This window comes from Adiantum capillus-veneris, chromosome 2 (genome assembly GCF_014529385.1).
Source record: "Adiantum capillus-veneris isolate H3 chromosome 2, ASM1452938v2, whole genome shotgun sequence".
Lineage (NCBI taxonomy): Eukaryota > Viridiplantae > Streptophyta > Polypodiopsida > Polypodiales > Pteridaceae > Adiantum > Adiantum capillus-veneris.
Window position 1 is genome coordinate 1,683,645 of NC_140932.1, and position 144,179 is coordinate 1,827,823.

General features: G+C 43.3%; 1 protein-coding gene across 2 annotated transcripts; it reads left to right on the forward strand.

The window, feature by feature from the left end:
* Positions 1-6,287: 6,287 nt before the first annotated feature.
* Positions 6,288-88,053, forward strand: FLN1 (fructokinase-like 1). 2 transcript variants are annotated; one of them, XM_086483351.1, is made up of 8 exons: positions 6,288-6,521; positions 6,956-7,043; positions 63,860-63,948; positions 64,024-64,079; positions 64,182-64,313; positions 86,237-86,775; positions 86,901-87,393; positions 87,493-88,053. In XM_086483351.1, exons 1-8 carry the CDS (start codon positions 6,334-6,336, stop codon positions 87,729-87,731), a joined length of 1,824 nt encoding a protein of 607 aa, XP_086339477.1. In that variant the 5' UTR covers positions 6,288-6,333; the 3' UTR covers positions 87,732-88,053. The 2 variants fall into 2 exon arrangements, with proteins under 2 accessions (XP_086339477.1, XP_086339481.1); XM_086483355.1 differs by having other exon boundaries at positions 64,215-64,313.
* The last annotated feature ends 56,126 nt before the right edge of the window (positions 88,054-144,179 follow it).

A 144,179-nucleotide genomic window follows, 5' to 3' on the forward strand; every position in this document is an offset into this window, starting at 1 on the left:
ACCAGAGATCGAGGACCAGGAAGAGGTGCTACATCCCGAGTCCATTATCCAACATGAAGACAAAGTACTAAGAGGCGGTAAGACTATCCGACGATATCTTATTAAGTTTAAGAATTATCCTTTTGAAGATGCTAGATGGATGCAAGGCATACAATTAAAGGATAACTTAAACCTTGTCAATGCTTACAATGCTTCCCTAGAGTAAGCAAATGTACAAATGTTTAAAATGAACAAAGTTTTTTGTCTTATAAGACTCTCTTTTTCTTTATTGTGCACAAAAATGAAGTAGTATGCATGCTTAGATCAAGTTTGCGGAGACGACATCTCCCGAACACCAAGTAGAGCTTGTCACTCTACTATGGAAGATGATAGGACTAATGTGCAGACATGCTTGCGGCAGCCTCAGGCTCTCAAGTGCCAAATGGACTAGTCATCCATTGTGGAACAATGTTGTAGGGTAACATAGGGATTCTCTACCCGCTAGGAAAAAGGACTAATGAATATGCTTTATCTTCTCTACCCCATAGTCGAGGACGACTATGATTTCAAGAGAGAGGTAATGTCATAATAATCAATATCTAATTCTCCTAAATGATTTTCTCATGTTAAACTGATCATTTAATATGGGGAAGTGCCAGGGGAGAAAAAGCTAGAATATTGGTTAAGTTAGCAAACCGGCCACAGTAGTAGGGATCCAAAGGAGCGAAAATAGGGATCCAAAGGGGGGGCCATCTGCAAAAAATCTATGTGCAACAATGAGCTTAAAAGACCCTAAGGTTCAGCCCATTAAGACTTCTAAAATGCTAAGGTTCCAAAATTCAAAGGTTGTGTCCAAAGGTCAAACATTATTGGATACTTTGTGTGTGTCCCAAAAGTCTTCATGCATCCCTACATAGGAGGGGGCGAGCCTTGCAAGTAGGGGACGAGAGAGAAAATCCTACACACACACACAAACTCCTTTTACATAAAGGGAATGAGGAACACATGTTAGCTCCCTAGCCCAGATGCCCACAAGGTGTACTCAAATCCTATTGGATGGCCTTGGAGGTGGACTAATGAGAATTAGGCTAGAGTAAATCTAGTTTAATTAATTTAAAAACACTTAATAAAAGAACCAATGGGAATTAAGCTCTCTAGAAGACTATTGGACAGTCTCCCAAGGGGTCCAATGAGCATTTCAACAGCCCAATGGCTTGCCTGATTCCTATTGCCAGGAGGCAAAGGGGTCCAATGAGAGTTTAGTTGAATTAATTAATTACCTAAAGCTCTCACGAAAGGGGAAAGGGGGACACATGTCAGAAGGCTATCACTTGTACTAGTTAATTGCCATTGGCTAAGCCTGGGGAGGTCCAATGAGATGCTAGCAAGAGCAAATAGCAAGAGGGGTCGACCAAGAGAGAGAGGGGGCTGATTTTTCAAAGGCATTATCACCTACACACTCACACTAGCTCATGTGTGGAGTAAGAAGACTCTCTCTCTCTTCTCAAGCTTTAATGGAAAGCTTATCACCTACTCCAAGCTTGTGAGAAGGGAGGCCTACACCAACAACTCTTGGCTTTGTGATGCAAATCCAACCAAGAGCCAAGCTTCAATGCATGCTCATCTCCTCTACCATGCTAATTACTAAGCTAAGCTATGCTAATATGAGTGATTATGTGAGGAGATGTACATCTTTCTCGTAAGAATACTCCTTCTTCCTCTCAATCTACTCTCATACCCCGCTAGCTCTCACCATCTTCGAAGGTGTGTGAGGTCTTGGGTCTGAGACCGTGAGGGAATTGATGTTGTGTTTGATAAGTGTTTTGCTTAGTGCATGAGGTTTCCATCTTCATTGCACTAGCTAGTATTGAAGGAACACAAAGAATTGTAATATAAAATGTCTCTCTTGATGGGAGAAACCATAATACAAAGCCTTTTGGAGGGGGGACCGGCTCCATGTAAATCCGGTCCTCAAGTGTTGTCAATAGCTTAATTTCTCTCTCTTTTGAAGTATTGTTCATGCTATCTATCTAGGTGTTATGCTTTTTGTTGCTCTCTCCACCCAAGCACTCTTGTTATTCAGAATTTATTCTAATGAAATGCTCACTATGTTCATGCTAATTTCCGCTACACACAAGTTACTAGGCCATTAAATGTTACAGTGACAAAACTACCAAAAGATTCTGGAAAAATTTCGGCAAAGTCTCCTTTGTATTTGGGACTATCTCAACCAAAATACAAGACAAAATGACCAAGTATGTCACTCACAAAGCATAAAAGAGGGCTTGATGCCTCTCAAAAGCACACTGTATAGAGACCAACTGAGGCGCATAAATTGTCAAACTGACCATAGACCACCAACTTGGCGTCAAAAGCACCTATACCACTCAATACATGTCCTATGGCGAGGCCTCGTAAAGGATGCTCCAGCTACCTGCACACCGAAAGTATCTCCACATTTGAGAATACCCCAGCTCAATGAAAACCTCACGCTATTGACCTCCAACAACGTAGGTTATGCAGTAAAATGTATAGTCAAGTCTCAGAAATGGCTATCATCCGGACCAAGTCTCAGAAATGGCTGGGACTGTCGTACTAGCCAAAAGATGGCTCCACAAAAGCGTACAATGGAAGTATCCACAAAGACGTACAAGTCTGTCACGACGCTCAAACATGTGCCAAAAGCATGTGCATGCAAAGAAATAGCCCTGCGGGGAGTCAAATCGCGCTCAAAAGAGCTCAAACACTGTCAAAAGTGCCAACATATGCATGTACGCTCCCACTAGAACTAGAGTATTGCAAGCATTGAAACCTGTAGCCTATGAGTTGATGCCAATGCCATAGCCGAAGTCGAAATCCAGGCCGAGAAGCACAGAGAAAGCTAACCAAGCCGCTCTATGTACCTGCACCTATACTTGTATCTGTACATGTAGTCGAAGATTACAATGCCGTCAAACTCCCACTCTATGTGTGTGTATAAGGACACTCCGAAAGAGGCTACACACTCCCGAATACCCTATAGCCAGTCATCCCATATCTCCCAAACCGTTTAGAATTCACAAAAACTTTCTTCTGCAAAGTTATAGACCACTCAAAAATAGGTGGGGATCGTGGAAATGGACCTGAAATCAGTTTTTTTTACAAATCAAAACAAATCTGTAAAAATTTGCAACTTTGTACCCTAGACGTGCAGGCAGTCTGAGTGACGTACTTTCTTCTGCAAAGTTGAAGAGGACAAAAAACCGATCAGACATCAAGGGAATCGGCTTGAATGAAATCGTTTTGATAGGTCAAAACAAATCTACAAAAACGTGCTGTAGTTTTTGCTGCTTCTCCGCCTGCTTCCCCGCTGAGCTCTGATACTAGGTGAAGGAGAGGAGCCGCGAGCACATCAGAAGAGGAAGATGAATCACACACACACACACACTCCACCATAGCCACACACACAGGTTGAAGGGGGAGAGCCAACACACACTATGTGCCCCCTTTCTTTCTTCTCTATCTTATGTACTAATGCACAATACACATTGTACTCAGTGTTAGTGGCTCACACAAGTGTATAGCTATACACTTAGGGTTAGTAGCAATTAGTGATGGGCGGTCGACCACATGGCCATTAAACCTAACTCTCTCTCTCTCTCTTTAAAAATGTTGTGGGTTGTGAAGTGTTGGGCACTTTTGAGAAGAAGAGAGGGATAAGGTCAGCTTGTTTTGGTGGCTTGAAAGGAGGGATCTTGGAGCCCAAGAGAGGGTCATCTAAAGTGGGTTTCTTTCTGGCTTGGGAAGTGAGGAAGAAGCTTTGAAAAGGGAAGCGAGGAAGTTTTGGATTGGAAAGGCGACCTGCACATGCAACAAAGGAGTTTTTAAGTGGCTTGGAGCTTGTGCGGCCACCCTTTGGAGTGCGAAAAGGACTTGCAAATTCTAGATCTTGCAGCTTCAGTATGGCACCCCCTTGCTCAAGCGCAAGCAAAAAATAGAACAATGATAACTACGCCCATTGGAACTTGATTATACGACTCTGGTTCTCATTGAAAGGCTTATGGGACATAGTTGACATTTTGGAGCCTTGTCCTACAAGGGATCCTAGTAACAGGTACACCCGCCATCAAGATGACGAGTACCAAATAACGTGTGTCAATTGGGATGATTGTAATGCAAAGGTAGTGTCAGCCATTGTGGAATCTCTTACAAAGGAAATTTCTCCAGCCATTCAGACTTTGAAGCCTAACAACGATATGTGGTTCAAGCTCGTTGGAATGTTTGATCGAGATTCTACGATGCGAGCAATCACCCTTCTTGGATAGTTATTTGCCATCTAGTTTCCATGAGGAAGTTCCATGCAATCAATCCTTATGAAGGCTAAAGTTATTCATGGGCAACTATCGGCTATGAAAAGCGCAATGACCAGTACTCAGTTAGCTACTTTGGTTCTATGAAGTTGCCCGAGGCGCATGAAACGATGTTTATGACACTTCAACTACAAATTATGAAGGAAAAGCTAGAATTTGACGATCTCAGGCAAAATTGAGATTTCTCACAAAGGTGTGGAAGCACTTGCTGCTTTGGATTCCATACTGAACACCAAGAGGTGTTGTTACAAGTGTGGTCATTTGTCTAAAGATTACAGATCCGAAGGCAAAGATAGAGGTTCTACAAAGGACAAAGGCAAAAGCAATCCACACGAGGAAAGTAGTGATAGTGGCTCACGGAAGGTCAACATAGAGGCTGCTTGTGTAGTGGAGACTACACTGGCAAGGAGTCCCGTCTTCTAGTCACATGGAAACCGTTGCTGCCACTAGCTTCAGCCAGAGAGAGGCTTGTGAGTGGCAGAGAGGGGCAAACAATGCTCCCTATAATTGCTTTGGACCCTTGTGTTGGAGTTCAGGTTATAAACCCGGGGATCGAAGTTCAAGGCACATACATCTGGTAGGGAACCAATCAGATGTATCCAAAACACTATGGATGAGTACACCAATTCATTGTTGTTGGTCGGATTATGGACATGAAGCGTTTCAAAGTTCATTATCTTGGAGTATTTTGAACGTGATTTGTTCACAGTTCACGAATGGGGATTCTTGGATGTAGTGTGGTCTATGGTTCAATTTTCTAAGAGGCAATTGATGCTCAAGATGGCATTCTTCTAAGGTACAAAGTTCAGGGTAGAATATAAGAGGTGTATCCAGCATGACAACTGTTGCTAGGGTCTCCCTGGTAGCTTCTCATCGTCTTGGTCTCACCATTTGTGTCCATTATGAGCTGCAGAGAGGGTGTTAAAGTTATGGCATCTCAAGTGAGCTGCCCAATGTGATCCCATTATTTATTGCAACCCATTGCCTCCATTGTATATTTTATCAATTATTCATTGCCAAGGTTGATTGGCTCTCTCTCTCTCTCTCTCTCTCTCTTTCCTTTTCGAAATGTGTAAGACATACTAGGCCTTCATCTACCACCCCTATTAGCAGGCCTTCATCTTTATTCATTTTGCCTACAGATTCTCTAAGCGGTTCTTCTTCCCGCCTATGAGGTTGGCATTTCATGTGAAGCTATTCAACACTAATAATAAAAGTCATGAAGTCGGGCCTCGAACTCTTGCACTGCAACAATTTTCGCATGAAAGTCATCACCATAGACCTACAATACGATTTTGCACGATGCACGATGAGTCACTTGCACTCTTTTAAAAAGAGAGAGTGCGGATACCGTCTGCACTCCACCGCCCCTCATCGCCATATGGACCTGCATCCCTCACCAGGACCCTCATTGCCTCCCCCAACACATGGCGACCCTTCGCGGCTTTTGTCCCCACGAAGAGCGTCCAGCTTGCAGTGCGACTTCACAGGCTCTGTCAGATTCTACAGGTTTAAAGTATAAACACCAACCGAGAGTTCGCAGGCTCTGTCACACTACCGCATCTTCAAAGATTCTACATATTTAATGAATAAACACCAGCTGATACCCCTACTAGAAAACATATGGTTGCCACATAAATGCCACTCCCAAAAGGAAAGGGATCAACAACGGAGGTTTAATCCTCCGTTGATCCTTTCTTCATGTAATAAAAAAAATTAGGCTTCCAATCGCGTGGTTGCGCCTCGAGTTGTGGACCTCGCTCTCAGCACTCTAACGCCCTATCCAACCGGCCTATCGCGCATCGCTGCAAGGATCATGAATATAAAAACCTGCATCTCCCCCCCCCCCCCCCTTGATCCAACGGCCCAAAGCCCCCCACCGCCGCTCCGCGGATCACGCGTCAATCCCCCGATTCCCACCAGTGGCATTTATAACGAGGGTTCTCAAGACTCGCCACGTCACATATGCACTTACCCACGAACACTCTAGGACTAGCGATTGAAGATGGTGGGAGCAGCAGCAGCAGTAGGAACGCCAGCTGCGATAGCAACCACGGCATTGCTTCTCGCCCCCAACGCGACCTGTTGCTCCTCCTCAGCATTCCGTTCCCAAGCACATCAGCTACAGGCCCGCTCTCTAACCGTCTCCTGCCAGCATCATCGCCATCGTCCTTACCAGCCGACTAACCTCCAGTATGCCCTCACTCTCAATCTTAGAAATTTTTTTTTTGATTATGGGCGCAATTTATAGATTTTCTCTGCACGCAAATGTGCACTAGCTTCTAGCGATCTCAATACTGGATATCTTCTCGAGCTGAGTGGTTTTCTTTGCCCGTGCAATCCACTTGGCAGCATCTCCAGGGAAAGGGCCGTTCCTTCATCAGTGCAGGTTTCATGAATGCATGCGGTTGTCTTCTCTGCATTAGATTGCTTGAGCTCTTGAATTTTGATTTCAAAGAAGAGACTAGAGGTTTTTGAGTTTGTCAACTGCCCATCTCACATGCATTTGTCTGACTTTCTGGGCATGAACTCCTCTCGCCCAACTATTGGATACACATTTCCTCCATCTATTTGATGGGTTATTTTTTTTTTCTCACTTGATCGACCTCGCTCATATGTGAATGCAGAGAAGTTATCTGTGCGGCCTATACATCTTGTACCAATGAGTTCTCTGCAGATCCTATCGATGTTGTTGCTAAAGTGCAAACAGAAAAGGTATTTACTTCTAGCATCAAATTTTCTCCTTTATCCTCGTGCAGAAAGAACAGAAAGAACGCTTAACTTGTTAGAGTTTGTTGGGTTTAAGTTTTTTAAATGCATGACTTTTGGGAGGATGTTTTGATGGTACTAAAGGAGGTCCTTGAATTACCAGCTGAATGGTGATGGAGTGTAGTACAGTGGGTTGATAATAAAGATTGTGAATTTTGAGCTCAATAGATTGTCTCTTCTATTTCTTGCACGGTACTTTGCTCTATTACCTATTATATTTGGACAGAGCGCTGCTTTTCTTCTCAAGGTTGGGGTCGATGATACGCAAGAGTAGTACTCAAGTCAGTAATAGTGTATCCAGATGACACTGTGCATGATGCACCAATAAAGATGGAGCTGATAGCTATCTTGGAAGTTTGAATTATCATAAGCACATCATTGTATTTACAAGGAAATTTGATTGTAGATGCTTAAGCCTTTATTTAGTAAACTCATCTAGAGAAAAAAAAGTGGATTCCGTAAAAACAAGAGAAGTGGGGAGCTCAATAGCCAGCTTACAATTAGCTTAGTGACACACTTCTTTGATGTTTAGCTCTCGTTGTTCATTTGGCATGCCAAATTTTGCTCTTATTTGGCATGTGCTAGCCCATGTCATGTCCACATGTGACCACTCTACATTTATTCTTCTTTTTAAAGGTCAGTACGCTTTAGCTTGTAGTTTGTATAAAGCTTTAAGAATTTACTCTTTGTCTTATATCTGTGTTCTTGTCGGTGTTTGGAATGTAGGAATTAAGGTTTTGTGCAAATTTTCCCCTTTCCTTTTCCAAGTTATTTGTGATAAACTGTTTTGTACTTATCTATTGATTTTATACAATGGGTTATGAGTTACTCTCGCTTCATTATCTTTTTTATCGTGTCGTAATTTTGTGCATCATGCAAGTGTTTTAGCCCCTCTTCAAGTCCATAAATTCAGACCTTTCTGACCTTTTCAGTAAATAATCTTGGATTCTGCCTCCTTGAATCATTGCTGCTGACTATTGGCAGCCATATTTTTTCTCCTTCTGTCTCGAGAGTAGAACTTTCAACCTGGTAGTCGACTCGATAAACTGAACTACTTTAAAATTGTTCAGCTCTCTCTTTTTTGATGAAGATGGATATGTCCTTTGGAATGCCCACGAACCATGGCAAGTCTTTTTTATGATGTCTCACGAAACCACCAAATAACTCCTCAAAGATAGAGGCTCCTCTCAAGGCTTCGACTAGATTGCCGTATGATGGAAGCTCTAGATGAATCCTTGTCTCTGCAACGGATGTGGTTGTGAATGTAGGCTCATGATGCTTGCAGACTCCCGTGGTGGTTGCCTCGGATTGATGGCCACCTATTGCCAAGAAGATGCTGTTGGTGTGGACCGGATGCGTTGCCAAAGATGTGTACAGATTGATGACGATGCAATGCCTCTTCTGGAATATAAATCTCCAAGTAGATGGGAGAGATGGTTGTGCAAACAATTCCAAGACTCCAAAACTAATAGGCTGATCTGGATGCCACCCCCCTTTGTCGTCATAGGCCGCTAACAAATCATGATACTCGCAATCAACATCTTCATGTTTCCAATGCATGTCTTCAATGATGCGAACTGTCATGTCGAAGAAGTTATGACTCCAAATATCCATGCAAGGATTTCTTTATATTGAGGTGGTAGAGCGCGCACACCAAGTCAACTACCCTCTCGTAGGCTCACCACAACTGTAACCCCCGGTATACGGTGTTTGCATTTCTTGCTGTCCTGCGCGCAATGGCAGGTCTTGCAATTCCCTGAGTGAGAGGTGTCCTTAGGCAAAACGCTACAACACACTCTCAAACACAATAGGAATTTTTTTTTTCAAAGATTAGTGGATTAGTGCAAAATCACAAAGCTTTGATACCAATGTTAGGTGCAACGGAATTGAAATGGTGAAGATCTAGGTTTTACACTTCCACAATTCTTTACTTCCTTCCCTTGCGTTAGTAATTCCTTTTAGCTTAAATGATGGGTTCCTTTTGCTTTTCCCTGAAGAGAGGGGATGAGAGAGTGGTAGAGCTGTGGAGAGAGAGTTTCCCTGAAGAGAGGGAATGAGAGTGGTAGAGATGTGGAGAGAGAGAGAGAGAGAGAGAGAGAGAGAGAGAGAGAGAGAGAGAGAGAGAGTGAGAGTCACGTGACACATCCAACCCTATGTGTCCGTGGACAAGCTACAACATGACCAGGGTTCAATTCAGTCAAGTCAGTTTAGAATAGGAAGTGATCCAGCACTTTTGTGAGTCTGTTCGCAGACCGTGCATGTCCAGACACTTAGAATAGATGCATATCCTCTGGTTGCACACAACACGATCATCAGATTTCCATCAGAACCCATCAGTAGCATTTTTACAGTGCATAGACCTATTTTCCCTATTTTTGACATTTTTCACTTATTATTTTTAAGTGACTTTCGTTGGAAAGTAGGCAGGGCAAATTTACTAAGTTTGTATAAGTAAAAACCTAGCGCTAGCACTTTTTGACAGAAGAGGCAGCAAGAGCACTCGCTCAACATGCAACTTCTCAGCAGAACCCCAGATGTCCTAGCGTTTTTGCATCACAGCAGAAGGCTAGCGTTTTTGGACCAGATCAGCAAGCGTTTTTGCATTGGCAACAACTTGGCGACAGCAAGAAGCAGAAGACTCCCAGCGTTAGCAGATTCTCCACAACAAGACCATTTTCAGCCCTAGCGTTTTTGCTTTTGCAAGACACTTCAACGTTTTTGTAGATCTTCGCGACGGAATCCCCACAAGCATCAGCGTTTTCAGTTTTCAGCAGTTAGCACCCGCATTAGAAGTCCCAAACCTCACAGATCTCACCTTCCCGCAACAGATCCTCGCCGCACGATCAGATCCAGCGTAGTTTGCAGATTCAGCCCAGAAAACACAGATTTCAGCATTTGCATTTTTAGCGCGTCGTCGTCGCATCGTCGTCATCGACATCGTCATTGACATAGAGTCAGAATTCAACAGATAAAGATTTGCAGATTTCAGTCCTTAGCATTTTCAGATTTCAACCATCTCGTCGTCGTCCTCATCGTCGCCAAGTCCAAAGCATTGTAGAGATTTGTGCAATCAATAGTAGACCGCTCTCGCCATAGAGAGTGGGGCCTTTGGAGGAGGGTTTGACAACATTCTGGTGTCGTATTCTTCTCTCTCTATCTCTTAGTCTTAGTACCTTCACTCACAGTGTCCATTCACTTTGTTTGTGTCCATTGCACTCTCTCATTAAGGAACGGAAGGCTCTCCCTTTCATAAGTAAAAGGAACCTTGAGCACAGTTCGGAGCACTCATCTTGAGCAAAGTTCAACATTTATTCCGCTGCACCTAACATTGGTATCAGAGCTTTGACAGTGTTCTGTATCACTCAAGAGAAAAAAGAACCACAAGAAATTTTTTTTGCTTGTTGCGGTCGCACGTAACCCAAGTCCTGTTGGGCGTGTCGATTTCTAATCGTGTTTTTGAAGAGTGACAGAAATCCCAAGAAAGAAGGGCTTGTCTAGCCTCCCCTTGTTTCTCTTTTCACTCATTGAAAGCGGAATGCGCACTTAGCGGCCGGCCAATCGACGTGAGGTGGGAAAAAGCAACCTTGGTGTGAGCGCAAGGCCGTCAAGGGGTGCGCCCGTAGGAAAGAGAAGAGCTTGGGTAAGAGAAGATCCTTCTCTAACACAGATTGCAAGCGAAAAAAGAACATCAAGAACCTCAAGACTCGCAAGAACCTCAAGACCCTCAAGAACCTCAAGAACCTCAAGAAACCAAGACCCACAAGAACCCAAGTTCCTCGTGAACTTAAGAACCCAAGACTTCAGTGGATGGTCATCACTCGAAGCGGAATGGATACATCGCTTGGAGGTGATGAGCATGAGAGGGGCGACGAAGAATTTTCCCCACCAGGAGGTTTTAACTTTTTCCGACCCTCCCCCTTCCCCATCTATGCCAAGGATTGCACCAGATCCTATGGAGGCTTGGTGCAAGACGATGATGGACATGATGACAACGTGGCACGAAGCAAGAATGGTAACCATGGAGCGTGAGCGGGAGCAATTACGCTTGGAGGCCAAAGACTTCGATCGCAAGTACGACGAAAGAAAAACAAAATTGGATCGCAAGAACGTTGTTCATTCTTACTCTCTCATTTCTAATATGCAGGCGAAGATTGAAGAGATTCGGGAAAAGGAGACTCTCTTAGTCTCTTCTTCTCCCAAGCATGATACACAGGAATTGCATGATGATAAGCATGATGATTTGAATGATAATGATAAGCATGAAGACTTGCATGACAATGACAAGCATGATGATTTGAATGACAATGACAAGCATGATGATTTGCATGATGATCACGATGTGATTTCTCACGAGCATGATGATTTGTATGATCAAGACGTGATTGTTCACAAGGATGATGGTTTAGTTGATGCTTTTTCTAGCGCACTTATCCTCGTTGCAGATTCGATCAATCACGAAGAATCGATCTTGGCTCTTCAGTCGAGGTCCAAAGAACCCCCACAGGTAGATTCGATCAAACACGAAGAACCGATCTTGGCTCTCGAGCCTAGGTCCAGAGAACCCTTACAAGAAGTACTATATGCTTGAATGATTAGTCAGCACACATTGTTCGAGTGTTTCATTCGTGATCGTTTCTTGTATTTTAGTCAGCGTCTTTATGTGATCCCTTTTCCTAGGCATGCCATATTGTACGTCGAGCACGTTTCACTCATGAATGAGCATGGAGGTATGCGGATTATTCATGAAAGTCACATTCCATGTCTCTTTCTTGGCACGACACAGTTGTAGAAAGAGCACATGAAAGGATGAGCACCAAGCATGGGCATTTCCGTTGTGAATTGCCACAGTTGATTGCTTTAAATCAGAAAGGCAAGATTCGATCTCATTGTTTGCGTGTGTGATGAACGGTTTGGCACTCCGTCTATTTGTTCATCTACATTGCATGCACAGTCTTTGAGGAAGACAATATTTTTTTCAGTCACTTTACATGGAGTAGGTATGTTCATGTTTTTGTGTTGGAAGTGGTCTCAAGAATTTTCATCCTCGGAGATTCTTGAAGAAGGTAGACGCATGTCTATAGACAAAGTTGAAGCATTGAAGGAGCCACAAATGACTTTGTCTCGCTTTTGATGCGGCCCAAAGAAGCAAGTGTTGCAGACCTTTATGACCCACGCATCAGAGTGGGCCGGCGAAGAGTCCTTTCCAGGATTCCGGACGCTGTTAGCGATCTCCCTCGACGCCATACAGTTTGGTACCAGTACCTCACTTTGAAAAGGAGGGGATGTCACGCGACACATCCAACCCTATGTGTCCGTGGACAAGCTACAACATGACCAGGGTTTAGTTCAGTCAAGCCAGTCTAGAATAGGAAGTGATCTGGCACTTTTGTGAGTCTGTTCGCAGACCGTGCATGCCTAGACACTTAGAATAGATGCATATCCTCTGGTTGCACAACATCATGATCATCAGATTTCCATTAGAACCCATTAGTAGTATTTTTACAGTGCATAGACCTATTTTCCCTATTTTTAACATTTTTCACTTATTATTTTTAAGTGACTTTTGTTGGAAAGTAGGTAGGGCAAATTTACTAAGTTTGTATAAGTAGAAACCTAGCGCTAGCACTTTCTGGCAGAAGAGGCAGCAGGAGCACTCGCTCAATAGGCAACTTCTCAGCAGAACCCCAGATTTTTTAGCGTTTTTGCATCACAGCAGAAGGCTAGCGTTTTTGGACCAGATCAGCAAGCGTTTTTGCTTTGGCAACAACTTGGCGACAGCAAGAAGCAGAAGACTCCCAGCGTTAGCAGATTCTCCACAGCAAGACCATTTTCAGCCCTAGCGTTTTTGCATTTGCAAGACACTTCAGCGTTTTTGCAGATCTTCGCGAGGAATCCCCACAAGCATCAGCGTTTTCAGTTTCCAGCAGTTAGCACCCGCAGTAGAAGTCCCAAACCTCGCAGGTCGCACCTTCTCGCAGCAGATCCTTGCCGCACGGTCAGATCCAGCGTAGTTTGCAGATTCAACACGGAAAACACAGATTTCAGCATCTGCGTTTTCAGCGCTCGTCGTCGCATCGTCGTCATCGACATCGTCATCGACATAGAGTCAGAATTCAGCAGATAAAGATTTGCAGATTTCAGTCCTTAGCATTTTCAGATTTTAGCCGTCTCGTCGTCGTCCTCATCGTCGTCGACATCGTTGGCAAGTCCAAAGCATTGTAGAGATTTGTGCAATCAATAGTAGACCGCTCTCGCCATAGAGAGTGGGGCCTTCAGAGGAGGGTTTGACAACATTCTGGTGTCGTATTCTTCTCTCTCTATCTCTCAGTCTCAGTACCTTCACTCAGAGTGTCCATTCACTTTGTTTTTGTCCATTGCACTCTCTCATTAAGGAACGGAAGGCTCTCCCTTCCATAAGTAAAAGGAACCTTGAGCACAATTCGGAGCACTCATCTTGAGCAAAGTTCAACATTCATTCCGCTGCACCTTACACACACACACACACACACACACACACACACACAGAGAGAGAGAGAGAGAGAGAGAGAGAGAGAGAGAGAGAGAGAGAGAGAGAGAGAGAGAGAGAGAGAGAGAGAGAGAGAGAGAGAGAGATGAGATGAGATGAGATGAAAATGAAAGGAAATGATATATGAACGTCTAGAAAAGGCCAAAGTGATGAGACCAACAAGCTACAAACTGGTAAACCTAATACAAAGTCTGTGTGCTGAAAGAAAGACTAACATCCTAAACAAAATGTTCTAGTGAAAGTGAAAGTGGGGGAAAGACTAGAGACTTTCTAGTCAATACAAAGGTACAAAACAACGAGGGATGCAAGAAACTTAAGCTACTAAGAAGGGGATAATCCTCCAGCTCAGAGTAAATCCAGCATCCGTCGGTGTCGGATCTCCTCGATGTCCTCCATGGTCAAAAACCTGGTTGGGTATCGTGTGTTGTCACGTGACACATCCAACCCTATGTGTCCGTGGACAAGCTACAGCATGATCAGGGTTTAGTCATTCCAGTCAGTCTAGATTAGAAGTGATCTGGCACTTTTGTGAGTCTACTCGTAGACCGTGCATGCCCAGTCACTTGGTATAGATGCATATCCTCTGGTTGCACACAGCATGATCATCAGTATTCCCATCAGAATCCATTAGAATCCATTAGGGGATTTTTCCAGTGCATTTAGCCTATTTTCCCTATTTTTGGCATTTTTCACTTATTAATTTAAGTGACTTCCCAACAAAAGTAGGTAGGGCAATTTGGGTAAGAAAATATATAAGCAAACCAAAGTTAGCACAAAATGGCAGAAGAGGCAACAGGAGCCAAGCTCAGCAGGCAACTTCTCACAAGACCCTTGGTGGACTCCCTCCAAGCAAGAACCATCCCCCAAGGCTTTCCTTCTCCTAGCGTTTTTGGGAAGCATCACCAAGCCTGGTGTAACAGACTTGGACACTCCAAGTCAAGAATCAATCGCGACAGCACCAAATAACCACTTCAAAACAATTCACAGATCACAATAGATTTGCAATGGCCAGGCGGAGTTCCGTGCCTAGAGATATTGGCCCCAAAGACTGGCGCCCCTTTCGGTATTTCTTTTTGTATTATTCAATTCAAAGTACAAGAGAGTGGCTCGGGATTCACTCTCAAACTCTGCGTCCAGATGCCCTGAGAAGTGAGGGCCCAAGCCACTTAAAAGTTTACAAGGGATGCCAAAAGCAAAGCGCCAAAAGCTTGAAAGCAAAAGCCTGAAAGCAAAAGCTCTTTTCCCTCTCTCACAGAGAGCTTTTGAAAGCAAAAGCAAATTCTCTCTCTCTCAATGAGAGCAAAAGCTGAGATTTGCGTCGCTCAAAAATATCCCCCCGAAAAAAAAAAAAAAAAAAAAACTCCGCAATTTTCGGAAATTAGGGTTTTTGGCAAAAATTAGGGTTTGCAGGAATTTTAGGGTTTTTGGCAGAAATTAGGGTTTTTGTTGTCCGTCACGTCATCACTTTGTGACATACCCCCCTCTTGAAAGCATTGTAATCGACCGCGATTACGCTTGCAAAACCGACAAAAGCCATAAACCGTCTTAGCAGACATTGACTGTTCGTACCTACATACTAGGAACACACATCTAGCGCATGTACAAAATTGACAGTCACATCACAAGACATCACCAGACATCACATGACATTCAACATTCATTCGGATCTTAGACCATGATTTATCGGCAATGTAGCTAGCAATCACATCTAGGTCCAATCGGGACCTCATCGATGTCCGATTGACTAACCCCTATTGCAACCATGTCTATTCGAGATCAATCAGACCAAAATGCTGTAGTCATTTCGTCTATCAGTTCCTGTACTCAAAAGAAGTCAAGAACAAATGAGTATCATTATCAGGAATTCCATTTCATAAAGTCATCCAGCAGAATACTGTCAGCTCTCAGTATCCCTGAAGCTCAAAGAGAGATCAGTGACTTTAGTATCAAAATCAAGGCATTTGTTGACAAAGGAGCTGAGTAACTCCCCTCTTGTGCATCCCACTGCACCAGATCTTCGGCCAAGCTGTATTTCTGGGTTCCGTTTGGAGTAGACTATGCTAAACCAAAACATCGAGGTAAAGTTTCACAATCCGAGGAGTATCTGCTAGGTCCTCGTCCTCCATCCACTTCGCATCAAATACAGGAAAGTTCTTGAACTTAACCAAGAACCGCCTTTGGACTTTACCTTTCTTCATATCCGTATGTGCCAAAATCTGTTCAAGAACAAGGGTCTCCTCGTTTTCTTCCACTGCGGGTTGCTCATCAGGCTCCCCATCATCAGACACATCACCCTTAACAGGTTTCAAGAGACTCACATGCAATGCATTGTGAATCCTCCAAGTATCTGGCAGTTTCAATCGAAAGGAGACATCATTTATCTTTTAAGTAATCTGGAAAGGTCCGTAGTATCGCATACTAAGCTTTGGAAAAAGCCTCTCCTTTCCCTTTTTCTTTCTTAGGCGTGCCTTCTCAAAACGTAAGAGCACCTTGGGATGCGTGTACATGGTTTTGGGCACCCGACAATGAAAAAACAAAGAATTACAGCACGCTGAATTTTTGTGACAGCTCACCAAAAAGCTTCTAAATTGCGAGGGAATCCGTCTTGGACAGGTGCTTTTGACCTACAGGGTTTTTTGCACTGTTGTGTTGCCGAAATCAGGTCAGAAACCTGCGTATTCATCCCTCGCGAGGTTTGGACAGCTTTGTGAAAGCTTGGTCTAAGTGTTCGGATCGTTAACTTATAATTGAATAAAGAAATACTGAAAGGGGCACCAGACTTTGGGGCCTACAGGGTGTCGTTCTCGTGTGCGCAGCGATATTCTAGTCGCTGGACGCAACTGTGTTCTCTTTTCTTCACAGTGCTCTGTGTAAATTTAACAGGTAATTGAATTAGTACCGCCCTCTACTGTGTAGAGGCCGGTTATATGGTTCCATCGACGGGATAGTCAACTTTTCTCAAAAAGTGCGGCGTGGATTGTTGTGGGTGAAAGCAATACAAAGCTTGTGGTTATGGCAGAGAAGAGAGACCAAGTACCTGAAGAGGGATCTTCCTCACATGGCACAAAGAAAGTTCCTTCAACTCTTCAAGAAGAGGACAGGTTGTTTAGAGCTCAGCTACGTTGCTGCATGGAAATGTTTCAGCAGTTGGCTAGCAACCCAAGGATGCAAAAGTTCTTATAGGCTCCTACACAGGCATTTCAGGCTCCGACACAGGGTTTTCAGCCTCCAACACAGGGCATGACTGAGTTGCTGCAAGAAAAGGAGATTTTCAATGCAGAGAGGACTTGTGATGCTCGAGGGAAAGCCCACGTGGTTGAGCAACCAGCGGTGTCCAATGGTCCAAGGCAATTTTCTTTAGCTAGACAATAACCGTTTGTGAATGGTCAAGGGAGTAATGAACAGGCTATGCGTCAGACCTTTCCCTTACCTACTTTATACCTTGATTATTTTGGAGGTGGTTCAGTGTTTTAAGCTATGGTTGGACCTTCCACAGGTTATATGCCAGGGAATGTGTTCGGGACAATGCAAACATGCATGGGTAACCCTATGTACGGGAACATGGGAGTCCAATGAGGTTTTCAGGGTGCCTATGGTCAATTTAGAGTGCCTGGAACACAATTTGGTATGGCTAGTTTTTCGCAGCCATATGCCCAAAATGCAAATATGACAAGTAAAACATGTGATGTGAGTGCTGGAATGGACAATCGTGGAGCACCACTTTTGCAGGTACGTGTTTATGACAATGTGACTCCTTTGAGTCGGCCTAAAGATTACAAGGAAGGTGGGCAGAGAGTGAAGTTTGAGACTTTCAGGGGAACTGAGGATCAATTGAAGGCTTTGATCTTCATACATCAGTTTGATGCAACTTATGCTGGAGGAAACTTCACAGAATCTTCGAAGATACGCAAGGATACCACTTTCTTGAAAGGGAATGCGCTTCAATGGTGGACCGTATTGTTGAACCAGGGTCAAGCCCCGACAACATGGGTCCAATTCAAACAGCTTTTTGCACTTGCATAGCTTACAAACAATTTTGAAGTGGATGTGATGACAGAATGGCACGAGTTGAATGCTAAATAGTGTGCGAATCTGGAAGAGTACAATAAACAGATTTGGGCGGCACTGTTGCCAGTAACCTCTATAGGTTTGTGCCATGGCCAAAACAGACTGAGAAGTATTGCTGCGGATTGCCCAAGAAAATCAGGGACTACTGCACAAAGACTACTGTCATGAATATGGCGCAGTTCATTGAGAGAGCGAGAGTGGTCAACAATCTGTCGAAGGGAGATTCAGATGGATTTAATAGTCACAAGAAAGGGTTCCAAGGTAAGAAGTTTTCAGCCAAGGGCAATGCTACAGCAAAGACTTTTGTGCCTCCCACAAAGAAACCCTCCATTGATAAAGCTGACACGTCCAAGAACCACTATTGGGCACTGACGACGTTAGTGGGGATGTCGTGGTATTTAGTCAATACTATGCATGATGTAGCTGATGGTTATATTGTCTTGTGGGTGACTACCATGGGTCTATACCTTGCACTTTCCTTCAAGGGTGAATCTGGGCTTATTCTGGATTCATCTAGGTATATAGATGCCACGGAACTATGCAGAGCTTGAGGCAAAGTTAGAGATCAGAGGTTTTCTTTGATCCAAGAGCCCGTGCAAATTTCATATCATCAAAATTGGGCATTCGTGCAGAGGAGATGGGTATGACAGGTGAAGCAGGTTTGGCATACCTAGGTCATTCAGAGCTTGTTACTCCCATTTTGGGGAAGCTTCGTTTGCACATTCAGAGTTACGTGGATGCGGAAGAGTTTCATATTATGCCACTTCAGGGCTATGATGTGTTATTGGGTATCCCATGGTGTTACAGGTTGCATGCTATGGTGGATACTAAGATTACAATTGTACATGAGGAGCTTTATAGTCTTCGAGCTGTTTTCTGTCGTTTAAGAGCTTGCCTTGACTATTTTCATGAAACCATCCAGGTACATTGTGTATAGACCCCGTCTATAAGCTGTCCGTGAAGTCAGAATCCAATTCTGGCATCTGGCAAAAACCTAGATTATTTACTTGGGACCCCCCTCGACCCGTGCCAAATGGTCATTTGGTGATATAGAAGTGTTCTATTATATAGGGGCATGCTACAATTCAAGTCTCGTCCAATTTGGTTGAGTTGACAGGCCGCTATGGTCAATTTTGGGTCGTAGGACTTCGTGCATTGCTGGGTTTCTAGGGTTTTTTCCCGAGCCTAGACGTAAAGCTTAAAGGGTAGTCTGTTCCAGTTGTTTTTGCTTTTGCTATTTCATGTATAAAAAAAAATCATCGTTCTGCGTACTTGATCTTTGCAAAAGAAGTACCTGAAGTTGTATCTAATTTGTCTACCTTATATAAAGACAAGTTAACTTTTTTGAGTGGTTTCAGTGATTGTTTTTCGGACTCTTTGCCATGGGAGTTGCCTCTTGAGAGACCCGAGGATCATACCATAGATCTTGTGCCAGGTTCTCGTCCATCGAATAGACCACCGTACAGGGTTAGTGCAGCCGAGCAGAAAGAGATTATGAGTTAAGTCAATGAGCTTGTAGAGAAGGGGCTGATTCAGCCCAATTCATCCTCTTTTTGTTCGCTTGTAGTCCTAGTGCAGAAGAAAGATGGTTCATGACACATGTGCATTGACTATCGTGCCTTGAATAAAAATATCATCAAGAACATGTTCCCCATACCGAGGATAGATGACATTCTTGATCGGCTTGAGGGAGCGTCATTGTTTACAAGGATAGACCTAGAGAGTGGGTACCACCAGATATGCATTATGCCAGAAGATATCCATAAGACTGCGTTTGGGACAGCATTTGGTTGCCATGAGTTTCTTGTCATGCCATTCGGTCTCACAAATGCTCCTTCCACGTTTAATAGAATGATGGACATAATTTTTAGACCACATAGAAAGTTCGTGGGCACCTTCTTTGATGACATGATTGTCTACTCAAAGTGTGAAGAGGAGCATACGGATCACTCGACTGCAGTTTTCAATGAGTTACGCAAGAACAAGCTACTCATTAATGCAAAGAAGAGTGAATTCTTTTTGGAAGAGATCCACTTCCTTGGGCACATTGTTTCAAAGGATAAGGTGCGCATGGATCCCGCCAAAGTGGAAGCAATTAGGTCATGGCTTGACTTGAAGTCCGTACATGACATTCAAAGCTTTCTAGGCTTATGTTCCTACTTCAGGAGGTTCATCCGAAATTTTGCTGTGATTGCTTCTCCACTCCATGCACTCCAAGGGAAAGGAGTTACTTTCAAGTGGACAGCCAAGGGAATTTTAGCCTTTAAACACTTGAAAGAGAAGCTGACTTCAGATGCGGTAATCGTTTTGCCAGATCTTTCGAAACCTTTTGTGGTTCAGTGTGATGCATGTGGCCATAGTCTTGGTGCAGTTCTAATGCAGAATGGCCGAGTAGTGGCATATGAGAGCAGAATCTTTTTGAAGACCGAAAGGAACTTGCAAGTTTATGAGAAAGAATTGATGGCAGTAATTCACGCTCTAATTAGTTGGACTTCTATGCTTCTATGCTTGATATATGTGTGGTAGCCAGGCTGGTGGGATTGTTTAATCGTCCAACGCTACATTTCCGGAAGCATATATATCTTAGATTCCCATGATAGAATATATGTGATATCAGGAGATATCTGCATGTATTATTGGCATGCAAGTGTGGTCGCTTGCAGTATTTCAAGGGTAGGGTGTGTCAGCAGGAAGTGTATTTTTCCCGTTGCCTTCTCTAAATATGTACTACATATATTTTTTTATTTTTTATTTTACTTGTTTTCCCCAGATGATGCTAGTGGACATTGCATGGCGAGTGTGAAACGGCTGCGGCTGAACAGGTTTCTCACATCGGGAGTCTAGGTCTGTTAGTCTGGGACTTTTCGGGCCAATTAGCATTGAATTCTGATGAATATGGAAGCTTGTGTGCGCCAAATGAAATCTGGGCCACTCGGAAAGTCACTTACAACTTTATAAGTTGGTGGGAACTAAGGAATTAACTCAAAGGGGCAAACTGGACACTTGGCAAAAGGAGAGGCACTTGCAGGACACCTCAACAAGAGGCGGCGCCCACTTTGAAGTGGGTTTCAGCAAGAGGGGGCACCCATTTTGAAGTGGCTACTTAGATGAATATGTATAGTTTTGAGGTTTTATGCGCGTTTGCCAAGGCAAGAGCCTTCTGAACAGGAACCGGATTAGCTAATTGCTAATCCCCCACAGGTACGTACAGTTCCATTGCGAAAGACTCCGAATTCGGAGAGTTTTCTCGTGTGAAAACTCGTCCAATTTACAGGGGAACTGTCCCATTGCGTGCAGGAGCCCTTGGGACACGGGTAGGTGTGTTCGCTCCGCTAAAAACGATCCAAAACAGAGAATTACAGCCTGTTGTGGTTTTCTGCAGGTTTAGGGTTTCGCACCTAAACTGCAAGGGAACACCAGGGGAGCCTCGAGAAAGCCTTGGGATGTGTGTACAGGATTTTGGGCACCCGACAACAAACAAAGAATTATGGCACGCTGAATTTTTGTGACAGCTCACCATGAAGCTTCTAAATTGCGAGGGAATCCGTCTTGGACAGGTACTTTTGACCTACAGGGGTTTTTGCGCCGTTGTGTTACCGAAATCAGGTCAGAAACCTACGTTTTCAGCCCTTGCCAGGTTTGGACAGCTCTGTGAAAGCTTGGTCTAACTGTTCGGATCGTCAACTTATAATTGAATTAAGAAATACCGATAGGGGCGCCAATCTTTGGGGCCTACAGGGTGTCGGTCTCGTGTGCGTAGTGACATTCTAGTTGCTGGACGCAACTTTGTTCTCTTTTCTTCACAGTGCTCTGTGTAAATTTAATAGGTAATTGAATTAGTATCGCCCTCTACTGTGTACAGGCCAAAGGCCAATTATACCTGCTCAAGGCTAGCCAGAAAGGTCTCTTCTTCCGACGTACTAAACGCCGGAAGGCAATACGCGGCTGTCTATGAGTGATGATTCCTAGAGAAACCTCTCTCTGTAGTCGGACTCTCAAATCTCTGCACTCCTTATCATACCAATTGTTTTGGGGCATAGTCCGAGAACGGCGTCTCTTCTCGGGTTGTGTATGTGGATAAGCCTCCCTAGCGGCATCCCCTAGAGTGTCTGTCAGAATATGGGTGATTTTCTCAAAGGTCGCCTTGGATCCTCTATGCATAGGCGCCTATAGATTCCATCCATGTGAACAAAGTTCGTCTCCGAAGTGAAAGTGTATCTTGTAGGACCACGCGCTCGTGTCCTCTGAGCTGTGGTAAATTGGAAGGAGACATAGATGTCCAGTGTCAAAAGGGCATGGTCATTGCTACCCCGATGGGCCGGTGTCCAACTGTGAAGTCCTCAATATGGGAAAGATAGCTCGGTGTGGGCATAATATAATCCATTGTGCTAGCCCTGTGATGATGTGGGAAGCAAGTAAACCCGGTGGTGGCTTGGAATCTCTGTAAGCCATTAAGTATGGCTAACCCATGTGTAGTGCCCATATCTAGCAAGTATCTTCCATAATCTATACATTTTGTATCTTGTGAGCTTCTGTCTAGCCCCATGTCTATGGTGTCTAGCTCTCTCAACATCTCCTTCGAGGTATCATAGAAGAATGTGTGATGGTTGCCCGTTCGAGCATTGAAGTCCCCCAGGAGAATGATATCCTCATCCCTAGAGAACTCTCATATGTCATCATCAAGCACAGAAAAAGGAGACTCTCCTCTAGGTGACGCATAGGTTGATGTACTTAGATCAAAGTAGCGCATGGCAATATAGGGAAATCTGCCTGTGTCAGCCTTCAATCTCACCCGCATGTACTCGGGATGATCGTCTCTCCGAACAATATGAACAAGCGACTGCAAATCTTCCCTAAAAAGAACTGCTAAACCATCCCCCCGATCCTCTACTCCCTTGCTCAGATCTCGCATCTACTCGATGAGCCGTCTCCCATCTGTATCGAGTCACATGTGACATCATCTGACCCGGGATCTTGTGAGTCTCTGAATAGAACACAATATCTCTGTCTCTAAAGCTGTCCTCAAAGGCACCCACATCAAGCTTGAGAGACCCATTGCAGTTCCACACTGCTATCTTAAGTTTAGTCCCATAGGTATCCAATTGTCACGTGGAGCGTCGCTCCATAATGAGCACCTTCCCTTCTCTATAGAAGGCTATCTTTCCTTTTTCCCTTGCCACCCTAATCTCTGGCATAACTTCCTGTTGCTTGTGGGCAAGCTGTGATAGAGTGAGATCATTGCCAAGGAATATGTTGGACTTCTTTAATGTGGCCCTTTTCTTCAAAAACTCTTTCTTCGCCTCAATAGTGGGAAAGCGCAAAATGAGAGCATGTTCTTTCGATGTCTCTCCAACACCTTTACCTCTTTTACCGTGACTGTAAGGTGCAGCGGAAGAGAATGTTGAACTTTGCTCAAGATGAGTGCTCCGAACTGTGCTCAAGGTTCCTTTTTCTGTTCCTTTAGTGAGAGAGTGCATAGGACACAAACAAAGTGGTGAACACTGTGAATGAAGGTGCTGAGATTGAGAGATAGAGAGAAGAATACGACACCAGAATGTTGTCAAACCCTCCTCCGAAGGCCCCACTCTCTATGGCGAGAGCGGTCTACTATTGATTGCACAAATCTCTACAATGCTTTGGACTTGCCGACGATGTCGACGACGATGAGGACGACGACGAGACGGGCCGAAATCTGAAAACTCCAAGGGGTGAAATCTGCAAATCTTTATTTGCTGAATTCTTACTCTATGTTGGTGACGATGTCGATGACGACGATGTGACGATGACGTGCTGAAAAACGCAGATGCTGAAATCTGCGTTTTCTGCGCTGAAACTGCAAACTTCGATGGATTTGACCGTGCGGGGAGGATCTGCTGCGGGAAGGTGAGATCTGCGAGGTTTGGGACTTGTTCTGCAGGTTCTAACTGCTGAAAACTGAAAACGCTGGTCTCGGGCTGAATCTGTCGCAATGGGATTGCAAAACGCCGAGGCTGATCTGCAAACCAAAAACGCTAGGGCTGATTTTGGTTCCTGCGGTGGAAATCTGCTAACGTTGGGAATCTGCTGTCTTCTGTGGGGAATTTGCTAACACTAGGGCTGATTTGTTGTCTACTGCTGCCGAGAATCTGCAAGTGCAAAAACGCTTGTTGATCTTATGCAAAAATGCTAGGCCTTCTGGTGAGTGAAAACGCTAGAGTTGTCGCGGGGGGGGGGGGGTAGTCTTACTGAGAAGTTGCCTGTGGAACAAATTGTTCCTGCTGCCTCTTCTGCGAGAAAGTGCTAGGGCTAGGTTTCTTATGTACTAACTTGTCAAAATTGCCCTACCTAGTTCCCAACAAAAGTCACTTAAAAATAATAAGTGAAAAATGTCAAAAATAGGAAAAATAGGTCTATGCACTGTAAAAATGCTCCTGATGGAATCTGATGATCATGTTGTGTGCAACGAGAGGATATGCATCTAATCTAAGTGTCAGGACATGCACGGTCTACGAACAGACTCACAAAAGTGCCAGATCACTTTCTATTCTAGACTAACTTGATTGAACTGAACTGAACCCTTGTCTTGAAGTAGCTTGTCCACGTGCACATAGGGTTAGATGTGTCACGTGACATCCCCTCCTTATCAAAGTGAGGTACTGGTACCGAACTGTATGGCATCGAGGGAGATCACCAACAATATCCGGAATCCTCGAAAGGACTCTTCGTCGGCCCACTCTGATGCGTGGGTCATGCGATACTTGAACTTCATAAAGGTCTGCAACGCTTGCTTCTTTGGGCCGCGCCGAAAGGGACACAGTCTTTTGTGGCTCTTTCAATGCTTCATCTATGTCCATGGTCATGCGGCTACCTTCTTCAAGAATCTCCGAGGTTGAAAATTCCTGAAACCACTTCCAACACAAAAACATGAACATACCCATTCCATGTAAAGTGACTGAAAAAATTATAGTCTTTCGAACAAACTGTGCATGCAATGTAGATGAATATAGAGACGGAGTGCCAAACCGTTCATCAAACACACGCAAACAATGGGGTTGAATCTTGACTTTCTGATCTAAATCAATCAACTGTGGCAAAACACAATGGAAATGCCGATGCTTGATGCTCAATCCTTCTTGTGCTCTTTCGGATACTGTGTCATGCAAAGGAAGAGACATGGAATGTGAATTCCTTGAGTGTAAACATTTCATCTTTTCATGAGTAATTCGCATACATTCGTGCTCATTCATGAGTGAATTGTGTTCATCGTACAATATGACATGCGTATGAAAAGGGATTGAAACCGGCCTGTTCAATCCAAAAAGGACGGTAGACTTTACTTTAAACCTTGATTTAGCTTTCACCCATTATTAGTCGTCTATTTTACCTGTACTTTCAAGACACATCAAAGGGGAGAGGGATACAGGCTGCTAGATTGCACCTGTATAAGTAGACGGACACCAGATTGGCCCCTAACTTAGGCGCCCCTTTCGGTATTTCTTTATTGTTCAAAAGAGGGAATAAACGCTGTGGTTCCTACAAGCTGCCCCGCACAAACTCGGCTGAATTTCCACTGTTCCAGCCCGATTTCGGCAGCATAACTGTACTAGAACCCTTCACGGTCAGTATTCCCACGCATTGACTGACTTTCCCGACGCATACGGGCACTTTGCAAAACCTGGCGAGAATCTGCAGCACGCTGAATTCTCTGTTTTCAGCCCTGAAAATGCGCCAGATCGCCTGTACAGCGGTCCCCTTGCGTCCCCGAACCTCCTGGGGGTATTAGGGTCCGTTTAGGGCCAAAACCCTAAACCTGCAAAAATACACAGCAGGCTGTAATTCACTGTTTCGGGCTCCGTTTCGCGTGCCGGTCGCATCCCTAGCAAGTCCTCGAGCTCCCGCACCTGTAGGGCTACTTGCCCTTTGAATCGGACGAGATTTCTGGTGTGAAACCTCTCCGAATTCACCTGTACCTGCGGGGGGATTAGCCGCTAGCTAATCCAGTACCTGTGCAAGAGGCTCTTGCCTCGGCAATCGCGCATGAACCCACACAACTGTACATTGGTCAAATGAAGAGCCCACTAGAGGGGCATAACATACTGCCAAAGGGGAGAGAGAGGGCAGTGCGTAGCGTGCAGGGCATCACTCCTGGCACCGCACTGTGCATAAGAGGGAAAGCAAGCACTCCATAGCTCTTAACCTGTGACAAAAGCTGCAAATGAGCCTCTCCCAGCTTAAAATTCAGCGCCAACTCTCTCTTGCATTAGAAACTGCACCAGAATGTGCCACTTGGCACATTTACAAGCATTTTCCCGTTTCGGGGTTGCCGCCTAAAAATATCCCAACCGGTTGCCCAGTTGACTTCACGGCAGAGTAAGGAAATGTTCCCTTTGTCATTCCGGAGGTAATGACGCCAACACATTTTCAGGTCCCAAAATAGCAGTTCCCTAAATTTTAGGAGATGCTGCCATTATATCTTTCTAGGTCATCCGACCCTCTTTGTACACTGCGGCCACATCCAGAACTGAAATGTAGCCTCTGTAGCAAAGGATTCCACTTTGGCTAGTCAATGACCCCACTTGGCTAACCATAGTCCTTGTCCAACCTTAGTGCTCTCTTGCCCTCAGGCCTGGACTCCCTCTGGACAGTTCCACACTAGCTATGCAATGCAGGGCAGTTAGATTTCCCGAGGGGTGTTTCCAAAAAGTGAAAGTAAATAGATAATAAGAAAGAAATCAACAAAAAGGATAGATAGTAGTCACACGCTGGTGACATACCCCCCTCCTGAAATCTCAAACGTCCTCGTTTGCATCTATGTCGTACATGCTTACTGTCAACACTGATGTATTCAACACCTGTCGACACATATACGACACATACATGCTCATTGTCAACCCTGGTGTATTCAACACCTTGTCGACTCATGTATTGCCTGCGTGTGAACCCTGTCCCAATGACATAGTGGTAGCTTCGCACTCTGCCATTGTTTTGAGTCACTAACTTTCCAATGACAAAATGGTAGCTGCACATTTTGCCACTGTCTTATAGTACACGTTGGATTCCGTAACACTTTCGAGCATACCCAAACCGACAGTTTAAGAATGCAGTTACACATGTACTCTTTAATAGAAGCAATCACTGTATCCTTGACAAACTGACAAGAAATACTCACTTCTATAGCACTAATCAAACTTTTGGACATTCCATAAGAGCAATTGCCAAACTGACAATCTGTACAGCTCTAACATTCATGTAACAGGTATTTCATTTGAGCTCACTTTAAATACCATGTACATCATTTGTTTCAGAAGCCATTGTCACACTGACAATCCATTTAGCTTTGAAACTCAAGGGGTCAAGGTAGGTTGCAAATCGAAGGCTTCCAGGTAAAGTGATAACACAGTTGGTGACTCTGCAAGTTCACCTTCTTCCATCCACTTAGCATCCATTGGTGGATAGTTTCTGAACTTTACCAAGTAACGCCTAGCAACCTTGCCTTTCACTTTCCTTTCTTTGTGTGCCAAAATCTGTTCAGGGACCAAGATCTCGTCAAGTTCCTCGACTTCCGGCTGATCTTCAGCTGGCATATCTTTTGGCAGATCACCCACATAGGGTCTGAGAAGACTCACATGAAACGCATTGTGAATCTTCCAACTGTCAGGCAATTTCAGCCTATATGCAACATCACTGATTATGTCGCATACTTGAAAAGGCCCATAGTAACGCATGCTGAGCTTTGGAAAGAGTCTTTCCTTGCTCTTCATCTTCTTTAACCTTGCCTTTTCAAACCGTAGAAGCACCCAATCACCAAGTGAATATACCACTTCACGACGGTGACGATCAGCTGCTTTCTTTTGCTTTGCCTGAGTCCTTTCTAAGGCCACTTTGACCTTCTTGTACATTTCATCCATGTCCTGAACATACTTATCTGCTTCAAATATCTTGTCCTTTGTATGCAGTATGGGAGGAACTTTCTTGCCACCTTCAACTATCTCAAAAGGTGCCTTGCCAGTTGATGAATGCACTGTATTATTGTATGCATACTCCACCAATGGCAAATACTGCTCCCACTTTCCTTTATGCTCTGACACATAGCACTTCAGCAGATCTAGGACAGTAGAATTTGCCTCTTCAGACTGCCCATCTGTTTGAGGATGAAATGACGAAGAGAATTTGAGCGTGGTGCCCATATTCTCAAACAAGCCTCTCCAGAACAAACTTGTCATGCGTGGATCACGGTCGCTGACAATCGACTGTGGCATGCCATGATACTTGAAAATATTGCTCATAAACAAGCGTGCCATCTGATCTGGCTTTATCTTCTTCCTGACAGGAATAAAATGAGCCTGTTTGCTGAATCTGCAAATAATGGTCCAAATACCATCATTTCCTGTCTGCGTTCTCGGAAGATCAAAGATAAAATCCATAGCAATACTTTCCCATGGTTTATCTGGAATAGGTAGTGGTTGCAATAACCCTGGTGCCTTTTGCCTGTCAAACTTGACCTTTTGGCATATTAGGCATTCTCGCACAAAGGCATCCACATCCCTTCTCAATGTAGGCCAATAGAAGAATGTCTCTACCGCTTTAACTGTAGCATCGATACCACGATGCCCTGCATACGGTGGGACATGACTCTCTTCCATAACTTTGCGTCGCAATGGCTTTGTGACACACAATCTGCCATGCATCATCATGAACCCGTCTTTAAGAAGGTAGTGTTCATGACGTTGTCCATCCATTAGTTGCTCGAAGACCCTTGCAAAATCTTCATCATTTGCATACTGTTCTCTCATATCATCAAGTTCATGATGATAAGGAATCGACACAGCTGAAATTTGTGGCTTCCTTGACAAGGCATCAGCCACAATGTTCTTCTTGCCTTCCACATGCACAATCTGAAAATGGAACATGGACAAGATATTTGCCCATCGCATATGCTTCTCAGATAACTTTGTCTGTGTCAAGAAGTATCGCAAGGTCTGATGATCCGTTTGGACAACGAAATCTGCACCTAGCAGGTAGTGTTTCCAACTTAAGAGCGCATGAATCACAGCCAGTAATTCTTTCTCATAGACCTGCATGGTCATCTCTGGCCCTTGCAAAATTCTGCTCTCATAGGCTACTACCCTGCCATCTTGCATTAGCACAGCACCAATGCTACTACCGCAGGCATCACACTGGACCACAAATGACTTCCTAAGATCTGGCAACACAATGACTGGATCTGAAGTCATCTTTTGCTTTAAGAGATTAAAAGCTGAAATCTCTTTTTGTGTCCATCTAAAGGTGACTGCCTTCTTTTGAAGAGCATGTAAAGGTGAAGCAATCTCAGCAAAATTTCGGATAAACCTTCTGTAATAGGAGCATAGTCCCAAAAAGCTTCGGACATCATGCACCGTCTTCAAATTTGGCCATGACTTGATCGCTTCAACTTTTGCAGGATCCATTCTGACACCATCCTTTGAGACAATGTGTCCCAGAAAGTGAATCTCTTCCAGAAAAAACTCACTTTTCTTTGCATTGATGAGCAACCTATGATTGCGTAGCTCTTTGAACACAATGGCCAAGTGATGCCTATGCTCCTCTTCATTCTTTGAGTAGACTATCATGTCATCAAAGAATGTACCAACAAACTGCTGGTGTGGACGGAAAATTCTGTCCATCATCCTATTGAACGTAGCAGGAGCATTTGTGAGACCAAAGGGCATCACTAAAAATTCGTAAAGGCCAAACGTCGTTCTAAAAGCAGTCTTGTGCACATCCTCTGATCTAATGCGGATCTGATGATACCCACTCTTTAGATCTATCCTGCTAAACATAGCTGCTCCTTCTAATTTGTCCATAATATCATCAATTCTAGGTATAGGAAACCTATTCTTGATGGTATTCTTGTTCAGTGCACGGTAGTCGATGCACATACGCCATGAGCCATCCTTTTTCTGCACCAACAACACTGGAGAACAGAATGGAGATGAACTGGGCTGAATCAGCCCCTTTTCTAACAGCTCCTGTACTTGGCCCATTATCTCTTTCTGCTGAGCCGCACTAACCCTGTACGGAGGCTTATTTGGTGGGCTACAGCCTGGCACCAAATCTATCGCATGGTCCTCGGGTCTCTCTGGCGGTAATTGAGACGGTAATGAATCGGAAAAACAGTCACTATACTGTTGTAAAAACATTGACCTTTCTTTATCTAGCACAGATAAATTTGATTCATCACAATCTGACACTTCACGTGCAAAAACCAAGTACGCAGAAAGATGCTTTTTCATTACAGAAGTAATAGCAGAAGCTGATACAGTAGGAATAGACTCCCCTTTAAGCTTTACATCCAGAATGTGAGTCTTTCCCCTGCTCTGTACAGTGATCTTTTTGTTGTAGGCATCCATGATTCCCTGTACACGAAACAACCAAGGAATACCTAACAACACATCACATCCGTCCAGTGGCATGATGTAAAATTCTTCAGCATCTACATAGGACTGGATATGTAGACGCAACTTTCCAATGATGGGTGTCACAGCCTCTGTATGGCCAGGACATGCCAAACCTACCTCTGCTGTATACCCCATCTCTTCAGGTCTGATTCCCAACTTTGAAGCCAATTCTGGGGAAATGAAGTTGGCTTTGGCACCTGGATCAAAGAAGATAAGCACTGTTTGATCCCTAACCTTTCCCCATGCTCTGCAAAGCTCACTTGCATCTGAATTTGGCTTGTCGCCCACCATATCTGGCACTAGACCAGCCATGGGCTTCTTTCCTTTCTTGTCTTCCTTGTCTTCAGAATCAGCTGGCCTTTTCTTTGTAGGACAATTGTAAGCAATGTGGCCAGGCTGCTCACATATAAAGCATTTGTTCTCTGTCCTCAGGACCTTCTTTTGCTCTTCTGACTTGCGAGGAAAACGTCTTTTCCATTTCTTTGCTGGTCCTTTTTCTGATTCAGCCGTAGCTTTGTCTTTCCCTGTGTTGGCCGACTCCTGAGTCCCTTTAGGAGCCTCATTGGGAACGTGCTTCTTGGCTGAATTTTTCTTGCCTGATCCTGCCTTGACGCCAGTGTTAAATTCACAATCTTCTCCCTTGAGCAAACCATTGCCAGTGTTTGCTACCTCGATGAGCTGCGTCAAAGTAGTGACTTTGATCTTTGTGCAGTATTTTCTCAATCCTTTGGGTAGGCCACAACAGTATTTTTCAATCTGTTCTGTCAATGGCACAAACCTATAGGAAGTTACTGGAAGTAGAGCTTTCCAAAACTTCCGATTGTAATCATCCAGATTTCTGCAAGTGGCAGCATTTAGCTGGTGCCATTCTGTCATGACATCTGCTTCAAAGTCATCAGATAACCATGCTGCTGCAAAAATCTGCTTGAAGTAAATCCATGTGGACGGAGCTTGCCCTTGAAGCAATAAAGTTGTCCACCATTGTCCCGCATTCCCTGTCAAGAAAGTGGCTGCCTTGCGGACCTTTGAAGCCTCTGTAAAGTTTCCCCCTGCATAGGCCTTGTCAAACTGCTGGAGGAATGAAAGAGCCTTCTTCCTGTCATCAAACCCTGTAAAGGTCGTGAATGACACACCTTTGCCACCTTCTTTGTACGGAGTTGGCCTCTCCAGCGGCGTTAAATTGTCATATGGAAGTGACTGAAACATGGGAACACTATTAAGGTTCATCTGTGTTCCTTGGCCGCTATTAACTTGACCTGGAAATGCCATATTTGGCTGCTGATTTGTAATTCCAGCCATACCAAAATTTGCTTGTGGCATCCCAAATTGTCCCTGAGTGCTTTGAAACCCTGGTTGCATACCCATGACACTGTACATGGGGTTAGGCATCATCGTTTGAGCACCCGCAAACACTGTTCCTGGCGTATAAAACTGATTTCCAGGTGCATGACCAGCCATGCTTTGGAATACGGATCCACCTCCAAAATAGCCAGGGTGTACTGAAGGTGGTGGGAAGACCTGTTGCATAGCCTGTAAGTTGCTTCCCTGCCCATTAGAACCAGCTATAGGCTGCTGAAAGGTGGCGGGCTGAATTGGTACAGCTTGAAAAACTGGCATCTCAGCCACCTGTTCTTGCACCTTAGGCATACGTTGTGGAGACTGCATGTTCTCCGTCAAGTGTACAGGTGTTTCCATTGACTGTGCGGTATGAATCACCTGTGCTCGAGCCTTAACAGGCTTTTGAATATGATCCAGTGACCCAACTTGCTGAGACGGAACAGGAGGTTGCAGAAAGGCTAAAAACCTCGGATTCTGCATTACTTGTGTGAACATAGCCACAGCAGTAACCAACTGGGTCCTGAATATATCATCATCAGTCTGTGGTGGTCTTGAGGACTCACCCACTTCATGTGTCTGTTGACCCTGTGAAGAGGAAACCTCTTCAGTCACATCATCTGGTCTGTCAGCCATAATTGCAATTCCCTGTGTCTGGTCTATGATCCCCTGTGTCTTCAAGCCGAAAACTGCCCAAGGCTCACTTCTATGGGAAAAAGTGATTTAATCCCGTCGATGGAACCATGAAACCGGCCTGTTCAATCCAAAAAGGACGGTAGACTTTACTTTAAACCTTGATTTAGCTTTCACCCATTATTAGTCGTCTATTTTACCTGTACTTTCAAGACACATCAAAGGGGAGAGGGATACAGGCTGCTAGATTGCACCTGTATAAGTAGACGGACACCAGATTGGCCCCTAACTTAGGCGCCCCTTTCGGTATTTCTTTATTGTTCAAAAGAGGGAATAAACGCTGTGGTTCCTACAAGCTGCCCCGCACAAACTCGGCTGAATTTCCACTGTTCCAGCCCGATTTCGGCAGCATAACTGTACTAGAACCCTTCACGGTCAGTATTCCCACGCATTGACTGACTTTCCCGACGCATACGGGCACTTTGCAAAACCTGGCGAGAATCTGCAGCACGCTGAATTCTCTGTTTTCAGCCCTGAAAATGCGCCAGATCGCCTGTACAGCGGTCCCCTTGCGTCCCCGAACCTCCTGGGGGTATTAGGGTCCGTTTAGGGCCAAAACCCTAAACCTGCAAAAATACACAGCAGGCTGTAATTCACTGTTTCGGGCTCCGTTTCGCGTGCCGGTCGCATCCCTAGCAAGTCCTCGAGCTCCCGCACCTGTAGGGCTACTTGCCCTTTGAATCGGACGAGATTTCTGGTGTGAAACCTCTCCGAATTCACCTGTACCTGCGGGGGGATTAGCCGCTAGCTAATCCAGTACCTGTGCAAGAGGCTCTTGCCTCGGCAATCGCGCATGAACCCACACAACTGTACATTGGTCAAATGAAGAGCCCACTAGAGGGGCATAACATACTGCCAAAGGGGAGAGAGAGGGCAGTGCGTAGCGTGCAGGGCATCACTCCTGGCACCGCACTGTGCATAAGAGGGAAAGCAAGCACTCCATAGCTCTTAACCTGTGACAAAAGCTGCAAATGAGCCTCTCCCAGCTTAAAATTCAGCGCCAACTCTCTCTTGCATTAGAAACTGCACCAGAATGTGCCACTTGGCACATTTACAAGCATTTTCCCGTTTCGGGGTTGCCGCCTAAAAATATCCCAACCGGTTGCCCAGTTGACTTCACGGCAGAGTAAGGAAATGTTCCCTTTGTCATTCCGGAGGTAATGACGCCAACACATTTTCAGGTCCCAAAATAGCAGTTCCCTAAATTTTAGGAGATGCTGCCATTATATCTTTCTAGGTCATCCGACCCTCTTTGTACACTGCGGCCACATCCAGAACTGAAATGTAGCCTCTGTAGCAAAGGATTCCACTTTGGCTAGTCAATGACCCCACTTGGCTAACCATAGTCCTTGTCCAACCTTAGTGCTCTCTTGCCCTCAGGCCTGGACTCCCTCTGGACAGTTCCACACTAGCTATGCAATGCAGGGCAGTTAGATTTCCCGAGGGGTGTTTCCAAAAAGTGAAAGTAAATAGATAATAAGAAAGAAATCAACAAAAAGGATAGATAGTAGTCACACGCTGGTGACAGGGATCACATAAGGACGATGACTAAAATACAGGAAAGCATCACGAATGAAACACTCGAACAATGCGTGCTGACTAATCATTCGAACACATAATACTTCCTGTGGGGGTTCTGTGGACCTCGACTCGAGAGCCAAGATCGGTTCTTCGTAATCGATCGTATCTTCTTGTGGGGGTTCTTTGGACCTCGACTCGAGAGCCAAGATCGGTTCTTCGTGATTGATCGAATCTGCAATGAGGTTAGCGTCACTAGAAAAAGTATCAGCTAAACCATCATTCTTGTGGACAATCACATCTTTATCATGCAAATCATCATGCTTTTCTTCATTATCATTCAAATCATTATCATGCAAATCATCTGTGTCATGCTTTTGAGAAGAAGAGACTGAGAGAGTCTCCTTCCCATGATTCTCTTGCATCTGTGCCTGCACATGAGAAAAGAGTAGCAACCTTTCTTTCATGTGTCGGTCGTTCATTGCTTGTCTTGCTTTGTTCGCGCGATCAAATTCTGCTTCTCTTTCTTTGTTCTCGCGATCAAATTTTACGTCTCTTTCGTCGCGCTCACGCGCTATGGCTGCCATTCTTTCTTCGTACTTACGATCAATTTCTGCTTTTCGTGCTTTGCGTTCTAACTCCCTGTCCATCATCATCTTGTCGAAAGCTGCCATAGGATCTGGTGCAATCTTTGGCATAGATGGGGAAGGGTCGAAAAAAACCTCCTGGTGAGGAAAACTCTTCTTCGCCACTCCCACGCTCACCACCTTCATGCGAAGTATCCATTCCGCTTCGGGTGATGACCATCCACTTAAGTCTTGGGTTCTTAAGTTCACGAGGAACTTGGGTTCTTGCGGGTCTTGGTTCTTGAGGTTCTTGAGGGTCTTGAGGTTCTTGAGTTCTTGAGGTTCTTCTTTCGCTTGCAACTCTGTGTTAGAGAAGGATCTTCTCTTCACCCGTGGTCCTCTCTTTTCCGTGGGCGCACCCCTTGGCGGCCTTGCGCTCACACCAAGGTTGCTTTTTTCCACCTCACGTCCATTGGCCGGCCGCTAAGTGCACGGTCCGCTCTCAATGAGTGAAAAGAGGCACAAGGGGAGGCTGGACAAGCCCTTCTTTCTTGGGTTCCTTGTCTCTCTTCAAAAACACGATTAGGAATCGACACGCCCAAGTGGACTTGGGTTATGTGCGACCCCAACAAGCAAAAAAAGTTATGTAGTTCTTTCCTTGAGTGATACAGAACACTGGCAAAGCTCTGATACCAATGTAAGGTGCAACGGAAGTGAATGTTGAACTTTGCTCAAGATGGGCGCTCCGAACTATGCTCAAGGCAAAGTTACTTGGAACGGGAATGGGGGGGCTCCAGAACGGTACCGGACGTATAGGCGGGGACCGGAACGGGAACGCCAGAACGGTCCACCAAAAAACGTTAAAATTAGGCTCAAAACAGCCTATAAGTTAGGAAACAACTATAAGCCAAGCTTCTAACACCTACTTGGACAATTAGAATCATGTTCAAGCATGTTTTAAGTTTCAACATGTCGCTTGTGCGCGTTAGTGGTTGCGGATGTAAATTCAATTTATCGGGGTTGTAGACACCTCATAACATACTAAGCGCATCACAAATAACATTATCTAGGAAGTGCAAAGATTGAAGAGCTCAATAGACAGAAAGACGGAGTAAAAACTTAAAAACTATGACTAAAAATTCAAGTGTGGCTTATAAGGCCAGCCAAGGCGCTACAAAAAGGTAAGCACTGAGAAAAGATAAGAGTCGAGGCTCAAGAGTAAAGACTAGCCACTATGGACTCAAGAGCTCAATACATAGATGCCAAAATGCCATAATGGAAACATGTCAAGGCCCAAGGGCCAAGGCTCAAGGACCAGTGGCAGAAGAGCCAGCCTGCCAATCTGCAGCGGTGTCATGGAGATCATGGATGTCATCCCAATCCTCATCCCCAACAGGCTCGTCCGCATCATCCACTTCATGTAAAACCTCTGTAGATCCACCCTCCCCAAGTATCTCCGCCTCTGCCTCCATCTCCCACTGTAGAAAGGGATTTGATACTTTGGATGCCGACTTGCAAAGCATACGCAAGTTTGCACTCACAAATACAAGATCATTTGCTTTCTCCACTGCAAGTCGGTTTCTCTTCCTGGATGCAGCGTGGCTGTAAACACTCCACAATTGCTCCAAGCAAGAGGAGCTAACCGCTTGGCTGAGGATGCGGATAGCTAGTCGCTGAAGCTCTGGCCCATCTGAGCCATAGTCCTGCCACCACAAAACTGAGGAGATCTTGGTGCGATCAACTTGGGCATCGGCAAGCCCAAATGATCCTCGCATATCCCTGTACATAGCAAGTTGATCCTTGATTTTGCGACACTCTTCTCGATCAGGGTGAAACATGGTCAAGATCTCGTTCCATTGCTTGGTCACCTCCCCATCATGCTCCTGTCCTGCACCTTGAAACTCTGGATCCAGCACAAAAGCCGCACCATGGAAAGCGGAAGCATAGGCGTCCCATCTGCTCTGACAAAGCAGACTAATCTCCTCAAACCTATCTGCATCTGGCTCAAGTGTTTGGAGGGCCTCCACCATGCGATCCATGGCCTCATAAACCTTGCCAATGCAAGGTTGCATGCCATCAACTACTCGAAGCAAGTGGAGTACCGGCTGTACCATTTGGTCTATAGTCTTCAGTGACTCCCAAAACTGGGGATCCTCTGACTTGCTTGCACATAAGATTCCTGCGACTGAACCTGCGTAGGATGAGGAAGTGTACTCCGTACTGATGAGGGTCTGCCGCACTGCACTCTGACATTCGCATAGGCGATGAACCATTAGGTAGTTGTAGGCAAAGCGGGTCTCACAATACTTCAAGAGAACCTTGCCCCCTGACCGCTTCAAGAATGCAGCACGAAGGAGATTGTGATTGTTGATGAAGGACACTAGCTTGGACGCACTTGTAATGAGAGGCTCAATCCAAGGTAGGCGCCCTATATCCTTTAAAAGGTTGTTGAGACAATGTGCCATACAAAATGACGCTTTGATGCGGGGATACATGCTCTCCAAAATGGCACCGGCTGCCCTGTTTGATGCCTCCCCATCTGTGACAAGCTGCAACACCACCTCTGGGCCAATGATCTCTATGGCAGATGCCCACTCTCCTGCAAGCACATCGGCGGATTTCCCTGTTTCTGTGGCGTCATGTGAGTGGGCAAAGTACATCTCTCCCTTGCAATAAGCCACAAGCCCATGAATGGATCTCCTCCTGGTGTCGCTCCATCCATTTGCAATGAGTGTCACTCCATACTTGGCCCATTGTCGCTTCATGTTTACGGCTGCCATCTCCACAACGGCCTTCGCTCTATCAAGAAGAGTAGTACGGAGGGCCTCTGAAGTGGGTGGCACGTAGCGTGGCCCGTAATCCCCAATCCTTGTGCACATTGCCTTGAAGTAGTCCGACCTATACAATGTACATGTCACAAAGGTCAAAAGAGAAGACAATGTAAATTGGAAAACGAGCATACTAGTTATGGTCATGATATGAAAGAGCATTGAGAACTTGGAACTTACCGAGCCTTTATGAAAGGGATATGATCGTGATAAAAAAAGCGGGCAACGGCGGCATCCACATCCTCCTTCTTTTTTGGATCCCATGACGAATCTAGAGTTCGTTGACGATGGGTGGGATGAGAGGGAGTGATCGTTTGAAATGATGATTGAGCCGCCGCCCGTCGCACTACTACCTCCAACGGAAGCGTGTGAATGAGTGGTAGAAGAAGGAAAAACCAAGTGATTGGGGTCAATGGCTTTCCGCTTGGGTCGATCATTTGCTTTGGCTCTTATGATGGCATCCTTGATCTCAAGCTCCTTCTTCTTCTCGGCCGTCACATTACTGCAATGCTTCACTTGCTCCCCATCTATGTGAAGGAGATGTGCTCGAACCTTGCTTGTCCCGGATTTGCGTTGAAATCCACATAGTTTGCACGTCCACGATCTTGCACCGCCTTCTTTGCCCAAGACTTCGGAGTGCACCTCATCCCACCATGAAGGCTCATCCTTCTTTCCTCTCTTACCAACCGAGGGACTTTCATTTGATGCGGAAGCTTGTGCCATATTGATGGCGCTTGAGACTTGAGGCTTGAAACTCAAGAGAGGGATGGAGCTAGAAAGTTGAGAGAGGGATGCGATGAAGGAAATTGGAATGGAGCTTGCAAGTTGCGAGAGGGATGAAGCTTCAAGCTTGTGGCTTCGAGCTTGAGAGAGGCTTGAAGCTTCAAGCTTGAGAGAGGGTGTGAGAGAGTGGCTTCAAGCTTCAAGCTTGAGAGGGAGGGTGAGAGGGAGAGAGTGGCGCTTCAAGACTCAAGTAGCAATGCGGGAGAGTGAGGGCTATGAAATTGTGAGGGGTGTGGATTAGCTTTTATAGGAGAAAATAGTGAAGACCCCCCCCCCCCCCCCCCCCCACACACACACACACACACACACAACCTCTAGTGTGAACCAACCCAAAAATGGGCGCTCCAAAAACTGCCGCCTACTTTTGAATTTTAAAAACTGCCGCCCAAATTCGAAATTTAAAAACTGCCGCCAAACGTTCCTGCCCGTTCCACCCGGCTGGAACGCCGCTCCCTTGTTCCGTTCCGGAACCGGAATGCGAGCCCGTTCCCGCCACCGTTTTCTCGGTCGGCCTTGCTCGGAACGCCGTTATGGAACGAATTGCCCCCGTTCCGCCCGTTCCCTGTTACTGTGGCTCAAGGTTCCTTTTACTTACGGACGGGAGAGCCTTCCGTTCCTTTAGTGAGAGAGTGCAATGGACACAAACAAAGTGAACACTGTGAATGAAGGTGCTGAGATTGAGAGATAGAGAGAGAAGAATACGACACCAGAATGTTGTCAAACCCTCCTCTGAAGGCCCCACTCTCTATGGTGAGAGTGGTCTACTATTGATTGCACAAATCTCTACAATGCTTTGGACTTGCTGACGATGTCGAGGACGATGAGACGGGCTGAAATCTGAAAACGCTAAGGGCTGAAATCTGCAAATCTTTATCTGCTGAATTCTATGTCGGTGACGATGTTGATGACGACGATGCGACGACGACGTGCTGAAAAACGCAGATGCTGAAATCTGCGTTTTCCGGGCTGAAACTGCAAACTTTGATGGATCTGACCGTGCGGCGAGGATCTGCTGCGGGAAGGTGAGATCTGCGAGGTTTGGGACTTGTTCTGTAGGTTCTAACTGCTGAAAACTGAAAACGCTGGTCTAGGGCTGAATCTGTCGCGATGGGATTGCAAAACGCCGAGGCTGATCTGTAAACCAAAAACGCTAGGGCTGATTTTGGTTCTTGCGGTGGAAATTTGCTATCGCTGGGGGTCTGCTGTCTTCTGTGGGGAATCTGCTAACGCTAGGGCTGATCTGCTGCCTACTGCTGTCGAGAATCTGCAAGTGCAAAAACGCTGGCTGATTTGATGCAAAAATGCTAGGCCTTCTGGTGAGTGAAAACGCTAGAGTTGTCGCGGGGGGCGAATCTTGCGGAGAAGTTGCCTGTTGAACAAACTGTTCCTGCTGCCTCTTCTGCCAGAAAGTGCTAGCGCTAGGTTTCTTATATACTAACTTGTCAAAATTGCCCTACCTAGTTCCCAACAAAAGTCACTTAAAAATAATAAGTGAAAAAAGTCAAAAATAGGGAAAATAGATCTATGCACTGTAAAAATGCTCCTGATGGGTTCTGATGGAATCTGATGATCATGTTGTGTGCAACCAGAGGATATGCATCTAATCTAAGTGTTAGGACATGCACGGTCTGCAAACAGACTCACAAAAGTTCCAGATCACTTCCTATTTTAGAGTGACTTGACTGAACTGAACTGAAGTAAATCCTTGTCATGAAGTAGCTTGTCCACATGCACATAGGGTTAGATGTGTCACGTGACACCGACTCTCCATGCCTTTGTGTGCGTTGGTTTATCTATCCCCATCAACTCCATAAGCTCCCTTACTTCTTCCTCGACTTTATCTGAATCATTTTGACCGGTAACTCTCACATGTACAACACGCGAGCGTCTTCGTTGTTCCTCCTCTAGTGTCATGTTGATGATGGTCGGTGTGGGGTTGATGCCTCCTTCTCTTTCCTTTCCTGGCGACCTCTATCCACATCTCCGCTTCATCGATCTTCTGCGTCTCGGTGATCTCCTCCACCCATGTAGACATCTGTTTAATGTTGCTCCTCATCCTCTTTGATTGCCTGCACCTGCTTCTTGGTGACTTTGAGCTCTTCGATCAGTGAGGGTTGAATTTCTCCTTCTTCGAGTTCCCCTCTTGTCTTAACTTCAGCCAACTCTTTGTTAAGGGTCAATGCCTCCTATTTGAGCGTGTTGATTTCAGTCTGCATGTCCTCTTTCTCCGCTTTCCATTGTTCCTCTTTGCTAGCTTGCTTTTGGAGGAAACCTGCCTTTTCCTCCCTTCAACCTTCCATCTCCGCTTTCCACTCCCATCTCTTTTTCCATCTCTGTGAGCCGTTTGTGTGATCACCTGTTTTAGGGCTTGTTTTTCGGCAATTTCAGGGTTTTCGGGTAGCGGGGACTTAACAAAAGTATTCCCACACCTTAATACATCATTTGCAAAACTTGTATTTTGCTGTCATAACCTGTAAGTTCCTGTTTTTGACCTAATTTCAGCTTGTTTTAGGTCAATTTTGGTTGCTGGGAGCTCTCTAGTGTTCGGGGACGAGTCCTTTGGCGACTAAATTGCAAAATCTCGCGTGAAAGTGGACCTTCTTGGCTGAAATTCAACGTTTGCAGGTTTGGGGGCAAACCCTAATCGGGCTCTGATACCAGTTGATGAGCGCGCGGCGGTGTGCGCAAGTGAAAGAGCACGCGAGGAAGTGTAGTGTGTGTGCAGAGAGGGGAGGCAAAGGCCAACAGGAGAGGAAGCGCTAGTAGAAGAGAGAGGGCTCACGTTTTTGGGGAAAACTCAATAAGTGAGTTTTGGGTTTTCCCACTTTTATTATAAGTGACCTTTAAAAAATGTGTCCAGGTTCAATATGAACCTGGACAAAGTATAAAAATGTACAAAAAGGGGTTACTTAGGCCTTTAACCCAACATTTGTGTGTGCATGAAAGTTGCCTTTAGCGTCCTAGGGGGTGTTTTGTTTTGTGGAGAAGCTATCATCTTTTGCTTCTATCTTTTCACATAGGTGTGTTACCTCGTATAGGCGAGCGTGCAGTGGCAGTGCACCTGGATAAGCTCTTGTGCACCTTCCCCAAGTCTGCTTTGCGAGTAATACTGAAGGTTTAATTTGTGCTGCCCATTAAGATTTATGCTATGGCCGATTTGATTCATGTTGCCTGTTGCTTTATTCGGCGTTGCTAAGCTTTGTTACATTAACTCGTTAGCCATTTTAAGGTCTGCGTGTCGCTGCCCAAATGTCCCGCACTGCTGCAGGGGACTCTCCGCAGGCTGCAGTTGCTTAATTCCAGCACGCTGTTGCTGCATAGTTTGGCGTGCGTTGCACACACACACACAGAGAGAGAGAGAGAGAGAGAGAGAGAGAGAGAGAGAGAGAGAGAGAGAGAGAGAGAGAGAGAGAGAGAGAGAGAGAGAGAGAGAGAGAGAGAGAGAAATAAATGAAATGATATATTAACGTCTACAAAAGGCCAAAATGACCTATGAGACCAAACTGATTACAATGGTGAGTCTAGTACCAAGTCCCGATACAGACAAAGAAAACTTCAAACTAGAAACTGAGATAGGAGTGCTACTGACTCCTATGGGTGGTTGGTAAGTCGAGCAATGGTATAATGCCACAAAGGTACAAAGTGGGGATAAGTGTCACCATGATACAATATAGCAGTAGCATGAAGCCTATCCTCTCGACACTCTGGGTGTCGTGCTAGAATCCTGTGGATCCTCTGCCGCAATCTCCGTCGGTGCTGCGTGGCTCCCCTCCTCAGTCGTGGTCGTCTCGATCTCCCCAACTCTATAGCTCGGACAATGAGAGTACCACTGGTGTGTGTATGGGGGGAATTGAGCTCTGTGGTGGTGGTGGCCCCTTTGCCTCTGTGGTACTCGGACTGAAGAAATCTGAGATGCGTCTTTGGGACTGTCTCTGTCTATGCCCTCTCAATAGGAGTCTTTATGTCTTTGTATCTCAAGTAGAAATAATCCGAGACATCTGTGATCTTGATATCCCATGACTATCTAACGAGTCAAAACCATCTCTGAATAAACAGTGAAAGCGTCCCCGAATCTCATCGTAGACTGTGCAGTGACATATGAAGTGAAACTCTGTCTCTGGCTCTGCATGGCATAACTGACATATCCTCCTGTCTGTTGGTATGCCTCTGAATCTACCTGTCTCAATCCCAAGCTGGTGTGAAGATGTGCGTATCTAGCCAATGGCACATCGTAACCCATGAGATAGATTTGTGTCCATGTAGCTGGGCCGTGTGACAAATCCGTCTGTCGTGAGTTGGAGAAGATGCTCTCTATAGAAAGCCCTCTTCGTACCCAACTCCTGTGATGGCTCTATCCATGTCGTGGTATTAAGCTGGATAAGATCTTGTCGAATGAGTCTAGTAATCTCCATCTGTGTAAGAGCCAAAGATGGTGCATCAAGAGAATACTGGAGAGAGAGAGAGAGAGAGAGAGAGAGAGAGAGAGAGAGAGAGAGAGAGAGAGAGAGAGTTCTAACGTCGTAGGAATCTATCCCAAGAGACCTTCTAGATCTAGCCGACGAGGAGTTGAACTCAAGACCTGAGGAGTTGAACTTAGAGAAAGAGAGAAATGACACCCGATGGGGTCCCAACCAACCCTCTCAATGGCCGCCCACACCGTTGCCGATGTGGTATTTGGTTTGTTTGCGTAAATGGAATGTACACACATGCAATATGTCAAGTGCAGACTCTATTGACTCGATTGGGGAATGCACCGCGGTAACTCCTCAAAGTGAAGCATCTCCGGGGCTGATTTGATACACCTTTGGACCCTTCTCGATGTGGGATTGCGGATGGCCACCAAGGAGTAGATCTCAGGCTGATTTGCACTCCCTATGTGAGAAGAATGAAGAGCTGAAAGCTGGGTGCAAAAATGTAGTTCTGGCACGCAAAACGGAGCAGATCTATCGCATAAAGCAGGCTGAAAATGTAGATTTTGATGAGGCCGATGCTGGACAGCAATGGGAGCACTCGATGGCGGTGAGGGAAAGGCCGAGGAGAGGCTCAATGGGCTGCCAAAGTACGAGACAGCAACAAGAAGACAGGTGAGATTAGCTCCGAGCTGTTTTTGGTGAGGGAATGGGGCTGAAATCTGAAAATGCTGGCTGATATGCTGAAACTGCAAGCACTAGGGCTGATCTGCAGTTGTAGAGGGAAATTGCGAGGGCTGATGCAAAACACTGGTTGATCTGGAGCAAAACACTGGCTGGCTGCTGCTCTGCAAAAACGCCACGGTTGATCTGGTGCTCTCTCCTCTAAGGCCAAAACCTATGCTCTCTGTTCCCTTTATAGGTGAGATTTGGGGCTTATGAATCTCTTAGGTTTGGGTAGGGCAAATTTGGAAGACAAATTAAAAAAAAATAATCATAAAATGATTTATTAAATAAACTCGACTTTGGTAAAGTTTCTGGGTGGAATGGTCGCACATGTGTCCACCTGAGAATCCGATTATTGACACGGGGAATCACTTGTTGCATTCCTCTTACCTAAAACTACATGCTGTCATGCCAGATGTCCATCGTAGTGTAATAACATCTGTCAAAACGCTTGTACAATCCTTTTATGGCACACAAAGCCATGTGCACTTGACGTGTGATGTAGGGCTTGAAGAGATGGACCCATTGAGAGTTGTACCATCTTGAAGCAATAATAAAGAAATACTGAAAGGGGCGCTAGTCTTTGGGGCCAATGCGTCTTGGCTCAGAACTCCGTTGAGTCGTGTCGTCTACTCTCTCTTTTATTCAAGTGTTTTGAAGTGTTAGTGTATAGATTGTGGTTATCTCTTTGTTTCCGTCCGATGACTCGCCGGAAGTGATTACATTGATATCAGAGCTTAGCTTCCTCCCTTGCTCTCTGCAAATTGGAGCACGATCTTATCAACATGGACGGAGCACCAGGAGATCACACAGCCAAAGGAGGCACATGCCCAATATGTGGTACGACAATTGGTATATAGAGCAAAACAACAAAGACAGAGGCCGATAGATGATAGGATCGACTTGGAAGCTTTGCATAGCTATTTGAGCACCTTGACTAACCCTGTTATTCCACCTTAACCTTCCTAGATTTACTCCTCTCTTCAACTTGACCCTTCTCGAAATCACCTGACTACTTCTTCACGACAAAACTCTAGAGGTGTCTTAGTTTCTGGGAGGCATTTTCAAGAATATGGCTTCAGGAGAATGCCCGCGTGTGGTTTCCAAGGTACCACTACAGATTCCCACCGCACCCCTGCCCTATGTTCCTCCACCACCTTTTACACCCACCTACTCATCGGATGGGCACCATCACCATTATTATTATGATTCAACACCTCAAGTGGCAGATTTAGGTTCAAAATCCTTCAAATATGGTGGGGCTACGTTTAAATTTTTCACCTTCTTGGGCATCCAGGATTCCCACAATGCTCTCAAGGTCTTATAACAGTTTGACATCTTGTTCAGTAATGGACATTTTACAGAAGAATCTACGTTGCTACAAGTGTCACGTGCACATCTAACCCTATGTGCATGTGGACAAGCTGTACTTACTTCTAGTGTTTAGGTCAGCCTCGCAAGACGTGCATGTCCAAGCACTTAGAGTAGGTGCATTATGCATACCCTCTGAATGCACAACACATTAGCATTAGCATCAATACCCAACACCAAGCATAAGCATTTTCACCGCATGGGAACCCTTTTCCAAACTGCGTGTGAACCACCTCTTAGCATGACATTTTTATTATTCAGTGACACTTCAAATTCCAAATCGAGGGGTTTAGCAGCATGCCCGACCCAACTTTGTGCACCTATTTAACTAGCCCTTGGTGCACGAGAAGAAGCCAGAGGAGCATGAAGAAGAGCCTCTCAGAACCAGCAACACCAAGTACCTAGTAATGGTCATCATCACCAGCATTTTCCCATCAGTACCCAGTGTTTTGCCTCAGCGTTTTCAGCAGCAGCAGCGGTTTTACTTCGTCATTGGCATCCCGCAGCAGTACCACAACAGATCAGCCTTGCCCTTGTTGTGGTCGCCTTTTTCATCGCGGCCAAGACAGCATTTTCAGATTTCAGCCAGCAGATCAGTTAGCGTTTTTCAGTTTTCAGCCGTCGTCGTCCCCGACAACAACAAATCAGCCCGTAGCCTCGCCGCACTTGCAGAAGTCTATCAGCGTCTCTAGCGTTTTCAGATTTCAGCCCATTAGAGTCGTCGACATCGTCATTGTCGTCAAGCATGATAGCATCACAACATTTAGAACCATTGTACCAGACTTTGTGCAATCTAAAGCGAATACCTCTCTAGCAATAGAGAGGAAGGTCCTTGGAGGGGGGTTTGGGACCCCATTTGGTGTCGTCCGTCTCTCTCTCTCTCTCTCTCTCTCTCAAACCCCGAAGACCGTTGGGCGAACACGACCCAGCTTTGCTGCCGTCTTAGCGGCACCGAGCAAATCCGATCGAATCGAGCGTCTCCAAGCAGATCTCGATCGGGTCATGGAAGAGAATCGCGATCTCAAAGCTCGCCTTAGCAAGCTTGAGGAACGATTTGAGTCCATGGCCGATCTTGCAACCAACAAAGTAAAAGAAGTCAAAGCTAAGGCCATCGAAACCCACTCGGCAACACTTGCGAAGATGACGACATGTGTGACACTAGATCTTCGAGAACAATGACTTCAAGAAGAAAATACCCTCAAGATCCGCATTGGCGGGCTATCCCAAGCATGGGAAACAACCAAGAATGACTTCTCGGAGCGCATCAATTTCCTCAACGAGACTCTCAAGGCCGACTACAATGGAATAGATTGTATCACCTTGAGAGGCTCTGACAAGCCTATACCACATGGGCATGCCATCCTGGAATTCGGAAGCAGGAAAGGTCGGCTCAAGCTTCTCCAACAATCATGTCTTCTCAAAGGTACCAACTTTTGGATCGCAGAAGAACTCACTCCGCTATAACTCAAACGCAAAAGTGAAGAGCTCAAGAAGGTACACGAAGCCCGCAAACAAGGTAAATGGCTAGTCTACCGAGGTGGTAAAGCTATCATCCAGGAGTTTCGAAATCCCAAATCGGCTCTCCCCACAAATGACTCCCCCTAGGTTTTTGTCTTCCCCCCTTTTTCTTTTCCATCTTCCCAATGGACCCTCAGTCCTTAACTGAGATGTATCAGTGCGATTTGCCACAAAATGCACCAGTTGTAATGTTTTTTTTTGTCCCATAGGTCATATTTGACCTCTCTGGACGATAATTCTCTCTCTCTCTCTCTCTCTCTCTCTCTCTCTCTCTCTCTCTCTCTCTCTCTCTCTCTCTCTCTCTCGGCCACCATCCCTTGCCTGCTCGCACCAGTGTGCCCCCTGTTGCTGACTGCGCTGTTGCACCGCCGTCGCCCCTGCTGCTGGCTTGGAGACGCGCGCCACTTGGAATGCTCTCTGCTGCCTGCGCCACCTGGGCTCACCCCTCATCCCAGCCCGTGCGATAGTGCTCACCTGTAGGCCCTAACACCCAGCCCCCCCAGCACACACCCCGTACCTTCACACCCAGCCCCTCCCCCCCACCCCCCCCCCCAAAGCCCACCCGCTTTCAGCCCTGCTACTCACACACACACACACACACACACCCACATACATACATGCCCACATCTCCCCTCACACCCACACCCACACCCACACCCACACCCACACACATACACATACACATACACATACACATACACATACACATACACATACACATACACATACACATACACATACACATACACATACACATACACATACACATACACATACACATACACATACATATACGCATCCACATCCACATCCACAAATACACATGGAGTACTCTAGACTGGGTGAAGTCGTCCTCACGGGGGATTTCAACTCCAGGACACAGAGTAGACAGTGTGATATTTACGACTTTGACGACCTACAGCTACTCTCCACCATGGAGGACATAGGGGCAGAGAGGATCTCCAGAGATACCACCACACCCACACCATATGGGAGACACCTACTTCGCCTGGGATCACAACACCGTCTTGTTATTTATAACGGGATCGCATCGTAACATTTAATGCACTAGTAACTTGTGTGTAGCGGAAATTGATAACATAGTGAGAATTTCATTAAGAATAAGTTCCTAATGAGCATAGAGAGAGTACTTAATTTGAGAAAGCAACTTAGCAATTTACATCTAGCTAATTTGGCATTGACAATACTTGAAACGAGAGAGAAATAGAACAATTGACAACAGTTGAGGACCGGATTTACATGGAGCCGGTCCCCCCTCCATAAAGGCTTTGTATTATAGCTTCTCCCATCAAAGGAGACTTTTGTACAATACAATTCTTGTGTTCCTTGATAAAACTCGTTGGTTCAATGAAGATGGAAGCTTCATGCACCAAATTATGCTTGAAAAATACACCTAGTGAAAAGAGGCATAAGGGGAGGCTGGACAAGCCCTTAATTTCCTAGGATTCCTGTCACTCTTCAAAAACACGATTAGGAATCGACACGCCCAAGCGAACTTGGGTTCGTGCGACCTCAACAAGCAAAAAAAATTCTTGTGATTCTTGTGGTTCTTTCCTTGAGTGATACAGAACACTGCCAAAGCTTTGATACCAATGTTAGGTGCAGCGGAATGAATGTTTGAACTTTGCTCAAGATGAGTGCTCCGAACTGTGCTCAAGGGTTCCTTTTACTTACAGAAGGGAGAGCCTTCTGTTCCTTTAGTGAGAGAGAGCAATGGACATAAACAAAGTGAATGGACACTGTGAAGGGAAATGCATGAGACTGAGAGATAGACAAGAGAATACGACACCAGAGACGTTGTAAAACCCTCCTCCAAGGACCCCACTCTCTATGGTGAGAGCGGTCTACTTATGATTGCACAAATCTCTACCACTGCTTGGACTTGCCGACGATGTCGATGACGACAAGACGGAAATCTGAAACTGCTAATGGCTGAAATCTGCAAATCTTTATCTGCTGAATTCTGACTCTATGTCGGTGACGACGTCTTTGGCGAAGATGCGACGACGACGCGACGACGACGCGCTGAAAACGCAGATGCTGAAATTTGCGTTTTCCGGGCTGAACTGTGAATTTTTTGCGGGATTTGATCGTGCGGCGAGGATCTGCTGCGGGAAGGTGAGATCTGCGAGGTTCGGGGGTTCTTCTGCGGAGTGTGACTGCTGAAAACTCAAAACGCTGAGTCTAGGGCTGATTCCGTCGCGAAGATCTGCAAAAACGTTGAGGGGTCAGGCTGATGCAAAAACGCTAGGGGCTGAGTTCTGCTGCTCGGAAAAATCCACTAACGCTAGGGCTGATCTGCGGTCGTGAAGTGGTTCTGCTGTGTCTGCCAATGTGTTAGGTGCAGCGGAATGAATGTTTGCGCTTTGCTCAAGATGAGTGCTCCGAACTGTGCTCAAGGTTCCTTTTGTTCTTATGGAAGGGAGAGCCTTCCGTTCTTAATGAGAGAATGCTATGATCACAAACAAAGTGAATGGACACTGTGCGTGCAAGTGTATGAGACTGAGAGATAGAGAGAGAAGAGAGATACGACACCAGAGACGTTGTAAAACCCTCCTCCGAAGGCCCCACTCTCTATGGCGAGAGCGGTCTACTTATGTTTGCACAAATCTCTACAATGCTTGGACTTGCCGACGATGTCGACGACGATGAGGACGACGAAGAGACGGGTTGAAACCTGAAACTGCTAATGGCTGAAATCTGCAATCTTCTATCTGCTGAATTTTGACTCTATGTTGGTGACTATGTCGATGACGACGATGCGACGATGACGCACTGAAAACGCAGATGCTGAAATCTGTGTTTTCCGGGCTGAAATAGTAAACCTTGCGGAAACTAACCGGGCGGCGAGGAACTGTTGCAGTAAGGTGAGGTCTGCGAGGTTCGGGACTTGATCTGCGGTGTCTAAGGGCTGAAAACTGAAAAGGCTGATGGTTCTTGAGGTTCCGTTGCGGAGAATCTGCAAAACTCTAGGGTTGGATGCAGGTGCAAAAACGCTAGGGCTGAAAATCTGCAAATCTGTCGCCGGTTGTTCTGCAAATGCAAAACGCTAGGCTGATCTGACGTTCTGCTGTCGTCGGAATCTGCGAGTGCAAATCGCTGGCTGATCTGGTCCAAAAACACTAGGTTGTTGTTCTGGAGCAAAAACGCTAGGGCTTGGGGTTCTGTTGAGAAGTTGCGTGTTGAGCGAGTGCTCTTGCTGCCTCTTCTGCCAATTAGTGCTAGCCTAGGTTTGCTTATATACAAACTCACTCAATTTGCCCTACCTACTTTTCAGCAAAAGTCACTGAAAAATTATAAGTGAAAAATGTCAAAAATAGGGAAAATAGGTCTATGCACTGTAAAAATGCTACTGATGGGATCTGACTGGAATTCGATGGTCATGCTGTGTGTAACCAGAGGATATGCATCTAATCTAAGTGCCTGGGCATGCACGGTCTGCGAACAGACTCACAAAAGTGCCAGATCACTTCTAAATCTAGACTAACTGGACTGACTGAACCCTTGTCGTGTTGTAGCTTGTCCACGGACACATAGGGTTGGATGTGTCACGTGACACAATGCCAAAGCTCCTCTGCAATGCAAAATCGCCAAGGCTGATCTGTCCTTGCAAAAACGCTAGCTTGATGCAGAGTTGCAAAAACGCTAGGTCATGTAGTTGGGGGTCCTGCTGAGAAGGTGCCTGTTGAGCGGTGCTCCTGCTGCCTCTTCTGCCAATTAGTGCTAGCCTAGGTTTGTTTATATACAAACTTACTCAATTTGCCCTACCTACTTTCCAACAAAAGTCACTTAAAAATAATAAGTGAAAAATGTCAAAAATAGGGAAAATAGGCTTAATGCACTGGAAAATTCCCCTGAAGGATTCTAATGGATTCTGATGGGAATGCTTATGGTCATGCTGTGTGCAACCGAAGGAATGCATCTACACTAAGTGACTGGTCATGCACGGTCTGCAAACAGACTCACAAAAGTGCCAGATCACTTCTTATTCTAGACTGACTTGACTTAACTGAACCCTGGTCATGCTGTAGCTTGTCCATGGACACATAGGGTTGGATGTGTCACGTGACAACTTCTCAATCCTTGGGGAAGGAGATGGAGTTCTTCTTCCACACATGAATTGTGTGTGTGTGTGTGGAAAAATGTGTTAAGAGTAAAATGCAGCCCCCTCTCTCTTCTTGGTCGACCCCTCTTGCTAATTGCTCATGGTGGCCTCCCATTGGCTCCTGTAAAGCTTAGCCAATCACAAATTAGAAGCATAGTTGATAGCCTTTTGACAAGTGTCTTCCTTTCCTCTTCTGTGAGAGCTTTAGGTAATTAAATAATTCAATTAAACTCTCATTGGACCTCTTAGTCTTCTTGCCAATAGGAAATAGGCAAGCCATTGGGCTACTGAATGCACTCAGACTGGACTCAGAGAATGAACTCAGACTGCAGCAACTCTTCTTTGTCCTCGATCTCCGGTGGGTCTTCAATGATTGCTTCTTGAGGTGGCTCTCCTTTGTAAGGCTTTAATAGGCTCACATGGAAAGCATTGTGTATGAGCCAATGGTTGGGCAACTTGAGCTGATAGGTCATCCCATTGATTGGCCTAAGAATCTGAAAGGGACCATAGTACCTTTTTGCTAACTTAGCATAGTACTTTTGGTGTCCTGTAGGATTCTTGCCCATTGTGTGCCTTAATCGAGCCTTGGGAAACTTAAGCAAGACCCAATCATTTTGTTTAAAGGCTAGGGCTATTCTGTGCTTATCAGCAGCAGTCTTTTGCCTTTGCTGAGAGATGGATATAGCCTCCTTAATCTTTTGGAAAGATTCTTGCAGGTCTTGGCTATATTCATCTGTAGCGAAGATCTTCCCATGTACCTTGAGTAGCAAGGGACTTTTTGATCTTCCCTCTATCACCTCAAGAGGTGCTTTTCTCGTGGAAGTATGTATAGTGTTATTGTAAGAATACTCCACTAAAGGTATGTACTTCTCCCATTGGGACTTTTGATCTACTTCTGTGACATAAACTTTTAGTAGATCAAGAATTGTTAGGTTAGCTATTTCACTTTGGCTTGAGGATGATAGGCCGAAGAGAAGTTTAGCCTTGTACCTAAATTCTCAAAGAGACACTTCCAGAAATTACTGGTCATTCTAGGATCTCTATCCGACACTATAGACATTGGCAAGCCATGGTATTTGAAGATTTGTGATATAAAGAGGGTTGCCATTTGATGGGCCTTGATAGTCTTTTTGACAGGTATGAAATTTGCTTGTTTGCTAAACCTGTCTAGTATTGTCCATATTCCGGTATTCCCATGGATAGACATGGGCAATCCAAAGATAAAATCCATGGATATGCTCTCCCATGGTGAATTAGGGATTGACAAAGGTTGAAGTAATCCAGGTTGCTTCCCTCCATCAAACTTTGTCTTTTGGCATACCACACATTTTTAAGCTTACTCTTGTATGTCTGCTTTCATGGCAGGCCAATAGAAATATGTTTCTATCCCTTTTAAGATAGACTGAATCCCTCTATGCCCCGCATAAGGAGGAGCATGAGATTCATACATTACTTTCTCACGCAATGAGTTAGTAACGCATAGTCTATTGCCATAGAGAAGATAACCATGTTGTAGGGTAAATGGTTCTTCCTTCTTCCCTAGTGCAAGGGCTGAAATCACATCTCTAAAAATCGGGATCGATAGCATAGAAGATAGATCATTGTGAGTTGCTAATGGATACCGCATTCACTCTCGGTCGTCTTGAGAGTGTATTGGCCACTTGATTATGCTTGCCAACAATGTGAGCAATATGAAAATGAAATTGCGAAAGGAAATTTGCCCACCTCATTTGTTTGTCGGAGAGCTTGGTCTGCGTCATGAAGTACTTGAGGCTTTGGTGATCCGTTCGCAGAATGAAAGGAGTCTCCAATAAATAGTGCTTCCACGAATCTAGAGCATGTAGGACTGCTAAGAGTTCCTTTTCATATATGCCTAGAGCTTGCTCAACAGGGTCGAGCCTTCGACTTTCGTAGGCTATGGCGTGCCCTTCTTGGAGCAAAACAGCTTCAAGTCAATCACCACAAGTGTCGCATTGGACCTCAAATGGCTTTGAGAGATCGGAAAGTGTAAGCACAGGTTGAGAGAGAAGCTTCTCTTTAAGCTTTTTGAAAGCATTGTTCTCCTTGGTGGACCATATATACCTAACGTTTTTTTTATTAGGTCATGTAAGGGTCCCGCGATTTGTGAGAACTTTTCTATGAAGCATCTATAGTATGCACACATACCTATAAAGCTTTTTAAATCATGTAGATTCCTTGGATTAGGCCATCCTTTTATTACCTCTATTTGGATGCCATCTTGAGAGATAATGTGACCTAAATACTGAATCTCTTGTAAGAAAAATTCACAATCTTTCGATTAATATAAACTTTATTCTCTCTTAAAACTTGAAACATTACCTGGAGGTGTTGCTTGTGTTCGTCTAATGAATTAGAGTAGATGATTATATCATCAAAGAACACTCTACTAAAGGTTCGGTGAGGCCTGAATAGCTTCTTTATCAAGCAGTTAAATGTGTTTGGTGCATTGGTCAAGCCAAAATGTCACGTGACACATCCAACCCTATGTGTTTGAACTTTGTGGACAAGCTACAGCATGACCAGGGTTCAGTTCAGTGAAGTCAGTTTAGAATAGGAAGTGATTTGGCACTTTTGTGAGTCTGTTCGCAGACCGTGCATGTCCAGGCACTTAGTGTAGATGCATATCCTCTGGTTGCACACAACATGATCATAAGCATTCCCATCAGAATCCATCAGAATCCTTCAGGAGAATTTTCCAATGCATTTAGCCTATTTTTCCTATTTTTGACAATTTTCACTTATTATTTTAAGTGACTTTTGTTGGGAACTGAGTAGGGCAAATTGGGCAAGTTGATATATAAGCAAACCAAAGTTAGCACTAAATGGCAGAAGAGGCAGCAGGAGCACTTGGCAAGCAAACCAAAGTTAGCACTAAATGGCAGAAGAGGCAGTAGGAGCACTTGGCTCAACAGGCAACTTCTCAGCAAGATTCCCCCTTGGTGGCGTTTCTCCCTCCAAGCAAGTCCCCTACAGCCTAGCGTTTTTCATCAGCACAGCCTCCCCAAGCCTTGGCGTTTTTACTCCAACCACCTATCGCCTGAAGATCTCAGCCCTAGCGTTTTCCCCTACAGCAGACATCGCCACAGATCAGCCTCAGCCTAGCGTTTTCAGAACCAAATCGCCCCGCTTTTTGCTAGCGTTTTTCCTCCAAGACGGCTTTGCAGCCCTAGCGTTTTCTAGAACCCCAATCGCCCCCTTTTGGCACGGCGATTTCAGCAGGTAAAGCACCAGCAGGTTTTCAGCCTTGACCACCATAAAGACCAGCAGTTTTCAGCCATTAGAGAGCAGCACCCATCAACGTTTTTGGTCCCGATGATATTCAGCCAGTAGCGTTTTTGGGACAGCAGCAATTCAGCCTCAGATTTCAGCCAATAGCGTTTTTGAAGAGCAGTACCAAAGCTTGAGTATTCAGCCCTTAGATCGGCCTTGCCATCCCCGTCGTCGTCATCGATCTATCCTAGACTTGCATCAGTCACATGCATCCATTTTGTACCAGTTTGTGCAATCAATCGTAGACCACTCTCGCCGACGAGAGTGGGGCCTTCGGAGGAGGGTTTTACAACGTCTCTGGTGTCGTATTCTCTTCTCTCTTTATCTCTCTGTCTCATACACTTGCATGCAGTGTCCATTCACTTTGTTTGTGATCATTGCACTCTCTCTCTATGAACGGAAGGCTCTCCCTTCCATAAGAATAAAAGGAACCTTGAGCACATTACGGAACACTCATCTTGAGAAATAACAACATTCATTCCGTTGCACCTAACACAAAAGGCATGACAATATACTCATAAAGACCAAACGTAGTGCGAACTGCGGTCTTTACAATGTCTTGATCAACTATCCTTATTTGATGGTAGCCACTTTTTAGGTCAATCCTACTGAAGTAGGTCGACCCCTGTAGCTTATCAGATAGGTCTTCTACCCGTGGAACGGGAAACCTATTCTTGATAGTGATCCTATTTAGTGCTCTATAGTCGACACACATACGATATGTGCCATCTTTCTTTTGCACTAATAACACGGGTGAACAAAATGGAGATGAGCTGGTGTAACCATGCCTTTGTCAACCAACTCATGCACTTGCCACATAATCTCCTCTTATTGAGCTTGAGAAACTCTATAAGGAGGTTTATTAGGCGGTGAGCTTCTTGGCAGAAGCTCAATTGCATGGTCGTCATCCCCCATTTGGGAGGTAGATCACAAGAGATGTCATCAATGAAAACGTCTTGAAATTTCTTGAGGAACTTGGATAACTCTTAACTCCTTTTGATTGCTTATATCTTCTTTTGCTAGAACATTAGGTTCATTTTGAGAATCTTTAACAAAAATCATGTACATGGAAATAGAGCTCTTTATTGAATTATTGAAAGCTTGCTTATGTACAATAGGTATGGTACTATCCAACTCCTTAGCATCTATGTACATATCTTTTTCCCTGAACCTAAGTAGATTTTCCTTTCAGGGAATTTAACATTTGCAGCCATGTGATCAAACCATGGTGCCCCTAGGATTACATCCTCATGCTTGAGAGGAGAGATGAAGAAATCCTCTTTGTCCACATAGCTTTGGACATGAAGCTACTACGACAATCCCGTCTCCTCAAAGGAAGAACGATTTGGATCGCCGAGGAGCTGACTCCAAATCAACTTAAGCTTAAGGCAAGCGAGCTCAAGAAGATGCACGAAGCTCGTAAACAAGGCAAATGGGCGGTCTATCGAGGCGGAAAAGCCATCATTCAGGAGTTTCGAACTCCTAGACCCGTGCCTCCATCCCCTAACCCTCCATAGGATTTGCTCTTTCCTTTTCTCTTTCATTTTCTTGTCGGACCCTCAATCCTTAACTGAGATGTATGTCACAGCTTCTTAGTAGAAGCCCGATGTAATGTTTTATTTTGGTCTCATAGGTCATATTTGACCTGCGTGGACGATAATACAATCTATCTATCTCTCTCTCTATTACTCTCAGCACTATCTCTTACAGTTCTCCATTCTCTTTTGCTTTGGTCTAGTGCACAATCTCTCATTAAGTCAAGGAAGGCTCTCCTTTCCCTTTAGTAAAAGAAACCTCATCCTGAGCATACACCATTATTCAGTTCCGTTGCACATTACATTGTATCAGAGCTCTGTGGCAATGTTTGGTATCATCACTCAAGGAAAGAAGCACAAAGAACCACTGATTTTTTTTTTTTTTTTGGTTGCGATCGTACGTAACCCAAGACCACTTGGGCGTGTGGATCCTTAATCTGTGTTTTGAAGAGTGGCAAGTAACCCAAATAAGAAGGGCTTGTCTAGCCTCCCCTTGTTCCTCTTTTCCACTCATTGAGAGCGGACCTCGCACTTAGCGGCAAGCCAATCGACGTGAGGTGGGAAAAAGAAATCTTGGCGCCAAGGGGTGCACCCGCACCCACAGGAAGGAGTCGAGCTTGGGTAAGAGAAAAGACTTCTTAAACGTAGATTGCAAGCCAAGAACCCCAAGTACCCCAAGTACTCCAAGAACCCCAAGTACCCAAGTACCCCAGTACCCAAGAACCCAAGTACCCTAAGTACCCAACTACTCAGTGCATGGTCATCATGAGAAGTGGAATGGATACTTTGCGTGAAGGTGATGGAGTGAAGTTGGAGGAGAAGAACTCCCTACACCAAGAGGATTGTTCCCCTATCCCCCATCCCCATCTACGCCACAATTTCCACCAAGCCCTATGGACACAAGTCGATGATGGAGATGCTACTACAACCAGGAGTCTTTGGCTCGCTTGGCTGCAGTGAGAGAGGAGGAGCAACGTCTCAGACGGGGCATTGCTTCGTTGCAGAGGATGCAGGAGCAACATCTGGACAGTCCTTGGTTGGAGGAGCAGCTACAGCAGGCTCGCCAGGAGCTTGTTAGCGCAGAGGAGCGGCGACATGAGTTTGCTTTCCATCGACAGGCATCTCAGTGGACACAGGTGGGCGACAGAGTGACTGGTGCTTTCTTCGAGGCAGTGGGACCTCGACATACGCATGCCAAGGTCAGTCAGTTTAGGAGGCCCGATGGGTCAGTTGCTTCTGAGCCAGAGGAAATGCGTGTAGTTGCTACTGACTTTTACCGTGAGTTACTGTCTGCAGAGCCTCAGTCAGAGCGTCAGGATGCATGCAGGGAGCAGGTGTGGGCACAAATGCCTTGCCTTGTGACTGAGGAGATGCGTCAGAGGCTTTAGCTGTCACTTCAGCTTGAGGAGCTGCACACGGCTCTTAGTGCACTCCTCCGTGGTAGCTGCCCAGGTGAGGATGGATTGACTCTTAGTTTTTTCTTGGAGTACTGGGACTTGCTTGGCCCAGATCTCTGTAGTGCTTTTCAGTACATCTTGCACGCAGGAGTGATGCCTGACAGCATGAGTGAGGGTCTGATCTACCTCATTCCCAAGGAGGGTGGCTCCTTGGTGATGAGATTCGACAGTGGCGCCCCATCACCATCCTCAACTCAGCCTACAAAATGCTTGCCAAGGCTTTGAGTTTGAGGATCCAGCCACCTCTAGAGAGCCTTATACATGGGACTCAGACAAGTTTTGTCAAGGAGCGTAGTATCCTTGACAACATCTTTACTTTTTGGGAGGCTTCTGCCCTTGCACGGCTCCATGGTGAGGATATGGTGATTCTTCTTCTCGATTTTGAGAAGGCATACGATAGAGTTGACTGGGACTTTCTAGAGGGCACTCTACGCAAGATGGGCTTCTTAGATGCTTGGACGAGAGGGGTGTCAGCTTTGTACAGACAGGCACATAGTCAGGTACTTTTGGCAGGAGGTAGAGGTGATCGTTTCATGCTCACACATTCGGTTAGACAGGGCTGTCCTCTTGCCCCCTTCCTCTTTCTGTTTTATGTTGAGGCGATGAGCAGTTTTTTGGTGTCGCAGCCCCTATTCGGGGAGATGAGCTACTGGACGCTGAGTTTGCTGACGATTTAGCCTTGTACTTAGATGACCAGGACGCCAACCTTCACAGGTGTGAGCAGGATCTTGAGACCTTCTGTTGTGCATCTAGCGCACTGATCAACTGGAGAAAGACAATGGTTTTCTCGGTTGGTAGTGCTCCTGTGCCCGATTGGACGCCAGGTGAGGGTTTCAGGTGGATTCCCCCAGGGATTGCAGTTCGGTACTTGGGCTGTCAGGTTGGTTTTGACTTGTCTCCCGAGCAGCAGATTGCTCCCCTCCTCCTGTCCATCAGGAGGAAGCTGTTACATTGGAGCTCCGTACGACTTTCTTTGGCTGGCAGAGTTGTAGTGGCCAACCAGGTGCTGTTGGCTACTATGTGATACATCACTTCTTGCTGGATATTCTCGAGTTCTTGTATCAGCCAGGTAGAGCGACTGATCAGGAATTTCCTTTGGTCAGGGCGAGAAACTCTGGCTGCCCGAGCCAAAGTGGCTTGGCAGGTCATCATTCTTCCTTGTTCACAGGGAGGGCTTGGGATCATTGACCCAGCACAGTAGAGCAGAGCCCTTCTTGGGAAGTTCATCGTCTGAGGTCGTCTTCTAGGTGACGAGCCCTAGAAGGAGTTCTTGTTACAATGGCCCTTGGCAACCTTCAACCAGATGGATCTTCACAGAGATGCGTAGAGTTGGTTTGAGCAGGAGACTGGAGGATCGCTTCGATCTTGGGAGCACTTGCGGCGAGGCCTGGAGCAGCGCCAGCCTACTTGCACGGAGGAGCGCCTGCGACAACCACTTGTTTGGAACCCCATGGTTAGCACTCAGAGAGGGCACTTGGTTGGTAGTCGGCCTTATGTTTCCTGGGGTTCCATGGCAGCGGGTCCAGCACTCTCTCTAGGTGACTGGTTACAGTTTTCAGGCTTGTCAGAGAAGCTACAGGGCTTTCAGCTACAAGGCATGAGAGGGGTGCAGAGCATGTGTTAGGACATCTCAAAGGCAGTACCAGCTGAGTGGCTCACGTCTCTCAAGTCGACAGCGCCCAGATGGATGGGAGCCTTCACGCGATTGGAGGTTCTCATCTTTGTTCGGGCTTGCTCAGAGACTGTTCCCTCCCTGTTTTTCGAGCTACAGGGTGAGGGACGCTTACAACGAGTTGCAGTAGAGGCTCCGAAGGTGGCAGTGCTGTTTTCAGAGGATCCGAGTGGTGGGCATCTATGGGAGGACTTGTGTCATCGATCCTGACCCAGCAGCTCTTGAGATTGGACATTGGAGGCTATGGGCTTGGGAGTGTTGTCCACTGGCATGAGTACAGTGGGACCCTGGAGAGTGGTTCTGGAGGGACCCTTTCTCTTCTGGAGACCACTCAGGTGTCCCTTTCTTTCAGTACACTGTTCGACTGGGATGTCACATACTGGCAGGAGGAGGGTCTCACAGTTGAGTTCTTGATAGCTTTTTGGGAGAGGTTGTGGGACTCCAGACAGCCGAGGCGAGTCACTTTGTTTCAGTGGGCTGGTCGCACACAGAGCTACAGCAGTTGGGAGTTGGCTAGTGCATAATGGTCTCTCGGCCGCATGTGCAACTTGTGGCCACCTTGTGGAGAGTCAGCGTCATTGTCTTTGGGACTGTCCTTTGGCACAACAGGTGTGGCTTTGTGTTCTTCGGCTGATGCCCGATCTTTCGACGGCTCGGCAGTACACTTGGGGGGCAGCGGCTTGGTCCACTCTCACGGGCCCGGCACTTCAGTTTGAGCTATCTTCCACCGATAGGATGATAGTGATGCAGGGGGGGCAACCTACACTCCAGCCTGCCACAGAGTTTACTCCACAGGAGTGGTGCAGTGAGAGAGAGAGGAGTGCTGGGAGCTCATCAGTGGCCTGACACTCTGGTTCATCAGGCGGGCCTGCTATTTCCGCATCTTTGAGGCTCGCCCTGTCCACCAGCAAAGATTGTTCATGATCTTTGGCTAGAGTTGATCCACACTCTCTGAGGACAGCTCGAGAGTCTTCAGGGCAGCTCCAACCGCATGCGGGAGCGTAGAGAGGCCTTCCTTCGACTCTGGCGTCCTGGGTCTTTTTTCACCATGGTCCAGGGTGTACTTAGATGGCATTACCGTCCACCTGTGTGGCTCTTCCCTCCTCCCATTTCTTGATTTAGCCTCATTGTACATATGCTATTTTTTCATTGGGAGAGTCTCCCCTTCATGATTGTTGTAGCCCTCTCTCGAAGAGGTGGTTGTAGCCCTGTGGGCAGTTTCATTAACTAATAGAAGGATCTTTTTCTCGGAATTTTTTTTTCCAAATCAAGCACCGCAACGAGAGCAAAAAGGACACGTAACATTGTAAGCTTTACAACAGGGGAAAAGATTTCTTGAAAATCCATTCCTTCTTTCTGTGCATATCCTTTTGCAACCAATCTTGCCTTGTACTTGGGTTGTTCATCCACGATTTTAATCTTGTACACCCATTTGTTAGGAAGAGCCTTTCTCCCTTTAGGCAATGGCACAAGATTCCAAGTATCATTTGCATATAAGGATTTCATTTCCTCTTGCATTGCAAGCTCCCACTTACTGCTTGACTCACATGACTTAGCCTCTTTATAAGTAAGAGGTTCACCCTCATCTGGCAACATTACATGATGCAAAGAGGGATTAAATCTCTTCGGTTGCCTTCTCAAACGAGTTGACCTGCGTACCCAATGATCTACATTCTCAGGCAACAGTTCTACATTATGAGGCAACTCATTTTCAGCTCTATCATGCTGCTGAAAATCATTTTCAGCCAATTCAGGTGGTTGTCCATCCTCATTAGGATCATCAATATCATGTCCTACCTCTTCTGGCTCAAGGTTAACCGGCTGATTATCAATTTCAGCTTGCGGTAATGCATCATGAGGCTCTTTTTCAACATCAATAGTTGCACGAGATGTTGAAATCTGACTGTTTTCTTGTCAGAATCAGATTTTGTAGCATTCTTAAGCAATTTTGCCTCATTGAACACTACATCTCGGCTACGAATTATCTTTTTAAATTGTGGTAACCACACTCTATAGCCCATTTCACCTTCTTCTCCATAACCTAGAAAGACTCCATTAATGGACTTCATATCAAGCTTTGTTCTCAAGTCATTGCGTATATGGACAAAAGCTTCGCAGCCAAATACTCTCAAATGATCCTTAGAGGCAGGTTTGCCAGACCAAACCTCCTCTGGAATGTCATTTTTCAGCGTACTATTCGGAGAGCGATTGCAAATATGAACTGCAATTTTTAATGCCTCTCCCCAAAACTCTTGGAAAAGATTAGTGGTGGACAACATGCAACGCACTCTCTCACATAAAGTACTGTTGTACCTCTCAGCCACACCATTAGAAGACGGATTATAAGGGGCTATCAACTCTCTTTTGATCCCATTATCATCACAAAAACGCTAAAATTCAGCAGATACATATTCTCCTTCATTGTCCGACCTGAGACATTTAAGCTTAGCACTCTTTTGAGCAGTGACAAAAGCATGAAACTTCTTAAAAGCATTAAAAGTCTCACTCTTGCTTTTCAACAAATGCACCCATCCTTTCCTAGTACAGTCATCAATAAATGTAACAAAATACAATGCACCACCAAAGACTTAACATGCATAGTGCATACATCGAAGTGAATAAGATTAAGAGGATTAGCTTTGCGAGAGACACCAGAGTAATAAGAAGATTTCTTTTGCTTTCCATAAAGACAATCGTTACAAAAATCCAAGTTTTTGCCTTCTACATCAACCCTCTTCAAAGAGGAAAGCACATCAATACCCTTTTGGCTCATATGGCCAAGTCTCTTATGCCACAATTTCGTATGTGAAGCAACTTCAACAACAACAAGAAACTTGCCAGGCAAAGCTTTACATCGAAGATAGTACAAAGTATCTCTTTTAGACCCTTTTGTAACAAGCATAGAGCCCTTGAGCAACTTCCATGAACCCCCAAGTTCCAACAAATATGGTAGTAAAACCATGTCATCTAACTGGCCAAATGATAGCAAACTTTTTTTAATGCTTGGTACAAACCTGACATCATTCAATACAAGCTCTTGACCATTGTTAAGAGCCCAAGCGCATGGTACCTATTCCCTGAATATTGCAAGCAAAATTATCACCAAGGTACACCTTGCCATAATTGCTTGCAGCATATGTAGCAAAACACTCCAAAGATAGAGTCACATGGAAAGAAGCACCAAAATCTACCAGCCAAGACTAGGATAGGCCATCATTAGCACTTAGCAATGCATCAATGACATCTTTCTTTGAGATAAGCATGTCTTTTGCATTAGCTATCACCAAATCTGAGGGGCATGAAGTTGCAACCAAAATTTCCTCAACGTCTGACAACTCCTCAATGACCACACTAGAGGATACGTTTGCATTTTCAGCATCCTTGGAGGAATCACTTGCTGATTTGCCCCTGTCTTCTCATCTTTCTTCTTCTTCACTTCCGCTTCCTTCTTCTTATCCTGCTCTTTCTTGAAATATCGACAATCGGGTTTCTTGTGACCACATTGATAGCAAGTGATATCCTTATCCTTTGTCTCGCTCTTACTTCTATTTTGAGTCCTGTTGCCCGCATCACGCTTTTGATTTCTACCTCTTGCATTGTAGGAAGAGCTTCCACCTTTCCCACTAGACTTGTGTATAATCTCTTTATTGAAAATAGACCCTCTCACACCGTCATACGTGAGGCTGGGACTGTTACTCAAGGAGACAACCAATGTTTCCCAAGTATCTGTCAATGTCATAAGCAAGAAAATAGCTTTCAGCTTATCATCAAATTGCTGAAGCCCAGTGTCCTGCAACTGACTAAACACACCTGTAAAAGCACTCAAGTGCTCAGAAGCTGACTTCGAGTCATCAAGCTGCATATTCACCAGCTTTCGCATCAAATGCACCTGGTTCACAGGCGTCGTGTTCTCATAATTGGACTTTAGCTTTTGCCATATAGCGTAAGCAGAGTCCAAACGCTTGATGTCCGTCAAAATGTCATCATGGATAGCCATTTTGATGTAGGTCATGGCCTTCTTATTCAACCTGGCCCACTCCAAGTCAGACAAACCTTGTGGCTTATTCTCTTCCAATGCATCTTCACAATCCTTTAAGAAAAGGATACCTTGCATGCGTTCTTGCCAAAGGTCGAAGCCTTGACCATCAAACCGTTTGATTTCCATCAAACTTTTAGTGTCAGATGCGGAAGAGGTAGCAACCATTTTAACTCAACCACAAGTGAGTATACAATATAGATGCAGTAGTCTGAAAATTTCAGCAAATAAGAGCAACCACAAGACTTTGCATACAATAGACCACAATTCCTTTACATGAAACTGTCCAAATGTGAATTTTCAGCTGAGTATGTGATTTAAATCACCTGTACTTAGCTTTTCACTCAAATCCTCACACAAAGCATCAATACATGTGATCCCATAAATTCGGTAAACCTGTGTATTGCTGTTATAACCTGTAATAATGTGTAAATCACCTGTTTTGACCTAAAAACAACCTGTTTTGGTAGTTTTGGTGACCTTCTTGACCCCGGAAACAAGGGGCTTTGCGATGGAAGTGAAAATCGTCGCGGGAAAGCAATATAGCTTGCTATCGAGTAGCCTGTGCAGGTCCTGTTTCGAACTGTAGGGCTCTGATACCAGTTGAAAGCACGAAGGAGAGGCTATCGGGAGATGCGCGAGGTGAAAGAGTGCAAGTCTGGGCCGGCTATAGCCCCAAGCGTGAGTGCAAGGAAGCAGTAGCACTGTAGACGGAAGTAGAGGGAGAGAGAGGGCTCATACGATTTGGAGAAAACTCACTTGTTGAGTTTTTGGGCTTTCCCACTTTTATTATAAGCGTCACTTTAAAAAATGTGTCCAGGTTCACAAAGTATAAAAATGTACAAAAGGGGTTATTTAGGCCTTTAACCCAACACTTTTGTGTCTTGGTGATGACCTCAACCCAAGATGATTTCTTCTCCTCCTCCTCCTTGATGACCCGCACTTGCTCTTTGATTGTGTTCAGCTCCTCCATCAAGGAAGGTTGAAATTCCCCTTCTTCAAGTCGCCCACTTTTGACTTCAAGAAGCTCACCTTGTAGATTTCGGATGATGGAATCTTGGATGACCACTTTCTCCTCGAGCGAAACGATCCTCCTACGCATGCCATCTCTTTCTTCGGTCCATCTATGAAGAATAGTGCTCCTCTCCTTCCTCTACTCTGCCACTTCGTTTCTCCATTCTCTCATTTCCTTCTCTATTGCCGACATCCTCTTCCCTGTCTGCATGAAAGAGGCTTTGTGGGCGGCCGGCGAGAGATGCGTCTTCTTACACGTGGGAGAAGCCGTTGGCACTTCTCCAATGCTTCCCATGAATGAGAGAGAGAGAGAGAGAGAGAGAGAGAGAGAGAGAGAGAGAAAGAGACAGAGAGAGAGAGAGTAATATAACAAAAAAATACAAGAAACCCTTAAAAACAGCAAGAAACACTTGTAAAACCTTAAAAAACAGAAAAACACAGATTTGAAATCCTAAAAAACAGCAAAAACCAGTGGCAAAACCCTAAAAAACAGCAAGAAACAGTGACGAAACCCGTTGTTGCCTTTACTGAATGTGGATAGGCCTTATGGAGTCTTGTGTCAATGATATTTTCTGTGATACTATGACTCTTTTTATGACTGCATGTGGAGATTTTTGGCATGGGTTGTACAAATTTTTCTATGATTTGTTCTCTTAAAAGATCATTTGCGGTAAATAGTTAGTTTCATTATGGGAACGTATGTTCTATATGAACTCCCTCTTAGTTCAATGCTCACTTTTTAGCCCTTTCATATCAAGCTAAATTTTTGGAGTAAAGCTCCGACTTTTCTGGCTTTGTTTTTTTAATGGTCTACAAGGAAAATCTCTAAGGCATTTTTTGAAGGTGCCTTATGGCTTTCCTACCTGAGGTGCAGATGGTGGTTCTTGGAGGCAGTGGGCTTGTTGGATCCGCTGTCTGCAAGGCAGCTGTTGGCCAAGGGATTGACGTTGTCTCTCTCAGTAGGTAGGCATTCATTGTTATTTGTCCATTTAGATGTAAGCTCTTGATTGTACCCTGGCCTAAGCTATAGCAGTGCAGGTCAGGGAGGCCCTCTTATACTGATGCATGGGTGGACCAAGTTGTAAGGATTGCAGGTATTGGATTATGGCATAATTTTTTTGGATTCACCTTTGTCTCTCATATGCTTCTCAATGGGTTAGTGCGGTGAAACTGACTCTGCTACAAGATGCTTACAGGGGATGGGGATGGCCTTTTGAATGGTGCTACAGATGTTGTCTCCACTATTCAAGGCTTTGTAACGAATGAACAAATGGAGCAGCTCAATGGTGAAGCAAATTTGCTGGCAATTAATGCTGCAAGCAATGCAGGTATTTTATTGGCTTAGAACCACACGTCTTTCTTTGGGATTGAGTCTCTGCTTGTAAGTTATCTGTCTTGTCATTGTATTGTTTAGAGATGTACTGAGTATTTAATAGGATTTTCTTTCTTTCCTGGTTTACCTGGCTGTGGCCAGACTATGAGTTGAGGCTTCAACAGACACCCACATACGCATGCACACCTGTGCAGGCCCCCTAGCTGTTTTTAAGGAAAGAAAATTGACATGCAGGTCATGATTTAGGGTTTCGGCAGACAATACATCAACTGTCATTCACAAATTCCATGCCTTTTATGCATAAATGGTGGTCTATCACATGCGAGTGTTTGTCTCCATACTATTGTCAATTCCAGCTACATAGATTGGCAGGATTAGGGTGCATTATGAAACAGTTGCTTTATAGGATGATCGAAAGAAGATTCACTAAAGCTTAATTGCATTAGTTGATGACTCTCTATAAAAGGAAATCAGAGCATTATTCATTTATCTCGTATACATTCATGGAAATATATCCCCCCCCCCCCCCCCCCCCCCTCCCTCCGCGGAAGATTTATGACACTGTACAATTTTCTTATGGGAGATCCTGGCGACATCCCATCTACTGCCAACTTAGGAAGGGGTTAGCAGCGGGAGAGTCACAGCCCAATGTATCTGCAAGTAAGCAGCATGGCACTCCAATGGCTGACAAAGATTAGGCAAGTGCTCGAGGAAAAGGTTGTGCGTGCTCCACCAGCATGGATATCCAGAGAGAGAATAAGGATAGGAAGAGGCAGAGTAACCTCCTGCTAAGCATTGTCGCCACCTGCTAAGTGTAGAGTAACTATGTGCTAAGCATAGTTACCAGGAGAGCTCTAAAACTGAATGTAACTTAAAATGTCAAAAGCAAGCTCAAATGATAGGGTACTATGGGGTCCAGAAACACCTTCCAAGCCAGTAGGGGAAGATAAAGGCTCTGCACCTGTATAGCAGTGCACATGCATTTGCAGCACCCGTGTACTGGTCGGAAGGCATACAGTCTTTCTCTAGTGTAGCCAGCACAGAGAAAAAGAAGAAAAAACGACTTTAAATCAATGTCTACTGAGGTTAATACAGGTTTTTGAGACAGATTAAAATATCAAGTGTCTGAGTGTACCGTGATTGCACAATCAAACCAGCCCATGCATCCTATCCCTATTATGCTGTAGAAGTGATTTATCCCCACCTGAGTGGATGTAGCGTGGTCTTGGTCTACACCGGTGCTAGTGAGATGGATGCCGTTAATGTTACCCTGTCCCAAATGGGATAGACTGTTCATCCTTGATTCTCAGTGTCAGCCTGTCTGTGGATTTGGTGTTAAGATCTAGGGCTTCTTATTATTGTTACTGGAAACTCCCAAAACTCCAATTTTTGGTTGTTTTGCCATTCCTGTTCGTATACCCTTCCATTCTCCAATCTTTGGCCGCCGTTACAAAATGCATGCTCTTCTTTTGTTAATTGCCTACCGAGTCTAGTCTAGTTCTCTTTACCCTTATCCTTTTACTTATCATTCGTGGGAGTGAATTTGGACTGAGATTGTGAAGAAAAAATTGCAGAGTTCTTTGGTTTTTGTTACCATTCCCATTAGAATTCTTATCTTTGTCATTGAAAGAATCAAGTGAAGAAGATTTATCATTTACCATCTTAAGCTTACCTTTGTCATGCGTCATCTCCTTGCGTTGTGCCAAGTGGATAGCTTCCAAAAATGACTTCAGATCACTAGCCTCCATGTCGATCTTGATAGAGTGGTCTAATCTGAAAAAAAAGTTCTCTAACCGTTTCTCATTTGTCTTCCTCAATTGCCTATCTAACTAGAACACTTCATTAGCATAAGACATACCAAGTTTACCTTGTTGAGACAAAGCCCGAAAGTTCTCTTTCAATCTCTTGAGGTAATGTTGAGGCAAGAAGTGCACCTTGAGATCTTCTTGCAACTCATCCTCACTGAATGTAAGAGACGTGTTCAAGAAAACAAAGAGGTTAGGAGAATCTTATGTTTTTAAACCTATTCCACGATCTCAAAGAAAGAATCGAATTGGTGCAACCAACATTAAATGTCAATAGCATCCGACTTACCATCATACTCATTGAATTGGATCCTTGAGAATTGGTTCAATGATGCTAGATGTAGCCTCGGTAGCCTCAACCATGGTATTAGAAAACCTCCCTTCTTTTGACTCAAGCAAGGAATTGGAGCGACATTCTAGAGTAGAAATGAGATCGTGCATAGCCTCTTGCACTCAATTGCCTCCATGCGCTCTTGCCGACATGCCTCTTCTTAACATATCATCATATCCATCATCATTCTCATCATGGAGCCCATGAGATTGGGTGAAATGGAAGTAGGTGAAACTAAATAAGGGGTAGGAGTGACTTGAGAATCCTTCGATGTAGAGCTATCACTTCCTTGATGGTTGGAGGTATCGATGCCAACACAAATCTTCACCATGCAAGGATTTATTTCCTCTTGCAAGAGGAGCATGACAAACTTCTTTCCAAGGCATTATCCACCCCATACAATGTTTGCCTTTTCCTACGCTCAAGGCGCATTGTCTTACACACAATGGCAAGCCCGTTGCTCCAAGAGTGAAAGGAGTCTTCCTTGAGGAACGACTTCAATTACCAGCTTCACATGAAAAACACTTTTGGGAGATTAGATGCTTAGTGAAACAGATATCTAAGACCAATGTCAAATTCAAAGGCACAAGAATTGAAAGAACACAATGACACAAATCACAATTATTTGTTAATAACCTTGCATTAGTCAATAAAACTTTCGAGTTAATGATGTACTCTTACTTAAAATCCATAGAGATAAATGAAGAGAAAGATCTCTCAAGTAGATAAGCAGATCTATGCGAGACATTGAGATATGCTATAGAGGATGTGGTTATCAAATAGGGAGAGTAAAAAAGCTTTCTCAAGTAGATAGGCAGATCTATGTGGAGATGGAGATCTACTATAGAGAATGTGGTAAACAAATAGAGAGTCATAGAGATGTAGAGGAAATGACACCGACAAGGTTCCAACCAACTCTCTCAAGGGCCCCCAACCCGCTAGGGGAGTGGTATTTACTTTTCATTATATCAACAACTTGTACACAAATCATATACTTCAACGCAAGACTCAGCTCGAATGTAGACTGATTACCACCACATGACTCTTCAAGATAAAGCTCCCAAGGCTGATATGTTGCATCGTTGAGATCCAATTCGGTGTGGGTTGCAGATGGCCACCAAGGGAAACATCTAGGGACGATTTTACACCGAATGTGAGGATACAAGGGCTGAATGTTGGATGCAAAAACATAAGATTTGACTCTCAAAGGTTGAAAATGTAACAGATCTAATGATTGCAGACGAGGCTGAATGGTGGCAGTGACGAACAACAGAGCATCTCCAATCAAGGCTGCATAAATTCCACAAACACATCGCCCAAGATGTTATATTCAATATGGTATGTATGGGACTGGAATTCTAAATCGACGCTTGTTGCTGTTGTACGCTACCCCCCCGCCATCGCTGACCCCCCCCCCCCCCCCCCCCCCCCCCCCCCTCCCCCCTTGCCCTCGCGTTGCCCTCTTCCCTATGCACTGTTGCCGCCCGCCCTGGCGCCTTTGCCCGTCTCCCCCACTCGCTTCTCTGCCCCCACGCGCCTGCCCCGCCCCCCACTCGCTCCCTCTAGCTCCACCCTCCGCATCTTCCTCGCGCAAAACCCCCTGGTGCCTTCGATTTCTGCTTGAGACTCAACCTTGAGGGCTTGTCCTTCACCGTCGGAGTTTCTTGGAAGTTGTCTGGTGCTTGTCATCCACCACACTCACAGCAATAGACACAGATGGAGGCTTATGCTCCATCCCAGAGGGACTCTCTAGAAGCCCCCTCGCACTACCCTACAGAGCCCACCATCCGACTTGCTCTCTCGCTGTCAAAGCAAGCAGAGGTGGAGCGCCTCCAAGCGACCTCCATCATCTGCAAGATCATCGGCACCCGTCCTAGCAGAGGAGAGGTGCGTGATCTTCTCCAGGCGTGCCTTTTAGCAGAGGTGGGCAAGATCCTCGATGTTCAGCTTTTCGGGCGTACTACCAGATAGAGTTTGAGATTCCCGAGATTTTGTCCAAGGTCATTGGGATGAGCCTGTCACCAGCGTGTGACTACTATCTATCCTTTTTGCCGATTTCTTTCTTATTATTGATTTACTTTCACTTCTTGGAAACACCCCTCGGGAAATCTAACTGCCGTGCATTGCATAGCTAGTGTGGAACTGTCCAGAGGGAGTCCAGGCCTGAGGGCAAGAGAGCACTAAGGTTGGACAAGGACTATGGTTAGCCAAAGTGGGGTCATTGACTAGCCAAAGTGGAATCCTTTGCTACAGAGGCTACATTTCAGTTCTGGGTGTGGTTGCAGTGTACAAAGGGGGTCAGATGACCTAGAAAGATACAATGGCAGCATCTCCTAAAATTTAGGGAACTGCTATTTTGGGACCTGAAAATGTGTTTGCGTCATTACCTCTGGAATGGCAAGGGGAACATTTTCTTACTGTGCCGTGAAGTCAACTAGGCAACCGGTTGGGAGATTTTTTGGCGGCAACCCCGAAACGGGAAAATGCTTGTAAATGTGCCAAGTGGCACCTTCTGGTGCACTTTCCTCATGCAACAAGAAGTGGCGCTGAATTTAGGAGGAAGAGGGCTCATTTTTCAGTTTTGTCATAGGTTAAGAGCTATGGAGTGCTTCCTTTCCCTCCTATGTAGAGTGCGGTGCCAGGAGTGATGCCCTGCACGCTACGCACTGCCCTCTCTCTCCCCTATGGCAGTATGTTATGCCCCTCTAATGGGCTTTTCAATTGACCAATGTACAGTTGTGTGGGTTCATGCGCGATTGCCGAGGCAAGAGCCTCTTGCACAGGTACTGGATTAGCTAGCGGTTAATCCCCCGCAAGTACAGGTGAATTTGGAGAGGTTTCACGCCAGAAATCTCGTCCGATTCAAAGGGCAAGTAGCCCTACAGGTGCGGGAGCTCGATGACTTGCTACGGATGCGATTGGCACGCGAAACGGAGCCCGAAACAGTAAATTACAGCCTGCTGTGTATTTCTGCAGGTTTAGGTTTTGGCCCTAAACGGTCCCTAATACCCCCAGGAGGTTCGGGGACGCGAGGGGACCACTGTACATGTGATCTGGCACATTTTCGGGGCTGAAAACAGGGAATTCAGCATGCTGCAGATTCTCGCCAGGTTTTGCAAAGTGCCCGTATGCGTCGGGAAAGTCAGTCAATGCGTGGGAATACTGAATGTGAAGGGTCCTAGTACAGTTATGTTGCCAAAATCGGGCCGGAACAGTTGAAATTCAGCCAAGTTTGTGCGGGGCAACTTGTAGGGAACCACAACGTTTATTCCCTCTTTTAAACAATAAAGAAATACCAAAAGGGGCGCCTAAGTTAGGGGCCAATCTGGTGTTGGTCTACTCATACAGGTGCAATCTAGCAGCCTGTATCCCTCTCCCCTTTGTTGTGTCTTGAAAGTACAGGTAAAGTGGGTGACAAATTAAATGGGTGAAAGCAAATAAGGTTTAAGTCTAAAGTCTACCGCCCTTTTTGAAAGTACAGGCCGGTTTGAGAGCCCCCTAGCCATCGAGCAGTTCAAAGACACCTTCGACAATGGCGCCATGGTTTCGATCCAACTATCGACGTTCTTCTCGAGGAGGGAGACCTGCCCATCTCAGTGCTTCCCCGGCCTGAGGAGGGAGTACCTTTCGCTCCTTTCCAGGATAGGCTCAGAGATTGGGACTGTCCTGGAGACACCTCGCACGGTAGCCTCTGTAGTTGCCAAGGCGTCTAGCATTCCCATAGTACTGTTCTGGTTCGGGACACCCACACCCTCCCGAAGGTCATCCTACTACCTCGGGTGACTGGTGGTTGGTTCCGTTAGAGCTTGGAGTATTCGAGCCTCCCGAATCAGTGTTTAATTTGTGGTCAGATGGGCCATCTTGCGAAGGCTTGTCCACGGAGCAGGCCCCGATCTTCACCTCAAGCTCAGTCCCAGCCTCCAAAGGCTGGCCAACAGCAGCATACAGAGTCACACGGTAATCAAGCAGAGCCACCCTCCGAGTCTGGGGCTCAGGCGGAGGAGGGTTGGTAGCAGGTTCGTGGTCAGTGTCGACAGAGGCCATCACGTTAGCCTGGCACTCAGAGTGGTCCCCAGGATTCAGGCCAGCAACAGTGGGTTCCCACAGGGAACCCTTTCGACCCTCTTCAGCAGGACGAGGTCTCAACTCCACCCTCCTCCTCCGCCTCACCTTCGACAACCCCTCCACCCCCCCCCCCCCCCCCCCCCAAACCCGAGTTCCCCTCCGTCCCTCCCCCCCCACCCCCTTCCTCCTCCCCACCTCGCCCTTCTCCCTTGGGCGCTCCCAGCCCCCCCACTCCTCCTCTCGCTAGCCCCCTGCTTCCACATCACCTTTCGCTCCTACCGCGCAGCCGACCCAGGGGGCAGGACCTTTCTCGGTTGCTAGGAGATCTCTTGGCAGCGCTTTTGCCACGAGTCGCTTGGCGATAGAGGGATAACCTTTCTTGCGAACCCCCATTCTGATGCAGACATCTCCCTTTGCAGTAGTTCCTCGTGGACTGATGAGTTTCGACATTCGTCATGGGTGGGACTTCTTTGCCTATGACTTCACACATTTTCTCAACGACCCTTCACCAGACTTTGAGGCAGCTTTCTTCAGAGTTCATGTACTGTTCCTTGCAGCTAGAGGGATAGAGGCCCTGGACTCTGGACTCAGTGGTTCGCTTCTCTTTTCCCCTATGTGGCAGGGACCAGCCTGAGTGGACTTTGGACTTAGTGTTGGAGTGGCTGCAAGCACAAGTTCTCGAGTTCTCTCACCACATGGGAGACCTGGGGGTTACAGACTTGGTATAGACTCTGTGGCTGTTGGCCAAGTTTTCAATGACACCTCTAGACTCAGCAGGATGTAGACACATTGTTGTACACTTCTTTGCTGACAGGTAGAGCCCGCCATGCTATGTACACATACATGAGGGCTCCTGGACAGAGAAGGTTGCCCTGCACACGACATAGTAACAAGGAATCGCCGTTTTCAGGTCTCCGTTCCCCGTTCCCATTCCAAGTTCTCGTTCCGAATCCCCATTCCGTGTTTCAAACGTGAGTACCCGTAACAGGGAATGGCATTTTATTCCATGTTCCCGTTCCGCGTTCCCGTTCCGGTTTCTCGTTCCTGGTAACTATGGCACACGACTCGCTCTCCTTGAGCCTGGGCTAGACACTCTTTGCAGTCACACCTATCTCGGGGACGCTTGGATGCAGATTATTCCGGATCCAAGACAGCCTCAAAGATAACACTGTTAGCTGCTATTGCAACATTAGTTCTCTCTCGCTCTCCATGAGGATCATCTCATGGAACGTGCAGGGATTAGATGGGCCTCAGTTTCAGCGCCAGAGGGGTCGATTACGTCAAGAGCTTCAGCGATGCCTTGTGGACGGAGAGATTGATCTTCTTATGCTATAGGAGCATCATCTGAGTGAGAGCCGCATTAGACGACGTGGTCAGCTTTTGCGTGGGTGATATGAGACATTTTGGTCAGCTGCATTTGGACCTTGTGGTATCCAGGGAGGGGTATGTATGACTATTGCGGACTCTTCGCAGTAGGCCATTGTGGATAGAGGTATTATTGTACCTGTCAGGGCTCAGTGGATTACTTTGTAGGTTCAAGGTTGCCTCTTGGGCTTCGTGAACATCTATGCGCCCTGTGGCAAGTGCACGTGCAGAGTTTTGGTCTCACATTGTAGAGTCTCTGCCGCATGTAGAGCAATGGTGCATTGGGGGTGACGCGGGCCGGCTGCTTCCGCATCTTTGAGGCTCGCCTTGTGCCACCAACGGAGACTGTTCGAGATTTTTGGCTCGAGTTGATCCATACTCTCAGGGGACAGTTCCAAAGACTTCAAGGCAGCTCCGACTGCATGCAGGAGCACAGAGAGGAGTTCCTTCGACTGTGGCGCCCAGGGCCTTTCTTCACCATGGTTCAGGGCGAGCTTAGATGGCACTACCGTCCACCTGTGTGGATTTTCCCTCCTCCCATCTCTTGATTTAGCCCTCATTGTACATACGCTGTTTTTTCATTGGGAGAGTCTCCCCTTATGGTTGATGTAGCCCTCTCTAGTAGAGGTGGTTGTAGCCCTTAGGGCAGTTTTATTAACTAACAGAAGGATCTTTTTCTCGGAAAAAAAAATGGTGCGCATGGGTCATCCAATACTAACATATACACAGATGAATCCAAGAAGAGCCCAAATTCACCTATGAAGTAAAGTGGAGTGTCAGATGCAGCGGAAGTGTTTAAGGATTTAGCTCGGATCTAGTACTCTGCACAAACACAAGGGACACTTTACTTCACTTGAGAGAACTGAACTGAATGAATGAGAGAGAGAGAGAGAGAGAGAGAGAGAGAGAGAGAGAGAGAGAGAGAGAGAGAGAGAGAGAGAGAGAGAGAGAGAGAGAGAGAGAGAGAGAGAGAGAGAGAGAGAGAGATAATGATGATGATGATGTATTTACGTCCTCGGGGGGCCAAAATGACCCATGGGACCCACAATCTCATATATGAGACTCCCCCCCTTCCCATGTGAAGGAGGGGACGTGTCATGATTCTGTGGTGATTTTGTTTGTGAGTGTGGTGTGATGTTCTAGTACTTTGGCAAGATAGATGCCTAGTGCTACTGGAGAGGGATGTGTTCTTGAGAGAAGCTCCTCAAATGTAGTAAATCCTTGAATAAGTTGGGGAAAGTCGATCCGAATGTGTGCAGAAGATCTCACACCCGCCCAACTCAAACAAAAGAAGGTAGAACTCCAGAAGATGCAAGAAGCACGCACAGCAGGGAAATGGGCAGTCTATCAAGGAGGTAAAGCCATTATTCAGGAGTTTCGGACTCCCAAGCTGGCTCCCTCCTCACCTTTCCCTTCTTAGTTTTGTTCATTTTAGCTTTTCTTTTTGACACCTCTTTGGACCCTCAGTCCTTAACTGAGATGTATCTCATGATCCTCTTGTTAAGAAGAACCCCTTTGTAATGTTTTGATTTCGGTCCCATGGGTAATCTCTGACCTCCGTAGACGATAATTCAATCTCTCTCTCTCTCTCTCTCTCTGAGGGTCCAAAGAGGTGTCAAAAAGAAAAGCTAAAATGAACAAAACTAAGAAGGGGAAGGTGAGGAGGGAGCCGGCTTGGGAGTCCGAAACTCCTGAATAATGGCTTTACCTCCTTGATAGACTGCCCATTTCCTTCCTGTGCGTGCTTCTTGCATCTTTTGGAGTTCTACCTTCTTTTGTTTGAGTTGGGCGGGTGTGAGATCTTCTGCAAACCAAATTTTAGTTTCCTTGAGAAGTCTTGATTGCTCAAGGAGTTTGATTTGATCCGCCTTAGTCTTGAGAGTGAGGATTGCGTGATTGGTGCGATGCTCATGTGTAAGAGAGGTGATTATTGCTGGATCCCATTGTACCAAGTGGGTTATTGCTTGGATACGGGCAAAACACTCGTAAAACTTGAGATCCCCCTCCCCTCCAGTCACTTGGGAGCCCGATGCGAACATTGAGGGAGATGTCCTCTTGTCGTTGTCGCTCGCGTAGCGTGGATGCCACACGATCTTCGACCTTGCGAAATATTACCTCCTACACTCAAGTTTTGACCTCCTTTGTGAGGATGGTCTCCACTTCCTCCTTCATTTTATTGAACTTGACTTCCATCACTTCCATCTCTTCTTTCTTGCAGTTTTCCATTGCAGCAAGCCGTGCCTCGATGGCAGGAAGTCTTTGCTTGAGCTCATCGTTCTTCTTGCGAAGTTTTTCGACTTCATTTTGAAGGCCGACGACGTTGTCTTGTTTTGGGGGTGTTGCTACAACCCTTGCGAAGGTGAGCTTGCCACGGGATGAAGCCCGGGTGGCCATGGCTGCTGCTGCGAAGACCCACGGATGGGCTGTCAGTAGCCTTGGGGGAAAGACCTCTTAATAGTTAATAATTTGACTATGTGTGGTAGGCTTGAAGGTCTGGGAAATAAAACTCAAGGGAGGGCGAGCCAGTGACGAGGACGAGCTCGGGAGGAAACTCGTGACGAGAACGGTGGGGTATGCGAGCAGGGGAAGCTGATGCAGTGATGCAGAGAAGCGGCAATGGCGCGGCAGTGTTGGTTAGCTGGTTGAATGCGACAGCGCTGGTGCTGGCTAGAGCTTGACCCCCTCACAGGGCAGCCCTTCGCCCAGGGGGAGGTTGACGAAAGCAGAAGAGAGAGAGAGATGAAATGAAATAAAATGTTATATTAAATGTCTTCAAAAGGTCAAAATGACCTATGAGACCGAATTGATACAATCCTTGTGGATCTAATCGAATGTCTGGGTACAAAAATAAAATGAAGTAAAGTGAGACTAAACTAAAAGAAATAAATCGTGAGATTGAAATCAAGAGACTCTCCTTGTGGCTGCGCAACTCTAGTGAAAACAACCCGAGGCATCTCTGATCCTGGTATCTCATGACTCTAGCGAACAGTCCAAAGCCCTCTCTAAATAGACAATGAAAGCGGCCTCGTATCTCATAGTATATCGGACAATGACAAATGTGATGTAACTCTGTCTCTGTCGATATATGACACAACTAGCATACTTTGGCTTCTGGTGGTACTCTCCTAAATCTACCAGTCTCAATCTCTAGCTGATGCAATGATGTGCGCATTTGACCAATAGCACATCGTATCCTATAAGGTAAACGAGTGTCCATATAGGCTGGTCTGATCACATATCTATCCTCTGTTAGTTGGAGGAGATGCTCTCTATAGAAAGCCATCTTCGTGCCCAACTCTTGTGCCGACTGTATGCATGTGCTTATGGTATGTAGTTGAATCAAATCCTAACGTGTGAGAGAAAGGGAAGGTGCATCCAAGGAGTATTGGAATGGTGAAGCCCTGTGACTGAAACCATGGGGTCATCTGCCCATACCAACATTTTCTGTCCCCTTGTAGCGCTAGCTGTCGGGATGACTCAAGGGCTAGCTGAGAATATGTGTCTTGGGGGAGGTCCCATAAATTATGCATGAAGGAGACTGATCTAGTAAGGGCTTGAACTAGAGGGGGGGGGGGGGGGGGGGGGGGGGGGCAGCTAGCTCTGCTCGAGTAATCTCATGTGGCACTGAGGCCTTAGCCCGAATCATTCGAGAGATCATAGAGACTAGAGGCCTTTCCATACATCTCCATCCATCAATGCTACCATATCTGCCCTGGTGGTCCAATGAGGGCCCCCAAATCTGAACCCCATAGAGCATAGCTGAAGCCACTAGCGTGTCAGAAGTCACAGCTTTGTTCGAGGTTCCTGAAACTGAACCTCCGAACACATCTTCTCCAATCCTCCCAAGGTTGCTGTTAAACACCATACCTTGGTTTTCCCCAGGTTAACACACAATTCACTATCTTGGGCAAATGTGGACAAAGCATCTAAATGACGCTGCATCCCCTGGGGAGTCGGAAATCAACACATTTTTTTCAGCATATAGCAATAGCAGGATCCATGTCCTTGCCAACTGTGCTCCTCTATCACCATCCCTCTCAATGTAGTCAGCAACCTTTGTCACGAGGACGTGGCAACTACTAACCTTAGTTGCTGGTTTCTTTCCGATAATTTTTATTTAATTTTTGGGACCCTCTTTTTGAAGTTGCAAATGGCCGGACATTGTATGGCCAGTGTGAAATGGTCGACGGTCGAGAGTTTCACCCGTAGACGGGAGACCTTGTCCCCACGAGTTGGTCGGTAAAAGTATGTCTAGGCTCATTTCTATGTCATTTAGCCCCCCTCGCCACACTTAATAAGTTGGTGGGTACTAGGAAATTAACTCAAAAGAGGCATAGTGGACACTGGGCAGCACCAGAGGCCACCTCAGCCAATTTTGGGCGCTAGAATTGATTTGGGGGAGTTTGGGGCTGCCCCTCTCTCTCTCATTGTGACCTACAGAGTGTGTGTGAGTAGTTGGTGTAGGTGATTAAGCTTTAATGTAAAGCTTGCCTTCTCCCTTGCACTATGTAGCGCCATGATTCTGCTCTCGCGCACCACTCTCCCCTATTGAATAGAGAATCATGATGCCCTGCTCGAGGGCTTCTCATCTATATGTACAGTTATGTGGGTTCATGCGCGTATGCCGAGGCAAGAGCCTCTTGTCCAGGTACTGGATTAGCTAATTGCTAATCTCCACCACGTACAAGTGAATTCGGAGAGGTTTCTCGTGAGAAATCTCGTCCGATTCAGAGGACAAGTAGCCAAAAAGGTGTAGGAGTACAAGGGCTCGCTACGGATGGGTTCGGGTCGCGAAACGGAGCCCAAAACAGGAAATTCCAGCCTGATATGTAAATTTGCAGGTTTAGGGTTTCGGCCCTAATTGGTCCGTAATACCCCCAGGAGGTCCAGGGAAGCAAGGGGATTGATAAATAGGTGGCGCAATTTCAGGATAGAAAACAGAGAATTCATCGTGCTGCAAATTCTCGCTAGGTTTTGTAAAAAAGTGTCCATAAGCGCCGGGAAAGTCATCCATTGCGTGGGGATTTTGTCTTTGAAGTTTCCTAGTACAGTTCTGCTGATGAAATCGGGCCAGAACAGTTCTTTTTCAGCCCGGATTATGTGGGTCAGCTCATAGGAAATCGCAAGTTTTATTCCCTTTCTGATAAGAATAAAGAAATACTAAAAGGGGCGCCAGTCTTTGGGGCCAATAGATTGTTGGTGTTTGCTTGGAGTGCTCTAGCTTCCAAGCCGTGTGTTTTCTAAGTGTTAGTTCCGGTTTCAGGTTTTATTTGCAAAGTTTCTCTGTGTCCTAAAGTCTAAAGTAAAGTTTGAGGTGAAAACCAAAGTCTACCGCCCTATGGGTCGGTTTCATGGCTCCGTCTTTGGGACAGAATTACTTTTGCCTCCAGAAGTGAGCGTCGATTGGTTTTTGGTGAAGACATAGAGTAGAGGAACGCGGGATTACACTATGGCCGACAAAGGGAAAGGCATTATGGAAGAGGGTTCCTCTACGTTGGACAGACAAACAATACCTACGGTGTTTGAGGATGGCGAGAGTTCTAGGCAACCCCTGTTTGTACCTTTTGTTGATGTGAATGCTCCACCAGTGCAAGGCTTTATGATTGGGCAACTTGAAGATGATGCATTCGGGACTCAGTTGGTTGCTGCTGTGAATGTTTTCACTTGACTGGTGCAAAACCCAAGGTTTATGGAGTTTTTGCAAGCGCCACGAGTGCCACAACAGACAAGGAAACTCACACAACCAGTAGAGCCCGTTGAGGCTCAAGCCCAGTTTCTTCATGCGTCCCAGCTGGATAGGGAGCACTCGCACGTTGCGGAGTCTGTTGGGGCTCCAAGATAGGTTCCTTCCGTCCATGAATAGGTGGTTAGGACGCCAATTCTACACGTTTCGCCAGTTTAGCCCACCACCTTTCAGAGTCCACATGTTGCATTAAATGGACAGGGAACCAATTTCCAGGCAATGCATCAGGTTTTTCCACCACCCACGGGACATCCTGGGTATATCGGGGATGGATCTGTGCTCCAAAGCATGGCTGGTTATGCGCCTGGAAACCAACAATATATGCCAGGAACAATCTTTGGGGATATGCAAGGCATGATGCCGAACCCCATGTATGGTATTATTGGCATGCAGCAAGGGTTTCAGTGCAATTAGGGCCAGTTTGGGGTGCCACAGGGTAATTTTGGCATGGCTGGTTTTTCTCGACAATAGCCAGATATCGCACCAGCGACTCAAAATGTCAATGGCCAAGGGGCGCCGATGATCCCTATTACAGTGCCCATGTTGCAGACATTTCTCTATAACAATTTGGGAGTATTGGAAAAGCCAAAGCCATGTAAAGAAGGTGGTGCAGTGGTAAAGTTTGATACCTTCAGTGGTTTCGAGGACAAGACAAAGGCTCTTACCTTCCTCCAACAGTTTGATACAGATTATGCAAGGGGGAATTTTACAGAGGCCTCCAAGGTCAGGAAAGCTGCCATCTTTTTGAAAGGAAATGCGCGTACATGGTGGACGACATTGTTGATGCAAGGATAGGCAACCGCCACATGGGTATACTTTAAGCAAATGTTTGTATCTGCGTGGCTGTCAAATGAATTTGAAACCGATGTCATGACGGATTGGCACCAACTTACTGTCGCTACTTGCAAGAGCTTAGAGGAGTGCAATCGGAAGTTCTGTAAAGCGTTTCTCTCAGTAACTTCCTACAGGTTCGTGCCATTGATAGAGCAGATAGAGAAATACTGTTGCGGGCTTCCTAAAGGCCTTAGAAACTATTGCACAAAGAATAGAGTGACCACTCTTACCCATGTCACGTGACACATCCAATCCTATGTGTTTGTGGACAAGCTACAGCATGAACAGGGTTATGTTTAGTCTAGAATAGGAAGTGATCTGGCACTTTTGTGAGTCTGTTCGCAGACCGTGCATGACGAGTCACTTAGTGTAGATGCATATCCTCTGGTTGCACACAGCATGATCATAGGCCTTCCCATCAGAATCCATCAGAATACTTCAGGGGAATTTTCCAGTGCATTTAACCCATTTTCCCTATTTTTGACATTTTTTACTTATTATTTTGAAGTGACTTTTGTTGGGAACTAGGTAGGGCAATTTTGCTAAGATAATATATAAGCAAACCAAAGTAAGCACTTTCTGGCAGAAGAGGCAGCAGGAGCACCTTTCTCAACGGGCAGCACCTTGCTCAACAGGCAACTTCTCAGCAAGACACCCCCCCCCCCCGCAAGGCCTAGCGTTTTTGCCACACAGCATCAACACTGGCGTTTTTGCACCATAGACCAGCCCTGGCGTTTTTGCATAGTAGACCAGCCCCGACGACCACAGCAGACATCAGATCCACTAGCGGTAGCAGATTCTACAGCAGTTAGCAGATTTCCCACCGTAGCATAAGATTTTCAGCCCCTAGCATTTTTGCATCTGCAAGACACCTTAGCGTTTTTGCAGATCTTCGCGACGGAATCAGCCCTAGACCCAGCGTTTCCAATTTTCAGCAGTCAGTACCCGCAGTAGAACCCCCAAACCTCGCAGATCTCACCTTCCCGCAGCAGATCCTCGCCGCACGGTCAGATCCCGCGAAGTTTGCAGTTTCAGCCCGGAAAACGCAGATTTCAGCATCTGTGTTTTCAGTGTGTCGTCATCGTACTGTCATCATCGACATCGTCCCCGACATAGAGTCAGAATCCAGCAGATAAAGATCTGCAGATTTCAGCCTTAGCGTTTTCAGATTTCAGCCCGTCTCGTCATCATCCTTATCGTCGTCGACATCGTCGGCAAGTTCAAGCATTGTAGAGATTTGTGCAATCATAAGTAGACCACTCTCGCCATAGAGAGTGGGGCCTTCGGAGGAGGGTTTGAAAACATTCTGGTGTCCTATTCTTCTCTCTCTATCGCTCAGTCTCAGTACTTCCATTCACTGTGTCCATTCACTTTGTTTGTGTCCATTGCACTCTCTCATTAAGAACCAAGGTTGTTTCCGTACGTACGTACGGTCTGGTTCCGTACTGTACGGTACGTCTGCACGGTATCCGTACGTACCCCCCCCCCCCCCCCCCCCAAAAAAAAAAAAAAAAAAAAACCTCTGAAAAAAAATCTCGGATTTTTTTTTTTTTTCCATCGACGGTGCCTATTCTCCGTGGTCGGACTGGTTGGGCGAGGCCTTTAATAAGTCCACCTATCCTATACTGGTTATTATCACAACAGAGAACTAGAGAGTAGAACAGAGTCTCTGCACAGAGACCAAGGAAGGATTTGCCGCCACCGATAAGGTTCTTTCTCCCTCCCTCCCTCCCTCCCTTTGTGTTTGGATTCTGCAAGGAGGCACTCTAGAGTCCTGACCTAGCGAAAGATTGTAAGTTTTGTATTCAACTTTGAAGTGTGCGTTAATTGTGTTGCAGAGTTATCTAGCGGTTACTTAACTTGTGGGGTGATTTTAAGTGTTTTTTGAAAGTTGTGGCTATGTTTAAGTATTGTGCAGTGTTTTTAAACTAGATAGGTTGTATACAAATTTGAAATTCTTTGTATTTTTAGCTTTTAAAAAATATACTACGAATTTTACATACCTTATGGCCCAATCCATACGGTACAACGTACAGTACGTACCTAACACGTATCGAATACTACGTACCTTACAACCTTGTTAAGAACGGAACGCTCTCCCTTCCATAAGTAAAAGGAACCTTGAGCACAGTTCGGAGCAATCATCTTGAGCAAAGTTCAAACATTCATTCCGCTGCACCCAACAACCCAGCTTATGGAGGTTGCTAACACTGGAAACGACTTGTTGAAAGGAGAAGATAGTGGATTCCGGGGTACCGTGAAAGGGAGCCAGCCCAAGAAAAATTCAGTGAAGAAGTCTTTTGCAAAAGCGGCTCCTGAAGCGTCCGAGGAGCAAGAAAAGGCAAACATAGGCAAGGATTCAGTTGAGACTTTTGGAGCGATGGCAAAGAAACAGAAAAGGAGCCTTTTGTGCGTAAGTCGCTCGAGGAAAAGAAGGTCTTGATGGCTGTGAATAAATGCTTTATATGTGAGCAACTTGGTCACTTTGCTACAGATTGTCCCCAAAAGAGGACAAGAAAGGAAAGAAGCCCAAGCCCACTGCAGGTTTAGTGCCAGACATGTTGGGTGACTGGCCTAGTACAAATGCTAGTGAGTTATACAGAGCTTGGGGTAAAGTTAGAGATCAGACGACACTTATCTTTTTTGATCTAGGTGCCAAAGCGAACTTTATCTCACTAGAGTTAGCTATGAAGCTGGGCATTAGAGCTGACAAAATGGGGTACATGGTAGAGGCAGGGTTGGCATGTCGTGGCCACTCAGAGTGTGTTACTCCCATTATTGGAAAGTTGCGTCTGCATATTCAGTCATATGTAAACAGAGAAGAGTTTTATATCATGCCATTGGAAGGGTGCGATGCGTTGTTGGATGTTCCGAACACATGGCATGCTGGATGTCTGTGACAAAACGATCACCCTTCAACATAGGGGAAAAACTCATGTTTTGGATTAAAGCTTATAGGGGAGTCTGTCCCTATTGTATTTGCTTCATACTTGATTTTTGCACGTGATGTTTCAGATAATTGTCAGTCAAATTTATCTGTGCTAGATAAAGAAAGGTCAAGTGAGTGTTTTTTTTGATTCATTACCGTCCCAATTGCCACCGAAGAGGCCTGAGGACCATGCGATAGATTTGGTGCGAGGGTGTAGCCCACCAAACAGACCTCCCTATAGGGTTAGTGCGGCTCAGCAGAAAGAGATTATGGGCCAGGTTGAGGAGCTTTTAGAGAAGGGACTGATTTAGCCTAGTTCTTCACCTTTTTGCTCCCCAGTGCCCCTAGTGCAAAAGAAGGATGGCTCTTGGCGCATGTTTATTGACTACCATGCGTTGAATAAGAATACCATCAAGAACAAGTTGCATATTCCAAGGATGAATGATATTCTTGACCGTTAAGAGGGTGTCGCAATTTTCAGCAAGATAGACCTTAAGAGGGGGTACCATCAGATTCGTATAAGGCCAAAGGATGTGCACAAAGCTGCATTTAGGACGACATTTGGTCGTTGTGAGTTTTTAGTGATTCCATTTGGTCTTACAAACCCTCCTACGTTCAATAGGATGATGGACCGGATTTTCCGCTCGCATCAAAAGTTTGTTGGCACATTCTTTGATGACATGAGTCTATTCAAAGAATGAAGAGGAGCATAGGCGTCATTTGCTACTCTCTTTTACTTTGAACTCAAATTAATATAAAAAGAAATACCAAAAGGGGCGCCAATCTTTGGGACCAAGGAGGTGGTTCAGACACAGACCAGCCGGCTTTTGGACGCAAGTAACAAATCCCAAAAGCACGAGAAAAAGCACAAGAAAGGAACTGACTTCCCGGGTTATTTGGGTTGTCAATCTTCTTTTGCATCGGCAAGAAAGCAGAAGAAGCGTGTACGATTTGAAGGACTACCCAGCTCTTCTTCTTCTTCTTTTGTTCTGACAGTTCTTTGCAAAGGGTTATGCACAGCAAAAAGGCATAGATTATGAAGAGACTTTTGCTCCCACTTGTCGTATGACTACTGTGCGTTTTCTATGTGCATTGGCAGCCCATTTTGGTTGGGATGTACATCAATCAGACATTGTTACTGCTTTCTTGAATGGTGACATATTTGAGGAAGTTTATGTAACGCAGCCTCGTGGTTTTGTCATAAAAGGACAAGAGGACAAAGTGTGCAGATGTAAGAAGGCTTTGTATGGGTTGAAGCAATCTCCTCGTGCTTGGTATGAGAAAGCTGACACTCATTTGGTTAAACGAGGCTTTCGTAACAGTCCAACAGAAAGCACATTGTATGTAAAGCGTGAGGATGATGTACTTCTCATTGTGGTTCTTTATGTTGATAATTTGCTGATCACTGGACCAAATGAGAGACATATTGCTGAATTTAGGCTGATTTGAATGCTACTTTCAAGATGAAAGATTTGGGGATGTTGCATCATTACTTGGGTATACAGTTTAAGCAGTGTGATGGTGGTATTTCCTTGTGTCAGAAAAGTTACATAGAGACATTGCTATGTAAATTTGGACTTGAGGTTTACAAACCTATTGCCACTCCCATGGAAACAGGTTTGAAGTTGAGTCTACATGATGCTGGCGATCCTGCTGATGTCACTCTTTACCAAACTGTTCTTGGCTACCTCATTTATGTATGCAACACGAGGCCGAATATTCAGTTTGCAGTCTCACAGGTGAGCAGATTTATGCATAGCCCAGGGTCTAAGCATTGGCAGGCTGTCAAGAGGATTTTCCGCTACCTTAGTGGCACTTTACATCTTGGCTTGTTTTATCCCAAGGGGGGATCATTGCCGCCATACTTACATGATTTTTCGGACTCAGATTGGACTGGTTGTTTTGACACGCGAGTGTCCACAAGTGGTTTTTGTTTCATGCTTGGCAATTCATGTATGTCATGGTTGACCAAGAAGCAACCTACTATGGCCACTTCGAGTTGTGAGGCTGAGTACAGGGCAATCTTCACAGCTACGGTTGAGTGTGTATGGCTCAGACGCGTTATGGATGATTTGGGTGTTGGATAGGACACTGCCAACACTATCTACACTGACAGTCAGAGTGCATTGGCAGTTGCGAGGAACCTAGAGCTTGGCTTATGTGCCAACATAGGACAACCTTGCAGATCTTTTCACAAAGGCATTGTCTCGTGAGAAGCTTGAAGCTTTCTGCAAAGCTTTGGGCTTACTCCCCTTTGTGGATTGATCCTGTCCTCAGGATATGGCACTTTCCTTTACTCATGTGCCAGCTCTCGTTCACCGCATCACTCTAGGGGGGATTTGCTACCATATACATGTGGTAGTGATGTGTGTGAACACACTAGGACCGCGGGGGCATTTTTTCCCTCTTTAGAAGGTTTTTTCCCCCGTGCATTGTATATACGCCCATCTCTCTAGGGCTATCTATCTTTCCATCGCACACTAAGAAACACACTCTCTATTGTGTGCCTTGAGTTTCCTTCATCTTCTCCAAGCTATGTGTGTTTCTCTGCAACCCTAATTCCAACAGTCTTCCTATCCATTGGACATGTTGGGGTGGGGTGGCAAGGACCTCAATGTGGTGGCATCCACTGCTCAAGATCTGTGTCCAAATATATTGTTTGTAAGATCCTAGTCTTTATGGTGTTTATGCTCCTTGTGGCATGTGATGCACATGGGGTTTTCATGGTCTGTAATGGTGGGTTGCGGGTCCATATAAAAGCCAAGACACTTGGAGTGTTTTTCTTCTTTAATATAAATAGCTCCTATTGAGCATTGCTTATATATTAGAAAAAAAAATAAAGCCTAAGCTCTAAGTTGGTAAAATATAAGTTCAAATTTATTAAGATTTGAATCCCACCACCTAAATCAAAGAAGAGATAACACTTTTAATATGTTATTTTTAATGAAGACCTTCAAAAAATCAAAATGTGACAAGATTTGAGAGTGGTAGCTCACTAGTTATGCTTTTTATATGGATGTAGATGCTTTGCAATGCAAAGTCTGATGCAACCAGACTTGTGATGTGTGCAACGTGCATGATGATTCTAGAATCTAGCGACCTCTAAGCTCCTCCTCTAATGTCCTAGCCTCTAGCGCATGTGTGACTACGGTTGAGTTTGGGCATGAATCTTTTAAAGGAAATGATGAGATAGCATTGAGGCTCAGGGAAACAATTCACGACCTCTCTCTCTCTCTCTCTCTCTCTCTCTCTCTACGCATTTCTGGCCTCTTCATGGCTTCGCATGAGAGATGAACACTTTCTATGTACACTTATTTCTCTGTTTGCGCCACGCACTGCCCTCTCTCCTACTTGCAGTTATAGCATGCAAGTAGGAGCATGCCCGTTGAAGGGCCACTATATGCCAAGAGAATCTCGAACCACATCTTGGCCCCTCTACCCTTGCACAAACTCCTGGATCATGTCATCCATGCCTTTGTTGCAATAGGCATTGACCAAGACACCTTCCTCTTTCTTTCTCTTAGAGGGCCTTATCTCGTTGAATTGCCTCCCTCCTCTTCCTTTTCTCAGAGGGCCTCACCTCACAAATGTCCCTCAAACTTGCACACTCTTGCATACTCTTCTTGTGGCACATGTTGGCTAAAGTGAGTGCTCTCAAGATGTGTGTGTGTGTGTGTGTGTGAGAGAGAGAGAGAGAGAGAGAGAGAGAGAGAGAGAGAGAGAGAGAGAGAGACGTAGAGACGTGAAAACTAATGGTGATGCTTTTGGGGGGAAGAGGAGAAAACATAGCTAAAGTATAATATACCAATATACTAAAAATTTACTAACCATCGAATTTAATTAAAGAATACCTAATGCTAGCTCCTCTTAAGTATGGAACAATAAAAGATACACCAAAAGCAAGTGAATATTTCATAGGAGCAAGAAAATTAACGGGTATTGAGTGACGGGTTGGTGCATTTTTGCTTTGCATGATGACGGGCAAAGTGTATGATGGCCCTTCCTCTCCGAAGGCCATTCCGAAAGCCAACTAAGGGAGTTCCCCTTCCCTAGGAAGGACAAGGGCACCCTTCAATTTCCAGGCCTGCCCCTGATCCCTGTCCTCTATGCGTTGATCTCAGTTCTTGCCTACAAGTAGTCTCCCAATGGTGCCGCTAGGAGTCTGATGCGTTTCCGAGTAAAAAATAATGTCTCTTCCCTTATAGCTATCCTCAAATGCGCCTACATCTAGCTTCATTGATCCGTTACAATTCATGCTGCCATTTTAAGGTTGGTCCCATAGGTCTAGCACCGTCATGTGATGCGTTTTTCCAACACCACTACTCTCCCTCCCATGTAGAAAGCAATTTTTCCTTTCTCCCTCGCTGCCTTGATCTCTGGCATCAACTCTTGCATTTGTGCCACCTGTGTTAGAGTGATGTCATCACCCAAAAATATCCCAGTTTGCTTGAGTGTTGGTCTCTTCTTCAGGAATTCCTTCTTGGCTTCCACTGTAGGGAAACGTATAATGAGTGCTCTTTCCTTGGGCCTTCCTTTCTCATCACTTCCCTTCTTGCCAACCCAAGCACTTCTGTGTGGGTTCAGAAATACCCATGCGCTTGAAGAGCTCTTGCACCACTTCTCCTTTTCCAGTGTTTTTGAGACTTGTAACACGCACATGAAGGGCTCTAGTCTTTCTCTTTTGCTCCTCTTCAATTGTCATATTGATGATAGTCGATGTCCGTGTGGCTTCAAGCATCTTATCTTTTCCTTTCTTTGCGTCCTCAATCCACTTTTCAGCTGAAACCTTATGTAAGACAAGTGAATGAATGCTTGCTGGCACTAAATTGCAAATTTCTCTTGGCAGGAGGTAAGGCAAGAAGCAAGTCAAACAAACGTTCGAATCAGAAAGAGCTAGTAAGGGAAAAAGAAGAGGAAGAGGAAGAGGAAAAGGAAGAGGAAGAGGAGGAAATTTATGACTGGCCACGCCTTATTTGCTGCTTTGGAGAGGCTATGAACGATTTTGTTCCTACAGTGAGAGTGTCAAACAAAAGGCAGCATCCTGACAAATATTCAACATGGAAAATGCTCCAATGGAAGCCTCCGGAATTTGCGCGGATCTTGGGTGGACCTTCTTTCAACACAGCAATTGCCTTAGCACGACAAGGGTGCAGAGTTGCCTTGATTGGAAAAGTTGGAGATGACGAATATGGGCGACACCTTGTTCACACACTCAATACTAATCGTGTACAGACTCGTGGTGTGCGATTTGACCCTAACACTAAAACTGGCATGTCAGAGTTAGGTGTTTCGTTTGAGAATGGTCAGGCACGGATGTCATGTGTGCAGCCAAGTGCAGAGAACTCCCTGTTCGAGGCTGAGATAAATGCTGACATATTGAAAGAGGTATGTACCTAATTGTGCTTTTACCACCACAGTGATGTCTTCGCTCAATAAAGACAAGCATTGCCAGGGTGGTTTTTGCTAACATTGGAGTTCTTACAACAATTTCTGTTTTGACAAACCTTCAGGCAACTATGTTTCATTTTACATCATCCATTTTGAGCACTGAACCCATTCGATCGAGTCTTTTTTCCGCCCTCAGAATGTATAAGAGCTCTGGTGGTGATGTCTTTTTTGACTTAAATCTTCCTCTTCCGCTCTGGATATCTCGAGAACACACCTGGAGTGTGATCAAGGATGCTTGGTTGCAAGCAAATTTCATTGAGGTCACGAAGCATGAGCTAGAGTTTCTCCTTGGAGATGAGAATATTGACAAAAGGCTGCCTCAGTATGCAGTAGATGGCAACGAGCCACGCCCATTGCGGGATGAGTATCATTACACCCCACGTGAAGTGGCTCCCTTGTGGCATGAAAACTTGAAAATGTTATTTGTAACAGATGGCACCTATGTTATTCACTACTATGCCCTTAACTTCAATGGGAAAGTCCTTGGTGTGGAGGATGTGATTATCGCTGCCTACACATGCGATAGAGCAGGTTCAGCAGATGCTATTGTCGCAGGTGCGAAATAAGTGGGCTTCAAGGTCATGTTGTGTTCAAGTAGTGTGCTTTTGTTTCTTATGTGTCACCCTGACTTGTGTTGGCTTATGATATTTGCAGGTATCATCAGGAAGCTGAATTTACAGCCTGAGCTTTATACTGATGAAGTGACACTTCCAAAAGCCCTGAGGTACGCTATGTCTGCAGGAGTAATTGCCCAATGGACCCCAGGTTCCACCAAAGGATTGCCCACTGAAAGTGCAGCCCAGAACTTAACAGAGCAGGTTTACCATCCAGTTTTTGTTCAATCGCTTGGCACAGAGCTTTATTCAACCGTATCACAAGATTACTTATTGTAGAGAATTTGTTTGAATTTATTTTCTGATACCACCCTACAAATTTGGGTTTTCAATCTTTGAGAAAAGAAAAGAGTGGCTGTATCACCGAACGAGTACTGTGGGTCCCTGAGGATGCTCGGGTCCGCCTGTCTCCCGGGAACCGAACAAGCCAAAAAAGTTTATGTTTTAGTCCACTGCCTCTGTGAGGAGCAGATTTCTTCTGGGGGACTGGTTGTCGCAAATAGTATTTTTACAAGTATATGCCTCTGCTACTGCGAACTGTGCGTGCACGAATGTTGTTTTAAAAAATTAATCTACTTGGAAAAATGCCCATTCAGAGCTGCATCTTGCCAAGATGACAAGGAGCTTTCCAATTATTAGTGTGCTACATTTTAGGAGTGCTTGCTGTACGTTACAATTGTGCAATTAGATGTTACTTCGTCCAAGCCTAATACATGTATCAATAGTGCACCTGTGCTTCAAGCATCCTCCTAAGGATTATATCGACAACATGTGAGTGATAGTCAATTGCGTGAATGGTGTCAGTTGGCACTTTGAGAGGATATGGTAGTTGAACACCAGTAATTTCAGATCATGTAGTATTGGGTAGGTTGTGCACTTGCACCAACCTCAATGACAAAAGGTCCTCAGTGCATCAATAATAAACTTTCGTGGAAGACCTGAAATTGAGGTTCATAGTCCTGTCTACCAAGCTATGCACCTCATTGATCAGGAAACAATGGCATTGTATAGAGTTCCACTACTATTACTTTTCATTTTATGTTCAAATTTTCTGTGATGAATAATATCAGTCAGCAAGTTCTTGCTACATCTTTTTAATGAGCAACGCATTGATCTAGCACTCATTGAATATTTGATATAGGGATTATCATCCTCACTTTGTGAGCTCCACCCATCTCTGTGCACTGCGGCTTCTCCTCCTTCCTTTGCACGCATGCATGCATGCATTCATGCACCTCACAAGTGGTATCAAAGCCTTGGTTGGTGGCATGGTGGCGGCTTTTCGACATTATCCTCTCCCCTCGAGTGTGCATGACTCCTAGCTATGGCAAAGGCTTGAACAAGGAGAAAATAGAAATAGGAATTAGTTGTTCTGTGAGCATATAGTGTGCAGGAAACTTTGGAAGCAAGAGAAGTAGCCTATTACTAAGATTTCTTTGGAAAAACCTTAGCATTGCATTAAAGCTTTTGTAGGCAAGGCAAAATAAATATTGCAATATTGGAAAAAGTTAAACTTGGTTGGCCTGGCATAGTAGTGCAAAAATATATTGCTATGATTTTTTCTCAATTTTGCAAGTATCCGGAGCAAAGCCTCATGGTGATGGTCCTCCAAGGCAAAGAGATTGGAGTCATAGTCTTGGTAGGTCAAGGGATTGCAAGAATTCTAGTAGCAAGAGTTGTGGCCGTGATCTGCATAATGTGGAATGATATCATCGTCGCCACAAGAAAGGCCACTTGAAGAAAGATTGTCGCATTTTGTACCATGAGTAGGATGAAGAGATTGTCCAGTATGAACCTCCAAAAAGCAGTGTGAAGATTGAGGAGCTCAATGTAGTTGAGTCGCCACTCGTAGAGGTTGCTTTTGACATGTTGTAGCCATGAGATGTCTTGCTATTTACTGTCGATTTGAGTTCGGATGCATTATTGTCTCTTGATGAGTGTTATGAGCAAAAACGGATCATTGATTCAGGTGCTAGTTTCCGTGTTACTCCCTATAGGGAATGGTTTTCCAGTTATGCTTCCATGCTTGGTTTGGTCAAGCTAGGTGACTCGTATCAACTTGACATTTGTGGCATTGGAGATGAGAAGCTATGTATGTACATTGAGTTTATGCTTCAAGGTGCCAAACATGTACCAAAGTTGACAAAGAGCTTAGTCTTAGTAGGCCAGTTTGATGATTTGGGCTATACTACCATTTTTGGCAATTGTTCTTGGATGATTCACAAGGAAAATTTGGTCATCTTGAAATGCAAAAAGTCTTGTTCATTGAACTCTTTGTATGTCTCTAGTGTGAAAGAAAATTCCATCGATATAATTGAGCTGCCTTCTACTGAGTTGTGACATAGTCGGCTTAGTCATATGAGTCAGAAAGGAATGAAACAACTTAAATGTTTGGGTTACTTACCTGTCTTAAATTATTTTGATTTTAGTTTGTGTGAGTATTGTATTTATGAAAAACACAAGAGTTGGTACATAGTGATATCTGTGGACCTATGTCGCATATATCTCTAGGGGACATTAAGGTGTGGATCTATCTCTTGAAGAGGAGAGATCAAGTTTTTGCTACGTTTCAAACATTCCTTTCAGTGGTAGAGAACTAATCAGTCAAGAACGTGAAGGCCCTGTGTACTGACAATGAAGGAGAGTGTGTCTCCAGTGAGTTCAAGAATTTCAGTAGTAAAAGAGACATTAGACAACAATTTATTTTACTATACACACCTACTCATAATAGTATTGCTTAGCGTATAAATAGAACAAGCTAAGAGAGAATCATAGCCATCTTGTAGCAAACATACCCCAGAGAAGAGGATGTTATGATATTAGCGTATAAATAGAACAAGCTAAGAGAGAATCATAGCCATCTTGTAGCAAACATACCCCAGAGAAGAGGATGTTAGCGTATAAATTGAACAAGCTAAGAGAGAATCATAGCCATCTTGTAGCAAACATACCCCAGAGAAGAGGATGTTATGATAACAGTTTTAAATCAATTGTTTGCCTAGTTAGCCATTTAATTGTAAGATTTTGCACGAGGTGTGGATTGGGTAGAAGGAAAATCACGATAGATTATGTGTGTTTGGGAACTAGTCAATCAAGACCGTGAAGGCTCAGTGTATTGACAATGAAGGAGAGTGTGTCTCCAATGAGTTCAAGAATTTCAGTAGTAAAAGAGACATTAAACAACAATTTATTTTACTATATACACCTGCTCATAATGGTATTGTTTATCGTATAAATAGAACAAGCTAAGAGAGAGTCATAGCCATGTTATTTATAGCAAACTTACTCGAGAGTTTTGGGAAGAGGATGTTATGACAACAATTTACATAATCAATTGTTCGCCTAGTTAGCCATTTAATTGTAAGATTTTGCACGATGTGTGGATTGGGTAGAAGGAAAATCACGAAAGATTATGTGTGTTTGGGTATGAAGCATTCTCACGTCCCTAAAGAGGTATGTAAGAAGCTTGAGCCCAAATCACACAAATGCATCTTCATTGGATATGGTGCAGATAGAGATATGGGCTATCATATCTGGCACTTAAAACCTAGAAAAGTCATTCGCATCTCATAGGTTACATATTAGGATAAAAGAGTACTAACTAGTGTTTAGAGTGGTGTACTTAATGGATGGAGAGAGAGAGAGAGAGAGAGAGAGAGAGAGAGAGAGAGAGAGAGAGAGAGAGAGAGAGAGAGAGATGGTTCATTCGAGTGTAGGCTATGTCCACAGGAATGCAACCACTCATTTCCTTTACACTTCAAACTTGAAATTGTGTACCAAAAGCTTATAAGCTCTTAATGGTAGCCTTTGGTTCTGTCCCTAACTTGCACTTCTTCCTCCTTCTTCATGTGTAAAAGAGGCTTCCATTTATAGGTGAAAAGAAGCCTTTATGGGCTACCCTCTCTCATGAGAGGCAGCCCATCGTCCATGTGTAGACGTGCCCATATGTAGACAAGTCCACCTAAAACGCAACCACCAGAATGGTGGGCATCGACCATTGAGTTTCAGCCACCAACTACTAGTCATAGGCCATTGGCCACTGATCATGTATCTATCGGCCATTTCCCGTCACTTTCTAGCCACCATCCATTCACAATTTTTCAACGAGTGATTTTTTCACGCATAATGACTTCTCCTCATAACGAGTCTTAGAAATGTGCATTTCTAGAATACAAATTACAAGGGTAAATCAGGGTCCATACTTAAGATTATCTTCAATAAGTTGTTGGGGTTCATCAACACAAGAATCTCCCTCAACAAACATGTGTTTTCCAATCAGAGAATCAAACTTCACTCTATAATCAGACTCAACAAACAACACAATTAGACAATTTCAGGCAGAGCAAAGTCAGAGCCAAGGGAAAGATTAGACAGAGCAAGAAACTTTATTGAATGAGCTTGAGTACATCTCGTGTGTCGGTTTTTTGCTACCCACGACTTCTACTATAAAAAAGAGTTACAAGTGTCTAACTAAATATTCTAGGTATATACATCCAATTCAGCAAAGTCCGACCTAGCAACATTTCGACTAAGTATAATTTTGATCAGCAAAGCATAATCCGACTAAGCACTATTTTGGATAATCAATTACCCTTTCAACACATGGCGCGCCTCGGTGGTGGATTCCGTAGAAATGCGACTTGAACTTACATATCCCTTGATCCAAAACAGAAGGTGACCACAAAAAAGTTCAAAAATTACATATGCTACTCAGTCTGAAAATACTAAAGCTGCGTTTCACTTCTCAATAGCCTTAGAAATAATACCACCTTCAGCTGCATCAAAAGGAACCTCCACCTGCTCAAAATTACCATCAGCTGGTATTGCAAAATCTGATAAAACAATTCCATCTAGCTCCATTTCAGTCTCAACATTCACCTTTTCTTTTGACTCTTGGTTCTCCGTTTCCTGCAATGGCTTTTCTGAACACTCAGCTCGTTCTGCAAATTGTTGCTCTTCTTCAACTACGAGCTTCTCCTTTTGTTTTGCTTTAAGTTCCTCGACCTGCAGATTCAATGCTCTCTTTCCTTCTTGAGCTGCTCTACCTCCATCATCAAGTCAGCCTCATGGGTACTGACAAAACCAGGTCTAACCATTTCATATGGGTGCTTCAACACATTGGTCAACCTATGTTTCATTGCTTTCCATGCCTCTTGCATTGCACTCTTCAATTGTTGCCTAAGCACCTGCACATCCCCTTCTGACATTAATACTCCATTAACATCTTGATTCAATAACTACTTCTCCATATCCAACAAGGGTTTAAGCCTCTCATCAAACATCATACTGCACCTGTAAATCTACATTTCTGGTGGCCAATTGCTCCAGCTCATGGTTCACTTTCCCTTCCAAAGTCATTGTCCATTTTGTGAACATCCCTAAAGACATGTTGACCTTTGCTAATTCACTCTTATGCTACATCAGAACATCCTGCATCTCATCCTTATGTTTTAGCTTCAAATTCTTCATTTCCAAGTTCAAATTCCGCACAATAGGATGCTCTTGTACGCACACTTGTGCTTCCCCTGTTTTTGACATGGAATGTACCTAATTATCTAACTGTATCTGATTATATAATTGTACCTGCTGCCTGCTCAAAAACTTCTGAACCTCTGCTAACATGTGTATAGCCATCCCAACATCCTCAATGGAAACCTTTTGTTGCACCTTCTTGACAGTCCCTGGTTCAAAGTCCAGCTGTCTCACTGCTTTGAACACTTCAAAGTCCACCTTTGTCTTCTTTGATCATGTGAAGACCTTTCCCAATTAGGTTGGTGTTTGCAGTTTCTCATTAGAGGTAATGATTGGAACATCTAACTTCTTCATGGATTAAATCATTGTTGAATTCTTCACAACCTTCAATGCTTCCTCCTCTGAATATCCAGCTTGTACCAAAAACCTAAAGGATGACATCTTTTTTTGATCCTTCTGTATATTTGCTGGCCGCTCCACTTTTTGATTGGAATTCTTATCCTCCTTCAACACTCTTGTTTTGGCCAACAAACATGCACCCTTATCCTCGTTGAGAGCTTTTTGAGGAAAACTAAACATAGCTGCTAAGAATGCAGATAACCTGCTGCAATTTTGAGCCTTTCTTTTATGTGACATATAAACATCAACAGAAACTTTGTCATACAACCAATTTGCCCAATTTACCCTACCTCCTTGCTCTCCAAAACACAATGGACCATATTTCCCCTTTGGCATATAATCAAAATTTATGAAAAAGCATAATCTCTTCAAATACCATTTGAGCTGCTCTCTCCTCACATAGTTTACATTCTTCAGCATATAGTACTTCCTACCACCCTCAGTAGGACCAAACTCTTTCTTCAACAAAGCTTCAAAGCATTTAGGAATTGTAATGATACCTTTCAATGCCAGATGAAATACCTGTGATACCAATTCCGAGGTAAAGGATAACGTGCTTGAAATCATACCCTTGGTTTTTTGAAGAATATCTAGCTGTGACTTTGTATAGTAATTATGCCTCCATTCATCCCATGGAAAAGTTGAAAATGCATGCAGTCCTATGCTTTGTAACCACACCACATTAGGCTCTATTGTTAGGTCTAAGGATACCTTAAAATCAGTAAGGGATCCATCAGGGTCTGGTGCAACTTTACTGTGTTGAGAGGAGTCTTTGCAGCAACCTCCTCTTCACTCGAAGCCTCCTCTTCCTCTGGGCCACTGATGTCGATACTTATCACCTGTCCCTTGCGACACAATTGTCTTGGCGGTTCATCATTCTCCAAGTCGGGTTGCATGGCACTGGTCGACTTCCCTCTCACCATGGATGAAGGTGAGTGTAGGGTGGGTGTGTACTTGAAGAAGTCGGGTGACAACATAAGGTAATGTAGAATGCGATAGAGGTGATGGATCACACCTTCAAATATCGCACCTTGCTTTACACTCACCACTAATGGTACCCGCTGCATGATGATTTCACCTAATGGGAAATCAACCCGCACTTCAAAGTTTATCTAAGTTTATCTTCAAATCTCCCTTAGTGAACAATCTGACCCAAAAATATCCGATCGACAAAATCCCATTTTCAGGTAATCCGAAAATTCGACTTGACCACTTTGAACTTAGGTTCCTCTGTCCTGTTATTGAATTGATGTGCATCGTACAATTAGCCTCAACATCAGTGTTGGTCATAACCTTCTAAAATTGATGAGCTCCAAACCTTCAACCCAGACCACTTTCTACAAACTCCTCTGGTTGAATCAATCCTACTATAAAGGCCATTCCAAATGGGGTGGTTTCCCTTGGAATTTATTCAACCTAAAAACCATTAACATGTTTCTCAACTCTGGTACCAAAAGCATTAGCAACTATGAATGTTCCCTATCCCAAATTTTGGACAATCTTATATGGACCAATATATCTCAAAATCAACTTGCTTGGATGTGGCCCTAATATGGAGTTATACAAAATTACCCAATCTCCAACCTAGAAAGCTTTAAACTTAACATTCATACTCACCCAATATTTCTTCCTTCTCTAAATCACTTCAGATATATATGAACTAATCAACTTGTCCTCTTCTAGCTGCATCAAATATCTGCTCTTGTACCCGACTGACAATTTGGGACTCATTTTTTCTGCAGTTACTCTAAGGCTAGGAACCACAAATTCCATAGGGACCACAACTTCCAGACCATAAACCAATTTTAATAGAGTTATACTTGTGGTGACCTTGAAAGCTGTCCTAAAGGACCATAATGCTGAATCAAGCTTCTGATCCCAATCCTTCTTGTTATCTTAAGCAATTTTCTTCAATATCTTCACCAAGGTCTTATTTGTTCTTTTAGCATGTCCATTAGCTTGAGGATGATAAGCTGTGAACCTTTTGTGCATAATCATATGAGTTTTTGTTAATTCAGCAATCACCTCATTGAGAAAACGGCTTCCTCTATCACTCACCAACTCCACAGGACATCCAAACCTAGTCATGATGTTATGATAGAGAAATCTGGCTACACTCTGAGATTTATTGTCTTTGAGAGCAACAACTTCAACCCACTTAATACAGTAATCTATAGCCACAGAATGTACTTACATCCTTTACTAGTAGTGGGCTTGACAAGTCCCACAAAGTCCATTTCTCACCTTTGAAAAGGTTCCAGAGGCAATATAGGACGATCAAACATTCTATCTCCAGAATCTGGCTGATCCAACTTCTGACAAATAACACAGCTTCTTGCATGCTCATGGGAATCCTTCAACATAGTAATCCACCACAATCCATCTTTCAACACTTTCTTACTTGTTATATCACCTAAAAAATGTCCTCCAACTGGTCCTGAATGAGCTTCTTGTAAAACAATCTTTTGTTCAAAATCTGGAGCACACCTTCTGATGACTTGATCGATCCCTTTCTTGTATAATGCTCCTGCTATAAAAAAAATGGTCTACTTCTTAAAGCAAACTTCCTTCTTTGATCACCTGAAAATCCCATTGGCATTGTACCATCTGTAAAAAATATTAACATCTGAATCATACCATGATTCAGAGTGTATTCTGAACTTCAAACAAATCAGCATCAGGTAGATCATCTTGAACACCTGTTGATTCTTCATCAGTATCAATTTTACTTAAATAATCAGCAATGGTATGCTCTTTGCCAAGAGCATGAACAATTACAAAGTCAAACTCTTGCAACGATAACATCCATCTAGCTAATATTTCTGTTAATAATGGCTTCTCAATCAGGTAAAGCAATGTTTTATGGTCCACATGAAAAATGACTCTATTGAGTAACAAATAATACCTATATTTGTTTAAAGCATATACCATACTAAGAGCTTCTCTTTATGTCACAACATAATTCCTTTTAGCTGATGTTAGAACCCTACTAGCATAGTAAATAGGCACATCCCCTCACTTTTTCTTGCATAAGGACATCATCAATAGCCATATCCGATACATCAACAAATACATGGAGTGGTAATGACCAATCAGGAGGTTGTAATATTGGTGCTATTGAAAACATCTTTTTTAACATCTGAAATGAGCTCTCCTGAGGCTCAGCCAATATAAAAGGCGCATTCTTCTTTGTTAGATGAGTAAGAGGCAGAAAAACATTTGCTAAATATCTGACATATCTAGCATGCCATTTCACCTGGCCAACAAACCTACTAACTTCCTTTACATTCTCTGGGGCTTTTGCTCCTTTAATACCTTCAATCTTCTTATGATCAATGGACATCTCTTCATGAGAAACCACATGACCTAAAAGTACTCCACTACTGACAGCAATGGAACTCTTAAAAGGATTAAGGCACATTCTAAATTGTCGACACCTAAATACTGCAAGTAAGGCTCAAATGTTTTGTACGCTATAAAATTGAATGATGGTGGTCCATTTTTGAGTCCAAAATTCATAACTGTAGATGCAAAAGCATCTCACTCTGTTATAAAAGCTATTTTGTGTTGATCCTTTTCAACCACCTGAATCTGATTGTACCCTGAAAAACCATCCAAAAAGCTATACATTTCTTTCCCTGCTATAGTATCCAATATGGCATCACAAAATGGCATTGGAAAAGGATTTCTAATAGTGGCTGCATTCAACTTTTTGTAATCAACACAAACTCTGATTTTTCCATTTTTCTAGGGCACCACAATGATTGGTGACAACCATGTAACCTCATGAATTGGTTTGATAAACCCAACAGCTAATAGCTTATCAATCTCTTTCTTAACCTGTTCTGCAAAATTTGGATTCATTTTATATCTCTGTTACAAAATCGGAGCTGCATCCTCCTTCAAATTAATATGATGATGATGTAAATCAGGATCTATACCTTTCACTTCAGAATAGTCCCATGCAAAAACATCTTTGTACTCCTTCAAGAGCTGAAACAGCTCATGCAAAAGCTGTCCATTTATATAAATACTACCCTTAACAATCTTGGGATCCTCTTCAGTACCCAGATTGAGGTCCTTTAACTCATCTTGGTTTACTAATTCTCAAGATCTTTTATTATAAATCTTTTCAGCCAAATCTCTTGCTTCCTTTTTCTTCAGTTACAAAGCATCCTTTGAATTAGGAATTGAATTCCGATCCACCATCTGCATTAACTCTGATCCCTGTATTATCTGTCCAGGTACTAAATCGGAATCTTTCCATTCTACCTCTTCATCCTTCTGCAAAATACCTTCAACATCAACTTCATGGTATAATGGTTGAATTTTCTTTTAAGAATGCTTCTTCTTCATCATCTTCCACTTCCTCAGCCAAATTTGATTGTTTGAGCATACAATGGTTTTTTTCTTGAAAGGAACGTTCTTTCTTCCAAGCATAGGAATTGCGATTTCTTGCTTCCCTTTCTTTATAACAACTTCCTTTTCACCCCAATCTTGCTTGACTTTAGCTAATCTAAACCAGGGCCTCCCCAACAACATATCATAGGAGGTATCACCTCTCTTCATCTTCAACATATCATAGGAGGTATCACCTCTCTTCATCTTCAACACAACAAAATTCACCTTGAACTAAATTCCTGTAATATAAATAGATTGCTGCCCCAATATTCCTGATGGTTGAACTCACCTCTGATCTGCCATCTTCACCTGAAATGATGCTGGATGCAATTTGCATAGTTATAATACACAGACTTAGCCAAGATGTTGGCTCCAGATCCTCCATCCAGCAATACTTCATTAAACAAAGTGCTGAGAAATACCACCTTTATAACTGGAATTACAAAGTCAACATCTGCTAGATCAACGTTGTTCACTGCTAGCTGAAGTATTCTATTTGTCTGAATTGGATACTCCCTTGATAGAAATCTATTCAATAATTTTTCTTTGAAGGCTAGAACCATACATAATAACTGATCCAAAGACATCTCCAATGGAGAATTTATTAATGCTTCAAACAAATCCTTGTCATCTTTTTGGTTAAAAGTTTCTCATAGTGCTGTTGCAATTGATCCCCCTGAATATTTGAAGTAATGTCATCCACATTCTGATTCTTCTGATCCTTTTGCACCTGTTTCTGAACTTGGTCTCTGATTCCTTTTTGTTCTTTCCAATTAATAGGACCTTTAGCCTTAGACCTATTAACAACCATTACATCTATCTCTTGGTTCTCTCCACATTGATTACAATCACAAGCCCATTCATCACAATGCTCTTGAGATTGAAGCTCTAGATTTTCACCAAGTATACATCTAATGTTTGTTGCTCATCAATGTCAATTATTATTACATTTGCTTGAGCTGGTGGTTGATGTTGGTGCTGCTACTGTGGGTTAGCCTGTTGATTATCTTGGGGTTAGGATACAATTCGCATTCCTCCCTACTCTCTATGCTTGACCCACAAAGCACAATTCAGGCCAGCCCAATGATCTTGTACTGAACAATACACACATGGCATTATGCCTAGTGGTCTTCTCTGATTATTATCCTGATTTCTCTAAGGTGGTCGTGGAGGTCTTCGAAATGGTGGCCTCCCTCTAAATGGAGCTATTTGATTAGTTTCAGCATCTGTTAGCAGCAAGCTAACACAAATACCTCGAATACCTTTTTTCAGAGCTCCCATGTAAAAACACTTATTATTTTTGATAAATCGAGAATATTGTAACTCCTATTTCTTAGATAAACCTTGTAATTAATGAGCCGGGGCTACAAGCTTCCAGATTTTATCAACCTGTCATTGCCTATCTTTAGTTAGAGCTCCCAGATTATTAGTTTTGACCACCAAAAACCTTGGCTAAGGTATAAAAGCAAATTTTTGTAAATGAAATACAACGTGAGCTAACGGCACTCACCTCTCTCCTTCTCGCGCTTCCTACTCCCTCACCGATTGTCACATTGCAATCGCGTTTGTTGCATTGCGACCGCAGGTAAGAGCTCTACGCATTGACGTAAACACATCACAGTAAATTCGTAGCTTTTGGCGTCGTCGATCCGCGGCCTAATTTCATCATAAGTAGGAATTTACACTTCACAATAAAAAACTAAGCATAGGCGGGGTATTGGGGCATCATTTCTAAGCATTTAGATGAATTCTAGGTCGAAAACGACTAGGTCAAAAATCCATTGCTGTTAATAATCGCGATTTTGGCACTTGACCTAAAGTAGGGTTTGAGATGATAATCATGTGTGCTTAGGTCTTTTAAACTTGTCCTAAAAGTTTTGTTATGTTTGGATGTCATTTGATGCTATAACGGATGTGATTTGTTTGTCGTCGTTGAGCGATTGGCTTTTGGTGATTTGAGTCTCTTAAGTGTACTTGAGTTAGATGCGAGTTGTTAGTTGTTTTCCGAGAGATTGACAACCTCTTGTAGCCTCTATGCACTAGTCGAGTCAGCTTCATCCCATGGATTGACAATTTAATCGTGGTTCTCGCTAAAACTGCAATAAGATATGATAGTGAGGTTAGACACACGTCCCACATTTGGCACCGTTGCCAGGGATCGAAGAGACCTAAACTAGGAAAAAACACGAGCGTGTTATGAAGTTATCCTTTAAATTCCTCTAGGATCTCCTAGAGTCAAAAAAATTCTTTTAAAAATCGTATAGCTTAAGATTGTCGTCTTTTGGTGTGTAGACGTAGCTTGAAGGTAAGTTGTACTTGCCGAGTGCCTTTAGGATTGTAGGATTGTAGAGATAGATTAGTATTTTGAGAATGATTGATAGAAGTATTAAGATCAAAGCTCAGAAAACCATAAAAACAAGAAAACGAGTATAGACACTTTCCACAATCCCATTGCATGAGAACCTACGAGTAGGGTAAGCAGGATCAAGGTGGATTTCAGAACATTGCTCTCTTCGAAAGAATCATTGTGAGTTTTATTTGAAGTTGCAAAATTTCAGGTCTACGGCTAGAAATAGCATGAAACGACTCCAAACCACTCAATCCGACTGGAGAGTAAGATTAAAAGTTGTATGAACCAATGGGTAAGCTCAAGGACACTTTGAGGTAAAAATTTCAAGAGTTAACCAACACTGAGATCATTTACTTTTTCTTGATATTTTAAGCCAAATGAATTTTTGACGTGATTCATAAACTTAAAAGAACTCATAAAAGGACTGTCCTTGAAAAAAGTGCAAAAATTGATTCATTTCAAGACTGAAGCTAATAATCGCGATTATTAACTTGCAGCTCAGATTTGACCAAGGTTCATATCATTGACTCACTGCATGTGTACAAACAACTTTTGTAAAGGCACAAAAGATTTGGATCACCAAACTGGCAAAAAACTGGGTAAAAACTAAAGTTTGTACTGACTTTCTGAATCTTGAGTGTAAATTGGGAAAACATTTGTCCAAACTTGATGAAATTTTATTTATAGGCTTATATTGATGTGATAAACATGTGTATATGTTCAATTCGACAAAAAGATGCAAAAAGTTGCTAGTTGTAAATAATCGCGATTATTTACATCTACCCCATTTTTCAACTTTTTTGACCAAGTTGGCATACCAATAGCTTTACCATGTTGTAAGAAGCCCACAAACCAAATTTGGTAAGATTTGGATCTTTGGATCTTTGGATTGGAAATTGTGACCAAATTTGCAAAGTTAGCCTGCAGACCAAAAACTGATAACCATTTGACCAAAACTTGTCCAAATTTGTTGAAACTTGTCTAGGGACCTTAACTTGAGGTGCTTAACAGATCTATGTCAAGGTTGGGACAAAAACTTGAAAAAATATAACTAGAGTAAATAATCACAACTATTTACATCTGCTTCAAAAATTGACAATCTTGCATATTTGAGCATACCACAAGGTCAAGCATATCAAGTAGACCTCTCAAATCAATTTTGATGAAATTTGGATCACAAAAGTGAGACTTAAGCCAGATTCTTGAAATTAGAGTTTGCGGACACGGAACAATTAATTATATATATTTGAACAGATTTTGTCCAAACTTGTCCAAGGACCTTAATAGATTGTATACTTGGCAAACCAAGCTAAAAAGTGTAAAAAACTCACAAAAGTAAAATAATCACAATTATTTACTACTGTTACACAGAGCCATCATTTTTGACTTTTGAACTTGTACAGTGATAGAGCAGCATAACACAAAGCCACTGGGCAAATTTGGGTTCAATCGGATCCAAATTGATACATGTTCACTCAATTTCTAGGTTGCAGATTAATCCTTTGATTTTTGTTAAAGTCGAGTTTGAAAATCTCAAACTGCTAACTGAATTAGCTCAAATTAAAATGATACACATAGACCAATCACCATAGTTAGCAAAAATTATACCGTCTTTGTGAAAGAATAGCTAACTTTATCAAATTGATACAGGAATCAGGTTGTAGACAAGGAATCCATAGCTTGATGAAAAGTGCGATCCAGGCAAGTGGAAGAAATTGACAACAAGTGAATCCAAAGACGTGTACTAGGAAATCAAGGCATATTTGGAGAAACCTCTAGTAGAGTATCCACTGAAGAAAGCGTGAATAAAGGCAATTCCTTGAACACTATTCCGGAACAAGTCTCGAATACTTTTTTTGATTTGACGTCCAAAATGTCTTCTCATTCGAGTCACTCAAAAACCGGAATGACAATGCGTTATAAGCACATACTCTCTTTTTATAAGACTAATCGTCATGGAGCTCAGGTTTAGCTGGATCCTAACGAAGAGTATGCTATCCATATTGATGACCATGGTATTGAGTTCGAAGAGGAAATCAGGGAAAACAAACAAGGAAAAATGTACATAGATCGAAACGAAACTCAGTATTTACAAGTTGAAAACCCTAACGTGATAGACAAGTGGGATTAGAAGTAAATACCATAATTCCAGATATGGCCACAAAAGAAGGACTACCTACCTTAGAATTCGAGGGATACAATCAAGTTGATTTGAAGCCTTTGAAACGGCTTAGTACTGATAATCTTAGGATCGAAGTCTATTGTTGGAAGGATAGAAATGTAAAAGATCTTCTGGGGACTTCGCATGCCAAATTAGAACAACTAACGGCCATGAAGATCATCTATATCTTCAAGATCAAAGAAAAAGGATCGGCAGATCTACCAACCTACCTGTTTAGGGATTGTTATGACAACAACTTTGTTATGATGACTCTTGAGGAGGTCGAACAAAACAAATACCAAGGGTATTCCATAAGGGATTGGATCTCGGGTCAAGGACCAGACGTTCCAAGAGACGAACACCGTGAGAGATCTTTTGAGAGTAATGTTAAGAAACCAGAAACCACCTCATCATGCAGAAAACCGGGTGACATTAAGGCTAGTCCAAGGCTACATGAGTCACTATTTCCAATAGATTGGTTTGAAGGATTCGGAACATGAACAACTGTCAGAAGACCGGGAGTTGAACCAAACAGACGTATCAGACCAGCTGATTTTTAGAAATGGATCAAAAAATACAGTGGATCGAGAATCCATATGACCACTTATTAAGCAAGTGCTAAGAGCAAAACGGATATTCGATTTCCATACTCAATTCGAGGGGTTTGGAATGACATTAGAAGGAAAACCATTGACATAGTTCCAAAACATTCCACCAGGGTCAATCATGGACTTGAACACATTAGCTCAAGGATTTGTAGCTGCTTGTTCCAAAACGGGGATCAAACACAATACTGTAGCTCAAATCTACAGCTTTAAACAGAAACAAGGTGAGTCTGTTAGGGATTGTGCAACTCGAATGAAACAATACATTGACAGATCATTTGTCAAGGATTGTTTCAGGAGAATCACCTAAAGGGGTAGATGATGATCTACCGGATACCTATTTTTTCTCTGTGGAAATGATACCTTGATGGTCGGAAAATATGGTATAGTTGATGACCATAACTCAAGTGGATTCGCAAATACCACTTCCTATTACAATCGGATTGATTGAGCAATCGGCTATGTATCAATTACTAGCTGGTAGGCTATACAAAAGAAATCGAGATGGAATATTACTCTTATGTATTAATCTTAAAGAGAAAAACCAGTATCTAAGTCAAGCACATATTACCATAGTAGAACTTCACTTTGCGGAAGACCAAACTATGCAATGAGTTTTGGGACTTGGAGTATTTTGGCCAACTATGAGGAGTGATGTTCGCTCTTTTGTAAATGACTGTTCTCAATGTAAAAAATAGAAACCCATACCTCACGTAACATTGTTTCAAATGTCACATGTTCCTAAGTGGAGTAACTATCTAGTTACTTACTTATCAAGCCGAACATTTCCTGAGGATATGAGTAAACGCCGTCAAAGAGCAATTGAAATTGAAGCCATAGACTATGCTCTTATTGGAAACCAATTGTATCGGAGAGGTAAAGATTAACATTTGCGTCTTTGTGTAAATGAAGACGAGTATATTCCGATTATAGAACAAACACATGATAGATTAGCTGGAGGTCACTTTTCTAGTGAGACCACCGTAAGAGAAATCTTAATGGCAGGCATATGGTGGCCAACACTCTTTGTAGATGCCAAAGAATATGTTCAAAGATGTGATGCTTGTCAACGAGCATAAATGCCAACACGAGTAGATAGCATGTCCTTAAGACCAATGGTGGGGGCTATGACTCAAATTTGGGTGCCCAAAACATTATTGCCAAAACCAAAGACGGTTCAACAAGTCAAAACATAGAAACACACTTCTCCAAGAAGAGAACATAACACGAAATGGGTTTGAAAGAAAAAAGAGCAATTATCTTCTCCGCAAACTGCAGAATGAATCAAACAATGGAGAGTTAAGCCTCAGAAACCTCAACCACACTGTTCTACACCAAGCAAACCAAGGTATCAATGGCGAGTAAAAGCTCGACAAGAGTCATTATTGATACCAACAGCTCGGGCAATCAGCGTGCTAAAGCATCCTGATGGTATGATCAAGCAAAGAGCACACAAGCTACATGACTTGCTCTTTGGAAGACAGCAACAACAAGCCTCGACATCAGAAACCCTTGAGTTAATCACTCAAGACCCACCTCTTGTACAACATAATGGTTTGAACCGCATTGATCTTCACAGCATGGTAAAACAAACCAAGGCTATGCATAAGACACGATTGTTCACCCATGCACACAGTCGTCCCGGAGTATGCCACCTAGAAGAGGTGGAAGAGTACTAAGTAATTAAGGACAATGTTTGAAGAGGGAGGAAAAAAATTTGATGTTAACATGTAATTTTTTGCAAAATTAACTAATAATGCCCTTATATATCATCAACAAGGGAATTTAACCGATAATATCTCCCCAATGAGTGTAAATAGTGTACATACTATCAGAAAAGCATAAAAAATAATCCTTTTTGGTTATTTTTCAACATTTTTCTCGATATTAAGACTTAAAATTGGAGAAATCCAACAAAAAACAATAAAGCTATGTTTTCCAATGGATTTTTCTAGTTATTGGATTTTCACTTTGCTTTTTTAGTGCATTTTGTTATTTCCTTTGATTTTTTCAATAAACAGGTCAAAAATTAATAATAAATAGCAAAAGAGCTTAGATGAAAAAACTGAAGACACGGCGGTGGTCAAAAAGACAAGGTAGATAAGCACACAAATTTTCAATAAAATAAAAAGATGGAAGCGGGAAGTCTAAATTAGGCGGCCAGATCTACTTTTGCAGAATTTTTGCAGATGAGCTACAAGAATCCGATCAGGAAAATTTTTGAGTCTAACATAGATTTCACGGTCTAGTAGGACTAATGGGGGAATCTGAAAAGAAATGGTTCGGAAGTCCGGGTATAGATATCCCAGGTAGGCTAAAACCACCTCATTTCCACTTGTTACCTTTGGAGAGAGAGCTTTTCGACCTCCTTCGCGCGTCTTTTTCGAAGTCTACAGTCCCCTGTTTTCAGCGCCGTCTCACACGAGACATGAGGGGTAAGTTCTTTACTCATCAATGATCCATTTTGTACGATCGGTAGCTAGTCTAAAACCCTAGAAAAAACCCTAGAATCCGAGCAGTGCACGAAGACTTACGATCAAAAACTGACCATAGCGGCCTATCAGCTCAACCAAATTAGATGGGATTTGAACTCTAGCATACCCTAACATAATGGAACCTTTCTATTAATAGTTGACCATTCGGCAAGGGTCGAGGGGGTCCCAAGTAGAAAAGCTAGGTTTTTGGCACATGCCAAAATTAGGTTATGACTCCATAGACAGCTTGCCTACGAGGTTTATATACAATGTATATGATTTTTTCCGTGAAATCAATCAAGCAAAGCCCTCAAAAAGCAAAAAATGATTCCAAGGCTACAAAGCGTCAAAATCGACATACGATGTCAAACTAACTCCAAATGGGCCAAAATTGAATGAGTTGCTTCACGACTATGTTGGGGACAAGTTCAAAGCCTCAAAAGTGACTGACCAACTCAGCAGGCATTGTGGTCACACAGAGGTTGATGATTTTAGAGTCGGCAAAGCACAAAGTGATGCCAGCAAGACCAGCTTTTACTATATTCAATTTAGGACTTGTTTTACGTGTAAAGAATGTGTTTAGGTCAAAATTTTTAAGTTTTACAAGAAAAATATGATTACTGTAAATAATCGTGATTATTTACTTTTGCATTAATTTGGCTTGAAAGCTGCATCATTACCTCACATATCATTTGTACACACCTAAAACATGCCAAAAGTATGAGCCAAAATGATCACATAGAACTCGAAAAATTGCTGAAAAACGCAAAGAAGTCTTTGCAAGACAATTTCTGAGTTATGGACTATATTTTTTGATCCAAATCACATTATATCGCATAGACAAGGTCTATACAATGCTTAGAACCAAAATGAGCCAAAAAATGTTGATTTTGGTAGAAAAGTTAATAATCGCGATTATTTACTTTTATGCCAAAATGGGGCAATTTTGCTACTTTTTCATCATTCATTCAAAGTACATGATGTGCTAAGCCCACTATCCAAGTTTGAACAAATTTGCAGCTCAAAATCTCAAATTTCTTTAGATCTACTGTTTTAGAGACCTAAAGACAAAATCTGATATCATTTTCATCCTATGCATCCAAATGAGCCCATATTTCACTCAGAGTATCTATTTGGTACATACTTCAACTTTTGTAATGCCAAATTTGCAAAAAGTTGAAAAAATTACTCAGCTGTAAATAATCGCGATTATTTACTTTGGTTGCAATTTTTTGTTTGGACTTTATAATTTTGTTCCTTACATGTTTTTATGCATCTATGCTTGTTCAAAAATTGAGTTGAATCAAATTGGACCAAATCTGTCAGCATTTCAAACTGAAGGATATTTTAGAGAAAAATCTATCAAATCTGCTAACTTTGACACTATACTCACTGAATAGGAGCCATGCAAGCAACAAAGAGGGCCAAGAATAAACTCAATCAAAAAGAAAAATTGCAAGAGCTACCAGTATATCAACTGGACCCTGATTCAGTCAAAACCGCCCTGGCAACCTATCTTTCAAGAGATCAGCTAGAAGAGCATAACACCACAGTGTTCACCGGCCGATTCAAGAGCGAGGAAGGACATCAGGTAGAGCTGCAACTTCTACCCAAAGAAGTATATGATGTCGCCACAAAACACAAGACCAAAGAAGCCAACCAAAGGCTAGGACTTAGAGATTTTTATGAAGGGAGAATGTAATTGGACTTATTTATGAAAATTCTTAAAGTTGAAAAAAATATAATAGGCCATATCTTTCATTTAGCACAATTGAAAGATTGTTGAATAGTCTATTAGATAGAGCTTATATAAATGAGTTTAAGATATTAAATTCTCTTCTTTTTAAATCATACACTAAAGACATATTTGATAAAGATTAATGAATAACAGATAGTCTGTCTATGAACATTATAATAAAAATGTAGTTAAAATTGAGATTTTTATTAATATCAATGGTTTATTTTTATGTCGTTTGGCTTAAAATAAATGAATAGGCTTAAAATAAGTTTAAAAAGTAGTGGAGACCCACAAATATGGTTTTTATGAGTCGCGACCTAAAAGCTGCGTTTTCAGCCAAAGAAAGATGTTTTTCGTAATTTTACGCTGTCTTGTAGACCAAACCTATTCTCGTCGTTTTGAGTACCTATAATTCTATGTTCTAAGTTTGTTTGACCAAGTTATGATACAAACAAATTGCCAACAGACTAGCGGCAACACGTTAGCTTACAAATAGATATACACAGGTAATATCTCTTTTGTTTGATCCAATCAAGAAGTGATTATACTTTTTAAAGATGGTGTTTTTAATTTGATCATCATGTTGATTTGGTTGCACGAGTATGTTCTTTTGGCTATTTTGTAGATGATGTAGAAACCAATGTGTGAAACAAGATCTGTGCAAGGTGTCTTAATATTGTGATCGTGATCGTGTTGTGATTCCGATTATGATGGTTGTTACTATTAAGAGATGAGATTGAGAGTGTGATTGAGATAGAGAGTGAGAGTGCATGTGATTGAGATTGAGATTGTGCACAAGATTGAGATTGTGATTGAGAGTGAGAGTGTGATTGAGAGTGAGATTGAGATAGCTCGGGGGTGGTCGAGAGGTTATGAAACAAGCTATGCTCTTCTTGTAATGATTACCTTGTATCCATACAGACTCTTTATTTCCATATGTTTACTCTATGTACTCTGTATATTCTTTGTTCATTATCAATGTATTTCGCTCTCTTGTGTCGCGTCAGAAGTGGTATCAGAGCGATTTCATTCCTGTGGTAGCGATGGAAGCATACGAGCAGCGATTGAAGAAACAAGCATGGATTGTTTGATGATTCAATAAAGATCTCAATAGATGCGAGAATGAAAATAAAGGAAAGAGAATAGCTGGTGCAGGAAGACAAAGTGGAGGAGAAGATGGAAGTTAAACATGGAAACGGTCCATCGCCGTCTCCAAGAGATGAAGGATCAAGGAAGAAGAAATGAAAGAGGAGCGATGATCAAGACAATGACGATGCGGGAGAAGCTGCAAGACCAATCAAGGTTTCAAGAAGGCTAGACTCAAAAAAGTTTATGGCATAGGAGATATAGGTGAAGATTTGAAAGCTTGGATTGAAGAGCTCGGAGATTGGATTATGCTTTGATGTGTAGAGCAAGGTCACCAGACTTTCAAATGCCTGAACAAAGTCATTGATAAGGAAATATATACCAAGATGATTGAATTGGAGACTATTGACGACGTGGATGATAAAGGTAAGTCATCTAATCCTTCTTTATGATGCTTCATGTCTTTGGTACATCATTTGAAAGCTTTTGTCATCAAATTTATGCATAAAATCAAAAAACTTGAAATTGAATTTCTTAATTGATTCGGGTAGTACACATTACTTCTTGTCCTGTGAATTTCTTGAAGAAATTAAACATGAAATCAAACTGAAAAATTAAGGGACTAGTTCTTTTGTGAACCTTTTATTATGACTAGTTAAGTCCACGAATAGTCATAATGATGAGAGAAATTTTTATTTCATAAACACGGGTAAGCATGATGTAATTTGTACTAGTTAGATGATTGAAAATCATGTTTTCATTGATTATGAAGAAAGAAAAATCTCTCTTTAATCATTGGATGAGGATAGTCACACTCTTCATGGGGAAGAAAGGGATTCTAAGTCTATTCTAATTTTTGTCATGAAATTGATAAGGGGACTTCGACAAGGATGTGAGACCTTCATAATTTTTGTAGATGAATTAAAGATGAACCTAAAGAAAAAAATGATGAAGACTCCAAAATATGTGAAAAAGCTTCTTGATGAGTTCAAGGATACTTTTCTTGATGACCCGCTATGTATGCCTCCTCCTAAATCACTAGACCATGAGATATGTCTATATCCACAATCCGAATTGTACTCTTGATCTCCTTACAGATTCAACACAGATGAACTTAAAAGAAACTTAAACTCCAACTTGACGACATGCTAAATAAAGGGTTAATCAGGCCTAGTGTATCTCCTTGGGGTAGCCCTGTTCTTTTTCAGAGGAAGAAAGATGGGACTTATAGACTGTGCATTGTCTATAGGGATCTTAATAAACGAACCATTAAAAACAAATATCCCCTTTTGCACATCGATGAGTTGTTGAGTCAACTTAGCGGTGCACAAGTATTTTTAAAGCTTGATCTTCGATTTGGATACCACGAGATTAGAATTAAGGAAGGAGATATTTTCAAATCTGCTTTTTGTACACTATATAAGCATTTTGAGTTTTTTTTGTTTAACTAATGCACCCAAGACAATTATGTGTTTGATGAACAATACCTTTCATCCATTTCTTGATGACTTTATTTTGGTATTTTTGGATGACATCTTTGTTTATTCTAAGAATGAAAAGGATCATGAATTGCATCCAAGGAAAAGTCTTGAAGTACTACGTGAACATCAATTGTATCAAACTGAGCAAGTGTTTCTTTGTCAAGGAAATAATTATATACATGAGAAGAGTAATCTCTAAAGAGAGCATTCATATTTTTTTTGACAAGATCCAGGCAATTGAGAAATTCCGGATAGCAACAACTAGGAGAGATATGAGGAGTATTTTGGGTTTAATACAATATGCGTGAGCACATATTGAGATTGCGAGACGACTAACTGAATAAACATAGAAAAACAAGAGATTTGTATAATCTAAAGCATGTAAGTTTACATTTGAAACACTGAAAGAAGAGGATTGAAAATTATATTTTGAAGATTCTAAAATAGGGAAACCTTATTTGGTTATATGTGATTCAAGGGGAGAACAAATAGGATGTGCTTTATATGAGAAGGCATGATTTGAACTATCCTGTGAATGATTCAGAATTAGTTAAAAATATATCTTCACTCGTTCATTACTCATTACTCAATAACAGACAGAAGCGATGGATTCAACTATTATGTGAGTACAATTTTGATTTGAAATATTTAGTTTGAGAGTATGATTGAGAAAAGGTCACCAAGGCCTTGACTCAAAGACCGATATGTAATATCATTTATGTGTTTCGTAGAGTAATTTGATTGATGAAATTTGATGTAAAGTGAATAATGATCGTTTCTACTCTATCATTATCTTTTATCAAAATCCTCATGTGGGAGAGAGGTTTGACAGAAAATTTTGTTTACACAAGGATAACTTGTATTATAAAGATTGTTTATGTGTGTCTGTGAATTCTTCTTTGAAACATCACATTTTATACGAATGTAAAAATATATTCTTTTTAAGATAATCTTGTTTCAAGAGTTGGATAGCTTAGAAGTAAAATTCTTCTTAAAGTTTTGGTTAAGTAAAATGTATCTTGTAAAAGATGCCTCTTGGGTTAACTTCAATGTTTTGTATGTTGAAAACCCCTCCTTCCAACTCTGAGGATAGAGTTAATTTTGATAAGGGGAGAATATAATTGGACTTATTTATGGAAATTCTTAAAGTCGAAATACATGTAATAGGTCATATCTTTCATTTAGCATGATTTGAAAGATTGTTGAATAGTCTATTAGATAGAGCTCATATAAATAAGTTTAATATATTAAGCGAAAAAAATAAATTCTCTTCTTTTAAAAATAATACACTAAAGACATATTTGATAAAGATTAATGAATAACAGATAGTCTGTCTATGAATATTATAATAAAAATGTAGTTAAAATTGAGGTTTTTATTAATATCAATGGTTTATTTTTATGTCTTTTGGCTTAAAATACATGGATAGGCTTAAAATAAGTAAAAATAGTAATGGAGACCCAAAAATACGATTTTTATGAGTCGTGACCTAAAGGTTGCATTTTCAGTCAAAGAAAGACGTTTTTCGTAATTCTGTCACGATGCCTTGTAGACCAGACCTGTTTCCGTCGTTTTGAGTACCTAGAAGTCTATGTTCTGAGTTTGTTTCACCAAGTTATGATACAAACAAATTGCCAGCAGCAACAGGGTAATCTACAAGCAACAACAGGTTAGCTTACAAACATACATACACAGGTAATATCTCTTTTGTTTGATCCAATCAAGAAGTGATTATACTTTTTTAAGATGGTACAAAATGATGTTTTGAATTTGATCATCATGTTGATTTGGTTGCACGAGTATGTTCTTTTGGCTATTTTGTAGATGATGCAAAAACCAATGTGTGAGACAGGATCTGTGCAAGGTGTCTTGATATTGGGATTGTGATCATGTTACGATTCCGATTATGATGGTTTTTACTATCAAGAGATTGAGATTGAGAGTGTGATTGAGATTGAGAGTGAGAGTGAGAGTGTGCACAAGATTGAGATTGTGATGGAGAGTGAGAGTGTGATTGAGAGTGAGATTATGATAGCTCGGGGGTGGTTGGGAGGTTATGAAACGAGGTATGCTCTTCTTGTAATGATTACTTTGTATCCATACAGACTCTTTATTTCCATCTGTTTACTCTACGTACTCTATATATTCTTTGTTCATTATCAATGTATTTCGCTCTCCCGTGTTGCGTCACAAGGAGCCTTGAGGAGTGGACTTCCAAAAATCTTATGAGCTTTTGTCTACAATCAAAGAAGATGAAACCGCTCAAATCTCTGACACACAAGGGAATAAGGTTGAAGTTTTGATCACCAAGGAGATAGTGGCAAAAGCACTCAGACTGCCAACAGAAGGAATGACAATGAGAGCAAGAGATAGAAAGACGGCCGGAACTTTCACCAAAGAAACCACTACGGCTACATTTGTAGACCTTATTCACAAACATGTAGAAGCGCCTGCAAGGTTGTACCACCAACACTTCCACTTCCTTGCTAAGAGGCCACCAAGATATACAATGCCTAATCATGCGGCTGCCACAACCTTTACCCAAGTCAAATCAACCACCAGGCAACCAAGTGACCATGCCCAATATGTTTTGTCCACACTGAAAGGGACAAAGAAAGAAGGAAAAATCACCTACCTGGGTGTACCAAAGGTGCAATGCGAGTTAAGTCTCAAAAGACTCCACCAAACCATACAGCACCAAGAAGACCAAGCTACCAATGGCGAGAAAAAGCTCGACAACAGTGAAAAGTGCTACCAACAGCTCAAGGAATCAGTGCGCTAAAAAATCTTGATAATACAATTAAATAGAGAGCAGGAAGCGGGAAGCCTAAATTAGGCGGTCATATCTACTTTTGCAAAATTCTTGCAGAATGATCTACAGGAATCCGATCAGAGAAATTTTTGAGTCTAACATAGATTTCACGGCCTAGTAGGACTAATGGGGAAATCTGGGGAAAATTGGTTCGGGAAGTCCGGCTATAGATATCCAAGGTAGGCTAAAACCACCTCATTTCCATTTGTAGCCTTTGTAGAGAGAGATTTCGACCTCTTTCGCGCGACTTTTTCGGAGCCCACGGTTGATCGTTTTCAGCGCCGTCTCACACGCGACATGAGGGTAAGTTCTTTACTCGTCAATGATCCATTGTGTACGGCTGGTAGCTAGTCTAAAGCCCTAGAAAAAAACCTAGAAACCGAACAGTATAGAAGACCTACGACCAAAAACTGACCATAACGGCCTGCCAGCTCGACTAAATCAGATGGGATTTGAACCATAGCATGCCCTTACATAATCAAACCTTTCTATACCCACAATTGACCATTCGACAGGGGTTGAGGGGGTCCCCAGTAGAAAAGCTAGGTTTTTGGTAAGTGCCGGAATTCTAATCTTACTCCACAGATGGCTTGCTTATGAGGTCCATATACAATGTATATGATTGTTTTGGTGAAATCAATCAAGCAAAGCCCTCGAAAAGCACAAAACGGCTCGAAGGTTACAAAGCATCAAATTCGACATACGGGGTCAAACTGATTCCAAATGAGCCACAATTGGACAAATTGCTTCATGACTATGTTGCGGACAAGCCCAAAGCCTCAAAGTTGACTGACCAACCCAACAGGCATTGTAGTCACAAAAAACGGTGATTTCAGAGTCGACAAAGCACAAAGTGGTTCCGGCATGACCAAACTTGACCAAATTTAATTTAGGACTTGTTTTAGGTGTATAGAATATCGCTAGGGAAAAAGTTGTAAGTTTTGCAAAGAATTTGTCACTGTTGTAAAAATTGTGATTATTTACTTTTGCATTATTTTTGCTTGGAAATTGTCACATCTCCTCACCTATCACGTGTACACACACCCATTACATGCCAAAAATCAAGTATGAGCCAAAATGACCACCCATTACTTGGAAAATTGTCCAAAAACGCAAAGAAGTCTTTGCAAGCCAATTTCTTGGTTATGGACAACATTTCTTGATCCAAATCACCTTATATCTCATATACAAGGTCTATACAATGCCTAGAACCAGTTTGTACAGAAAAATGCTAATTTCGGAAGAAAAGTTAATAATCATGACTATTTACTTTCTAGCCAAAATTAGAAAGTTTGGATATTTTGCCATCATACATTCAAAGTGCATGATGTGTTAAGCCCAGTAGCCAAGTTTGAACCAATTTGGAGCTCAAAATCCCAAATTTTCTTTATATCTACTATTTCAAAGACCTAAAGCCAAAATCTGGTACCATTTTCACCCTATGCATCCAAATGAGCCCATATTCCAGCGAGGCATGTATTTGGTAGATACTTCAAGCCTATGAAGCCAAGTTTACAAAAAGCTGAAAAATTTGCTCAGCTGTAAATAATCACGATTATTTACTTTGGTTGCAAAAATTTGTTTTGACTTCACAGTTTTGTTCCTTGCATGTTTTTATGCATCTATGCTCGTTGAAAAATTGATTTGAAGCAAATTGGACCAATTCTCGGATAAACTCTATAATTAATGAGCCGGGGCTACAAGCTTCCAGATTGTATCAGCTAGTCATTTCCCAGTTTTGGTAGAACTCAAGATTATTAGTTTTAACCACCCAAAAACCTTGGCTAAGATATAAAAGCCAATTTTTGTAAGTTTTTGGATAAGAAATACACAACATGAGCTAACAACACTCACTCCTCTCCTTCTTGCGCTTCCTACTCCCTCCCCGGTTGTCGCATTGCACTCGTGTTTGTTGCATTGTCACCGCAGGTAAGAGCTCTACGCATTGACGTAAGCAGTCCACAGTATTTTGTAGCTTTTGGCGTCGCCGACCCATGGCCTAATTTCATCATAGCTAGGAATTTACACTTCCAAATCAAAAACTAAGCATAGGCGGGGTATTGGGATATCATTGCCAAGCATTTAAATGCATTTTGGGTCAAAAGCCACTAGGTCAAAAATCCATTGTTGTTAATAATTACGATTTTGAAACCTGACCTAAAGTGGGGTTTGAGACCATAAGCATGTGTGCTTAGGTCTTATAAACTTGTCCTAGAAGTTTCGTTACATTTGGATGTCATATGATGCTGTAACGGATATGATTTGTTTGCCGATGAGCGATTGGCTTTTGGTGATTTCAGTCACTTGAGTTAGCTTGAGTCAGATTTGAGTTGTTAGTTGTTTTGTGAGAGATTGACAACCTCTTGTAGCCTCTATGCACTAGTCGAGTCAGCTTCATCCCATGGATTGACAAATTAATCGTGGTTCTCGCTAATACTCGAATAAGATAAGATGGTGAGGTTAGACATGCATCCCACAAGTAGTCTTCAGGTTAACTGCTGGCGAGGTGGTCTTTAAGTGTAGTGAGTGTCTTTTGGTATCTGATCTTTCTTTCTTTTTCTGGCACTTGCAGGAACTGCATGGTGACTTTGTTCTTCAGCTCCACTACTGAGTAGCCTACAAACCTTGATGTTAGGTTGCTGATCAGTGGCCCAAATATTTTTGTTCGCCAAGTGAAGAACCTTGTGTAGTACGCTTCCTCAAATGCCAGCATATTGTGAGAAGGTAAAAACATGCATCTGGCATAGAAGCCATCGAGGACTTCTTCGGAAGGTTGGTCACTGTGATCATAGCACAACCCTTTGTTACCCTCAAGGAATGACATCCAAGGGGCGCCTGCTTGCTCTGGTTCATTGAAAACTTTGATGCAGGTGAGCAACATTCGGTAGATTTTATACAGCATAGCACATGACAAATCTGGTAGACTTTTAAAGAATGACATGGCGTCCTTTAGGGTTTTCACCATGTATTCTTCAGTCAGCTGTTCCTTTTTTGGAGCAGGCAATCTGGGGTAATTTAGCCAAGTTGGCTACTTCTTCATTAGTGCCTCATGTGCTATCCAAGTCCTTACTCTTGGTACAGGACAGAAGGTTGGATCCTTTTGCAGGGCTATAGGTGCTCTTGTGAACAGAATCAAGTACCTTGGATTCTTGTTCAGCCAACTCGACCTCCACTTTCGGTGGTCTTGATCTGCGCCCCCAACTTTCATGTCGATGTAAAGCCTTTCTTTTACTTGCAGTAGCTCCACTTTAATCAAAGGGTAGGGCAGGGATTGTTGCTGCCAATGCACATTTATTTGATTGGAAGTGAATTGTGTGACATTGACAGAATGAAGCACTTTCAGCTCCCAATCCATTGCTGCCTTCCACTGCTCATCTACCTCTTGTATAACTTTTTTCTTTAGTGCATCTTCTTTAGCCTTTGAGAGCTGGACCATTGGCACTATGTCTGCTTCCGTAATGGGTACTTGAAACTCCTCCTTGCCACTCAGCTCTACTGTTGATTGTGTATCCATGTCGGCGAATGAAATTGAGGGGATTTCTATTTGAGGTTGCTCTGAAGTGCCTACCTCCTCTTGGGTTTCCGGCCTTCCCTCTCTCAATAGTTGGTTGACTCTTTTGAGTTCAGCTATTTCCTTCAGTACCTCATCTTCTCTTTGGACTCACATCAAGGCCAGGTCTCTGCGTGAGACTGCTCCAATTTCAGCTCCATCTCGCGGTCTTTATTTTTCTTTTCTAATTCTTTGTAGACCTCGTTTGTTCCTTAATTGATTGAGGCAATGACTGGATTTTCTCGTATTTATCACAAGAATATCACCTAATCATTGATTCTTTGTTTTAAGTACTGTAGGATAGCATTGGCTACATCTAATTATACTTGGATTTTCTGAGCTGATAGGGTTGTAGTTAAAAGTTCCTTTGTAACTTCCGTCAGCTGATAATCCTTTGCTTTGCATGCATCTGACAGTTTTGTGAGCAACTCACCCAGTTCCTCCATTTCTTTCTGTTTCTTATCTCTTGCGAGCTGGTGTTGTTCAGCTTTCGCTCTCAACTGCTGTACTTGCTTCTGTAGATTGGTGATGACAATGAGTCTGTCGTCCACCTCTCCTTGGAGTGTGTCAATCACCATCTCTAACTCCCTGGCCCTTGTGCTACAGCCAAGTGCTGTTGAGCGAAGTCGTTTTGTCATCTCCTTCATTTGCTTAGCATATTCATTAACTTGCAGGATGACTTCGTCATTTGACTGCCAGTCTTCATGTCATGCTAACTATCTTGATATTTTTGCATATCTTGGGTGTCCTTTGGTTGCATCATGACAGTTGGTTGTTGTTTCCCTTGTGGTTGTGGTTGATCTTTTTTCATTAAAGTAAAGGGTGGTGCCTCGGCCTTCTCTTGCTGTGTGGAGGTAGAGGGTGTTTCCTTGGCCTCTTGTTCTCTTGTGTGCTCAAACTTTGCAGTGGCCTCTTTTGGTGCAGGATTGATTGCCTTATTTGTCTCTAACTCTTTCTCTACTTCTTGCTCTTGAGTAGATACATCTCCTTGTTTTGCTGATTTCGTTGCTGCTTGCTGTTTAGGTTCTTGTGTAGATTTAGCTGTTTTTTCTTGTTTAGGTTCTGCTTGTTTTGTTGGCTCAGTTTTTGTGGTTCTAACTGCCGGTGATAATGGTGGGCTTGGCATTGGGTGATCTTGGTGTTCAAAGACAAGAGAAGAGATGCAGGGAGACACATCACCTTGAGCATGTTGTGCTTCTCCTTGTGCAGTGGCTTCCTTTGCTTTTTTATGTTGTTTTGGTACCTCTCTTGCTTTTCTCGCCGCTTCTTGTGCTTCTTTCAGCTTTAGAGCTTCTGATTCTTGCTACATATTTTTCAAGGACTCCGTTGGATCTTCAAATTGCTTCCCAGTGTGATTCTTTGTTCTAGGCTCTTTAAGCTCAATAGGCACCCACTTTTCCAGGTCCTTTCCTTGTGCTTGGTGGCTGTGTTGGTATGAGTGTTTCCCTCTTTCAAACCTGGCTTGCTTTTGTACAGGTTCCTCCTAGTGTGTTGCCACAACTTTTCTCTTCATTTCTTCAATGCGCGCTCTCCTTTCTTTGTTATCTGAGCTTTCACTCTTGTGCCGTTTGCAAGCTCTCAGCACACTCTTCATCTGATTTGTATGATCTTTTGGCAGATCTGGTAGCTCAAGGAGATGGTTGAGCTGACACTATCCAAGTGTTTTGATCTGGGGTAGGTGGTAGGTTGTCGGCCATGCCGATGGCATGGTAGGAAATTCTTGTTAAGACCTCTGGTGCACCTAGGTATGTCCTCTTTCCTTCCTTCTTTGTCCCTTTCAATGTGGACAAAACATATTGTGTGTGGTCAATCGGTTGCCTGGTAGTTGACTTGAGGACTTGCTAAACGTGGTGGCAACCACATGATTGGGCATGGTATACCTTGGTGGCTTGTTAGCAAGGAAATGGAAATGTTGATGGTATAACCTTGCGGGCTCCTCCATCTAGTTGTGAATAAGGTCTACAAAGGTGGTTGCCACTGTTTCTTTAGTGAAAGTTCCAGTTGTTTTCTTGTCTCTTGCTCTCATTGTCATTCCTTCTGTAGGCAGTCTGAGTGCATCTTCCACTATCTCCTTGGTAATTACCACTTCGACTTTGTTACCTTGTGGGTCAGAAATCTGCGCAGTTCCATCTTCTTTGATCGTGGACAAAGTATTGAACTGTAGTCCCTTGGGGAATCCACCTAAAACCCTCCCCTGGCGTCCAATCTGGTATCAGAGAACTACCAACCGAGAAAGCCACAGTCTTTCTCCAGTTGATTAGTGCACCAGATGCACAACAGAAAGTCTGAAGATCTTGCTCACACCTATGTAGGTTGGCCTCCTGGCCATCCAAGTACAAGGCTGAGTCGTCTACAAACTCAGCATCCAGTAGCTCATCTCCCCGAATAGGAAGGGCTAAGCCATGTAAGCCAACCTGCTGTGAAACCAAACACCTGCTCATTGACTCGGCATAGAACAGAAAGAGGAAAGGGGCAAGAGGGCAGCCCTGTCTAACCGACCGTGTGAGCATGAAGAGATCACCTCTACCTCTTGCTGAAAGCACCTAACTGTGTGACCATTTGTACAAAGCTGACACCCCTTGAATCCAAGCATTTGAGAAGTCCATCCTGCGTAGAGTTCCCTCTAGAAAATCCCACTCAACTCTGTCGTAATCCTTCTCAAAATCGAGAAGAAGAATCACAAAATCCTCTCCACGGAGCCGGGCGAGGGCAGAAGTCTCCCAAAAAGTAAAGATGTTGTCAAGAATACTATGCTCCTTGATAAAACCTGCCTGAGTCCCATGCACAAGGCTCTCTAGAAGTGGTTGAATCCTCAAACTCATAGCCTTGGCAAGAATTTTGTAGGCTGAGTTGAGGATGGTGATGGGGCACCACTATCGAATCTCATCCAAGGAGCCACCCTCCTTGGGAATGAGGTAAATCAGGCCCTCACTCATGCTGTCAAGCATCACACGTGTGTGCAAAATGTATTGAAAAGCACTACAAAGATCTTAGCCAAGCAAGTCACAGTACTCCAAGAAGAAGCTCGGGGTCAAGCCATCCTCACCAGGACAGCTACCATGAGGGAGTGCACTAAGAGCCGTATGCATCTCCTCTAGCTGAAGAGGCGGCTCAAGCCTCTAGCGCATCTCCTCAGTCATAAGACAAGGCATATGTGCCCACACCTGCTCTCTGCACACATCTTGATGCTCTGATTGAGGCTCTACAGATAGTAGATCATGGTAAAAGTTAGTAGCAGCTTCACGCATGTCCTCTGGATCTCAAGCAACTGACTCGTCAGGCCTCCTCAACTACGTGGCCTTGGCATCCATGTCGACCGAGGTCCCACTACCTCAAAGAAAGCACGTGTCACTCTGTCACCCACCTTGGTCCACTGAGATGCCTGACGATGGAAAGAAAACTCATGGCACCTCTCCTCTGTGCTAACCAGCTCCTGGTGAGCCTGTTGTAACTTCTCCTCCAACCAAGGACTATCTGGATGCTTCTCCTGCGTCCTCTACAAGGAAGAAACGCCGTGTCAAAGGCGCTGCTCCTTCTCTCTTGCTACAGCCAGGTGATCTGTAGAATCTTGAAGAAAGAGTCGACTACGCTGAGCAAGTTGTGAGGCCACTCTGTCACTAGGAGACTCTTGTACCTCTAAGGTCTCTATCCAAAGAGCCTCCACTCGCTCTCTGAGCGCAAAGTCCAGCAAGATCCTCTCTGGGATGCATAGCATTGTGCTCCCCCTCCTCTGTCTGTTAGTCACTGCGAGGATCACTGGTGCATGGTCCGAAAAGGAAGTCCCAGCCAAAATGCCAACGGTCCCTCCCAAGTCACAGAAGTGATCGCTAGTGTAGAAGCAATCTATCCACAATAGATTAGCTCCTCCCACTCGATGGTCCGAATGAGAGATGTCCAAGATGTCCGGTAACCTCACAAAGCTAGAATGCTGCCACACATCTGAAACCCGCAAAGTCATACATAACCTCTCCCAAGCCACCAACTCCTCTCTATGCACAGTAGTATGGATACATCCAACCCTGTCAGTTGGGTCCTCTAACATGCTGAAATCTCCCCCAATGCACCAATGCTCTGCCTACGGCAAAGACTCTGCAATGTGGACCCAAAACTCTGCATGTGTGCTCACCACATTGGGTGCGTACATGTTCAGGAAGCCGATAAGGAAACCCTGAACCTGCATAGTAATCCACTAAGCCCTACCTGGCACAATAATCCCTCTACCCACAAAGTCCTACTGCAAAGAGTCCACAATGGTCATACATACTCCACCCTGGATGAATCTAGGTCCAAAAGCAGCTGACCAGAAAGTCTCATAGCGACAACGCAAAATCTAACCACAACGCCGAATGCAGCTCTCACAAAGACGATGCTCCTGTAGCATAAGAATGTCAATCTCACCACCCACAAGGCATCTCTGCAGCTCCTGATGCAGCCGACCCCTCTATTGCTAAAACTGGGGCCCTCCTAATCCGTGCACATTCCATGAGATGATCCTCATGGAGTGAGTGAGAGAAAATAGATGTTGGAACAGTAGCCACCCTCGCTATCTTTGAGGCCGGTTTGGATGGGGAATAATCCGAACGACCTCTAGATAAGCACACAAGAAGTGACTGTCCCGCCCAGGCCTAAGCCGAGAGTGCAGCCCGAAGGGCTACATCCTCTGTCCAAGAATCCTCATGCACAAAAAATAACACAGAGGTCATTGAGTGTCAGCAAACAAGTGCACCACAATGTGCCTGCAACCGGCTACATCTGGAGGTGTCACTTGGCAAGAGACCAAAGTGTCTGCACTAGATCTATCACTTCTAAGTCCCCTATGTGATGCGAGAACTCAATAGCCTGGTTCTTGAGCCAGTCCTGGACTGTGTGCCAGGTCCACTCCGTGCTATCCCTACCACACAACGGTAAGAGAAACCCACCGCTGTGTCCAGGGCCTCACTACCTCTAGTTGTACGAAAGAGGCCGTGGAATCGGAAGCTGGCCTCCTCTAAGTCGAAAGCGGAATCACCTAGAAACCGAGTGAAGCTGTAGTTGAAGAAATCCCAACGTCTGCGAATGTGGAAGCTGGTCAGACGTTTGGGGATTGCGGCAAAGGGAGAAGTGAGCACCAAAAAAGACGGCCTCAGGTGGGGCAGTCCCTCACGAGCCACATGGATCATAGCAAAAGCACTACCAAGAGAACGCCTCATGGCAGAAGCGTGGCTAGTACCCTGTGTCTGAGGAGGAGTGGCGTAGGGGTAGAGAGACAAGGCTGTGGGCCCCATTGAGGAGAGAGGAGGGGCGAGAGGCCAAGGTGGAGGTGGGGGGGTGGGAAAGGAGCGGGGCGGCAGCGGTTGAGGAAGGAGGAGGCGGTGGTGGAGAAAAAAAAGTGGACGGGTCCTCCTTAGGCAGGTCCTATTGAAGGGGGTCAAAGCGGTTCCCAGTCGGAACCTAGCGCTACTGAGCTGCAACAGGTCAACCACCAAGAGGAGCAGCGGGGTGAGCTCTCCCCTCACGGCGGCGGCCAGGCACCTGCTGCCAACCATCAGCTGGCTGGTCATTGGTCTCTATCAAAGTGCCAGCCTGTGTATCCTGTGTACCTCCCTGCTTGGCATCTTCAGCCTTGGGAGGTTGCGCATGCGTTGTGTGTTGAGGTCTCCTGCGAGGACATGCCTTTTCCATATGGCCCATCTATCTGCAAATGGAACACAAGTTTGGGAGACCAAAATACTCCACACTCTGTTTGATCCATCCCCCACTCACCCTAGGGAGCAGTACCACCTTGGGCAGGGAGTGTGTGTCACGAACAAGAACCCACACAGTAGGTAGACCTACGGCCTTGACCAACAACTGAAGCTGTCGTGCGTGGAGACTCCAAAACTGTCCCAAACATGGAACCAATCTTGGGTAGGAGGGGATAGTACTCTCGCCTCACGCCTGGGAAGCAAACCAAAATCGCCAAGTCTGCCTCCTCCTCGAGCACATCTGTAGTAGTAGGGTCAAAACCGTGATGCCAACATCCAAAGTAAGCTCGAGCTGCTCTTATGCTGAGCTGGATCATCAAAATCACCTTGGTTGTCATATCTGCAGACTTGAACTTGACCTGGCAGTACCCTCTCGTGAGGATGTGGACATCTATGATCTTGCCCACATCGAAGAGAAGATGGGCCTGCAGTAAATCCCGAAATTCACCCCGATTGGGCCGAGTGCCAATAATTTTATAGATAACCGAAGTGGCTTGCAAGAGCTCCCCTTCGGCCACCATCAAGCTTGCTTGCTCTTCTGGTGAAAGAGCAAGTCAAAGAGTCGGCTCCGCGGTGTCAGGAGAGGGGGCTTCTGTGGAGTCCCTCTGAGTGGGAGCAAGGCCACCATTTTTGTGTCTTCTACTACTCAATGGATAGGTCATTTGTGTTGAGGCGTATGCCAGCAAGCTAAAAAAACAGCCTACAGGCAGGCAGAAGGTGAAAAAAGGGGGAAACAAGGGGCGGGGGGAGTAAGAGGGCTGAGACCAAGGGGGCACGACGGTTGGCTGTACCAACGCAGGCAGCACGCTAGAGGGCGGGACAACGGCAGACAGGGAAACGGGAAAGGAAGTGTGCAGCGTGAGAGAGGAGGGGGGAGGCGTGAGTGACGACGAAGGGGGGGGTTTGCAGTTGCGCATGCAGGGGGGCGTGAGCAGCAGCGAGCTCTCAAATGAAGACCTTTCTTATTGTGCATTGTTTTGGTTGGGAGTGAGTTGAGTAACATTGACAGAGTGAAGAACTCTCAACTCCCAATCCATCGCTGCTTTCCACTGCTCATTCGTCTCTTGGGTAACCCTTTCTTTAAGTGCATCTTCCTCAGCTTTTGACAGCTGGACCATTGGCACTTCATCAACTTTTGTTAATGGTACTTGAAAATCTTCTTCGCCACATAGCCCTTTTGCTGGCTATGTTTCCATCTCAACGAAAGATACTAAGGGAATATCAATATGTGGCTGCTCTAACGTATCTGCTTCTTCCAGACTCTCTTGCTATCCATCTCGTAGTAGCTGGTTGAGTCTTTTCAATTGGACTATTTCCTTGAGCAACTCTTCTTCTCGTTGTACCCGCATTAATTCCAGGTTTCTACGTTATGACTTCTCCAGCTTTAGCTCTAGCTCTAGCTCTTTATTCTTTTTGTCTAGTGCTTTGTACACTTTATCTGTTCCTTTGATCGACGCAGCTACGGTATTTTCTCTTATTTGTCACAAAAAGGTTGCCTGATCATTGATCCTCTGCTCTGAATATTACAATGAGGCGTTTTCTACATCTAGTTGTACTTGGATCTTTTGCATTGAGAGAGTTGTAGTTAAGAGTTCATTAGTCACCTCTGTCAGCTGTTCGTCTTTAGTCTTGTAGGAATCTATTAACTTCATGAGAAGTTTATCTAACTCTTCCATTTCCTTTTGCTGCTTGTCTCTTGCTAGCTGGTGTTGTTCAGCTCCCGGGGAGGTCACCTAATAAAGAATGTAACCTATCACGTGAGTTCAACAGAAGGGTATTTAAAGTTCTTGAAACTTACATAAATATATATACAGAAGGGCATTATTTTTTCAAATTTTAAAAAAACTTACAAATTTTAAAAAAAAGGGTACATTATATTTGTAACAAAATTCACAGATAAGGGGTTTTACAAACATGTCTTGAACGCACGTGATATGGTAGTTTTACACATAGTGAACCCCCCGAGGTTCAGGTTCAGCTTTCAACTCTTGGACTTGTCTTTGCAGATCAGTGATGATATTTAATTTGTCTTCTAACTCTCCTTGGAGAGTGTCGATCACCATCTTCAATTCTTTAGCCTTTGTGATTTGGCTAAGTGTTGTTGATCGGAGTTTCTCTGTCATATCCTGCATCTTCTTTTCATATTCATTGACTTGGAGAATTATCTCATCGTTGGTCTGCCGGTCTTTATTCCTTGTGAGTTGCCTAGACGTTTCTGCAATCTCTTGTGATTATTTTGGTGGGGTAGTGGTGGCCATTACCTCGAGGCTGTGCTTGGGCCTCTTCTGCTTTGTCTTCTTGAGGCTTCGTGGATGGAGAAAAAGATGTCGTGCGCACACTCACACACCTAGAAAACTCAACAAAACACAAGGAATTTACTTAAATTCCTCACCTTACTCACCACCACTCAAAATATCCTTAAAAATTTAACCCACAAGCTCAATTCAAACTCTAAATGCCTTGACCTACAAGCCCTTGCCTGCTCGCAGACACTACAAGGTGAGTCGAGGTAATCAACACTTGAAATCACGCTTTATGGTGACCAAACTATATAAGAAAAACCATCAAAAACATAAAAAATCCAGCCACAAAATTTCACTCTCAAAACATTGCAAAGCCTTCATCAAACTCCACTCTGTTGGACTCTTTGGAGTAGGGCCAACCCTAATGGCACCGATACAGGGTCACATAGTCTTGCAAAAAGCCGTACCTTCTTTCCTCAAATCCTTGCACACACACATCCATGGAAAACTCAGAAATTACATAGAATCTCCAGTGAAAAATTAAAGAGAGAAAGCTCTCATTACTCCTCCACACACTCGAAAACAGGACGCGAACGCGACGGGACTGCACTAGACCAGCTGCAAGAACCCTCCTCCCTCCCACAAACAAAGGGGTGAAAGTGTTGAAATTGATCTTCAAAAGTTCTCCTCAGCCTGTACCATCACGGAACCGTGAGTGATGTGGCAATTTGAAGCATTTTCACACCTTTTTTGACCCTTTTTTGGCCTTTTTTGGCCCAGTTTTGGCCAATTTCGACCCTTGGTGGGCATTTTTCACGGGAAAAACCCCAAACGAACTCCAAAATTCACCAAATTTTTCACACTTGATCCTTGTTACCCAAATCACTTTGTCACATCCCCATATTCCATTTTTGACCACTTCTAGGGTGGTGCACGCATCACCGCAGATCAGGCACCGTAAATAGACATCTACTGTATGCCCCAAACTTCTTGAGCCGGATGAGAGTACCCACACTTGTCAATTGAATTATTTACATTCTAGAAAGCTCAAACACATTCTCTAGAGCAAAAATAAGTCACCTAGAACCATATCCAAGGCCCGGATACCCTATACGGGCATGTACATGTGTCTGACTGCTAGCACGCGAACCTAACTATTCACAATGTGTACACGTTGCATCTTTTTTAGAACTTGAAACCACTTTGTAAAGCTCCCAAATGCATGTATTCACATCTTTTTGTACATATGACCATGCATATAAACACTATTTTGTACACGCCAAAAGCGGTCTATCATCATTGCCCACCCTCTAGGTAAAGCACTTATGCTCAACCAAGAGACTATTTGCATCTGGAACCACATCCCTCACAAAATATTTCTTCTATCTATAACCATTTATTCTATAGCAAAAATTTTCACCAGATAATTTTTCCAACTCATATGTGCCATTAGAAAATACATACTTCACTCTGTATGGACCCAACCATTTGTCCTTCAACTTCTTTTGAAAAGTAAAATCCAAGCGAGAATCATACTTCATCACCAAATCTACCTCTTTGATCTCTTTCTCTGGTAGCGTCTTATTCATTTTCTCCATCCTTGTCTCTGCTTGTTCAAGATAATAATCAGTGGCTTTCTCTCTATTCATTTGCAACAGCTCTAGAGAAAGAATTCTTTCCTGCAGCTTGTCATTATGCTCACCTTGCATTTTTCACAACAACTTCAAAGCATCCAACTGCACCTGTATGGGCATAAGAGCTTCCTTTCCATAAACAAGTTCATATGGTATAAACTGTGTTGACACTCTATACGCAGTTCTATAAACCCAGAAACACTTTTCCAAGTCCAAGTCCCACTCTTTAGGATGCTCTCTAGCATACTTTGATAGCATCTTCACAATTTGACCATTGCAATTCTCAACCAACCCATTGCATTGTGGGTAGTAAGGAGAAGAATGCCTATGTTGAATTTTCAATTTCTCCATGAGAGCAGCAACAAGTTTTCCCCTAAACCCTGGTCCACGATCAGAAATGATAACCATAGGAGCTCCAAGCCTGCAACACACCTGTTCATATAAAAAAAGGCCACTCTTCCTATTGTTACATCTTTTACTGCTCTTGCCTCCACCCATTTTGTCAAATAGTCCACAGCCACCACAAGGATATACCTTTTTCCATTGTTGGTTCTTGGAATTGGACCTACAACATCTACTCCCCATTTTGCAAATGCATCAAAAGACATAATAGCTTTTTGAGGCTCAGCCAAAAGCTTCCGATTTGCAAACACTTGGCATTCATGGCATGACTTGCACAAAAAGTAAGCATCTCTCATTATGGAGGGCCAACAATAACCTGCTCTCAAAACACAAAAGACAACCTGATTCTTGCCTTGATCGCATGTTTCTTCATGACAGTACTTCAAAATCAAGCCTATCTCTTCTTTGTATGGCACTTTTATCAAAATGGTATCCTTGCCATAAAGCATGAGATCCTCAACTACCAATGTGTAATTTCTTGCTTTTGCAACTATTCTCTTATGCTGAACCTTTGACATGCCCTCTGGACATTGCCCTTTACCAAGAAATACTTCTACATCTTGCAATGATTCCCTTCCTGCATACAAGGCTTCCTTGATCTTTAAAGGAGCTACCAAGGCATCCAACTTGTCCCTAGCCAACTCATTAGCTTCTTTATTTTTCTCACAAGGAACATGCTTAAACTGTATCTTCTCAATCTCATGCAAAAGCTTCTTGATGCCATGGAACCACTTCTTCAAATTGTCTTTCTTAACATTCCACAAACCAAGCAATTGATTCATGACTAGCAATGCATCCCCTTTTGCAATGACCGTCTTCAATCCAAACTCAACACACTGCTTCAATCCAAGGAAAAGCGTGAGATATTTGGCCTCATTGTTGCTTTCAGCTTCATCAAGATCGTAAGCTCTAAAAAATATTACATCGCCTTTTGGGTTCTTGATGACTACCCCACCACTGGCCTTTTGAAGAACTTTCCTGTATGCACCATCAAACATCATTGTATACGCATCTGTAATATCTACTTCCTCTTCATGATCATCCTTGTCAACCTTGGGTAAGATTGAAGCTCCCCCCCTTATGTACCACTATGTCTTCCAAGTTAGCTTTAACAGAATGATCCACTTTAAAATCAAACTCATACACTTGAAGCTCCAAAGTCCACTTTAAGATGCACTTGCTAGGATTCAAATGTTGTACTGCATCCGGTAAAAGATTTGATGTCGTGAGCACATAGAACTTTTGGGGCAACAGATAGGTTTTGAACTTGCAACAAGCAAAAACTAAGGCGAATACCCACTGTTCCATTTCCATGTAGGAGAACTCGCTTACACTCTTCATCTTGCTCTCAAAATAAACTGGCTTGAAGTTCCTTCCTTGCTTTTATAAGAGAACCAACCCAAAAGCTACTGACCCCACACTAATAGATACATAGAAAATCGACTGCAAGTCGGGAGGACTCAATGTTGGTAAAGCACACAATACCTCCTTGATTCCATCAAAAGCCTGTTGCATGTCTTCATTCCACTCAAACCCTTGAACTCTTTGACTCAATTTCTGGAGAGGATACACATACTAACATAGCATCCAAAAAAAACGTGACAAGTACCTGAGCTTATGCACAAATGATGCCAAATCCTTTGTCTTGCTGGGCGGATCCATAAGCAATAAAGCCTTAACTTTATTTGGGTCAGCTTCTATTCCATTTTGGGAAACCACGTCCTAGAAAATGGACTCTGGCATGAGCAAACTTACACTTCTTTGGGTTGAGTGGACCACCCTCTTGTTGAAGCCTTTCAAAACTCAACCTCAGCTTGTCCAAATGTGTGACCCTTGAGCTATAACACCCAATGTCATCCATGAAAACACGAACAAACTTACCCAAGTAGGGACCAAACACTCTATTCATCCATCCTTGGAAAGTAGCATATGCATTAACCAGCCCAAAAGGCATTCTTTTGTAGGCAGAACAACCCCAAGGAGTAATGAAGGTCGTCTTCAACCGATCTTCAATTGCTATCAAGATCTAAAAGAAGCCAGAAAATCCATCCATGATCGACTAACGTTCATGACCTGCAACTTGATTGAGGATTTCATATAGGAAGGGTAGTGGATAATGATTCCTTTTTGTGGCAGCATTCAAAGGTTTGAAATCAACACATATCCTAAATCTTCCGTTCTTCTTGGGCACAATAACAACTGGAGAGACCCATTCGGACTCCTCCACTAGAAAGATGAAATCTGCTTCCAAAAGCTTTGTCACCTCTTCATGAAGTGCCTTCTTGTCCCCCAACCTCCTAAGCTTTTGAACCTTTTGCTTGGCACCTTCTTTAGATTGATTCTATGTTCGACTCCTTTAGCTCCTTGCAACTTTGTATATTCAACAACAAATAGCTTTGGAAACTCCGGAACATGTCTTCATACTCCATTTTTTCTTTCTCTTTCAAGTCCTCTCCTAGCATGCTTCTGGTGTTCACTTTGGCAGGCTCTACAATTGCTTTTGGACTATCCTTCTCCTCCTTGACCTTCACATCATGCACCAATGCTTCCTTTTCAACACTTATCCCAAAAAGATCAAGACATAATTGCATCAAGCCTTCCTCTACACTTTCTTCTGATGACGTAGGTGAAGCATCACTATCATATAATGTAGTTTCTGTCGAATATGTATCTTGCATCTCCACTAGGGGCTGTGTACGGCTCTTGTGTGTCTTCATGTTGTAGACAATGGTCCTTCCTTTCTCTTTGTCGGGGATGGTGATCAAGCCCGTGACCCAATCCTGCTTAGCACCAAGGGTTATAAGCCATGGCCTCCCTAAAATGACCGGATAAGCATTATCACCCGCTTGCATCACGTAGAAATTAAAAAACACTCAATCCCCAAGACTTTTATGTTCACATCTTCAACTATTCCACTACCTCCTTGGCCAAGGTGTTGAAGACTATGATATTGTCGACGACATACGAAATCAAAAGGCAAATATATCGTTTGGTCAGTTGGTGTCTTTGAGCGCTAAATTGAGGAGGCAGTGGACCAAGTGTGTGAGTACATGGCTTCCTTCCAAGAAGGTAAAGCATCAAAGCATGGTGTCATCTTTGAGGGTTGGTCACCCAGTGGATATGGTACCAATAGTGCTAGTCTCTGGTTGGTCTTCTACCTTAGCCTTTCCTTTCCTTGCTCTTGTTTCCCTCTCTTCTTCTATCTCTTTCTCCCTATCATGCCTAGCTCTCTTATTGGCCAAAACATCCACATCTTGATGCTCAAGGGTAATGATGTTAATAGCTCTACCTTCTCCATTTCCAGGAAACGATTGTGGTTGTTGTTGTGGTGGTGGTGCTTCTACTGCCCGCTCTTGATGATTTTCTTCTATTCTCCCTCGACCACGTCCATATAAGGGGTATATCCCTCCTCTCTCTCTCTTGGTAGTTCAAGACAATCCGGGGCGTAGTGACCCTCTTCATCACAATTATAGCATCTAACTTGTAGCCTTCATCCCCTACCTCTCCCACCTAGCCCCTCTTCTCTTTGATTCCTATTCATTATCTTAATTCTTAATTCTTGCAAATTGACCGGCAAGATCATGAAAAACCCGGGTCATAACGGGATCTGGACCTTCAACCACTCGCTCCACTCAACAATCCATTGTTCACAGGGACCATTGGTTTCACCACAACTGGCTCTGCGTGTGTCACGCCTTGCTCCCACCTTCTCTTGATCTTATTGCTCTTGGCCTTGGCAATTTCCACAGCTCTTTCAAATGTAGCAGGCTCATCTTGATCGACCTTCTCCCTTACACTTGGATGGAGACAATCCATAAACTGACGCACTTTAAAGAAATCCCTTGGAGGTACTTGGGATGCCACCTCTAATTGAACCCTTGGAGGTACTTGGGATGCCGCATCTAATTGAACCCAAATTCCTTTGAAGTGTTGCAAAAACTCTTTAAAATAAGCATAAACATCTTGTTGCAAACCTCTCAATTTTGTTGTTGCTCCTGTTGCGGCTAGTTCTTTTCCAAACCTGTCAAAAATTTCCAGCTTCACATGCTCCCATGTTTGCTTTTTGTCTTCCTCTAGACCTTCAATACACTCCCAAGCTTCTCCTTTAAGCGCAAGAGGAAATACATGAAGCTTTGCTTTGTCATTCACAATGTGCATACCAAGCTTATGCCACTCGAAGTCCGTAATCCAGTCCTTCCCATCCTCCTTCCTTGTGAACACTGGCCAACTATAAGCCATCTCTTTGGAGTCGCTTCTCCCTTGTGTGAGTAACTCCACAAAAGTTAAATTCTTTCACCTCAACCAAACCACCATTTTTCTTCAATGAAGCTCGAACTTCACAGGAAAATCGCTTCACTTGGGTGCACAACTGGAAAATTTCCGCTCCCCAGCAAGATCGCCAAAGGATGATGGAGCAAAAGATGTCGTGTGCACACTCACACACCCAGACAACTCAACACAACACAATGAATTTACTTAAATTCATCACCTTACTCACCACCACTCAAAAGCTCCTTGAAAATTCTACCCACAAGCTCAATTCAAACTCCAAACTCCTCGACCTACAAGCCCTTGCCTGCCCGCAGACACTACAAGGTGAGTCGAGGTGATCAACACTTGAAATCACTCTTGATGGTGAACAAAATATACAAGAAAAACCATCAAAAACCCAAAAAAATCCATCCACAAAAGGCCACAGTCAAACCATTGCAAAGCCTTCACCAAAATCCACTCTGTTGGACTCTTAAGAGTAGTGCCAACCCTAATGCAGCCGATACAAGGTCACATAGTCTTGTAAAAAGCCGCACCTTCTTCCCTCAAATCCTTGCAAACACACATCCATGGAAACCTCAGAACTTCCATACACTCTCCCAAGTGCAAAATTGAAGAGAGAAAGCTCTCATTCACTCCTCCACACACTCGAAAACAAGACGCGAACGTGACGGGACTGCACTAGACCACCTGTAGGAACCCTGCTCCCTCCCACACACAGAGGGGTGAAAGTGTTGATATTTCTCTTCAGATGATTTCCCTCAACCTAGACCATCACGGCACTATGAGTGATGTGGCAGTTTGAAGCATTTTCATACCTTTTTTGCCCCAGTTTTGGCCAATTTTGACCCTTGGTGGTCATTTTTCGCGGAAAAAACCCCAAATGGACTCCAAAATTCACCAAATTTTTCACGCTTGATCCTTGATACCCAAATCACTTTTCCACATCCCCATATTCCATTTTTGACCACTTCTAGGGCGGTGCACGCATCACCGCAGATCAGGCATCATAAATAGACAGTTACTACATGTCCCAAACTTCTTAAGTGGTATGAGAGTACCCACACTTGTCACTTGAATTATTTACATTCTAGAAAGCTCAAAAAAAATCTCTAGAGCCAAAATAAACCACCTAGAACCATATCCAAGGCCCCGATACCCTATACGGGCATGTACATGTGTCTGACTGCTAGTGCGCGAACCTGACTATTCACAATGTGTACACGTTGCATCTTTTTTAGAACTTGAAACCACTTTGCAAAGCTCCCAAATGCATGTATTTATGTCTTTTTGTACATATGACCATGCATACAAATGCTACTTTGTACACGCCAAAAGAGGTCTATCAGTGGTACATGGGGTTTCCTCTTTTTCCTATTCCTTTGTTTGCTCAAACCGTGTGGCCGGATCTTCTGGTGCAGGACTTTCTACTCTTTCCGGCTCTGGTTTTTTTTTATTTAGCTTGCTCAGAAGTAGATGCTTCCTGTTGTGCAGATTTTGTTGCTTCTTTCTGTTCAGTCTCTTTTTCTTTAGTGGGCTCACCCTCTGTGGGTCTATCTGTTGGTGACGGTGGTGGGCTTGGCATGGGTTGGTCATGTTGTTCCGTAGGCGGTGATGATGGTCGGGGAGACATATCACTTTTTTCATGTTGGGTTTCAATCTGTTGTGTAGCTTTGGCTTGCCCTTGCTGCTTTGTCGCATCTTTAGCTTTTCTTTCTGCTTCTTGAGCTTCTTTCAATTTCAATGCCTCTGTCTCTTGATACATTATTTCGAATAGATCCTTTGGATCTCTTGCTTCTCTCTGTGAGGGTTCTTTGTTCTTGGTCCTTTTACTTCTATAGGTATCCACTTTCCAGGGTCCTTGCATTGAGCTTGGCAGCTTCGTTCATAAGAGTGCTTCTCTCTCTCAAACCTTGTCTGCTTCTGTTGAGGCTTCTCTTCATGTTCTACCACTGCTTTTCTTTTCATTTCTTCAATGCGGGCTCTACTTTCCTCATTGTCTGAGCTTTTGTTGCTATGTCTTTCTAGAGAGGTCTTGGTAGAATCTTCATCAGATTTGTAAGTTCTTTTGGTGGATCTTGTGGCTTGAGGGGATGGTTGTGCGGACACAATCCATGTGTTCTGATCTGGTGTGTGGCTTGTGAGTATCTCAAGTGCTCTCAAATATGCTATCTTACCCTCTTTCTTTGTCCCCTTCAGTGTGAACAGAACGTACTGTGTGTGGTCAATGGGCTTCCTGGTTGTCAACTTTAACACTTGTGTAAATGTGGTCGCAATGGCATGATCGAGTGTCATGTATCTTGGCGGTCTTTTTGCAAGGAATTGGAAGTGTTTGTGATATAATCTTGCCGGTTCTTCCACTTGCTTCTGGACAAGATCGGCAAAGGTTGCCGCAACAGTTTTCTTGGTGAAGGTACTTGCTACCTTTCTATCTCTTGCTCTCATTGTCATGCCCTCTGTTGGAAACTTCAAAGCCTCAGCAATCTCTTTTGTAATTACCACGTTGACCTGGTTCCCCTACTGGTCAAAGATTTGGGCTATTCCGTCTTCCTTGATTGTGGATAGGAGCTCATACGCTTTTTGAAGATCTACTCCACATGGATCTTGGTCGTAGAACTCTCTTAGCCCCATCCTTTAGTTGGATTCTTTTGTCTCGGGCTTTGCTGTGGTATGATAGACCTCTTTTGGCAAATTTGTAATTCTACCCGATGTCCTTCTTCACTTTTGTATCTATCTTGAAAACCATTATATTGTTCTCCTCCAGCTGTTCTTTCAACATGTAGGTTTCTTTGGCTGTCTTTACTGAACTAGGGTCCAATTGATATGGTGGCAGCTCTTGCAGCTTTTCCTTTTGAGTGACTCTCCTCTTGGCCTTCTCCACAGCTTCCATGGCTCTTGTTAAATGTATAGGGTGCCCAAGTTAGAAAATTTTACAGATTGCTATCTAAAATGTCCTTTAGTCTGAATTGCCAACAAATTGAGTCTAAATTGTTCACATTAATTTTTGGACATGCTTCATAAAAACATGTAAAGACCAAAATCATCAAGTCCAAGAAAAAATTTGCAACAAAAGTAAATAAGCACAATTATTTACAGTTGAGGATTTGTTTTCGCTTTTTTTGCAAAATTTGGTATTATAGGCTTGAAGAATATATCAAATAGATACTCTGAGTGAATTATGGACTCATTTGAGTGCACAGAGTGAGAATGGTGCCAGATTTAGGCTTTCGGTCTCTAAAACAGTAGATGTAAAGGAATTTTGAGATTTTGAGATTTTGAGCTCCAAATTGATTCAAATGTGGCTAGTGGGCTTACGTCATCATGTACTTTGGTCCCATGATGGCAAAGTTGCAATTTTACCCCATCTTGGCAAACAAGTAAATAATCGTGATTATTAACTTATTTTTGAAGCAACTTGGTTCTAGGCATGATGTAGATTGTGTGTATGAAGTTTGAGGTGATTTGGAGTAAAAACTATTTCCCGAGTTATCATTGATCAATTTGCCTCATACTTGAAATGTGGCATGTAATAGGTGTACGCAAGTGATAGGTGAGGTGATGGTACCATTTTCAAGCCAAAATATTGCAAAAGTAAATAATTGCAATTATTTACAGCAGTCAACATTTTCTTGCAAAACTTGAAAAATCTGACCTAAACATATTCCATACACCTAAAACAAGTTCTAAATTGAATTTGGTCAAGTTTTGTGTTGCCAGCATCACTTCATGCTTTCTCGACTCTGAAATCACCGATTTTTGTGACTACATGGCCTGTAGAGTTAGTTGGTCACTTTTGAGACTATGGACTTGTCTGCTACATAGTCCTCAAGCAACTCATCCAATTTTGGCCTATTCGGAGTCAATTTGACCTCGTATGTCAAATTTGACGCTTTGTAGACTTCGAGCCGTCTTCTGCTTTCCAAGGGCTTGGCTCGATTGATTTTATGAAATCAACCATATACATTGTATATATATACCCCGTATATAGGGTGTCTATGGAGTGAGAATCTAATTCTGGCATCTACCAAAAACCTAGCTTTTCTACTTGGGACCCCCTCGACCCTTGCCTAATGGTCAACTAGTGATATAGAAGTGATCTATTATGTTAGGGCATCCTACAGTTCAAGTCTTGTCTAATTTGGTTCAGCTGGCAGGCCGCTATTGTCAATTTTTGGTCGTAGGTCTTCGTGCACTGCTCGAATTCTAGGGTTTTTTCCAGGGGTTTAGACTAGCTACCGGCCGTACAAAATGGATCTTTGTTGATAAGTATAGAACTTACCCCTCATGTCTCGTGTGAGACGGTGCTGAAAACAAGCAACTGTGGGCTCCACAAAATGTGCGCGAAGAAGGTCGAAAAGCAAAGGCAACAAGTGAAAATGAGGTGGTTTTAGACTACTGTGGGTATCTATACTTGGACTTCCCAAAACAATTTTCCCAGATTCCCCTATTAGTCCTAATAGGCCGTGACATCTATGTTAGAGTCAAAAATTTCTTCAATCGGATTCCTCTAGCTCATTCTGCAAGAATTTTGTAAAAGTAGGTCTGGCTGTTTTATTTAGGCTTTCCGCTTCCGTCTGCCGATTTGAGTGAAATTTTTGGTGTCTATCCGTCTTGTTCTTCATCATCAGCGTGTCTTCAATTTTTTCATCTAAGCTCATTTGCTATTTATTATTAATTTTTGACCTGTTTATTGAAAAAATCAAGGAAAATAGCAAAATGCGCTAAAAAAGTAAAGTAAAAAGCTAATAATTCAAAAAATCCATTGAAAACATAGCTTTATTGTTTTTTGTTGGATTTCTCCATTTTTAAGTCTCAATGTCAAGAAAAATGAAAAAAATAATAAAAAATGACTATTTTTTAATGATTTTTTGATATTATATACACTATTTACACCTGTCGGGAAGATATTATCAGTTAAAATTCCCTTGTTGATGATTTATAAATTATTAGGTAATTTTGCAAAAATCACACGTTAACATCAAACGTTTTTTCTCCCTCTTCAAACATTGCCCTTAATTACTTGGTGCCCTTCCACCCCTCCTAGATGGCATACTCCGGGACGACTGTGTGCATGGGTTGAAGAGTGTGTCTATGCATAGACTTGGTTGGCTCTAACATGATTTGAAGAAAAATGCAGTTCAAACCATTATGCTGTGCAAGAATTGGGTCTTGAGTAATTAACTTAAGGGTTTCTGATGTCGAGATTATTTGATGCTTGCTTCCAAAGAGTAAAACTTGTAGCTTATGTGCTCTTTTCTTGATTGTCCCCTCATGATGCTTTGTCATTTTGATTTCCTAAGTGGTTGTTATCAATATCGACTATTGTCAAACTTTTGCCCGCCATTAATATCTTGGTTTTGTTGGTGCAGAATGGTGTGGTTGAGTCTTCTGAGCCTTAACTCTCCATTGCATGTTCGATTTATAGTTTGCGGAGAAGTTACCGCTTCTTCTTCTACCAAATCCATTTCATGTTGAACTCTTTTTGAAGATGCTTTTCGTTGTGTTTGGAATCTTGGAACTATCTTTGGCATTTTTGGTGATGCTTTGGGCACCCAAATTTGAATCGGTTTGTCCTTAAGTTGTGCTTTTGTTACCCAAATTTTCTTGACTCCTTGCATGCTACGTGTAACATTTACTTACCAATAGGATGGTAAAGATTGATTGCTTCGTGGTTTGCTATGCTGGTAACTTCCTTTCCATTCCTCCTTGCTTGGTGCAATTGGAACAATGAGTTGTCCACCTTTAGGTGATAGCTTGAGCTGATTGGTATCCCAATCTGGTACTGCCTCGTATGTCCGCATCTAGGGGATTCCAAGAATCATTGTCTCATTAATGTGTTCATCTGGTAAGCATGCAAATTGATGGGGGCATGAACATCCATGTACTATCACATTCAAGTTGATTACTCCCAATGTTTGTGTTGGGTTCTTGTCGCATCCCTTGATAGTCGCTATTCATGTTGTCAATGACTAACTTGTTGCTTTCTTGTATGTGAAATAACTGACTGCATTTACTCGAGCTCTTGTATCGATCAATGCATTTGTGCTATGATTGTTGAGTTGTACTTTGATGTGAAGGTCCATTCCATCTAGCCATTCATGATTGGTTGACACTCCATCTTTCTGAAATTCCCACTGTCGGACATCTATTTCCAGAGTGTTCATGGGAATAGGTTTTTGTTGACTCTTGAGAGAAGATTTCCTTCTGATTACCCGAAGCCAAGCTTCTTCTTGGGCTTCATTAATAACCTGCTGTCGTTTCATCTTTCTTTGCTTAGCTGCATGCATTCTTTCTAGCAATTCATTCGTTAGTGGAAAATTTTACTTCTTTAAATGACATCCACTAATCCAATTAGCCATTGGTTCACCATCTAGGGTGGACAACTTAACAGCTCCACTTGGAGACACATCTACAATGACATACAGTCTATTTTCCTTTTTCTTAAACTTGGGAATGTGTTGCTTAAGGGAATAGACTAAAACTAAGTCCCCTTTTTTGAAGATTTTTGTAAATAGATGGGAATCAAAAAACTGTTTTTGTTTTCACTTTTGTGTATAGATGTGAGCTATAGCAGTTAGCCTTTGCTCATCTAGCTTTTCTAAATCTTCAAGTCTTTCTGACAATTCATGTCCAGTCCACTCAAGATTCTTAGCTACCCTTAATGTCGGAAATAGAAATTCTATTGGCAATATGGCATCAACACCATAAACAAGGTTAAAAGGTGTAGCATTTTAAGCTGTTTTGAATGGAACTCAATAAACCCATAGAGCTGCATGGAGATTCAGTTCCCACTTTGTCCTTCCTGACTAGCCACTTTAGTCAACACCGAGCTAAGAATTTTATTCATATGCTCAGCTTGTCCGTTTGCTTGTGGGTGATAGGGAGCTGATTTGTTATAGAGGACCATAAATTCATTAAGCAGATACTCAATTACCTCATTGAGGAAATGAGTTTCCCTATCACTAACTATTTCTGTTGGCAATCCATATCTTGTGAATACATACTCATATAAAACTGTAGCAGTGGTTCTGGCATCTTTATTTTGAATTGCTTTAGCCTCCGCCCACTGTCTTAAATAGTCCGTAGCTACAATGATATATTGAGATCTAGCCCCCATCATTGTTCTTAAGGGCATGCTATTGCAGGGGTTGTCATTCTTGCTTGTTGACAAGCATCACATCTCTGAACATTCTCTTTGGCATCTACAAAAAGTTTCTCTTGCAGTGCAGAGGTGGGCATCTACACATCCAGAATAAGCGATCCCTTCTATCAAATTAAATTAGTTGTAAGAAGATGAGATATGGATCATGAGAGAGAGAGAGAGAGAGACGACAATCTGTTGTTCAATCACACACGCCCAAGTTGTGGGCATGCTTCTTTATTTATAGATTGGTGAGACAGAACAGTTTCGGTGGTCGCCACTTAATATTACATGAATCAATACAACTACAGTATTCCTCCCGTCCTCTGAAGGGAAATTAAGGAACAATGAAATTTCTCTTTAAACAAATTTTCTCTCAGCTTGATCTTCTTCTTTTTGCACGCCTTTGTTTTGTATCTTTTGAGATTCCATTGTGTGACTGCCACACCTTTTTAATCATCACCTTTATCCAATCTTTGCGTACCTATTAAGAAGCAATAGAAAAATTTATTTTTAGAAAACAAACTGGAAGTTGATTCAACTGTGTCACTCTCATTCTTTTTCCCTCTCCCTTCCGCAAAGTTAGATTCATGCTGTCATGCTTTTTGTTTATCATAAGCACGTTTCCAACAATCTTTGCGATAGTGACCTTGTTTCTAACAATATGTGCAAGTTATGTCACGTGAGCATGGAGCAGGTGATGTACTATGTGAAAGAGATGGGATTCCAAAATCGAAAGGAGCCCGATGAGGGTTCTTTGCAAGAACCACTTCTATTTCGAAGTGATGGTAAGAAGCAACTTTTTGTTTTGGCAAACATAACTAGTGGTGTAGAGGACCTAGGGTGATGAAGTTACATTTTGACACATAGTATCTTCTTAGAGTATGCGACCAATAAGTATTGGTAGTGTTACCAACTACACTAGTTTGAGTGGTAATTTTGAAGTACATGTGGGTGGTAGTGCGCTAAGAAGCATAGTAGATATTTGTAAATCATTAAATTGTAAGCCTACACACTAGTTACTGTAGCAGCAAATAAGCACTTGGTTTTCAATAAGCTTGTGGCCTCTTCACTCATGCCGCGATTGTGCTTGAGGGGGATGTTTGAGTTCAAGCCCAATCGGGCATTAACATCTGTCCGCCGCCCAACTTTCAAGGTACACATCCGTTCAAATCACACCTCTTGGCCAATTATAAATGTAGCCTGAACATTAATCAAAACACTGCTTTTCAGTTATCATGTCATCTTCTCTCTCAGCGTTGTCTTTGCGTCATCTCCTAAATCTCTCTACAAACAACAATGTGTGTGTGTGAGTGGCTTCCATGGCCCTCTCTTTGATTTTCTTCACAATACCTGCAAGTCCATCACCATAACTACATTAATAAATAATAAATAAATAACATGACCGTGACCGTGAGACCATGTAATTAGTAACCCTTGTTTTTCATTCTTCGATCAAAAAGTATGCTAATTGTTCGAATGTGATTTAGTATTGAATGCATCACTCATTTTGACTTGTTGAGCATTCTATGTAGGATGCGGCCTCCTAGAATGCATTGAAGGGCTTACGGGAATGGGCTCTAAGTAGTAAGCACACACCAATTTTACCAAGCTTATTAGAGCCTGTTCCAATTTCATATGATCAGACCTAAGTTCAATTTCATGTGTTGAATGGTCACCATGGTTTTTATTTTTTTGTTCCCACCCCTTTTTTAGGTGCCGATATTAAAAGTGTTTGTACGGAGGCATGTTTGCTATCTGTGCAAGAATGAAGATAGTAATAGAGAGATTTTCTTGAGGCTGTAAACAAGGTCATCAAGGGCTATCAAGAGTTTAGTGCAATCCCAAAGTATATGGTGTATAAATAACAATCTCTATTTTCTATGGGTTAATCCTGGAAGTATTTATTAAGAAGGGGTTTTATACATATCTTGTCACCATTGGAAATTTCAACATCAGATTTTGGGGAAAGAAGCGTGTCATAATAATCAATATCTAATTCTCCTAAACGATTTTCTCATGTTAAATTGATCATTTCATATGGGGAAGTGCCAGGGGAGAAAAAGCTAGAATATTGGTTAAGTTAGCAGACCGACCACAGTAGGGATCCAAAGGAGGGAAAATAGGGATCCAAATGGGGGGGCCATCTGCAAAATAGCTATGTGCAACAATGGGTTGAAAAGACCTTAAGGTTCAGCCCATTAAGACTTACAAAATGCTAAGGTTCCAAAATTCAAAGGTTGTGTCTAAAGGTCAACTTTAGGGAAAATTGGATGCTTTGTGTGTGTCCCAAACGTCTTCGTCAAGCCCTACATAGGAGGGGGTGAGCCCAAGAAGTAGGGGATGAGAGAGAAAACTCATACACACACTCACACAAGCTCCCTTTGTACACAAGGGGAAAGAGGGACACATGTCAGCTCCCTAGCCTAGATGCACACAAGGTGTCCTCAAATCCTATTGGATGGCCTTGGAGGTGGACCAATGAGAATTAGGCTAGATTAAATCTAGTTTAATTAGTTTAAAAACACCTAATAAAAGAACCAATAAGAATTAAGCTCTCTAGAAGACTTTTGGACAGTCTCCCAAGGGGACCAATGAGCATTCAACAGCCCTATGGCTTGCCTGATTCCTATTGGCCAGGAGGAAAAGGGGTCCAATGAGAGTTTAGTCGAATTATTAAATTACCTAGAGATCTGACAAAAGGGGAAAGGGAGACACATGTCAGAAGGCTATCACTTATGCTGCTTAATTGTCATTGGCTAAGCCTAGGGAGGTCCAATAGGATGCTAGCATGAGTAATTAGCAAGGGGGGTTGACCAAGAGAGAGAGAGAGGGGTCTGATTTTTGCAAGGCATTATTGACACACACACTCACACTATCTCATGTGTGAAGTAAATAAGACTCTCTCTCCTTCTCAAGCTTTAATGGAAAGCTTATCACCTACTCCAAGCTTGTCAGAAGGAAGGCCTACACCAACAAATCTTGGCTTTGTAATGCAAATCCAACCAAGAGACAAGCTTCAATGCATGCTCATCTCCTCTACCATGCTAATTACTAAGCTAAGCTATGCTAATATGAGTGATTATGTGAGGAGATGTACATCTTGTGGATGTGTAGATGCCCACCTCTGCGCTGCCTGCCATTAAGATTTCTCTTGTGGTGGTTTCGCTAGAGAAGTGACCTCCAGCTAATCTAGCATTTTCTTGTTCTATTATAGGAATATATTCGTCTTCATTTGCATAAAGACGCAATTGTTGATCCTTACCTCTCCGATACAATTGGTTTTCGATAAGAGCATAATCTCTTGCTTCAGTTTCAAATGCTCTTTGGCGGCATTTACTCATATCCTCAAAAAATGTTCGGCTCAATAAGTAAGTGACTAGATAGTTACTCCAGGTGACATTTGGAACAATATTACATGAGGTATGGGTGTTTGTTTTTGACATTGAGGACAATCCTTTACAAAAGAATGAACATCACTCCTCATAGTTAGCCAATATACTCCAAGTGTCAGGATTCATCGCATAGTTTGATCTTCTACAAAGTGAAGTCCTACTATGGTAATTAATATGTGCTTGACATTCGGTATTGGGTTTTCTCCTCAGGATTGATGCATAAGAGCAATGTTCCATCCCTGTTTCTTTTGTATAGTCTCCCAGTTAGTAATTGTTACATAGCCTATTCCTCAATTAATCCGATTGTAATAGGAAGTGGTATTTGCAAATCCACTAGAGCTATGTTCATCAATGATACCATATTTTCCGACCATTGAGGTATCATTTCCATGGAGAACAGATAGGCATCTGGTAGATCATTTTCTACTCCTTTAAGTGGTTCCCCTGAAACAATCCTAGATAAATGGTATGCTCTTTGATGATTAGTGACCTTTTTTACAACTACAGTGAAATCAAATTCCAGTAGAATGATGAACCATCTCACTATTCTTCGTGTGTGCTACATGGCTTGTTGACCAAGTGCAATAAGGCTTAATGGTCCACAAAGAACACAAATTTGTTTGCTAATAGGTAATGTCTATAGTTTTTTATGGCATAGATCATTCCTAGTCCTTCCCTTTTGGAGGTGATATAATTATTTTTTCCCATGTTTAATAGTCGGCTAGAATAAGAGATAAAAAAATCAATCTTCCCGTCTTCTGGTTGAGCTAGTATACACCCGATGGTGGCAAAATTGGAAGCATCTACATATATGTGGAATATCTTATTCCAATGTAGTGCTTTTAATATAGGAGCTGAAGTGAGAGTTTGCTTAAGCTTCATGAAGGATTCTTCACACGCATCAGTCCGTTCAAATTGTGTAATCAAGCTATACATGGATTTTGCAATTATAGCGTACATATAAATGGACTGTCTATAATATCCACAATGCCCCATAAAGGCTTGAACCCCCTTGACTGTTGTTGGTCTAGACAAATCAGCAATAAAATGAATTTTATCCATATGAGTATCAATGCCATTTTTAGACATTGTATGTCTGATAATTTTTCCTTGTCTACCCATGAATGTGCACTTTTCAAGATTTAAGTAAATCCTATAAACTCTACATTTTTCAAATACCTTTTTGAGGTGTTCAAAATAATCAGCTCGGATTGATGAATGTACACATAGATCATCCATATGTACTTCCAAGAAATTCCTAATATATTCTTTAGAAGCATGGCTCATCAATATTTGAAAGGGGCAGGAGCATTAGTTAACCAAAAAGACATAACCCAATAGGCTAAAATACCCCATTCCGTTGCAAAGGCAGTTTTATGCTGATCGTTTGGGTCAACCAAAAGTTGATTGTATCTCAAAAAGCCATGTAAAAATATGTAATCTTATTTACCTGGAACTCGTTCTAAAACATTCTCAACGATACGAAGAGGAAATTTGTCTCTAATGGTAGCTACATTCACTTTCTTGAGGATGACACAAACTCGTAGTGTTCCATTTTTCTTGGGTACTACCACAATTGGACACACCCAATCGTGTGTTCAATTTCATAAATGAATTTGGCTTCCTTTAGTTTTTCAATCTCTTCTTTGATCTTCGTGGAAAATGTCTCGTTATATGTGTATGGTCTTTGTCTACTTGGTTTTGCATCATCTTTCATGGGTTTGGTATATTGACAGATATTTGGATGAACACCCTTGAGATCCTTATAAGACCAAGCAAAGATATCTTGGTATTCTTTCAATAATCTTAACAAAAGCTCTTCTTCTTCTTCCATTAGGTCATTTTCAATGTAGGCTGGTCTAGGCTCTTCTCCTGGTTCGGCTACATCTATCCTTTTTGCATTTTCAGGCCCTTTGTAGGACTTGCCTTGTTTTTGTAGTTCTCTAACAGGTTTTTTGACTATGATTCTTTGATCCTGGAGAGTATATTTCTTGTAATGAGATGGAACGCTCATTACATCTTTCCCATCTTCTTTTGTGGTTTCCATTTCTATTGTATATATCTCCTTTAGAGCTTTTTTCAACTCTTGATACTTATTTTTCCGCTCAACTCTTGTCATGGTTGAACCCTTGTCTTGTTTTTGTGGTGTTTTTTGAGTTTTCTTTCTCATTTTTTCTCAAATTTTTTGTCATTTCATGTTCTTTGTTTAAAGGATATCTACCAGTAATTTTGTCCCTGACACAATCATGTGCCTCTATCTACATCAAGAACTGTGTTCTACTGGAGACTCATGGCATATGTTTAGCTTTCACGTTTTTGGTGTCTCTTTTTTATTTATACCATTTCTGTCTTCTCGGTTTCTGGTTTAGAAAGTCAAAAAATGTTTCCTCCCCTCCTTTCATGAGTAGCTTAGCTCTCACATGTTCTTTTTCCGACCCCGAATCATTTGAGTTAGTTAGTATTCTTCTAACTCATATGTTGCATCATAGTAGAGATCTGAAAAGACTTGTTGAGCTTTCAATAATTCCTTGAATTCATGAAATTCATCTTCAATGCAAAGGGTTGAAATCATTTGTATGGGAATTATGTCATAGCCATCGTTAGGGACAATTTGGATGAAAAAAGGACTATGTAAGGATCTAAAAAGGGGCAACTTGAAAAATACCATGAAGATCTTACCAAAACTACTTAACATTGGTACTCATTGGATAGAGCTCATCAAGCGCCACCCATGGACCATTTGAGCATTAAATTTGGAGTTCATATAAAAAAGTTATGGATAAAATAGTGCAATATATTCCAAAAGCAAGTGAAGGAGATCTTGACACATGTACAAAAGTGTCATACTTTTGGAAATGTGGCTCCTCCTTGACCCTTTTCTACAAACACTAGCGCGAAAGGCCCTGCAAGTACCCGAAATAACACAATAAATCGCATAAACGGATAGATTTGCATACCTGGCACAATCACGAGCACATAATCGATGACGTATGCAAACAAAGAGAGATCGTGAGCGAGACAGTGCAATAGAGAACGTACAAGCGCACCTCCTAGAGCGGAGTGCTACGTCAGCACGTCGAGAGAGAAGAGAGGAGAGGGAAGAAGAGAGACACAAACGTTGGGTGCAATCTCTCCTCATGCAAGAGTGACCATTTCTCTCTTGTATGTATTTCATTTATAGATTTCTTGAATGGTCAAATTGGGTACAAACTGGCCGACCGGTCATAAATGGCCAAAGCTCATAAAAGAGCACTTGAATAATAAATTGTACAATATATGTTTTTCCATTCGCATAAGCCTATCTCGGTCGAGTCTTTTCCACCTGTCAGCTGCAATCAATAATAAAATATCAATTCCATAACATACCTCTCCGTTGGAAAGCAACTGT

Coding starts and splice junctions, on each gene's coding strand:
- FLN1 (XM_086483351.1), top strand. CDS start 6,334: ATGGTGGGAGCAGCAGCAGCAGTAGGAACGCCAGCTGCGATAGCAACC. Junction 63,949..64,023: donor GACGTTGTCTCTCTCAGTAG/GTAGGCATTCAT, acceptor ATAGCAGTGCAG/GTCAGGGAGGCCCTCTTATA. Junction 87,394..87,492: donor AGCAGATGCTATTGTCGCAG/GTGCGAAATAAG, acceptor TGATATTTGCAG/GTATCATCAGGAAGCTGAAT.